General features: G+C 39.5%; 2 protein-coding genes across 8 annotated transcripts; one reads left to right on the top strand and one right to left on the bottom strand.

The window, feature by feature from the left end:
* Positions 1-11183: 11183 nt before the first annotated feature.
* Positions 11184-104318, top strand: gpatch2 (G patch domain containing 2). 7 transcript variants are annotated; one of them, XM_035422287.1, is made up of 11 exons: positions 11184-11353; positions 13492-14193; positions 27950-28014; positions 29256-29438; positions 29975-30048; positions 61248-61306; positions 62166-62205; positions 62788-62852; positions 93303-93391; positions 93793-93881; positions 103924-104318. In XM_035422287.1, exons 1-11 carry the CDS (start codon positions 11304-11306, stop codon positions 104143-104145), a joined length of 1638 nt encoding a protein of 545 aa, XP_035278178.1. In that variant the 5' UTR covers positions 11184-11303; the 3' UTR covers positions 104146-104318. The 7 variants fall into 7 exon arrangements, with proteins under 7 accessions (XP_035278178.1, XP_035278185.1, XP_035278181.1 ...); XM_035422288.1 differs by lacking the exon at positions 11184-11353 and adding an exon at positions 11392-11709; XM_035422290.1 differs by lacking the exon at positions 93793-93881 and having other exon boundaries at positions 11185-11353; positions 103927-104318.
* LOC118229837 (general transcription factor II-I repeat domain-containing protein 2-like) lies at positions 78984-81860 on the bottom strand. The gene is made up of 2 exons (XM_035422285.1): positions 79787-81860; positions 78984-79662 (listed from the first exon to the last, which is right to left on the bottom strand). The coding sequence occupies exons 1-2, from the start codon at positions 81643-81645 to the stop codon at positions 79656-79658; spliced, it is 1866 nt and encodes a 621-aa protein (XP_035278176.1). The 5' UTR covers positions 81646-81860; the 3' UTR covers positions 78984-79655.
* Positions 104319-111819: the final 7501 nt, after the last annotated feature.

Here is a 111819-nt window from a genome sequence, read left to right as displayed (position 1 = left end):
TTGATTACTCTGGTCAAGGCGGTTTCAGTAGAATGACGGGCCCGAAAGCGAGATTGAAATTTATCAAAAAGATTATTGTTTGATAGGTAGGCAGTAAGTTGATCAGCAACAGCCTTTTTGAGTAATTTCGACATAAATGGAAGATTGGAAATTGGTCTATAATTCTTTAGAATTTGCGGATCCATGTTAGGTTTTTTAAGTAGTGGTTTAATAATGGCTAATAAAAGCTGAGGGCACAGAGCCCATGGAAAGCAACTTATTGACAACATTAAGAATATAACTATTTAAAACAGGAAACAGTTCCTTAAAAAGATTAGATGGTATAGTGTCTAATATGCAGGTTGTAGATTTGGAAGCAGTTACCAAGCTGGTAAAGGCTTCAGGGGAAATTATTAGGAACTGTGAAAGAGTGCAGTTGGTTCGAGTCACAGTGCCTGCATCCATCAAAGTAATGGATTTATCATAGCCATCATTCTGAGCAGTGTGAACCATTGATTTTATCTCTGATTGAATCAATCTTATTTGAATTTCAGAAAATCATCAGCATTGAATGAAGAGGTATTGGGAGGGGCATTCTGTTTTGTCAATCGCTTGTAAAGCACTTGGCAATTAGATATGTCTGAAAGGTGCTATATAAATAAAGTTTGATTGAATGATTGATTGATTACAACCAATATGAACAATTATATTACGGGCGAGGGGGTGTTTAATCAGCAAGCTAGGAATGCGTTCAAAGAGATCTCTGACCCTAGCACCGGAAAGCAGAGAGTCACTGCCGACTTGCTCTTTACGTTTCAGATAATGGAGTCACCAATTACCAGGGAATAGGGAGGAAGTGGGCGCAGCGAGGGCTCTGCTACTGAGACAAGCGGAGGAGGAGAGTGAGCTCGGACCAAGTGTTCAAATGTGGGCCGAGGAGTGGATCTAGGCCCTGCCCGGGCCAAGAGGGAGTTTGGCCCTGAGCGACGAGGTGCAGTCAGACAGGAAAGCCGTCCGGCACCCGCTGCAGAGTGGACAGTGGGAGATGGAGAACTCCCGTTCACAGAAGGAAACTCTTGCTCATCTAAGATATCGAACCTGTTTATGAGCTTGATGCCTTGCGATGGGGGGACGCGAGAGGAGCGTCTCCCTCCACGACCTCCTGCCACGGTCCAAGACTCCGGGAGTGGAGTAGAATTGTCCAGGGCCTTGGGTTTAGCACCCAAGGCCCTGGGTCGGGGCAGAGACCCCTTGGGTCAGGGCAGAGACCACACACAAGACAGGTGGAGCCATCTCCCCAGCAGCCATCGTTGGTGCAGGGCAAAACGACACCATGGAGTCAATGGACTTTTTGTCTTCCCTGATCTGATAGAGAACGGATATTCTCCCTTCCAATTCTGAGACCATCTGGATGAGGCCGGCGCAGCCTTCGCAGCCAAGATGCGAGGTAAGAGGAGGCATAGCTCATGGGGCATTTTAGTCCTTGATAACTCAGAGTTTAGGTCCGTTAAAAGCGTCTGAAAGTTGATGGATAAGTCCACGGAAGATTTTACAGCAGCAGGTGAAGAAGCGGATTCCAGTCTTCAGTAGTCCACTGCCGGTGCTTCATGGCCCAGGCAAGCCTCTTTTTCTTATTTAGCCATTTTAGCAATGGCTTTCGTACTGCCACTCGACCTGTCAAATCTGCAGCTTGAAGTCTTCTCTTCACAGTTGAAACTGAGTTTTGCTTACTTCGACCACTGTTAAGCAGTGCTTGAAGCTGTTGTCCTGTGAGCCGCCTATCACACAAGCTGTTGACACTCATAAACTTGTCTTCTGATTCTGTTGTGGCTTTGGGTCTGCCGGACCTCTTCCTGTCAGAGTTTCCTCCAGCTTCTGAAAAGTCATTACATAAAATTCTGAAATATTCGTTGAACTTGATACATTTCTGGACTGCTTTTGTTGCCACCTTTTTGGATGAAGGAATGGTGGAAATAAATTAAATGAAGACCACTAAATCAATTACTAGGGCCGTCCGACTTCTAACCTGACTCCGGTACGTTCAGCAAACATTACAACGCATTCCAGCTTCAGAAAAGTCTATTCCATCATGAATCTAGACAGCTAGATTCATGATGGAACAAAAACTGGTTCCATTCTTTAATACACACAAGGCACCCAAAAACTTTGTAAATTAATACATGTTCAATTTATGATGTATTGAACAATACATGTAACTTTATAATAACCATATACTACAATTTTAACAATGCAAGCAACTTATTGTATTACATGAATAGTAATAGCATCGTATTAACGTTGTTGTAAAATTTATCCCAAGCCTGAAAAATGCCTGACTTATTTACATTCTGGACCGATGTGACGGCAAAGTAAATCTATTGCTGTTTTCATTGCATCACTTTTGACACAAGCAATCAAAGGGTGAAGGGTACCTGACTCACTTCAGTTTTCTCATGTAACTATGGATTCTCCCCGGAATTCTTTGATGGACTGGTGCTGGGATGTCTTTCATGTCATATAGTAAGCCTACTGCTTGAATAACCAGTTTTAGACTAAATGGAACTTTGAAAAGGTGAACCCTATAGGCACACTAATATAGCATACTTTCTTAAAATAAGAAGGTGTACTTGGTTCACATTTTAACAATTATACACATAAGGAAAATATACTTGTACTTGAAATTCTCATTGGATGTTTAACCCCTTAGCGCATATGCCAAATCTGGCCAATCCTTGCCTATTTAGGGGGTACCCTATTTAAAGCTTTATAACTCCAGATGTGAACACCACAGAGACTTGAAAAATGGCTTAAATGAAGCAAGACATTTACAATACTAGCTTAGATTACTGTATATTAATAATTTTGGAAGAAATAAAGTGCCACAAATGCAATTGTTTAGGCAAAAAATCTAAAAAGAATTTGCTATTTTTTAGTTCGCAATGAAATACTGGGAGATTGCATATATACAGCAGGTTAAAGTATACATGTCCTGGTTCAAAAACCTCTTGACCACAAGTTCATAAAATCTAAGGCTGGATATGTAGAACTACTAAAGACTAAGCAGTGCACCCAGAATTTCCAAATCTACTCAAAATGTCTAAATTATGCATTGCTGTAAATAACAACAAATTCACGTATTTCACAACAAATCAACTGTTTTTACTCAAAAAATATTTTTACTCAAAATTAGACATGTTATACATCGTTGGAAAGCCTATACTCTCCCCTACTGAATAAATAAATTGTCAATCAATCCAGGCTGTATTAAAAAGGGCAACAACGCTGTAAGCAACACATGTGGTATTACGCACAGCTATTTTGGAAGGTACCCAGACATCACAAATGTGCGTATATGTCACAAATGGATTGTCCAAGACAATATACGACCACTCAGTCTCAAATGGGATATCTCTACGCATAAAACCAATGGTAAGGTTGTGTATTTATTCAATATTTAGTCCCGGATATTGACTGTAGAATGACATGGTATCATTTTTAAAAACTTTTTCTCGTTTATTTAGTTATTCAGCGAGCAGCGTTTTCACTGCTGTATTGGCATATCTTAGGGCTATTGTGAGGTTTATCTTGTTGCTATGACGAGTGGTGAAAGAATATTTTTATGAATGACCAGAGAGACAATATTGTCCATTATGTCATGGGTGGGGGGGTGTCGCTGTAGATGAGACTGCAGGGAGGGGATGCTTGTTAAATGAATGACCAGAGCGACAATGGTGGTGCTGCAAAACTCTGTATTCGGCATAGTTATCGTGTATCGTCTACTAATGAAACTAAAACAATGCGTTTCTGTTTTCAACTCATACTTTGGTTGCAGGAGCAATGAATGTCTAAGTTGAACAATCTAGGCACGCCGGCATGCCGACCACTAGGGGGTGTGCGCTAAGTGGTTAATGACTTGTAGATAGTGTTTTGTATGTGTGATTAACTTGGCATGTTTGTACATTGAAAACGTATTTTTCATCAGATATATTTTACTGTACTGCTGCAACTTAAAAATGTGACTGCCAGATTTACTAATTAGTCAACATATACACTAAACTTGTAAAATGTTTTACTGGGGAAATAAAATTATGTCATTATAATTATACACTCACCGGCCACTTTACTAGGTACACCTGTTCAACTGCAAACTGCACCCGTTAACGCAAATATCTAATCAGCCAATCATGTGGCAGCAACTCAATGCATTTAGGCATGCAGACATGGTCAAGACGATCTGCTGAAGTTCAAAGCAAGCATCGGAATGAGGAAAAAAGGTGATTTAAGTTACTTTGAACTTGGCATGGTTGTTGGTGCCAGACGAGCTATTTGAGTATTTCAGAAACTGCTGATCTACAGGGATTTTCACGCAAAACCATCTCTAGGGTTTACAGAGAATGGTCCGAAAAAGAGAAAATATCCAGTGAGCGGCAGTTCTCTGGGCGAAAATGCCTTGTTTGATGGCAGAGGTCAGAGGAGAATGGCCAACTGGTTTGAGCTGATAGAAAGGCAACAGTAACTCAAATAAGCACTCATTACAACCGAGGTATGCAGAAGAGCATCTGTGAACGCACAACATGTCGAACCTTGAAGCAGATGGGCTACAGCAGCAGAAGACCAACCCGGCATGATACCTTAATAATTTATATGCTTGGCTAGCTAATACTATCTAACCATCCCCCCTTTGTTTGTACAACACAAGGCATCATCATCATGGATGTTTTTTAATAAATGCTGACAAAAACTTTACAGTTACACAGAATATAAATGAAAGATGCTAAATATTTAATTGATGAGTAGTCAATACAGTAACCTACATAATTTAAGGTATGATTTTACCCAAAAATCCAACATAACTGACACAAAATGACAACCGCAAATCCACGTTTCGGTGCCTGGATTCCAGCTGTTTCTGCGAATTGCAGCGATCCATTTGCTTCTCTTTTCTTTAGCTTTCGGCAGTCTGTAAAAAAGATAGCTCCGATTTCTTGTTGAATCTATTTGTACAGTCAATCGCACAACAGCTCTTTCCCATTTTAGATGTGTTTTTTGTGTTTTCACGGCATTCAAGCTGAACGCTAACGCTATCACTCAGTAGTCTTTCTGCCATTCAGTGGGTGTAACCCAGAGACTGTAAAAAATATGGACAAAGCTACTGTGACGTCACCCATTGACTCTCCGTGGGTCTCTAAAACACGTTTTGAAGCTCAATGGCGGGCGCGGCCATGTTGTCGATTTGGAGCCAAAACCATAGAGTTAAGCGGTTCTGTGATTTTACGATGTGATTGACAGTCCGGTGCGGAAAAGCCCATCAATCTGAACGAACAATTGCAGAACAAACTTGAGGCTAGCTGACTGTCTGCCGTTATGTTTTAAAATATATTATCAAATGTTTACGGAGTTTAATTTCCATCCGTGACTGTACTGTGTCATGTAATCACGTTACATGTATGACATTAATAATACAATTATGTTCAGTTATCTTCAATTTATGTTTCTCAGCAAAACGAATATGCTTAGCTAGCATATCACTGCAGCTTGCCAGTGAGCTAGGTAGACTATCCGTGGTTAGCTCACGAATTAGCAATATGAACCACAGGGGAAGAACATCGACTACACTGATGGTCAATCAATCAGAGATGTGTAGGCTACTGGTGATTTGACTAGGCTAATTTTCATATAACTGTCTGGTAGACCTGCTGTTAACCAAGTAAGTTATCGTTGTAGGTTTTCGCCGCAGTCAGTTAATGAGCCAGTAACTGCTACTACTCCATCGCCGTTTGTGGTGTTCACTTGCTGGGTGACGCTAGCTGACCGATCGTTTGCAAGTCACTTTTTACCAAATAAAAAATGAACTAACTGATCTGCAGGCGTGTAAATATGACAACGCACTTTGTACAGCAAGTTTTCCACCTGGTGCATGAAGACAAAAATAATGTACATTGAATTTCTAATTATTATTAGGCTTTTTTTTTTTTCTTGTAGATCATCAAAACCAATGGAGAAAAGCCAATATACGCAAGGAGCTCCCAGGACCGATTCTGAGAACCACTGTCTTAAATGCTCTTGTTGGTCTCTTAAATGCTAAAAACATGTTCCTTTCTAAATGCCAGTCTTACAAAGATGGTTAATTTCGTTAAATTCTGTGTGTGTGATTTCATCGTGTGTTGTAAGTTGTCCAGCAAATAAACCTTAAGACTCTTAATTTGCTTCGTGAAACTGAAAATTTTGCTGTGTTTATCCCAAAATCGGGATTATATTAGCTTTGTCACATGCATGAAGCATGGCCCAGGTAGACATTTACGGAATGTACACGACTGACAAGTCGTCAAACACATCTGACAGATTGAATGTTTGCCGGTTAAGGTTAGCTAGCTAGTCAAATGGCTTGGTAGCCGAAGTTGCGAACTGTTTTAGCATAGGCTACTGGACTACCAAATATAGCAAGCTGATTACGCTTTCTGCCAACTAATTATTTGGTTAAGTAGGCTAAAGGAAATAGTAAAAATGACTCGGCTACCGAAAAATTTAAGAGGCGGATTATTTTATGGTTGTCTAGTGCAGCTGTAAATAGCACACACCATAATGAAATCACTACGAAATGGGATGCCTGCATTTTCTGACTTCACACAGGTGGACCGTGGCCGGAGCCGTAATGTCAGGGCCAAGAGGCGCCACCGCCCACCCCAGTGACCATAGACTGTAGCCCCTATTGTAGCTTAGTCCTCTGCAGTAATCCGGAAGTGACGCAAGCTGTACCTCATTGGTCCAGAACAAATATTGGCACTGTGCCCAAATGACGCAATAAATCATGAAATCGACCCATGGACAGTCATAAGACGAATAAAATACACCTATTATGACTATTTGTTCTTGTGAGAAAAAATTATTGACTTTGTATTTTGATCACATTTGTACCGTAGACTTACATGGAAACCGGATATGAAAACACCTATACTGGAGCCATCCGTAGTGGCGCTAGTGAGCAACCAGGAACTACAACACCAGGAAATGAGCTTCAAAAACGAAGTCTGGTTTTGGCCGCTTGGTTGCTATCGATCTACGTCATGAAGTGACGTGCAACCATGCACGCAACACAGTATTTACGTTTGTGGGGAGCCGGGGGGCTTGGCGTGAGGGGGCCGGGTGTAAAATAGCCGAATAGCTGCCGTGTGACTATTCCATAGACCAGGCCTATTCAACTAGCGGCCCACGGGCTGGATAGGGCCCTTTTGAATTTTTATATGGCCTGCAAAAGGCTGCCTGCAAATCAGGCGGGCATGTGTGTGATATGATAAATAAAACTAAGGTACATATCTCTGAGCTACTTTGAGACATCTGAACCATAGACTGTATGATCTGAACCAATTGATTACGTCTTTTTAAAGCACCTATGGGCTGTGATTGGCTGCAACAGGATTACACCCGCTCCGAGTCAAGCCTCACGTTGCATTCTGGGCTGGCGGGCCACAGAGAAACTCACGTTAGCTAAGCTATAGTGCTGTCAAAAAATATTCAAAAACTATGCGAAAATCTTTTTTTTTTTTAAGTTCGAACCTAAATTTGACAAATTAGACCAGGCCCCTTCTGCCACGAACAAGTGTCAGAATTTTGTGAACTTTTACATTTGGAGAGAAAATACGAAAAACTTTCGTATTTTTCAATTGGCATCTATTGGATTACATGGAAAGTTTGAGGTGGGATTATTAAAAAATGCAATAGTAAAATTTCACAGAAATGGGGTAGGATGTAGACCACTTCAGGAGCCCGTCTGTCGTAATTAAATGTCAAAATTTTGATGAGAAATGGCCTAATATGTCAATTTTTCTATAGGATTTTATTCATATATTTGTTTATATAGACAGTTTGGAGTTTTATTTGAATATGGTGCAGTGATTTTTCATCCACAACGTTTCAGATGTGCATTATTTCCTGTTTTCTCATACACACCTGATGCAATGGTGAGACTATTAGATTTTGAGGAGAAAACAAAATGCGTGACACTGATATGTCCGTAGTACAGTCTTAAAAGACGTGAAGTGAATGTAACATAATTAAAAATATATATATTTTAAATTCTCATTACCACCTTTGTTCAATTTCTTTCTTGGTCCGTATCTCTCTTTTAGAAGCAAATTATAACCTTTGCAAATACGTAAGGAAGACTGGGAAACCGTCCAATCATATAACGCAACCGATTTAAGGTGGACCGGAAATTTCGAATCGGGAGCTGCGAATCGGGAGCCAACTTCAGCGTCGTATGGCACGCTATGTTTCCTTTCTGTTCTGAAGATTTTGATAAAATTGGATGATGAAAGAAGTTAAACAAACTAAACAGAGTAAGTAATTTATGTTGTTTTAGGCTACAGCAGTCCTGAACCTGCAAGCAGACCATTGCCTTTGTCAGAGCTGCGGAGCAGCCAAAACCCACCAGAAGAACATCTGCAGGCATCCTGACCTCTGCACGGGACTGGCAACTGTTGGTGGACCTTGAACGGCAGCTGAAGTTCCCCAACCATATCGCAGCAACCACCCTGCGACCAGACATTGTTCTTGTGTCTGAGTCCACCAAGCAAGCTGTGCTGTTGGAGCTGACAGTCCCATGGGAAGATCGCTTGGAAGAGGCCTTTGAAAGGAATCTCTCCAAGTACGCGGGACTGGTCAGCAAATTTCAGCAGGCTGGGTGGAGAACAAGGTGTCTCCCAGTGGAGGTTGGATGCAGGGGATTTGCAGCCCGTTCTTTAGCCAGAGCCTTCAGCAATTTGGACATTGAGGGAGAGAGGAAGAGGAGAGCCATCTGCAGTACCACCGATGCGGCAGAGAGGGCTTCAAGATGGCTGTGGCTCAAAAGAGGAGAGCCATGGAGTCATAAGTAGCTAGCCATCTGGACACAAGCTGGGGTCTGATCAGCCCCAGCTGGGTCACCTGGAGGATGGTGTATGATGTTGAAAGACCCGAAACACTCAATGATTCCAGGAACATCGCTGAAGATGTGTCCAGATGCATCAGCAGATGTATGTACACAGTGTGTTAAGAAATAAACAGGATTTCCTATAAACAACCATTTCCCTATTATTATAATTAATAAATGCCGAGTTGTGGCAAATTACATCCACTAGAAAGTGCTTTATTCATTTGTGCATTAGGCTATAGAAACTGCAGGGGGCTCATTTACAAAATGAACTTGCGTGCATACGTAAAATGAAGACCTGACGTAGAGCCACAACAGTTTCCACGGTCAAATCGATTCATGTTGAAATTTTATAAATCACTACTTTGACGTGATTTTCTACGTACGCGCCACACAGTTAATGATATCATTAAAGTGAAAGAAAAGGGATGCACGTGACTAGTTTATTCCATGTAGTAATATATCTATTAACATTATACTGTTAAGAGTTATTTGTAGAAATAATTCATGCAATACCTTGAGTAACCACTGGAGTTTATGAGATTCACCGAGAATGACAATCCCTGGTCCCCTGCTTTGTCCATATTTTATACATTTTATGAGTCAAACTAACATGCCTGCGTCCATGATTTGACTCATAGACCGTATAAAGATAGATTTTATTATCTCAATGGTCTGTCCCACAGTCAGTTTACAACAGTTCCCATGGTAACGGGAACATACGGGACCCGGATTCGATGGGAACATACTTTGAAATGTTTTTGAAAGGGATAGATATCTTAAAAATTAAAAAGCGAAAAATGCGCTCATTTTGTAATATTACTTAATTGATAAATACAACAAGAAAGCTGTTATGGGGCTGTTTTGCATGGTTGAGCCATAGTATATTGTGGTACATTCCTACTTGCTTATTGCCTCGGCTAAGGTACATCCTGTCTTGTGCTCGGGCTTTACGAGTGTGTTTAGGAGCAGTTAAAACTTCCCCAGTGTGTGCACTCCAAGCGGAAGCAGGTGAAATGCCACTGTGGTTGTGTCGGAAACAGCTGGTGGCTAACTACTGGGTTAATCTAAGGGGGCATGGAGATAGTCATCCAACAAAAAGGGTACTGCAGACAAGCTGGGAGAAGGGGAGGATGGAAATATCAAGTTTTGGATGGGCAGGAGATCAAGTGGCAAGAGATATGGGAGTCTACGATGAAGAGTTTGGCGAAACTGTGGTGTGGCCTGTTAAACCTGTCTGGGAGTTAGAAAGTGTGGGGGTAGATCTGGAATTACTTAAGATTAAGCACAGTAATAAGAATGCTGACTTAGTTAGTGAATACTGTAACTATAGGGACTGTAAGTATAAAGGCAGTGTTCAGATTTTTACAGATGGATCAAAGGATCCGCAGACAGATGCGACAGGGGCTGCAGTTGCTGTGCCTAGTTACCAAGTGGGAATTAGCAAGAGAACATCGGATTGTTTAAGTGTGTATGCTGTTGAATTGTTTGCCATATTGATGGCATTAGAATGGGCTGAACGGGGTAGGTTTAGCAAAATAGTAATATGTAGTGATTCTGTGTCGGCCATTGCAAGTATTAAGACAGGTACAGCCAGAAATCACCAGGATCTGCTGTATGAAATCTTGTTTGCCAATTCAAGAGTGGTTAGGCAAGGGAAAAATGTTACATTCATGTGGGTCCCAGCACATTCAGATATCCCGGGAAACGAGAGAGAAGATACGTTGGCAAAAGAAGCAGTCAAAAAGAGAAGTGTTGAAATCAATATCAAGTTATCAAAATCAGGGAAAGGGCATTGTGTGGGGAAATATCAATAAAGAATGGCCGCAGCACTGGGATCAGGAGAGAAGGGGGAGACATTCACATCTGATACAAAATAGAGTAGGCAGTGTAAGAAAGAAGGGAGGAAACAGAAGAGAAGAGGTTGTAATATCAAGATTAAGAATAGGACACAGCAATTTACACAGCACACGTCATGTTATAGGTAAACATCCAACCGGTCTTTGTGAAATCTGTCAGGTACCAGAGACTGTAAAACACGTTATCATTAACTGCAATAAATATAGGTCGGAAAGGAAGGATATGATGGAGGAGATGGGAAGATTGGGGATAACAGGAGCAGGATTGAGGAATGTACTGGAGTGTGGTGCTAGTGGGCAGGGGAGGAGATGTTTCGGGGAACGGGGCTGTTAATGAAAGTGTGACAGTCAATAAGATGTAGGAGTTAACTTACTCCGAGAGATGGCAGTAATGCAACTTTCAAGGATGTAAGCTGCCGGTAAACAACACCGAAGAAGAAGAAGAAGATCCTGTTTTGTACTGTTTGTTTCTTGTATACTTGAAACCATAATGGTGGTTCCTTTATGTGTTTCCCCGTAGTTTTCAGTTGAAAGTTACCAGGCTTTGGGAGGTTTTAATGTTCCGTGCCGCCAATATAAAGAGCTTCGGTAAAGCGGGAACCAGCTGGTAAGTTAACAGTTTGGTAGGTGTGTGGATTAAATTGAATCCGTCGGTTAGGTATGCAAACGTTAGTTTTGTAGCACAACACAAGTTTCTCTTTTGCCGGTGTTTTTAGGAACACTCGTTCCTGTGCTGTTAGGTTCGAATGCTAGTTAGCCTCGCCAATAGTTGCTGAAGTTGGTTTGTTTCTTGAAATATCATTTCGACTCGACAACGGATAACTGAGCTTGCACCTAGTTAACTAAGTTAGCCAAACGATAAAGACCGTGTTTCTCGCGAAGCATCAACATCAACTTTTTATTTATTCAACTAGGCTAGCTAAATACCCCAGAATGCTAGCGAATTAATGTCTGAGTATTAAGGTAAGCTTTGCCGCGGCCACCTCGGGTAACTAGCCGGCTACTACCAATATAGGCCGATATGTATTAGCTAGTAGGTTGATATGATATGCGTAGCACCTATGTCGTCTTGGTCGTAATATTAACTATTTACCAAACGTACTTTGATCGAACTGAGAGATCAGGCTGGCTGAACGGCAGATTGTTTATCAGATGACGAAACGAGCTAGCATTATTCAAGGTCCAGAAAGAATGCTTAATTGACGGTGATGCTCACACGTATGTATACTTTTACATGGCCTCTAAGAACATTAGCTTGTTGACGAGCAGACTGATTTCCATAAAATGACTTACATTAACTCCGATAACACACATGAACAGAAGCTATAATCTAGCCTTTGCTTAATTCTTATGTGAATACATTCAGTGTCTAGGAAATAACTTATAAACAATTTAACGCACTCACGTTGGCTGACACTTGTTGAATTAGTTCTTTGCCAGCACTAGGCTATATAGTGACGATATATACAATGAGCAAATACTTTTAAGTGTTCTAGTAAATATCAATACGTAGCTAGCCTTTTTGAAGATTAATCGACGTTAATATGATGAGTGTGTTAAGCATGCACAAAGTAAATTTGCTTGAGTAGTTACGGTTTTTGAATGCATAATATGATCAACAAGAAACTTCAAGGGTTTTATGGATGTAAATGAGAAATTATAGCAAAAGTGATGGTTAACAAGATTGAAGGGAAATAGCAATGGTAATCATATCTCAGTCTGTTAATGCGCCAATCATTAGCATCTTTCAAGATAGTTACATTATGTATATTATGTTCCAAAGTGGAATTAAAGCAGAATTAAAATAAAAAACAACACATAAAATGATGATGATTATTACTATTGTGATGATGATTATTATTATTACAGCATGCAGTGAGAAGGTGAATGTAAAAAATGGGAAGGATGAATGGGTCTGTGTGTGTGTGTGGGGGGGGGTCTTCTGCCGAACAGAAATGTTCATACGAAAGCAACTAATACTGCTCCCCGGTTGTAAAGGAAAAATGTGTTAACTTTTATCTTCCCCTTCAAATAAATTAAAAGAAAATGGATATTGATTATGTAGATAGATAGCAGCAGAACTGTGGAGATGCAAATCTTGCAAATTTGTCTGGACAACCAAATGGGTATGAAACAAAGGGCAGCATATAGAAAAGCAAAATAACATTTATAATGGAAAAAAAAAACTCAAAATACTATCATAAATGTATCCATGTGTTAACAATATTTCCAAAGAATTGAGTGTGGAAAATTCAATATTTGATATACAGGTGAGTGTGAATAAAGCCAAACATTTGCCAAAACAAAATAGGCATTTCACCTGTTTCTGGTTTGTTATTTCAAGTTTCTTTAAGTTTGTGTGGGTCCTTGCTTTTTTCAGTGACCTGTGGCACTAATCTCACACTGCCATCTGTCTACTACATTGCAGACTCCCCCTAAGAGAACATGAAAGGGATATTTTTTCTGGTATGAAATAGCCTATATCATTCAGAATACTCAAGAAGTAATGACTATAAATGAGATCCTGATTACCATTGCTTTGAACAAAATGGCAGCAGTTTTTTATTTTATTTTTTTAAAGCCACTGTAATGTGTAAAGCCAATCTTGAAAGGATTCAAGTTTATTCAAAGCTCTGGGATTTTCAGTTGTGAAGGACCCACATTGTTGATGTGTTCATATCGCAGAGGTTCTACTTCATGTCATATTTTCTGTCTCTGAGAGTGGTTGCTTTCTCTTCTGAACAGGCACTTTCGCCGGACGATGGATGAGCTGGTTCACGACCTGGTATCTGCGCTGGAGGAGAGCTCGGAGCAGGCACGGGGCGGCTGTGGTGACGGGGGCGACCATGCCCTGACTGTGGGATGCCTGTTGAAGCGCCAGGCCCGCAAGAGGCGTGGCAGAAAGCGGCGCTCGGACAACCCCCACCCCCCTTGGGAGCCATGCCACCTTCAGAGTGAGGGATCTGACTCCAGCCTGGAGGAACACAAGGGTTACCGCACTACCCATGCAAAGGACAACAGTGACTCAGATGAGCAGCTGCAGGGGCCGAAGCGCCGCCCCCCCTTCGCCCCGGAGGTAGGACGGGGCAAGAGGCCCCTGTGGCATGAGGATGCCCCTGGGGGGGAGGGGTTGGGCACCCGCAGCCTTCGGCGGCGGAGGAAGGTGAAGCGCATGGCGGTGGACCCACCACTGGAGGTCACCAACATGTTTACCCTGCCACTCTCCAAGCCGCACAGTAGCACCAGGGATGTAGCACTGAGCCCAGAGAGCAATGGACCTGAAACTGGGAAGAGTAGGGTGAAAAAAAGGAAACTGGCCATCAGCAGGCAAGGCCCAGAGGCCACTGATGAAGGAGTTGTTGTGGAGACAGAGGAAATGGGTCAATCGGGTAAAGACAAAATGGACAACGAGGAGCACAAAGGATCAGACGAGGAGATGAGTGACAGGTGGTTTGTTTTTGTTTTTTTAAACTTTTCTTTTGACCCACCTTTTGTGTGTTGAGGAATTGAGTTGGTCTTCCTCACTGGCCAGTGTCTACACTGTAATAGCTAGTTTGTGCTTTCATTTCACTGTTGCATCTCCCATGTTGGTGCACAGTGTTCTGCAGCTGTTGCACTGGTACAGACACCTCTGAAAAAAACAGGTTTTTGTTTTACCAACTAGTCCCAACAGCGTGTTAAAGCAAAGTTTTCACTGATTTGAGGAGTTACATTTGCATGGATTTATGGTGGGCTAACAGCCTGCTAATACACAAAGCTAATTATTAAAAATCTAAAATAGCTTTCTTAGCTACTTAGTGAACATAAATGTTGTTGAACTAAGGGTGCACCGATCATGAATTTTTATGGCCGAATCCAGTTACTGATTTACAAAAAAAAAAAAAAAAAGCCGAATTTTGTTTTTGTTGTAATACAACAGGTAACAAAGAAAACATAAGATTGTTTATTTGCTCTATAGGTTACCAATGCATTTATTATCATAACATTAATGCTGTTAATAATAGTTATTATGTTGTTGTCGAAGCCACACAGTGAAGGGGCTCTGATTCAATGTGGCTGAATCGCTTCTCAACTGCTTACAGAAGAGTGCGTTTTGACTGCTTCACACCATAATCTGTGCCAGCACTTTATCTTAGGAGACGTTTCAGTGCAACGATGGATGGAATCTAGTCGCTGCGGAAGAGTCGATTTCTCTAGCAAGCTCAAAAGGTGCAAGTAGGGTCAATATGTTTTACCTTTATTGTGGATTACTTTTATAAGATAGGCTGTTGAAAATCCAAAACCTGAACATGTTGCACTAGCTAATTATTAGGGGTGGGTATGAGAGTTAGATTGATTGACTACTCGTCAGATATGTGCCTACCCAATCTTTTATTTTTTCATAAAGGCTATGTATTTACAACTGTGTCGGGACTTTGCTCCATTTATTAATTTATCACACAGTAGCCTATGTAAAAAAAGAAAAGATACATTAAGATAGAGGACATTTATTTGTCTAATGTGAACAGAATAAAGAAAATATATATTTGGAAACGTTTTGATTACAATTAGGCCTATGCTTTTAGTTGATGAGCCATTGTATAAGCAGAATAATGTCAGAGCAGGTGAGTTTAATACCCTGTACTGAGGGAAACTGAGGTGAATTTACTATTACCGTCAATTGCAACAAAAACATGCGTTTTGTGATTCCAGTGCAAAAGAAACGTTAACATACTTAACTATTGTAGCAAATATCCCTTACCCTATAGGCTATTACTTAGCAGTGAACACATCTGTTTCTAGTAGAGTATCTCAACTGGTTTTCCTAATGTTAAAATATGTGGTTTTCAGTCAAAATGGCTTCACTGCATTATTTTTTTTTTTTTTTTATCACGGCTGGCTAGCAAGCCAACTACTGAATTATATTTACAACAGAGGCTAAACTATAAACATAATCAAGCTGTGACTAGACTAGTTGTCCTCTATACAGTCATTCATGGATATCAAGCTGACACAGTTGCAAGTGTGGATACTGTATCTGTTGGCTTGCTTGCTCTTACAAATTTCCCTTTTATATATCGAGTCAGACCGTTGAGCATTAATTAAGAATGGTGATTGAACTTTTGCAGCCGCTACTCTAAAGTCTGGCGTGTATGGGGAAATAATACACATCAGAATTGAGTATTCAGCTAAGCCACACTGTATCGGTATGTGCGTGTGCAACATTTGTGTGTTGAAAATAAAATTCTTTGTATCATATCTGCCAGTTTTTATTGACACAATAAGCTAAGCATTAAGACTATTATGATGGAGAAACTTTGGTACAGATGTGCATTATGTGTTCATGCATTTATCAATAAAACCAGTGGTGTCCCCCTGCCAAGATATATTCTAAAAATATATTCTTCCCCATGCTAGGAATCGATTTGGAATCAAGTACATTATGCGAGCCCTCGATTTGTGAAATAATTTAAAATCACCATCCCTGATAATTATTCATCGACTATTACGAGAATGCTTTTGAGCCTCTTCAGTTTGATGGCCGAGTATATTTATTTGAACCGGAATATCAATCAATCAAATTTTATTTATATAGCGTATTTTACAACAGTTGTCACAATACGCTTTACAGACAACCCTAGCCTAAACCCCCACAGGAGCAAGCCTAAAGCAACAGTGGCAAGAAAAAAATCCCTGTGGCAGATGGGGAGAAACCTTGGAAGGAACCAGGCTCAAGGGGGAAACCCATCCTCCTCTGGTCGACTCAGGGTGCCGACTGGTGACCAGCATGTCAGCCAGTTTATGCACAAGATATGATATGTGATGTGGCTCAGATGATGGGTGGGGCCGGGTGACGGTGATGGGGAACAGCAGGTTGCGGCAGATGTGGGCAGGGTGGAGGCAATGACGAAGGAGGGGCTGGACGGCAGAGGTGGGGGAGACCAGACGACTCTCGAAGCACTCCCGAGGGTTGGGGCAAGAGCCCCGTCGGCAGCGTGGGGAAGAGGGTGGAAACGGCAATTAGGGAATTTGCAATATAGCAGACAGTGAGTAAAGTGCCAGTGGTATGTATTGGGGGGACCCCGCCAGGAGTAGAATATGGCTGCATATCTACTAGGACAGGGATGGAGAGCCCATGCAGTCATGAGGGGTAGACAACCATACCCGCCTATCAAGAGCCAGCCCATGTAAAGTCGGGTCACAGCTGATTGACAGGTGACAGTAAGGAAAGGATTGCCAGCTACAAAGCTCTATGACTACAGGCTTCTCGCACCCTGTCTCCAGACTACAACTGATTGTAAGCCTGAGCATAGAGGTGCGTTTTTAATCTAGATTTAAATATTGAGACTGTGTCTGACTCCTTTATAAATTTTGGAAGCTGGTTCCACAGTAGTGGGGCCCTGTAGGAGAAAGCCCTAGAATACACGGACGAAGAGCTGAATTTAAATTGTGTGCAAATAGCACAGTGTAGCTTACAGTTAATTCTGCAAGTTCTGATTATTATTTATTATACACTATATATAGCCTAAGTGTAGTGTTCACTGTATTATAATGGGTAAAGAGCTGGTCTTGTAACCTAAAGGTCACAGGTTATATTCCCAGGTAGGACACTGTCGTACCCTTAAGGAAAGTATTTAATCTGCATTGCTTCAGTATATATCCAGTTGTATAAATGGAAGCAATGTAAATGCCGTGTTAAAACAAAAAAAAAAGTTGTATGAGTTGCTCTGGATAAGAGTGTCTGCTAAATACCTGTAATGTAATGTACTGGCATAGAGGAAAAAAAAGCCAAAACTTACGTAAAATACTATCAGGACCGATAGGATTGATGAAAAATATTACGAAAATGAGAAAACAACAGACCTTTAATATCTGCTTCACACACTTTGTATTGTTTCCAAACGCTAACATTTTGGGAAAGATATAGCAGCAGCATTCCAGTGCAGCTTGCATATGGACTCTGCTGACATTTCTGATATCATAAAACTGGAATACAGATAGGCCAGAATAAAAATAAACCTTCCAGTCACCGATCGTGTTGAACTGTGTACATCCATGTGTATACATCCATGTGTAATTTTGAGAAAGTCAGTGTGTGAGTTAATGTAAGGCAAAGTCAGGTAGCTATGGTAGCTAGGTACTACTAGCATTAGCTATTGGAGATTACTATTCATGGGTTTTTGTCATTTGCCCATGTTGTTTTAGCCTCCATTTGTAGGACCAAACATTGGCTTTGCAGCTGCTAGTGCATGATGCCTGCAAGTAGAAAATATGACAAATTTATCTTACCTCTATTGAGAAACAGAACAGGGTTGCCAGATGGCAGGTTTTGTACAAGAAATCCAATTTTCAAAGTATTTGTGGGTCAGTGATGGGCCGATGCGAATTTCTGTGTTCCCAAACAATACATTTTATCTAATTATAATGAATGTGTACAAATGTTAAAATAATTCAATTAAGCCTGTTTATTTTATTGAATAAGGTAAACTTTTTGGTTAATTTTACAGTGTTAAAACACTAAAATATAATTTAGTAACTCCGTCCGCTCTAAAAATCAAACACGAAAAACCATTATAAAATGTACAAAATCATCCTGATGTTTCTAGCAACATATTGTCATTTGGTTGATAAATACTTTGTTGAGTTATTAAATTAAAATACATTTATTGGATTTTTCCAATTTAATTGCAGTTCAGTGTTCAAAAGTCACTATTTAGGGGTCTATGTCAGTTATCCTGTTAGTGACCCAGCACTCTGAATACTGAACCCAGAATAATTGGAGAATCACCCTTTATCAACCTCAACACTTAAAATTATTTAGAAGGAATTCCCCCTCCACACTTTTGAATTCAGATGTCACTATTTGACTTTGTTCGTGGATCATTCCATCAGCATGAGAGGGGGAACACAATCAAGCATATACAAAAATATAAGCTTTAATAAGAAATAATACAGAAAATGAACCAGTTTGGGTGTAATATTAGATAAAGATACTTGCACAGTATCACAATGCAATGCTGTAAATATAAGAATACAGAGTGACGAACCAGACGTGAATCTATTCGTATTATTGTTTATATGTGTGATAGGCTATCTCAACAAAGCTGGTGGTTACCGCTAAACAGAAAGTCTATGAACTCATACAAATCTGAGCACATATGGTTAAGACATGACAGACAACACAAGAATGAAATGGTATTATAACTTACAGATGACTCCAGTTACACCCGACTCATAACACAAAAGTCTTTAACCACACAGTTAGATTACAGTCCGCCAACTGTCTGGCTAATGACCTTGTGCGGAGACATGCATACATAGCTAATAGCAGGTTAAACGTGGAATTATAATGTCACTTACGAGTCAGTGTGGAGAGGAAAAGAGGAAAGAGGGATGAGAAAGGGATCTCCGAGAACCAGCTGAGGCAGAATGCGCTAAATTCCAAAGTGGTGCGAACAATCAGAAGTCCAACGGCACAGCAGTCCAGGCTTATTCAGTGGAGACGAAAAAAAAAATAAAACAAAGCAAAAGAAGAGGCCAGGCCTCTTTTGTCATTAACCTAAAATACCTGGCTGATTGAATGAGGTTTGAGTTGTTATTGTGAAGGATACACCCTTCAAACCTATCATGACCGCCTTTCCCATTGGGGGGCAGGTTTCAATAACTTTGGTAAAATATTTAGGCAAATTTGATATAGTTGGATAATTATTTAGCAGAACAAGATAATTGTACATACGTTGTCTCCCGACCTTCGTCGTGAATTTTAAAAGATAACCGTTCTAGAACTTGATTACTTTCACTTTAGATATCAGATGATTAAGAATTATTTATTAGTAGCGCTGGCTAGAAAACGTGGTACTGTAAGATTCTAGTAGCTTGGACTCACTTTGTGTGTTTCACACCTTTTGGCTATCGCAACAGTATTTATTAACCACTTTGCGCAATCCCCCTCGTGGTCGGCACACCGACATGCCTAGATTGCTCAACTCAGACATTTATTGCTCCTGCAGCCAAACTATGAGTTGAAAACGGAAACTCTTTGTTCTAGTTTCATTAGTAGACGATAACACGACAACTATGCTGAAGACTGAGTTTCTAAGAGCCACCATTGTCGCGCTGGTTATTCATTTAACAAGCACACCCTCCCTGCAGTCTCATCTGCAACTGCACCCCCCACCCATGATATAATGGACAATAGTGTCTATCTGGGCATTCATAAAAATATTCTTTCACCGCTCAAAATTTGTATTCCGTCATAGCAACAAGATAAACCTGACAATAGCCCTAAGATATGCCAATACAGCTGCTCACTGAATAACGAAATAAACATTTTTTTTTCAAAAATTGTCATTCTACAGTCAATATCTGGGACTAAATATTGAATAAATATACAACCTTACTGTTGGTTTTACGTGTAGAGATATCCCTTTTTGAGACTGAGTGGTAATATATTATCTTGGATAATCCGTTTGTGAAATATACACTCATTTGTGACACCTGGGTTCCTTCCAAAATAGCTGCGTGTAATACCACACATGCTGTATACGCTGTTGTTGCCCTTTGTAGTACAATCTGGCTTGAATTCATTTATTCAGTAGGTGAGAGTATGAGCTTTCTAACGATGTATAACATGTCTTATTTTGCTTTTGGAATAGCGTTTTATCGGTCAGCGTAATCGAAAATTTTCTTATCATCGCATTCACTCTGGGGTAGCAGTAAAAGACGCTGCACCTAACGAAACGTTGTCAATGATTTTTCATAATTTCTTGGAAAATACTATTATTATTGAGGACTTCTGGGCATAGCTAAGTCATATGTTTGCTGATAGACCTATCTGACATCGTTTTCTGGAGCAAAACAGAAGTGGATAGAACTGTCGTTGATTTACTGTCTCTGTCTCTATCGATAAAATGTAATCATTGCTATGTAAGTATTAGTGCTCAAAATATTTTGGTTATATACGTTATTTTTTTTAATTGAGTGTCTTTAAATAGGTTAGTGGTATTATAAAATGTGGATATTTCACGTTAGTTAGTAGTGTAATAGTTTTTGTGTTGCATGCAACAGTAATGACAAGAGTGTTGGAACATTGCCAAAACGTGGTGGACGGTTGGAAATTGTTTTCATATCGTCTCATCCGCATACAAGAAAACATACGAGAGTACAGAGTGTAGAAATAAAAGAATTAACTGTTACACATTTAGGTACTGTACAGCATTGTGTGACAATATTTTTTGCATTAGGTTTAAATCTGATATCAATGTTTCATCTTAAACCTTCATAAGGGGCTCATTTATATGCTTTAGAATGGAATAATGGAAAGCATTATATTCCTTTTTGGAGAGATTTTGGATATGTTTCTGGACCGCTAGCTATTTTAGACCACTGTACTGACAGAAAGCTTGTAATTACCACTTGAGAATTATGCAACAGTGAGTTTCTTGAGTAAAAACTGTTCATTTGTAGTGAAATACATGAATTTGTTATGATTTACAGCAATGCATAATTTAGACATTTTGGGTAGATTTGGAGACACTGGGTACACTGCTTGTTTTTCACATTTACCGTTCGGTTGAGCAAGTACCATTCACAGTACATTTTTATAGGTTAGTGCTGTCAGATTGTGCTAGCTACTTTACATGAACCTTGTATGTCGATCAGTAAAGGCTAACAGCACAGTACCACTTCAGGTTTTCCCCCAGAAAAGTTGGTGGGCCCGGTGGCAAGTGTCTTTTTTGACGGGGGCCCGGTGCGGGTCGCGCCGGACTGATGGCAGCATTAAGGTAGGCCCCTATAGTTTCTGTGATAACGGAATCGCGGAATTGAGAATTTAAAAAAGCTATAACAGGTTCGATTGGGCCCTACATTAAGTCAGTGCTAAAAGCTGACTGGAGATTTGAAAATATGACTACGTAATGTGAATGTTGTTACAAATAAGTCATTTATTCAACACACATTTTTTTAAAATCAACAACTATTAACAGCGGAGCAGAGTCTTACAAAGAATCCGACAACAATGTACAGTCTTGGAATGCTGTTTTTTCAACAACAACAAAAGAAATTAAATTAAAATAAATAATATAGAAGTTCTACAAAAAACTTGGAAAAAAAGTCCTGATTGGCTACAGATTCTTACAGCCTTGGAATGCTGGGCACATTTCAACAACAACAAAATAAATAATATCCCGTGAAATGTCCCTGTTTTTAACTGCATTAAAAACAGACAGCAAAGTGAAATAATAATGTACGTGGCAAGAAAGACAGGGCAGCAGAGCCTACCGGTTGAGGTCTCAATCGCGTTGTGCTTGTTTTAGCCAACAGAGGGGGCTGCTCGCTATAGCAGCTTCATATCACTCTTCTTCTTCTACTAACTACTTGCTTGCGCTAGTTTTAGAGAAAACTGCTGTGGAAAACTCGGCCAGAAGTGTCAAGTGAATCCACAACATCACCACAAACATCTTTTCAAGACCATAGTTACCTTGGTCAAAATACATGAAACAGGAATTGTCCCCCTTTTTATTTCATAGATAATAACATTAGATATTTTAATGATATATTGACCGCCGAACTGGAAATGTCCCTGGTTTTCATTTCAGAAATCTGGTCACCTTACTTAGTTTAAGGCCTAGGGAAAAATCGGCACTTGGTGCATTCCATTTCCTTATAATTGTGTCCTCTCCTTCATGAGCACTGGAGTCAAAAAAAGACTGGGTAGGAGAAAGCAAGCAAAGTAGTATCGCTACCATGTTGCATTAAACTATCCAGTCTGTTTTCAGATCAGTGCTCATGAAGGAGAGGACATAAGCTTATGTGTTACTGACTGTTTGGCTAGCTAGCTAAGTTAGCTAAATGTCCACGTTGTCGTGCAGATCAATGTCATCAAGCTAAAGTTATTAATAAACAAGTGAAGTCGTTATTCTGATGCCGATTAATAAGTCATGTAATGTTACAATGTATCGAACGTTACGTTCATGCTACTAGTTTAATGTTACCTACACACTGCTTAAGTTAATATAAATGTACTTACAGACGAGATGAAGTGATAACGCAGTTTGTAACCAGGTTAGTTAGCCTACTAAATAAGAAATGGTGGCTTGCTAGGTAATGTTAGCTGTAACCAGGTTAGTTAGCCTACTAAATAAGAAATGGTTGCTTGCTAGGTAACGTTAGCTTGTGATAGTTGGAAGCGTCAAGTTTTTAACGTCACTCTACGCACAATGAGGGTACGAACACTGATCTCAGACCTGCTGTTTTCCTACTGCGTTCATGTTTTAACCAACAGATGTTGCTGGTGAGCTTTCCAGCCGAGTCGCCCACTGTAACTGTAGTTTAAAAAACATCTTAAAAATACATTAAAAAAAATAAAATCCCCCAATTCTTAGGCCCGGCGGCGGGTCAATTTAGGTCCTGCTGGGCTTGCAATACACTGGCGGAAACTGTGCACTTCTTGTCACTTGTACCACCACTATAATGAACTAAAAAAAGGGTACAAACTACCTTTTATATGAGAAATGTGTTGTCGAGCTCACACACATACACTGCTGGCGACATTTTAAAGCTCTGTTTTGCCCTCTGTACTATATAGCTAGCTAGCTATGGCACGTCCTCACCTCTGTAATGTTATTTGTTGTCCTCCGTGTGTCCATACATCTGTATCAGTGGTTGTAGCTGTGTGTCCTTAGCTCCTACTCATGCGTGCAGGATAGCATCCGTAAGCACTAACTAGGTTAACTAAAGTAGGCGATCCGTACGCACTAACTAGATTAGCTAAAGTAGGCGAAATGCAAACATGTTAGGGTTAGCTAAAGTAACGTTAGGCGATAAAGCTGTGCTTAATATTGTCATGCCGTCCCACCTGCACATGCATCCTACTAAACGAAGCACCACCTGCGCATGCGCCCCACCAAACCTCCCTCAAAGGTTGTCCGTGAGTGAGTGAGTGACCACAACTTGCCACGCATAGCCCACGGCACCAGTTCCTGTGCGCTGTGGGGAAAAAAGAAAACAATCCTACATTCTGAAATGAGAGGTATTCAACGGAGATTAAAGGGAGTGTTTTATTATGGCAATTGGCATCATCTGGGTTCAAGGAGTTAAAATTAATTCTAAAAGCAACTGGTAACCAGTGTAATGTTTTTAAAATGGGGTAATATGTGCACTCTTTTTTTGGTTAGCACCCTAGCAGCAGCATTTTGTATTAATTGAATCTGGCTAATGATATTTTTGGGTAGTCCAGAGAATAGTGCATTACAGTAATAGTGACGACTGGAAATAAAAGCATGAATGAATTTCTCAGTGTCTCCCTAACAGAGAAATTGTCTTGGCTTTGCAACATTACTTAGATGATAAAAAGCAGTTTTGGTAGTATCCCTAATGTGGGTCTCCGAGTTCAAGTCACTGTCAAGACAAGCAAGGTTCTTAACCTGGGATGTAACTCTAAAAGACTGCTCTAAAATATTTCGGTTATATATGTTATTTTTTAAATCAAGTGACTTTAAATAGGTTATAATCAGGATATTTCACACTGTGGCATAAGCGTTCGTTGTTAGCTCAGTCGTGTTTATGTTTCATGGAACATCTAAAAAATGTTTTGGTGGATGGTGGAATATTGTTTTAATGTCATCCCATCCCTATGCAAGATATTTTAGACCCCTGTACTAATGGAAAGCTTGTATTTTCCACTTGAAATGCAAAAGTGAGTTTCTTAGGGCAAAACAGTTGATTTGTGGTGAAATACATGATTACAGCAACGCATAATTTACACATTTTGTATAAATTTGGAGACACTGGGTACACTGCTTACTTTTTGCTTCATTGTTCTTTAGTAGTTCTGCATATCATTCCTTAGATGTTACGCAATTTTGGTCAAGGAATTTTTGATCCAGGACATGTATAGTTTAACCTGTTATAGAAATGGGATCTCTCAGTATATCATTGCAAACTAAACTAAAAGAGTGCACTCAATAGACTGCAGATCTCCGCCGGGCGTGTTAGCTTTGCTGATGCAACAATAGAGGCTACACAATCAATGCAACCAGACAAATACAATATTACAAGTTTTTACCATGTGCCACTGAAAATCCCAAAAACGCCGATTCAGTGAAGTAACGCTAAAGGTGGTGACATGTTCGCTAATTTCATTCATATCAGCCTCGATGTGTTAGACAGACCTAACATTGACGTTATAGTTTGGCACTTTCGTTTGAAATCTGGACAGGAACAATTCCAAAAGACCCGCGATATAAAATATAAATTTCAACGTGAAAATGGCAGCAAAATAATTGCCACAGATTCAAACATTAACATACCCCGTTAGTTGGCGGAGTATTTTGTTGGCATTTTAACGTTGAAATAGACATTTTACATCGCTGGTCTTTCATTCCAAATGGAAGCAGTTGTTGATCACTTGTGGCCCCTACCGGCCAGTTAGGAGTAGTGAGGAGTTAGCGGTCAATGTATTTCAATGGACAATGATGGAAATGAATTCAAATAAAATACTTGTTGTTGACCAATTTGCTAAATATTTGAGAATTCAGGTCCTTGGCCTGCTGTGAGCATGCGCAACAAGTATTACTGATTGGCCCAGTAATATGCGAGACTAGCTGTGGACAGATACACAAACAAACACACACACACGCGACCAAACGCAAAATTCTCTCCAGGCTCTCGCTTGGCGGAGATAAAAATAACAGTTTTCAGTCATTCATTTTTGCTTTTTTGCCAAGATAATTGCATTTGTGGCACTTTATGTCTTTATGAATATAAACTAATCTTCGTTAGTATTGTAAATGGTAAAAATGTCTTGTTTCAATTAAGCCACTTTCCAAGTCTCTGTGATGCTGACGCCTGGAGTTATAAAGCTTTAAATAGGGTATCCTCTAAAGCCACGTTTCCACCGCAGGAACTTTACCCCGGAACTAGGAACCTTTTGAGGAACTCAGTGCGTTTCGACCGTAGGAACTAGGGTCTAAATTAAGTTCCAGGGGCTTTATTTTACCCCCAAAAAAGTTCCTGCTCGGGGGGTAGTACTTTCCAAAAGTACCGGAACCTTTGGGGTGGGGCGCAAGCGCAGAAAATTTGCAGCCGCAAACCGATTTATTTTCATAATAACTTGAAATCAAACTTGTATGTTATGCGGCGCAGTAGCCTACTTTTGGTTATAGCCTGCCAACGTCTTGGAATTATAACGTGTGCTCCTCTATTCTTTTCTTGCTTTAGTATTCGTTTTATAAAATGCTAAGCATTCGTGCTGGGACAGCATATTACGTACCAAAACATTAACGGTTTAATTCGGTTGCTGAATATTTTCTTCCGGATTTTCTTTTGTTAGCCCGTTGTAATTGACTCAAAACGTTTGATACAGTTATGTGAGGTATGCGGTAGTTCTGCGTAATTTACATTGGTGATACAGTAAAAGCAAACTGGAAATCACCTTCCGCACTTTTTGTCAGGGTAAAATAACAGGTTAATTCTAGTAATCGTCCCTTTTGCTTTTTCAGACTGCCGTAATTTTACTCTGCCATTCTTCAATTCCACAAAAAGACCAGGAAGACTATGGACTAATTTATGGTGCATGGTTCGCATCTGAAGGGCACACTTCGTTGCTCGGCTAGCAGTAACGAAAGCAAACGGTGGCTGTACCACTGCTAATTAAAATTTTAACGCAAGTCCGAGTTTTCGTTCTATTCTTGTCATTTTGCGATTAGCCTTTATGGAATTGACGATGAGAAAGTAATCAATTCAACAGCAAATTGTTTACAACGTGTGCATGTTTTCTGCTGTTGTTGCCAGTTATTTGTGGAATGTGAATGCATTCTGTCGCCTCGAATGTCAAGACATGAAAGTGAATGTTCGCATAAAAACATAATGAATGTGTTTGAGAGGATATACAAAACAGTTACAATCTGACTATTGGCCTGTTATATCCTATTTGTTGCATAACAACGGTCCAAGTTCAACTACCAACGACAGTTTTGCTTGACAACGGTAAACTATGCCCAAACGGCAGCGGAAGAATTTCAGGTGATTAAATCGATAAAAATCAATAAATACAAAAGTAACCATATATAGTCATTGTTGGTAATCCGTTGTATATAAGTGGAATAAACCCCTCCGGGCTGTCCCGGTTATTAGAAAATAATGTAGGCTACTTCGGTGGTAGTATGGGGTTACAGAAGAAATCATAAGACAGATGGACCGACGACAACGGTGCTTTTTCATACGTCAGTGGGCTAATTTGCCTAATCTTCGCGGGACTTTAGACCGCGGTGGAAACGCAGACAACAATGGGCTGAAGGAACCTTTTAGTTCCTTGAAAAGTAGTTCCTGGGACTAAAAGTTCCGGGTACTTTTGGTGGAAACGCGGCTTAAATGTGTAAGGATTGGCCCGATTTGGCATCTGTGTGAAGGAGTTAATTGTTTTTCCTGGGAACTGTGAGGGGGAAGGGGGAAGGTGTTTGATTTATTTTATTTTGTGTTGGTGTGGGTACACACTCTCTCTCTCTACGTGGCAAACAATGGTGCATCTCCCTCCTGGCGGTGTCACACCAGCGTGTGACACCTTTGTTTGCACTCGCTTGCTGTCGGCTACTTATTGTTTTTGATATTTAAAAACGGCACTTGCTTTGCTTGGCAATTCTTGCAAATATTGTGTTTCACCAGTCAGCGATGTTCAGTACTGCAAGCTTGACCCCGATAATCACGGGCCATAAAAAAAGTACAACCTCTCCAGCACGGGCTAAACAGTGGAATAGGAACCATGCCCTACGCACCAAAATTGGCCCATGTTCCTGGAGGTGAACAACAAAATCGTTCCTGAGTTCTGGAAAAAGTTCCTTTGTGGAAAAGGGTTATATTATGGGTGTTACCTGCAAAAGATTACAGACTCCCCCTTGCATCTGAAATGTTTTGTACAGTGAAAACTGTTCTAACGGGATACATTAATAACAACCATGTCAGTTCACTTGTTTCCCAGCTGTACATTCAGATTACATTACAATCTGCACAGGTCTCACAAATCAGTAGACATTTCTCAACTCAAAACAGAATTGAATATCATGATGAATACAGCCTACTTGCATTTTCACAATGCAGTCCACATTTTGTTCTGCATGAAAAACACAGAATCCTACACTATTGTGACCTGTGCTTAATGATTTTACAATTTTGAGATGAACTGTCTTTTTGATCCTTTACGTCTTTCACTATTTGTGTACTATTCCAGTGAAACTAGCAGTGTGAGTAACAGCAGTGACGGAGGCTTGTACACCAATGATGAGGGGAGACAAGGTAAAACATATTTTTTTCCCTCACTTAATGAAAAATAAGTATTGATGCAATGTCAGAATTAAACATTTAGCCTATTTAAATAAATTGTTTCTTATGTTTGATCCAGGTTGGGAAAGGTACCTTGAATAAATAATTGGGGTATATGATGTAAAATAATTCAAAATTTATCTGTCAATATCTGTAGTGTACATCTTTCATGTATTTTAAACATAAATGTGTTTGCTTTAGTTTATTTCACTTTATTTAGCTTCTTCCAACACCTCTTGAGTCAGCTGCTTATTCTATTACATATTCCAAAAAAATGTTAGGCAGCAACAGCATTGGCTTTAATTTGACTGGTGCTGTTAGAAAATCTGTACACAACAAAGTTTAGCTGCCAACATGTACATTTATTAAACAAAATACCAACGATCATCATAAAAAAGCATACAAATGGCCAAAACCAAACAAGAGACAGGGGTGACCAGTCAGTTCAGCGTCAGCAAGGCCCTACGGAAACACATCTACCCAAATAAAAGATCTTCTGTAACCCCACAAGTGAAGCAAAAGGGGGTGAGTTTTCCATGGCATTCCTACTCCGGTCAAGGCTAGTTTAAAAAGTTGCACAAAAAAAATAAACGCCTCCTCACTGAAGACTATACATGTTAAAATACAAAAACATAATTGGCAAATACAAAAAAAATCATAAATACAAAGGGAGGTAGGTAGTGCGGCTTGTGGTGTGCAGCAGATGGAAAATAGAAAGGAAAATCAGCAGTATGTTGAACTCAGTATTTTTAAGGGCGGAGTAATCTTAATTACTCTTCTCTCCTCTGCAATAGAAAGAGAACACGCAGGTACAAAAAGACACAACCATACATACCGTACGTAACCATATCATAGCCCCCTATTTCGAATCTTGTATCAAAGCCGATAGTGTCTACATTTTATGAGACGAGGATAAAAGGTTCCACATTTTTCCAGTCTTAAATTAGTTGCAGGAACAGTTAATTTCATATTTCAACTTGAGATATATTTTTTATTGCATTCAATGTTTTTTTGATAAAAAGCAGCACAAAAGAGTGAGTGTGCTCCTTTTTCCCCTGTGCTTTAATATAGGCTATTCTTTTGTACTGCGGCTCTCTCATCAATAAAGCAGAATTATTGAGGACTGGACTGCACTGGAACAGTTAAAAATGTTAATTTAATACTAGAAACGATCATATTCCATGAAAGACCAAAGATTTTTCCCTTGATCTCAGGTGATGATGAACAAAGTGACTGGTTCTATGATGGTGAGCCGGGTGGAGCCTGCGGCATTGCGGGGGTGATACCCTGGTGGGAGAAAGAGGACTCTTCTGACCTAGAGAGGGAGCTGTCTGACCCTGTTTTCAACAGCATTCTCACTGGATCCTTCCCCATCATGTCCCAGAAAGCACAGGGAGGTCAGTATTCTCGCCCCACCTCCCATCAGTAAGGTTGTGTGTGTGTGTGTGTTGGGGAGGAGGGGTAGGGGGGTATGTGAGTTTTAATGAAACAAATGGTACTAGCAAAGTATTACTGTCTTATTTGCAACAGTCCTTGTGTTTTTTTGTGGAGATAATGGGTTCAGGTGAGCGAGTGACTAACATGTGCATTTGAACCTGTTGCATTTTTAAAATGTATGAAATGTTTCATTTGTATGAAGGCCAATAAATGTCATGGCTTTAATTTTTTGTAATAAAAATCATGGGTGGCTAATTAAATATTCTGGTGAAATACACAGTCTATACCTATTATTTATTCTATTACCCATTACTTCATTACAATTTGTATTTACTGGCAAATATATTGCATGACAATTAAATTTTTTAATTGTGATAATTCCATAGCTGTATGTCTGCAAAAAATTTATATTGTGAATTATCTACCAATGTGCAGTTTTAATCAAACTCACAATGTCTTTGCAATTCACATATTGACAGTGCTTGTTTGTCCTCAGTTTTTCAGGCCAGGCTGAATTGTCTGCATGGTGTTCCTTCCTCCACAGCAGTTCTTCAGCAAACCCAGGCAAAGGTATGTGTGCTTCGGGTTTGGAACTTAGTGCATTCATCCAACATGTTTTTATAAAATTAACTTTGACAACACACAGTTCCTGAATTGGAAAACACACAGTTCCTGAATTGGAAAACACCTTTGTTTTAAAAAGGGTGCTAGTGTGTGTCTACAAATTTGGTGGTCTGAGTGTGGTCTAAAGTCTAAAGTGGTTTGTCTTTTAATTTGGTGAATCCAGTTTGACTTTAGCTGACTTTATTATACTTTACCAGATGCTCTGAACGTGGAAAAGAACATTTAGAAAGGACAAAAACCACCCCCTAGTGACCGCAAACAAGTACTGTGGAAAAAAAGAATATTATTTCAAGCTCCATATTTACAGTTGAATTACTGAATACTAACATCAAAGCATTTGTTTTTGTTTTTGTGTGTACATTTTTTAGAAGATCTTCATAGATGCCTTGTACATCATCCGTAGTCAAAGATGAATGCCATGCTAATTCACAAATTAATTGTGTGAATATATTTTACTGATTACTCACATTAACTTCCTACTACCTGGCAATTCATTTTTGACCCCTGTAGGGGACATGAATCATTTGTCTTAATCTCAAGAGCCATATATTGTACTATGCTGAAACCTACATGTGGCAAAAGAGTGCCACCCCTCCTAACCCAAACACACTCACGGGAGACACTGTTTTCGGTTCGTAGCACTTCCGTGCTATTTTATTTAAGCCCGTGGCTTTTTTTTTTTTTTTTCCCCAAACAGTCCAGATTTATTTGCAAGGGTCGGCAAGATGTTATAGCCGAGGAGCAGATGTAAAAACACTGTCATGACAGAGAGGCTCCCTGGTGTGGGTGGGGATGGCAGATTTAACCTGTGCGCAGTGATTACCTCACTACGCACAGGTGCAGCCACTCCTGTTCCTGGGTCCAATTAGCCTGGCCAATTATTTAATTCTTAACCAATTATCCAATTGGCCAGGTCTAATTAGTTTGACCCAGGGCAGGTGTGGCTGCTTACACCAGCCATCCCCACACCACATACCCCCAACGCCAAACTGAGGCCAGGGAGAATAACTGGCCGAAGCCTACCCCCCCCCCCACCCCCGCACTCCCAACAAAGCAAAAGACAACAAATAAAAATAAAAACACTCTAAACACGCTAAAAAAAAAAAAAGTCAGGGTGGGTGGCCCCGGAACAGTCCAGTACATGCTGTGGTCCTCCCCTGGACGACAAGGCAGCCCTTCTTCCTCCTCCCTCCCGGAGCACAGGAAGTCCTGGGCTGCTCTGCTGGCTGGTGGGGGCGTCACCGGCTTGGGCTGTTCCAGGGGCTGTGGTGGGGTGGCTGGGCTGGTGGGCTGGCCTTCTTGTGGCGCTGGGGACCAGGAACCCTCGTGGCTGTGGTGGCCGCCAGTCGGCTCTGCTGGCGGGCGGCTGCAGGCTTATCCCCTCATGGGCTCCGGGCAAACCAACCAGGCCAAACAAAGAACTAAAAACAACCAAACGGACGAGAAAGGAAGCAAAACGGCGCGGCCACCGCTCGTGCGCCGCCCGTAGCTGACCCGCCTTCCCGGCCAAGTCCAGCTCACGGCGCGACCACCTCTCGTGCACCGCCCGTCGCTGACCTGCCTTCCCGGCCAGGTGCAGCTCCTCAGCATCCCAGCTGAGGATCGCTTCCTTCCCCTCTCTGGTCATCTTCCGCTCCCTGTTTTTGGCCTGGAGGATCCGCCCGAAGCCCTGTCGTGAACACCTCAGCCGCCCCTCCTCCAGTGTGCTTCCTGGCTGGCCCTCCTGTGCCTCTTTCCTGTGCCGGAGAAGCCCCACGTTGGGCGCCACTGTGGCAAACACGCCTGCCACAGGCCACCGAAGTGGCTTTCCTAGGGGCCCTCCAGCACAGAGACACAGGGAGATGATGTTCAAACAGTCCGGATTTATTTGCAAGGGTCGGCAAGATGTTATAGCCGAGGAGCAGATGTAAAAACACTGTCATGACAGAGAGGCTCCCTGGTGTGGGTGGGGATGGCAGATTTAACCTGTGCGCAGTGATTACCTCACTACGCACAGGTGCAGCCACTCCTGTTCCTGGGTCCAATTAGCCTGGCCAATTATCTAATTCTTAACCAATTATCCAATTGGCCAGGTCTAATTCGTTTGACCCAGGGCAGGTGTGGCTGCTTACACCAGCCATCCCCACACCACACTACACTACAAGGGACATTTATTAAAAATAAAATAAATAATATTTTTGAAAATATTTTCACTGTAACAGTTTTTTGTCATCAAAGAATTTAGAAATACTTTTAAAAATTCAACCTTTATTTATACAGGGAAATCACATTGAGACACTGGGTCTCTTTTTCAATGGAGCCCTGATGACAAAAGGCTTAGCATCTAATGGATGTTATTCAAGAAAAAAAAGCGCTCACTCACATCCTTGTAGGATGCGTATCTTCGTTCGAGTTCTGCTAATAGCCTGTCATTAATGACATTAAATACGTCCACGCTTTGGCACTTTTGATAACTCAGACTCAGCCGCTTCATCTGCAGGTATTTTATGCATGTGCTTTCTCTGAATCTCGTTTTTATATGTTTTGGACACAGCAGAAGACATAGTAAGTGCTGTGCAGTTTCAAACCTATCAAACTGGTCTCTGCGTTGCAACGTAGTCTCTTAATGAGGAAATCAACTTAACTACATTCACGAGATCTAGATCTACCTTGCAACATAACACTTGTCTCAAACCTCTGCAGCACATAATTCCAGAATTGGCAAAGGAGAGCTATCTCCAATTCAGTCATTTTCTTTGCAAGGGCTCGCTTGCTCATCAGCTGAACAAAGTAGCCCATGTTGTCTGCGTTTCCACCGCGGTCTAAAGATCCGCGAAGATTAGGCAAATTAGCCCACTGACGTATGAAAAAGTGACGTCGTCATCGGTCCATCTGTCCTATGATTTCTTCTGTAACCCCATACTACCACCGAAGTACATTATTTTCCGATAACTGGGACAGCCGGAGGGCGTTATTCCACTTATACAACGGCTATATATGGTTACTTTAGTATTTTTTTATTTTTATCGACTTAATCATCTGAAATTTAAATATTCTTCCGCGGCCGTTTGGGCATATTATTTACCGTTGTCAAGCAAAACTCTCGTTGGTAGTTCGACTTGGACTGTTGTTATGCAACAAACAGGATATAACAGGCCAATATACAGATTGTAACTGTTTTATATATCCTCTCAAACACATTCATTATGTTTTTATGCGACCATTCACTTTCATGTCTTGACATCCGAGGCGACAGAATGCATTCACATTCTACAAATAACTGGTAACAACAGCAGAAAACATGCACACGTCATAAACAATTTGCTGTTGAATTGATTAATTCGACCCTTACCGTCATTTCCAATATAGGCTAATCGCAAAGTGACAAGAATAAATAGAATGAAAACTCGGACTTGCGTGAAAATGTAAATTAATATTGCAGTGGTATAGCCACCCTTTTATTTACTTGAAAGCCTACTGCTAGCGGAGCAGCGGAGTGTGCCCTCTAGATACGAACCATGCACCATAAATATGTCTAGTCTTCCTGGTCTTTTTGTGGAATTGAAGAATCGCAGAGTGAAATTATGGCAGTCTGAAAAAGCAAAAGGGAGGATTACTAGAATTAACCTGTTATTTTACCCTGACAAAAAGTGCGGAAGGTGACTAGTTTGCTTTTACTGTATCCCCAATGTAAATTACGCAGCACTACTGCATACCTCACATAACTATAAGCCAAACGTTTTGAGTCAATTATAACGGACTAACAAAGAAAATCCGGAAGAAAATATTCAGCAACCGAATTAAACCGTTAACATTTTATAAAACAAATACTAAAGCAAGAAAAGAACAGAAGAGCACACGTTATAATCCTCAATCTTAATTTCATTTTGTTCCAAATTGTTGGCAGGCTATAACCAAAAGTAGGTTACTGCACCGCATAACATATAAGTTTGAATTCAGGATATTATAATGAAAATAAATAGGTTTGCGGCCGCAGCTTTTTAAAAATGGCGGTTGAAATAAAATACTGCGAGTAGTCGACCAATCAGAAATATTCAGCGCTTACGCCCCACCCCAAAAGTTCCGGTACTTTTGGAAAGTACTACCCCCCGAGCAGAGACTTTTTTGGGGGTAAAATAATTCCCCAGAACTTAATTTAGACCCTGGTTCCTGCGGTGGAAACGCACTCAGTTCCTCAAAAGGTTCCTAGTTCCTGGGGAAAGTTCCTGCGGTGGAAACGCGGCTTAAGTAGACTATATGATTAGCTAGCTTCTAGTACTAGCCAGCGCTACGCTAACATCAACACAACGCACACAGCACTCACTCATACGCCGGTATGCACTTATAGCTAGCCACCGCTACAGCATTTTCAGTAATACGGGAGTAGCCTATGCAGCTGAAACCCTCTATGGAAAGCAACCTCACAGCGATCTTATCTACGATCAGTAGGTAATATTGTGCTTCACTTTGGGGTGTTTATTCCGCTGGAAAAGAGAGAGAGCCAACTTTTTAAAAATTTATTTTAGTCACTGACATTTCCTTCTGACGTCTACGATGGCGTCAGAAAAATGCCTTTTTACGTTAATTCGTCTTAAGGTGCTCCGCAAAAACACTTAGGCGCTGCACCTAAGCCTTTCTATGGTAGGGACAACCCTGTAAACTATGTAATTTTTTTTATTTTTACAATTTTAATTTCTTTTTTAATTTAATGTGAGAATAAAAGACAAAGTTTGTGATGTCATTTTCTTTACAAAGTGTTCATACAGGCAGGTGACAAATTAAAGGAAAAACCTGAATAAATGAGTGGAGAAATAACAAATGCAGATGTTATCATTCAGGTGTACTGCATGATATAATTAAGCAATTAACATCATATCATGCTCTCTGGGATGTATAATGTATCTCATAAAAAACACGTTTTCAACGTACAAAAATGCCACGTTACTCACACATACAAGACATACACCGTCTATAACTCATTCATTCAGACTGCCAAAATCCAGGCCTTCCATTAGAAGTATTGATATCAAAATGACGCCAAGTTACGGTACTACAAACAATATAGGCTATCTTGCCTCACCGAAATTAAAAATTAAGATGTATTCCAAAGCAATGCTACCCAATATTTCCTCAATTCTTTCAAGTCACTTGGCCCTGTGTTTTGTAATCTTACCATTTTACAATGTCATGCAAACTGTGTCAGATGTGTATGTCTTGTATGTGTGAGAAAACGCAAAATCCCCTTAGTTTGAGGCTTTATTGTGTGGACATGTGAAGTTGTTTATGATTTCTGTCTGTTGAAATGGGGTGAGAATGTACAGAATTTAATGTTTTTAAGGGCTGAGTGTCTGTGGCTGTTGTGGTTATTTCTGTGGGGAACCCTGAAAAGTGCCAAACTCTCGGTGCTGTATAGGTATGGGGCATGCCCCCACATGCCCCATACTGCGTAACTTGGCGGTATGGGGCATGCGGGGGCATAACTTGGCGTAACTTGGCGGGATGGCATACCTGCCATCCCAATAGAAATGCTGAGCAGGCCCAGTTGACTTTGATTTTGGATCAAGATGGCAAGAGGAAAAGATCCAAATGACTGAGGGTTAATTATTGCAGCATTTTGAAATTTGTTGGAAAAAGAGAGTTTAAATGCTTCTCCTCCTACAACAATTATGATGGTTTAAGATGAAACATTGATATTAGATTGCAATGCAAAAATGTTGTGACACTTTGGGACTGATTTGCTATAAATTTGGTATTTTGGCTCAACTTTTGTACAGGTATTACTTCTCTAGCACTAAAATATGGCCAAATTATGAGCCAATAAAATTGCAAGCTTTTCACAAAAATGTGAATAATTCCAAAACCATTTGACAAAAAGTTATGATATTAGCAATTGTATCAGGACTCCAGGCCTTATGTTTTAGCCAAATTTAACCACATGGTGGCGCTATACAGATAAAAATACTGTATATAACCATGTTAAAAAATTCATTAAAAATCACATTTCAATGAGAGAGGTCCCTAAGTTGATGGCATGGTCAAACATCTCAGTTGGAATATATTTATGTAAAGCGTATTTCCACCTTCATGGAGTCTTTGTGCTTGGCAACTCTTGAGATGCTGCTTTGTCCCCAGGCATCAATGCTTGCAGCTATATATATATTTTTTTTTTCATCCCCTTTCACCTGAAATAACCTCGAGCTGGAATGGCCCAGAATTGCCAAATTTGGTTGACTTTTTTGGATGGCTCTGTAGTGCATGTGACAAAATTTGACATTGTCCCATTTTCCCTGGAGTTACAAAATTTGCTTCATTCCTTATAAAAATGTACCTATTTGCATGAAATTAGGTACTTTGCTATATTGTTAAAAGATGACACCCAATAACCCTATGCCAAATGTGGTGATGATTGGCCGCTTGGTGGTGTTGAAATTGCAATTATTAAAATGATATAACTCCTGCTGTTTCACCTTAAAAAAACTTGAAAACAATGTCAATGGATGCCCCTCCTCACTAAGAACATATTTGCCTGAAGGAACTATAAGACTACAAGCTTTTATTTTCCTCCATTTTGAATTTTTTGAAAAATACTTAAATGCTTCTCCTCTGACAAAAATTAAGCAATTTGCACAAAATTGGTATTTTTTGGTATTATCAACTCATTTATTTCAGTACCGGTATTACGTTTTAGCATTTCTGTTAAAATATGGCTGAATTACGAGCAAATTAAATTGCAGTGGGTTTGGCTTTTCATGAAAATTCTAGAAATTCCAAACCCATTTGACCTAGTTATTAAACTTGGTAGGTATATTGGAAGTTATATCAAGACACCAGGCCTAAAGTTTTTGCTCCATCTAACCACCAGACCTGGGTCAAATACGTATTTGTTTTGGATTCAAATACTTTTCTGTGCTCTATTGATCTTGCCTGGTATAATTGAGCCTGTCAATATGACCAGAAGGTAAGGTTTGCACTTTTTGAGGGTATTTCATTGGTTCCAATACACCAGACAAGATCACTAAAGCGTTGAAAAGCATTTGAATCCAAAACAAATACGTATTTGACCCAGGTATGCTAACCACATGGTGGCACTACAGAGATCCAAATATTAAACAAAATATTGAAAAATTATCAATTGCACCATTTAGCCAGTTGGTGGCACTATAGCAATCAACCATATATTGAGTATATAGATATTCATAACTTTTGAACCAATTATCTGTGAAAGATTAGATTAGTGTCCTTAGATTCCTGTCCTCATGCTGGACAAAAAAGTCTCTTGGACCATTAAAGTGAATTTGGTTAGATTTTTTTCTATTTTGAATTTTCTGAAAAATTCTTAAACGGCAAATTTCCAAATGCAACTGACCTATTTGCATAAAACTTGCACTGATACGGACTGGGGTCTTTAAAAGTTCTATAAAGAAAGTTGATACTCCAAAAAACATGACTGCAATAAGCCTATAAAACTTGATGTGTACATGGCTTATCATAAAAATGCTATTAACTCCCAAGCAGTTTGACAAAAATGGATGAAATTTGGTAGCTACATTGACACTGCCAACACAAGCCCAGCCAAAAAAACATTTTTTAAAATTTATTTATAAGTTCATTAAAAATCACTGTTTTCTTTTAGACATTTAAAACTTGCTGTCTTGAGCAATTTCCTCATCTGGAAGACATATCTGTACCTTTTTTCCACCATCTTGGCTTGCAGCCAATTTGGAAATGCTATTCCATACATTAAGCCCAGACTATGCCAGAAACTTTCTTTAAAGTGTGCGTTTGGCAGTGCTAGATCATGATTGAGCAAACATTTGGAGTGCTACAGAATGAAACATGATGACATTAGCAGTTGACTATGGCACTAATATGCTGCCTTTAAAAGGGAAGAAAATGGGGGTGGTTTTATTGGCAATAATGAGACCAAACAAATCACACGTACAGTTCATTTATTCATGTTGAACCAGCCTGTTTTACGACTGCGCAGCAGTTGTGCTAACGCCTGGAGTCACCAAAATTGAGTTGGAAACACCATAATTTGCGAGCCCTTTGTGTTACCACTAGTGCATGAGACTTGTGTCTTGGCTGCAAAAATAGTGTCCCTGAATCAAACCTTGTTCATTCTCATGGTTGGTGGTGGTTATTGTCTGTTGTATAAAGCACAATCACAAATATTTCAGTCACATTCCTCCCATTTTCTGTGTGAAATAGTAATGAAGGCATGTATTTTTTAAAAATCAAATTCTTACAATACCTTGTTTTTCTCTCTTATTAAGAATGCACCTTCATGTAAAAAAAATGAATATGCAGAAAATAATGCATGTATAGTTTAGTCTCAACAGTTTAGACAACATATTTTTTTATAATTTAGGTGGAAAGAACAGTACTGCTGTTTCAGGGTTTCCCCCAGATAAGTTGTTAGGCCCAGTGGCAAGTATCTTTTGGCGGGGGCCCGGTGCCGGACTGATGGCAGCATTAAGGTAGGGCCCTATAGTTTCTGTGATAACATGATCATGGACGGAATCGCGGAATTGAGCATTTAAACAAGCTATAACAGATTCCATAGGGCCCTACATTAAGTCAGTGCTAAAAGCTGACTGGAGATTTGAAAATATAGCTACGTAATGTGAATGTTGTTATAAATAAGTCATTTATTCAACACACATTTTAAAAAATCAACAACTATTTACAGCATAGCATAGTCTTACAAAGAATCCGACAACAGTGTACAGACTTGGAATGCTGTGTTTTCAAAAAGTCCTGATTGGCTACTGATTCTTACAAAATAAATTAAAATAAATAATATCAAAGTTTTTGCACTCTACAAAAAACTTGTATTCAAGTCCTGATTGGCTACTGAATCTTACAACAAGCCTTGGAATGCTGGGCACATGTAAATAGGGAACCGAGAACCAGTTCCAAGTTGTCCTATTCATTGGAATCGTATGCCTCCGAGCTTATCGATTCCGCTTATCAAAGCCAGCATGTTTTTACGACAGCTGTGCATTTTAAAACAATGACGTAACGCCTTGGGGGAGGCACGCACGCAGGCAGCCTCTCTCAGGTGTTTGTTTTGGATGGCAATTGTCACAACAAATTTGATGTGGACTGCCAGCCTTGATAAAGATAAAGATGCGATGAAGATTCTAAGACAACTCAGCAATTTCTCTGGATTAACGGGTTATTTTCTAGCCTGAAATGCGATTGTATTACTAAATGCCGTCGTAGATGTCAGAAGGAAATGTCACTGACAAAAAAAAGTTCGCTCTCTTTGCAGTGGTTTGGGCTGGAAACGAGCTGTAAGAGCGGGATATGCACAACACTGCCTACTGATTGGCTACTGAATCTTACAACAGTGTACAGCCTTGGAATGCTGGGCACATCAACAACAACAAAATATCTATGTATCTATATTACTGACTGTTTGGCTAGCTAGCTAAGTTAGCTAACTGACCACGTTGTCGTGCACATCAATGTCATCAAGCTAACGTTATTAATATACAAGTGAAGTGGTTATTTCGATGGCGATTAATAAATCATGTAGTGTTACAATGTATCGAACGTTACATTCATGCTACTAGTTTAACGTTGCCTACACACTGCTTAAGTTAATATAAAATGTACCGACGAGATGAAGTTACCGACGAGATGAAGTGATAACACAGTTTGTAACGAGGTTAGTTAGCCTACAAAATAAATGGTGCCTTGCTAGGTACCGTTAGCTTGTGATAGTTGGAAGCGTCAAGTGTTGAACGTCACTCTATGCACATTGAGGGTAAAAAACATCTGAGACCTGCTGTTTTCCTAGTGCCTTCACGTTTTAACCAACAGATGTCGCTGGTGAGCTTTCCAACCGAACCGCCCCACTGTAACTGTTGTTTAAAAATACTTTTTTTTAAAAATCCCCGATGCTTAGTCCCGGCGGAGGGTCAGTTTAGGCCCGGCGGGCCGCCGGGCTTGCAATACACTTGTGGAAACCCTGGCTGTTTGGAATGAAAAGCGTATGCAGGGCTTTTCCAGGCATAAAAAGGGCCTTTGGTGCTCCCCATCATTTCGGGCCATATCAACCAGCAGTTGACAGTAGTTAGCTGTCATCACACTGATTAAAAAGGCCATCTAGCTTATCGTTTAAATAAAATATGTTGTGACCTGCTCAATCATTTTGAGTCATTTTGACCCAGAAATATTTTGGGGTTTATATGGCTGTGGAGAGGAGAATCTTTCTAATCCAAATTTAAATAAATTTTCTACTCCAGTCTTTCTAGATAGTAGATGCAGTATGCTCATTAGGGATGGGTGATATGGCCAAAATATCATATGATATGTGTCATATTTGACAGTATGATGGTGTTTTGTTTTCCAATAGACATTACATGAGAAGTAAAGAGAAATATACTTTAATACTTTAAATATACTTTTAAAATTAGAACAATAAGGGTAAATCAAAATGCAGTAGTAATCAATTTCACTATTTTTATCAGGAGCATAAGTACTGAACAGTGTGAAGCATTGAATGACATTCAAAAATTTGGATAGTAAAAAACACCCTAATAGCAGTTGTATCACTATCTTGATATTGTAGCTCATTGTCATGCCTCTTTGTTTGACTTGCCATAACTTTCTGACTTAAGCCGCTTTTCCACCGCATGGTACCGGCTCAACTCGACTCGACTCTACTTGACATTTTTGGTTTTCCATCGGGCAAAAGTTGTGGATAGTACCTGGTACCTGGTACTTTTTTTGGTATCACCTCCGTCGAGGTTCCAAGCGAGCTGAGGCAATACCAAAAGTTGACGTGAAAACACTGCAGACCACTGATTGGTCAGAGAGAATCGTCACTTATCCTCTTGCGTCGCCTTTGAGCAACCAGAGTCGTCTCATCGTCTGAGCTGTGATGTAGGATTTCCCAAACTCTCCTGTTTTTCAGCAGTCTTTTGTCTTGCTGCCTTCAGCTTCTTCTGAAACAAAATTTGTCTCCTTGCTGTGGCAAACAGCTACATACCGAGAATCAAGAACACCATCCCTTCGATATCCTCCGTTGTTCCTGTGTGTGTCGCATTGAAGATGACGTCACGGCAGTTTCATGTGGCGTCGCTATGAGGACCAGCTACATTGACGGGGGTACTATCTGCAGTGGAAAACGAAGTACCTGGTACCAAAAGTGAGAAGAGTCGAGTCGAGTTGAGCCGGTACCATGTGGTGGAAAAGTGGCTTTAGCCTATGCTTACTGTCTGAACTGGACTTAATGGCTGTGTCCCAATATGAAGTCTGCTGCCTCCCTGCCTGCATCCTTAGAAGACAGCTCCCTCTGCAGGCATCATCCTAATGGTAAAGGAACTTTAAAAGGCAGCGAATTTGGGACAGACTTTGAAGACAGAATGATATCACAGAGAGTTCACAAAACCAACACGAGATCAATGTTTAATGTTACAGCTGACGGCTTTAACTTGCCAACTGACGAACTACACAAATAAATACGGATTCCGTTGTTGTAGCCATAATTGTTCTTATTCTCTATTTAATGGAAAATAAAGTTAGTTTTATGTTCAGCTGACTACATAATTAGCTACTAGTTTGGATGCTTTTTTTGGTTTTAACCAGATTATCATGATTTCAGTTGTTCGCTGTATGTTCTAAGCCCGGTTAACACCAGCTGTGTTATTCAATTGGGAAGTAATGTCATTACAAGCAAGTTAGCTGGCTAGTTCAGTTTAACTGACTGAGGTTTAAAAACATTAAATACATTATTCCAGTGTATTAAATAATTAAAATGTTCTTTTAGATGTGACTATAACAAATGATCGTGTTCACTGTGTATTCACATTTCCATCACTTCACTGGTTTGAGCCGCCGTTAATTTAACGGGAGTGAGAAGTCAGAGGAAATCGTAAAGACCTATGGGATGGCCTTCCAGCTGAAGGATGCATCAGATGTTGCCTTCAAATTTCACCCAAATAAGTCACCTTAGAAAGAAGCGTTTTTTGATAACGTCTGTTTGGGATATACCTACAAAGGTCAAGCATGAAAAGTAGTCAAAATTGTGAAAATGCCGCCTTCAAATGCTGCCTGTCTAAAGCCGCGTTTCTACCGCAGGAACTTTCCCCAGGAACTAGGAACATTTTGAGGAACTCCACTGGTCTAAATTAAGTTCCGGGGACTTTATTTTACCCCCTGCTCGGGGGGTAGTACTTTCCAAAAGTACCGGAACTTTTGGGGTGGGGCGCAAGCGCTGAATATTTCTGATTGGCCGACTACTCGCAGTATTTTTCTTCAACCACCATTTTAAAAAATCTGCATACCGGCGTATGAGTGAGTGCTGTGTGCGTTGTGTTGATGTTAGCGTAGCGCTGGCTAGTACTAGAAGCTAGCTAATCATATAGTCTACTTAAGCCGCGTTTCCACCGCAGGAACTTTCCCCAGGAACTAGGAACCTTTTGAGGAACTGAGTGCGTTTCCACCGCAGGAACCAGGGTCTAAATTAAGTTCTGGGGAATTATTTTACCCCCAAAAAAGTCTCTGCTCGGGGGTAGTACTTTCCAAAAGTACCGGAACTTTTGGGGTGGGGCGCAAGCGCTGAATATTTCTGATTGGCCGACTACTCGCAGTATTTTTCTTCAACCACCATTTTAAAAAATCTGCAGCCGCAAACCAATTTATTTTCATAATAATAACTTGAATTCAAACTTGTATGTTATGCAGCGCAGTAGCCTACTTTTGGTTATAGCCGGCCAACATCTTGGAACAAATGAGAAATTAAGATTGAGGATTATAACGTGTGCTCTTCTGTTCTTTCCTTGCTTTAGTATTCGTTTATAAAATGTTAAGCATTCGTGCTGGGACAGCATATTACGTACCAAAACATTCAAACGGTTGAAGTCGGTTGCTGAATATTTTCTTCCGGATTTTCTTTGTTAGTCTGTTATAATTGACTCAAAACGTTTGGCACAGTTATGTGAGGTATGTGGTAGTTCTGCGTAATTTACATTGGGGATACAGTAAAAGCAAACTAGAAATCAGCTTTTGCACTTTTTGTCAGGGTAAAATAACAGGTTAATTCTGGTAATCGTCCCTTTTGCTTTTTCAGACTGCCATAATCACTCTGCGATTCTTCAATTCCACAAAAAGACCAGGAAGACTAGACAATGGACTGTATTTTTGGTGCATGGTTCGCATCTGGAGACTACACTTCGCTGCTTCGCTAGCAGTAACTTTGAAGGAAAGCAAACGGTGGTTGTACCACTGCAATATTAATTTAAATTTTCAAGTCCGAGTTGTCATTCTATTTATTCTTGTCATTTTGCGATTAGCCGATATTGGAAATGACGATAAGAGTCAAATTAATCAATTCAACAACAAATTGTTTACGACGTGTGCATGTTTTCTGCTGTTGTTACCAGTTATTTGTAGAATGTGAATGTATTCTGTCGTCTCGGATGTCAAGACATGAAAATGAATGTTCACATAAAAACATAATGAATGTGTTTGAGAGGATATATAAAACAATTACAATCTGTATATTGGCCTGTTATATCCTGTTTGTTGCATAACAACGGCCCAAGTCAAACTACCAATGAGTTTTGCTTGACAACGGTAAAATAATATGTGACGGGTGCTGGAGGAAAGGTCCGCAAGTCGCAAATCTTGAAATCGCGCTGGGAGGCAAAAAAGGTTTTTAAAATTTTTTTTTTTACTGTTTTCCTTTTTTACATATTACGAAAGTTAAAGAGTTGAAGAAGTCACTTAATAGAATAAACAACATTTTTAGGGTCACTAAATACTTATAATTTGTCAGCAAAGTCGGCTTGTTTTAGTGATTCTTACAGCCAGGTTTTGGAGGAGTGATGGGGGTGCAGTTTAATTAGCATGTTTGATTTTGTTGGCTATTGTCACTTAGTTTCATTCAAGCCACCGCCCATAAATAAAGCCGTGTGGTAGTAGCCTATGTTTGTTTACTGTGTGAGGTTGCTACAATGGTGGACGCTCAATCAGTAGGTGAGAGTATAAGCTTTCTAACGATGTAGGCTATAACATGTCTAATTTTGCTTTTGGAATAGCGTTTTATAGGTTAGCGTAACCGAACATTTTCTTACCATGGCATTCGCTCTATATATGGAAGCATTAAAAGACGTTGCACCTAATGAAACGTTGTCAACTATTTTTCGTAATTCCTTGGAAAATACCATTATTATTGAGGACTTCTGGGCATAGCTAAGCCATATGTTCGCTGATAGACCTATCTGACATCGTTTTCTGGAGCAAAACAGAAGCGGATAGAACTGTCATTGATTTACTTCATCATTGCTATGTAAGTATTACTGCTCAAAATATTTCGGTTATATACGTTGTTTTAGAAATTGAGTGTCTTTAAATAGGTTAGTGGTATTATGTAATGTGGATATTTCACACTGTAATGTAAGCGTTAGTTAGTAGTGTAATAGTTTTTGTGACGCATACAACAGTGATGAGGAGAGTGTTGAAACATTGCCAAAATGCGGTGCACAGCTGAAAATTGTTTTCATATCGTCCCATTCCCATACAAGAAAACATAGGAGTGTACAGTGTATAGAAATACATACAAGAGTTAATTATTACACATTTAGGTACTGTGCAGCATTGTGTGACTATATTTTTGCATTATGTTTAAATTATATCTATGTTTCATCTTAAATCTTCATAAGGGGCTCATATGCTTTACAATGGACAAAAAGCATTATATTCCTTTTTGGAGAGATTTTGGATTTGTTTCTGGACCCTTAGCTATTTTAGACCAGTGTTAATAATTTAGACATTTTGGGTAGATTTGGAGATGCTGGGTACACTGCTTAGTTTTTGCTTCATAGATCTTTAGTAGTTCTACATATCCACCCTTAGATTTTATGAACTTGTGGTCAAGAAGTTTTTGATCCAGGACATGTATACTTTAACCCGTTATTAAGGACGGAGTGTGGCACAGTGGGTAAGGAACTGCGCTTGTAACCGAAAGGTCGCAGGTTCGATTCCCGGGTAAGGACACTGCCGTTGTACCCTTGAGCAAGGTACTTAACCTGCATTGCTTCAGTATATATCCAGCTGTATAAATGGATACAATGTAAAAGTGCTATGTAAAAAAGTTGTGTAAGTCGCTCTGGATAAGAGCGTCTGCTAAATGCCTGTAATGTAATGTAACCCCCGATCTCCCAGTATTTCATTGCGAACTAAAAAAGGAGCAAATTCATTTTAGATTTTTTGCCTTGACCATTGCATTTGTGGCACTTTATTTCTTACAAAATTATGAATATAAAGTAATCTAAGCTAGTATTGTAAATGGTACAAATGTATTGCTTAATTTAAGACATTATTCTAGTCTCTGTGGTGTTCACACCTGGAGTTATAAAGCTTTAAATAGCGTAACCCCTAAATGGGCAAAGATTGACAGGTACTCTAGTGGGGGAGTGGTTGGGGTGGAGTTAACTAGCTATTGTTCCCACCCATTATCTCCCTGTGAGAAGTGTGAAAAGTTCCAGATATTTCAAGGGGATTTTCTCTGCTACTTGATTTTAGGAGTACCAACATTCAAATAAGCATATCTTCCTCAACTATTTTCAGATTTCAATGTATGACACATCATTTGAAAGCGTATAATCTGCACTTTCATAATCTGTAAAAAACTGAAAAATGACCTTGCCCTACTTGAGGACCAAAACACCAGCACCTGTCACATATGCCCAAATGGCCGTGGAAGAATATTTCAATTTCAGGTGATTAAGTCGATAAAAATCAATAAATACTAAAGTAACCATATATAGTAATTGTTGGTAACCCGTTGTATAAGTGGAATAAACCCCTCCGGCTGTCCCGGTTATTGGAAAATAACGTACTTCGGTGGCAGTATGGGGTTACAGAAGAAATCATCGGACAGATGGACCGACGACGACGTCGCTTTTACATACGTCAGTGGGCTAATTTGCCTAATCTTTGCGGGTCTTTAGACCGCGGTGGAAACGCAGACAACAATAGGCTGAAGGAACCTTTTAGTTCCTTGAAAAGTAGTTCCTGGGACTAAAAGTCCTGGGTACTTTGGGTGGAAACGCGGTTTAAGGCAACTGACTTCGTATTGGGACACAGCCAATGTGTTCATGGCTATTAATAACGGTTTCATAATGAGTATTGTACTTCATTGGACCTGTGTTTTGTAGTTGTTACAATGACCTTCGATATGCACTTATTTTATGTTGTTTGGATAAAATTGTCTGCCAAATAAATGTAATATGCAGCCTGCGAAGTTAGGCTACTACACAACATATTCACCAAATTAAAAATGCTCAGAGTGTGTGTTTGTAATTAAATGAAAAAACTATACTTCTAGGTTGACTGGGTGATAAACCATCTACCATCAAAGATTTCTCTGCGCATGAAAAATCTTGTATATGTACATATTGTTTATTGAGTTTTAAGAGAAGATTTACGTTACAGTATATGAAAACGTTAACATATTTCCAAAGAAGACGTTATTAAAATAAAACAATCAAGAAAAAAGCTGTATTTTTACATTTCTTAAATACCTGGAAACACAGCAAAATGTAACACTTATGTCTTACCTAAAATGAAAGATAATGGGACTCATTCAAGAAGCATGCATGCAATCATATTTGAGATGTGCACAAAAACAAAGGTCTGCTCATGTGTCATCTATCCCATATTGGTTTTTCCTAGAAACATTTTTAAAAACAAAAGTAAGAATAATTTAAGAAAACAATTTCTTAAATTAGAGAGCACTGATTATATGAGCTGTCGGTTTGTACTGTTTTATATGTAAGGGCAAATATGTGTTTACCATGAAAGGATGGAAAGGCATGCAAAACAAGAAATGACATTGGAGAAAATTTGTAGCTGAAGAATGTTTATGAGTTTAAGCTGGAACGTCACCTGAGAGCTCATCAATCATTTTCATGATGACCTAGTGGGTAGGCGAAGGAAGGGATTGGTTTAACAATCAGATGTATTCAGCCAGTTTTGGAATATGAACAGAACATTAGGATCATATGGTACATACTTCTTTAAATATGTACCGTGGGTTTTTCAGTACTTGAGTTTAGTGTTTCATTTGAAGAACACTACTATCTATACTGAACAAAAATATAAATGCAACACAATCAATTTTGAAGATTTTATTGAGTTCAAAGTTAATAAACATAAATCAGCCAACTGAAATAGATTCATTAAGCACGTATCTTTAGATTTCATGTGATTGGGGATACAGATATGCATTTGTTTGTCACAGATTCCCCAAAAAAGAAGGTACCAGGAAATGAACAGAATACCGATCACTATCTTGTGTGACCACCATTTGCCGCATGCAAAGCAACACATCTCCTTTGCTTTGAATTGATCAAATTGTTGATTGTAGTCTGTGGAATATTGTCGCACTCCTCTTCAATAGCTGTACGAAGTTGTTGGATATTGGTGCGAACTGGAACACGCTGTCGTATGCACCGGTCCAGAGCATCCCAAACATGCTCAATGGGTGACATGTCTGGTGAGTATGCTGGCCATGGAAGAACTGGGACATTTTCAGCTTTGAGGAATTGAGGTGAGGTGATGGTGGCGGATGAATGGCACAGCAATGGGCCTCAGGATCTCATCACGATATCTCTGTGCATTCAAATTGCCATGGATAAAATGCACTTCAGTTCTCTGTCCATAGGATATGCCTGCCCATACCAACACCCCACCACTACCATGGGCCACTCTGTTCACAACGTTGACATCAGCAAACCGCTCACCCACCCGACGCCATACACGCTGCCTGCCATCTGCCCTGTACAGCTGAAACCGTGATTCATCAGTGAAGAGGATCATTCTCCAGCGTGCCAGTGGCCATCCAAGGTGAGCTCTTGCTCACTCACGCCGATCGTGAATCTGAACTGCAGACAAATCAAGACCCCGGTGAGGACGTCGAGCACGCAGATGAGCTTCCCTGGGGCAATTTCTGACAGTTTGTGCAGAAATTCTACATTTGTGTAAACCAACTGTTTCATCAGCTGTCCATGTGGCTGGCCTCAGATGATCCTGCAGGTGAAGAAGTCAGATGTGGCCGTCCTGGGCTGGTGTGGTTACACATGGTTTGCGGTTGTGAGGCCTGTTGGACAAACTTTCAAAATCTCTGAAACGATGCTGGAGGAGGCTTATGGTGGAGAAATGAACACCCATTACTCTGGCAACAGCTCTACAGGACATTCCTGCAGTCAGCATGCCAATTGCATGATCTCTTAACTCTTGAGGCATCTGTGACATGGTGTTGAACAAAAGAAAAACTCAACATTTTAGGGTGGCCTTTTATTGACCCCATCATAAGGAACACCTGTGTAGTGATCATGGCTTTTAATCAGCATCTTGATATGCCACACCTGTGCAGGAGATGGATTATCTTGACAAAGGAGAAATGCTAGCTAACAGTGATACAAAAAATTTGTGGGCAAATATGAGAGAAATAAGATCTTTGTGCACATAGAACAAATCTTTGAGGTATTATTTAAACGCTTTAAAAATGGCTGCAAAAATGAAAGTGTTGCATTTATATTTTTGTTCAGTATGCATTCCAGCACCCCCATGATTGAATGGGGACATTTGTCCAGAAGGAAGATTGTCCCATACTGGCTAATCAACACCACTTACCTGTGTTTCCCTAAGTCACCTGTCAGAGTTGTAACAAACCTTTGCTTTTGCTGTCTAACAGAATATCGCTGTATCGTGGAGTACAAAAAATGCATAGCAAAGTGTCCAAAAAAGCTCTTGAAGCATGCGAGTCAGAGAAGTTAGCTCATCCAAGAGTAACTTTACTCTAGAGCAGTGGTTCCCATACTCAGTCCTGGAATTCCAATTATAAAAATTCCCTGTTTTGTGTTTTTAGATCGCCAAGAGAGTTTAAAACTCTGTCTCCCATAAAATGCTTCCCTTTTCACATCACATTGGCAGCGGTGTCTGGAGTGATCTATCTAAAAAAACAATTTAACTGTGCATTCACAAATGGCATTTACAATTTCCCAAATAAATATACCTGATAACCCATTGAAGGCAACCTGCAACCGATGTCAAGCACAATGAGAAAAACATGGGCGCGATTGTTTTGGTACATCCCATGGGACTGGCCAGCAAGGATGGAAAACGACTTCCTTGTTGTTGTATTTGGTACACAAGTTTGCTCATAATTAGAGATTTTGTAAAAAGTAATGAAAAGCTGCATATTGATCATTTGTTAACGATATGGAGCCTTTTAATTTTGTGCTTGCAGAACGATTCAATACTTCATTGCTTATATGAACTTGTCACTCTTGCCGTCTATGATGAAATGTGCTAGCACAGCATGTGGCAGTATACCGGAAATGCTGTTCAGTGGGACTTCCGCTTCACCTCCCTATTGCAATCCCAGAATTTTATCAAGCTGTTCATTTGTTTCAATTAGGTGCTTTTCATGTTTAGAAGAGTTATTTACCCTTTTAAGTCATTATGTCATAAATAGTAATGTTTTGCTTATTGAGCTGCATATTGTGCTACATTGCAAACAATAGCATAAAAAGAGGTTAATTATTTTTAACTGAACAAATTAAAGACTGAGGTAAATCAGTTAGTCCCAAATCGGCTAAAATTTGGACACGTGGCCACTAAAACTAACCTTCTGGAAGATAATGAAGAATTCAAAGACATTTTGGATAAAATTCCAAACCTGCAAATAATTGTGTTAATAAGTTTAAGGAAAAAATTATGAAGGAAATTAGACACGTGTTCAACAACCTAATTGGGAGCTTAATGATTACCCTCAGTTTTTAATTTGATCAAAAACATTACCTGTTTTTATGTAATTGTTTGCAATGTAGCACTAAGCACAATATGAACAAGGGAATTATTCCTCATGGCATGCATAGAGATTTCTGGCATGATGTGGCTTAAGTGAGTAAATAATCCCTCTGTGCAGGAAAAGCACCTAATTAAGAAAAATTTACAGCTTGTTAAGATTCTGGGATCGCAACTGTGGTTGGAACAAAAACCGGCATACGCACACATCAAAAGTTGAAAAGTTTTCATATTTTACATATTTGCTTTCTTGATTACCAGAATTGGCCCAGTTGGTTTACTAAAAGTGTTCAGTAACTTTTAATTGCCATTCACCCCAACCATTTAAAGATGTATATGATCCCATAATGTTCCACTCAGTAATAAATCTTGACATCTGTCAATGCTGCTCTTAGGCAAATCATTGTGGTTTACGTAGTCCTAAAGGAACATCCTACACCACATACACATAGTCATCTCCATGTGCTCTTTCAGTGCTTGTGTCTGTCTGCATAAAAAGGAGGGTCATGAGTATCAGATCTCGCAAGCTGAATCAAAGCTATTTGTTTCCACACAGTAAGCCATCTGTGGGCCCATTCTTAGAGGTCCCTTGGTGACCCTTCCATGCAGTTTGACCTAGTTTATTGTGGCACTCTCACATATGGACTTCATCATTGTCTGGCTGAAATTCTCACTTGGATTCGGCTCCAGTTACTAACACCTTTAGTGCTTCTCTTCTCTCTGCTTTCTGAGTGTTGTGTACCTGTCAGGGGCCCTACATTTGCTCAGCCAGCTGCTATGGTGGAAATGTCCTCAATTCTCTCTTTGTAAGCCAACAGTATTGAAGGAAAATTCTCATTCTCATTCATTCTTCCTTTACAATTTACCAATTGGTTTCATCACTTTAAAAACTAAAATAATTGGTTTAAAAAAGAATTGTTGTATTTTGACCACATAAAACTGTGTTTATGCTGAGATATTTGAAATTCTGTGTATAACAAAATGTTACATTTTGGAGGTCAGCAGTCATCAGATATCTGTAAAACCATTGCTTTACGAAAATAATTTTATCCCTTTCTTCATTAATAGCTCCTTCCTGCTTTCTTACTGTCCATTGCTTGAGTTTTCATAACTATGATACTCATTATACAACATCCTCTCTTAGCTAATTCAGCAGCCCTACCACTACGTACCCTGCTCCTGCTGAATGGCTAAGTTAACCACTTAGCGCACACTCCCTAGTGGTCGGCAGGCCAGCATGCCTAGATTGTTCAATTCAGACATTCATTGCACCTGCAACCAAAGTATGAGTTGAAAACAGAAACGCTTTGTTTTAGTTTCATTAGCAGACAATACACAACAACTATTTTGAATACAGAGTTTTGCAGTGCTACCATTGTCGCTCTGGATGTTCATTTAACAAGCACCCCCTCCCTACAGTCTCATCTGGAACTACACTCCCCACCCATGACATAATGGACAATATTGTCTATCTGACCATTCATAAAAATATTCTTTCACCACTCAAAAATTGTATTCCGTCATAGCAACAAGATAAACCCAACAATAGCCCTAAGATATGCCAATACAGCAGTGAAACGCTGCTCACTGAATAACGAAATAAGTTTTCAAAAATTATACCATGTCATTCTAGAGTCAATATCTGGGACTAAATATTGAATAAATATACAACCTTACCATTGGTTCTACGCAGAGAGATGTCCCTTTTGAGACTGAGTGGTCATATATTGTCTTGGACAATCCGTTTGTGAAATATATGCGCATTTGGGACACCTGGGTACCTTCCAAAATAGCTGTACATAACACCACACACCTTGTTTACGGTGTTGTCGCCCTTTTTAGTACAGTTTGATTGACAATTCATTTATTCAGTAGGTGACAGTATAAGCTTTCTAACGATGTATGACGTATAATTTTGCTATTGGATTAGCATTTTATAGCAGTAAAAGACACCTGATGAAACGTTATCGTTTTTTCGTAATTTCTTGGAAAATGTTATTATTATTGAGGACTTCTGAGCATAGCTAAGCCATATGTTTGCTGATAGACCTAGCTGACATCGTTTTCTAGAGTAAGACAGAAGCAGAGAGAACTGCATCATTGATTTACTGTCTTTGTTTCTATCTGCTGAACACAGATAAGATTTCATCATCGCAATGTAAGAAGTACTGCTCAAAATACTTCGGGTATATACGTTATATTTGAAATTGAGTGTCTTTAAATAGGTTAATGGTATTTTATAATGAGGATATTTCACACTGTAATGTAAGCGTTCGTTGGTAGCGTAGTAGTTTTTTTGATGCATGCAACAGTTATGATGTGAGAGTTGGAACATTGCCAAAATGTGGTGGACGATTGAAGATTGTTTTCATGTCCCATCCCCATACAAGAAAACATTACATACTGCAGAGTACAGAAATACATACGAGAGTTAATTATTACACCTTTAGGTACTTTACCACATTGTGTGACAATGTTTTTGCGTTATTGTAACCTTCATAAGGGGCTCATTTATATGCTTTTTAATGTACAAAAAGCATTTTATTCATTTCTGGAGAGATTTTGGATATGTTTTTGGACCCCTAGATATTTTAGACCACTGCACTGACGGAAAGCTTGTAATTCCCACTTGAAAATGATGCAACAATGAGTTTCTTGAGTCAAAACAGTTGATCTGTAGTGAAATACGTGAATATGTTGTGATTTACAGCAATGCATAATTTAGACATTTTGGATAGATTTGGAGACGCTGGGTACACTGCTTAGTTTTTGCTTCATAGACCTTTAGTAGTTCTACATATCCACCCTTAGATTTTATGAACTTGTGGTAAAGGAGTTTTTGATCCAGGTCATGTGTAGTTTAACCTGCTGTATATATTGCAAACTAATGAAATGCTGCCTAGACAATTGCATTTGTGGCACTTTATTTATTCCAAAATTATGAATATAAACTAATCTAAGTTAGTATTGTAAATGGTACAAATGTCTTGCTTTATTTAAGCCATTTTTAAAGTCTCTGTGGTCTTCACATCTGGAGTTATAAAGCTTTAAATAGGGTACCCCCTCCACTACCACATCCGGAACGTTCCACTATGCCAGTTCCTGTGAGCTGGAAGGAACTGTAGCACAGAAGAGGATTTTGAATTGAAAGCTATATCCATATACAACTAATTTTAAAATTGAGGTTACAACAATCAAGTTCAATCCACTGCACTGGATGAGGCACATGTAAGAGTAGAACCTCTCTCCTAATAAAAAGTAAAAACACAACGATAGACCGAAAATGTATTTTTCCACTGAATATAATTAGCTATTGAATCAAGTAAGAAGAGCATGTCTTTTCTTGGCAAAACAAATGATGCTTTAAAACCCTGCATAGCAGAGCACAAGGGGATTATTAGAAATGGTAACACGGACGGCTGTTGCAAAACATTATGCTTATGCTTGCAGGCAACCCTCTCGTGCTCTTCGGTTCATAGATTTGGAGCAAGTTAAACTTCTAGAAAGAGGTGGAGATATTAAGCTATTACTGAAAAGGGAAGCCTACTGGATTTTGCCGCTTCATACACTCCTGGGCAAAAAAATGGGCCAAGCCCAAAATGGCAAAATATTAAGCTTTTAATGGTCTTAACAACAAATCATTGGTCAGGAAATTAGCAAGAATTAAACAAATAGATAAAGTAACTTAGTATGGGATAGCTTTTCCTTTTGATTTCTTTAAATGTTTAAGCCTTGTGGGTAAATTTGCGGACAGCTTTTTACAGAAAGAAGAGTCAATATTGTTCCATTCAATGTTGATTGGTTCAAACAGTTGATGAGTAGTTGAAAAATGTGTCCCGGTTAGTTTGTGTTTAATGTGAGACCAAATATTCTCTATAGGTTTCAAATCTTGACTCTGACCAGGCCAAAACATGAGCCTGATGGACTTGTACTCAAGCCACTTTTTGGTGGTCTCTGCAGTGTGGGCAGGAGCATTGTCTTGTTGAAAAATAACATCTGATCAATCCTCTTTAAAAACAACTTTTCAATTGTGGGAAGCAAGCCTTTCTGCAATATTCTCCTGTATTCCAAAGCATTAATTGACTTTTCACAGTGAAGCAGCTCACCAGTACCAGCAGCTGAAAAGGCTCCCCACATCATGACACCTCTTCCTCCATGCTTAACTGTGGTAGAGATGCATTCACTATTGTATTTCTCACCAGATCTTCGAAGACACCTCTCTGGAGCATCACCATGCAACTCGTGACTCATCACTCCACACAACTCTGCTGAACCACTCTGAATCAAACTTTCCATATTCTGCCAAAAACTTCATTCTGTCTTTGATGTTTTTCTGAGACAGCAATAGCTTTTTAATACATCTTCTAGACACAAAACCTGCATTAGATAACCTTCTGGTTATTGTTCTTCTCAAAAGAGTCTTGTTTTCTGAGGTCTTGAATTCTGCTGACAGTTTTTGTAGGCTTTTTTTCCTGTCTTTGAGAACTGTAAATTTCAGCAGGTGGTCATCCCTGCATGATGAGGCTTTGGGCCTTCCAGATCCTTTCTTTCTGGCAACATTACCTGTGTTTCAAAGCGTTGACCTATTCTCTTAATAGCTGATAGAGAAATAGGTATTTCCTCTGCCTTTAGGGTCTTGTAAATTTCAGAATAGCTACAGTTGGCCTGACGAAGACCAGCTACGCAGTTTCTGACAGCAATCCCTGCTGATAATATTTTGCTTTTTTTGGAGAAGATTTTCTCGCTCCTTTACCGTGGGACTCACAGCACTGCATACTGTAGATCTCTCCCTTCTCTATCAATCCTGGTTCCATTAATGAGCTTGTTGTCAGGCCCTTGATGGGCTGCATCAGGTGTGGCAGATAACCAAATAATGACTAATCTTTTAAGAAAAAAAAAATCTTAGAAAATATTTTTACATCAAACATTTTAATCATTATCATATTTTTACCTTTGCATACAAGAAGACTATATAAGTGAATTTCCCTGTTTCTAGCTTTTCCCCAAACAGTTCACTGCAGCAAAAGTAAATGAGCAAATGGTGGCACAGAAGGTCTCAGGAGTGCATTTGTTTAATTCTTGCTCATTTTCTGACCAATGATTTGTTGTTAAGACCATTAAAAGCTTAATATTTTGCCATTTTGGGCTTGGCCCATTTTTTTTCCCCAGGAGTGTACAATCAAACCTCTTGGTTTAAATGATGATGTTGATCATGGTTTTATGTCTTCCTAATGTACACTACCGATCAAAAGTTTTCGAACACAACCATTTTTCCAGTTTCCAGTTTATTGAAATTTACGCAGTTGTCTCAATGTACTCTGAAATTAAAGGATAGAACAAATAAACAATTGGAGATAAAAAAGAAATCATGGAATCGTTCTGTTTAAAAAAAATTATTCAAATTGTTTTACTCATCAAAGTAAATGGAATAGTAAAATGGTAAATGGACTGCATTTATATAGTGCTTTTATCCAAAGCGCTTTACAATTGATGCCTCTCATTCACACACACACTCACACACCAACGGTGAAGGTCTGCCATGCAAGGTACCAATCAGGTCATTGGGACCAATTAGGGGTTAGGTGTCTTGCTCAGGGACACTTCGACATGCCCAAGGCGGGGGATCGAACTGGCAACCCTCCGACTGCCAGACAACTTACCTCCTGAGCTATGTCGCCCCACAGTAGCCACCTTTCACAGATATAACAGCTGAACACACTTGTGGCATTCATTCTGCAATGGAAATCAAATATTGTTTGGAAAGATCTTCCCAACACTGTTTCCGAAGTTCCCACAAATGTGTTGCACTTGTAGGTTACTTTGCTTTCACTCTTCTGTCCAGTTCAACCCAAACCAGCTAGATGGGGTTTAAGTTCGGAGACTGTGCTGGCTATTCCATTATTTGAAGCCTACCGTCTCGTTCTTTTCTTCTAAAATAGTTCTGACATAGCCTGGAGATATGTTCTGGGTCATTATCTTACTGTAGGATGAACCCCAGACCAACTAGGCGTTGACTAGAGGGTATTGCATGGAACTGCAAAATGCTGTGGTGGCCCATGTGGATCAGGGTGCCAATCACCAACTCTGGATCCAGCAAAAGAGACACCGTGGCTTGCTTTGCAATTTCTCCAAAGGAAAGATCTACACTTTTAAGGGTTATAATGGCCTGTCTGTCTTTCTTTGTTAATTGCCTTTTTCTCGCCATTATGATAGCAATATACTACTTCCTGCAGTGTAACATCCAAATAATGTTTTGGAGGGTGTAGTACAGGGTGTAATACAGTCTGTTCCAACACTGATTTTATACTGCCAGAGGGTTTGTAATAATCAACAAAAGTTGGGACACCTGTAGGAATTATATGCATCAACTTTCAAGGCTTGATTTACATCCATTGCTGCGGAAAAGCTGTATGTTGTTTACCCATTACTTGTTCCCTGAAAAAGGCCTTTTTTATAACTTTGATATTTACATTATTTTTCAGTTTTTTTCACTTACCTTTGTACCATTTCAGGTCGTTCACTGGACTTGAACTGCTTAAATTTAAATAAAACTGGAAAAATGGAGGTTGTCGGACAAGTAAGGATTAATTAAAAATATGTCTGTGGCAAACACGCCTGCCACAGGCCACCGAAGTGGCTTTCCTAGGGGCCCTCCAGCACAGAGACACAGGGAGATGATGTTCAAGCAGTCCAGATTTATTTACGAGGGTTGGCAAGATGTTACAGCCAAAGTGAGCAGATGTTAAAACACTGTCATGACAGAGAGGCTCCCTCGTGTGAGTGGGGATGGCAGATTTAACCTGTGCGCACTGATTACCTCACTACGCACAGGTGCAGCCACTCCTGCTCCCGGGTCCAATTAGCCTGGCCAATTATCTAATTCTTAACCAATTATCCAATTGGCAAGGTCTAATTAGCTTGACCCAGGGCAGGTGTGGCTGCTTAAACCAGCCATCCCCACACCACAATGTCTATTTTATAAATCCAGCGGTTCCAACAGTCAATGTCTTTGTTAAGATGTTCAGCACTCTGAATGTTGAACCAAGTGATATTGCATGCTAGAACCCCTCACTTAACCTGCATGTAAAATATATTTTATTAGATGTAATTTAATAATTATGTAATAATTAAAATTAGAATTATCAGTTAAATCGCCAAATTCTTTGATAGGTCAGTCTACAGAAAACTGGTGGAATCAACCAACAAGTCAAAACAAGCTGTATATCAGGTTTTCAGATTAAATAATTGAATTCAATAAGAAGCAGTCAATTATATTAATGAATTGAAAACATACATTCTTTTTTGAATGCAGGCACACTACTTCTAAATTACTCAACAGGAGACATACAGCAAAACATTAAACAACTAATCTAGAAATACCAGAAAATAGAGAGAGAGAGAGAGAGAGAGAGAGAGAGAAACGGATAAGCCAGACCTTGCCAAAGTATCACCCACTTCCAGCGCCACAGGATGAAAGGAAACCAGCTACAAGGACACAACCAAGGAACCACCACCAAAATAAAAAGATGAAGACTCTTATTCTTCCAGGCTCTGAAACCAAACGCAACACATAAACCTTTTCCTGTGGCAATCTTAAATACCTTACCCAGCATGGCTTGAGGATGTCTGCCCTAATTGGGTGATGCCGGGTTAAGGATTAGGAGAGAAGGGAAGGGGGGTCAGACTAATTTATGGCAAGGACTGGCCTACCTAAAGATTGCATTCAAACTAAAAGTAATGGGAAATGTTAGGCATGCAGGGTCTCCAACCCCCGATATGGTGTCCTGTGTCATCTGGTTTGTCTCTTCTGAGGTGAGACCCATAGGTTGTCACCCTAGATTAGGGTATCAGTGGAATTTAAAATTGCCCCAGTCACATGTGCTTTGGTGCATGTGATGGGGAGGCCAGGCCACATTTTTTGTTCACTGTTTCCCTCTCTAAGGCCAAAATCTAAACACTACATATCCTACAAGGTGTTCTAAAACTTTTGACCGGTAGTGTATGTGTTATAATTCTAGAGCCTGTTCTTCATCAGAGTCCAGTATTGTTATAGTTAATCTTAACTATGTACTATAATGCTCTGCAGTAAAAAAAGACGTTTTTTTTTTTTGTTTTTTTTTTGCCATGTTCTCCCCAATTTAGTCGTTATACCAATTCCCCGTGTGTATCACAGTCCTGGTCGATGCGCTATCCTCTGTCAGTCTCGGGAAGGTGTAGACTACCACATGCCTCCAATATATGTGGAGTCGCCAGCCGCTTCTTTTCAACTGACAGCGAGGAGTTTCACTGGGAGAGCGTAACGTGCCCGTCAGGTTCACACTATCGCCCCCAGATCCCCTCCCTGATGAACAGGCACCCTGACCAACCAGTAGGAGTCACTTATGCAACAATCAGGACTCATACCCTCACCGGCTTCCCACCCGCGAACACAGCCAATTGTGTTCGTGGGAACGTCTGACCAAGCCGAAAGTACCGCTGCTGGGGATTGTACTCGGTTCGCTGCGGTGGTAGGCGAGTGCTTATACCTCTACACTACCCCGACGGCCCCAAAATTAGGTTTCTTAAAAACCATGGTTTTTAATAAGATTTTTAAATAAGTTATTTATAAACATTGTATGATTTGATATTTATGATGTACTCTAGTCATAATCCCTATATTTGGCTTCAATGATCATGTATTTTGAAACCACTTTTCTTGTTTGTCAACAGTATATAATGGATTTATAGCACTCATGAACTGTCCCTTTGTGTAGCAATTGCAATTCGATAAATATTTATGAATTTGTATGTTAATGAAAACTGTTATGCTAAGTAAAATTGTGCATTTTAATAATCGTGTTTTCCCTATTCAGATGTTTTTTAATATTCATCAAACATTTGTAACTGAAAACGATCCTATTGGACTCTTGTTAAACAGTGAGACATACACTATTTACAATGTTACATTGCCACTTTAAGTGTCATTGCCTTATGCACAGGTCTATCCATATGGCCCTACAGCTTGATGACATATTACTGTTGTGATCACTTTGTCTTTACACTCTGGGCTTTAGTTTATCCCTGAAACACGTTAGCGTCTTGTGGTTCAATAAATACTTTAGAGGGTGTGTTGCTGTCTGAACCTTATTTTTTTCTACATACTTAAATAGACTACATTTTTAAAAATGGGTTTGAAACTCATTGAAGATATTATAGAATTGTCCCCTGTGGTGACCCTGTATTTTTGATGTCACCTGATGTTTTTCAATCAATAACAACTCAGGGCAATCAAAAAGAAAAGCTCTTATCCAGTGGATAATACATACTTTGACACCAAGATCTAGAAGCCTCTGCAAAAGAATATGGGTTTTCATCATATTAAAAGTAGAGCTAAGATTGATAAAAAAGGACATAGCTGTCTAAGTAGAATGCATTGTCTGCTAAGTAACAATAATTATCTTGAATAATTACTATAATTACATTGGCATAATTTATTTTCTCTCTACTTAGCTGCCTGGGGAGGTTCACTGAAAGCTGTCAAAATACAAGTGTCTATGCTGCTTGACCACTGTTCATCACTGTTTGCTCCAGAAGAAGGGGGCTAGGTACAGACAGTCTGTTTCTGCTGAGATTGGTGTTCCAAGCACCCTAGCCACAATATTTATAAGGATTCTATAGTTGTAATGGCAGTCTCAAACCACACACAGTATTCCAGTTCTTAAACTTGACATGTCTGTGTGCCTTTTGTGTTTGTGTGTTACACCTTTTGATAGTCTCCCTTGAAGTTTGTTGAAATGAGTATCATGAAATATTTGATGGTAAGTGTCCCTGCCTTATCCATTCAGTGTAGAACAGATATTCCTTGCAGAATTCCAGAAGTACTTTCAAGATATGGCGTCACATCACTTTACAAAGTACATTTTATTTAAGACTTACAGCCTTAATAGCAAAATTCTTGATAGTTTTGAGTATGTTTTAGATGTTTCAATTCCATGGAATCAGGTATTTAATGATTTTTAAGTTACTGTCCCAACACTAGCCAGAACATCAAATGTTCTTTCTAAAATCCTGGTTGCTGTCTGTTTATTTGTTTGTTTGTTTGTTTATATATTTGTTGATTCCTTTCTTTATTTAGGATAGCTTAATTGAGATTAAAACATGTTTTCAGAATTAGAAATAATTTAGCAGTGCATACAGTTAGCATTCAAGTTTGCACTGGACGTTCAAGAAGAATGTTTTTTTTAACATTCTTTTAGAAATTTCCTTTTATTTTTGTGTGTCTTGTAATCAGATATCCAGTCTGTCTCAGGCCTTCACTGCATGGTATTGAATTCAGCACATACTGTAACTTTTGGCAGATGCAACTGCCCATAGCACCTGCCACATGAGCTCCCTCCTTATTTTTGTATTTCAACCATTTTTATGCCTCCACGATGGCACAGCCGTGGCCGGAGGCATTATGGTTTCGGGTTGTCCATCCTTCTGTCCGTCCGTCCTTCTGTCCGTCCGTCCCTCCGTCTCGATTCTCGTGAACGCGATATCTCAGGAATGCCTTTTCAGGGAATTTCTTCACATTTGGCACAAACGTCCACTTGGACTCAAGGATGAACTGATTAGATTTTGGTGGTCAAAGGTCAAGGTCACTGTGACCTCACAAAACACGTTTTTGGCCATAACTCAAGAATTCATGCGCTAATTATGAAAAGTTTCACACAAATATATAATAGGATAAAATGATGAAGTGATGACATTTTATATCCAAGCTGGCTACTGGTTGGTGGAGGAATACAACCGCGAGGCGGTATTTCTAGTTTCTTTACAGATGCAGCTGTAGGTGTATAACAAATTGTGCCTGTGAAATTAGCCTTGTCTCTGTTAACACCATGTTTATTTTCTTCAGACAGTATAAAAATGGGTAAACAAGATTAACATTTCCTGTGCAAATAATAGCTCATTTAATTAACGTGTAAAAGGCTAAATATTAGTGAAGTGAGTTGCAGTCCATCACCAAAAAGTGCTGTACAAGTAGTAATTTATCATTATCATTGTCATCATCATAATCATTATTAAATTGAACATGGAGTAAATTGCAAGGTGTGAAGCAAATGTGAACCTGGAAGCCCTTGTACAATATATGTAATATGTTTGTTACAAATAAATTCAAGTGTTAAGCCTATTCATGTCCTTAAAAATTGTGACTTTCCAAAAAATAAAAAAACAACAAAACAAAATAAAAACACTTGCATTTATTTTTAAGTCCACGCTAATACACACACCTCAGCTGCCTCCTCTCACTTGTACTGTGTGTTTATTAATTTCTCTCTTTTCTTCCCCGTAACCCCCGACCACAACCCCAGAGCAGCTCTCCTGGCTGTACTGAGAGGCGAGCGCGGCTCTCCCAGGATCCCCACCATGAGTGAGTAGCATTTGCCTTTGTCATCCCTTTACCTCCTGACCTTTAGTACTGGTACACATTTATCAAAGGGGAAACAAGGGAGTATTAAGGAATGGGTATTGTGCCAGTGGTATAACAAAGTAGTAGCAAGGTCAATGATTGGATGGACCTAGTTGATTTTCTGGGGTTTTTCATATTATTTCAGTTTTAGTGTATGTTTTGCATTGGCAAAGACTGGTTTTTATGTGTGATGAAGGATATTTTAGATATTTAGAGATGATCGTGAATTCCCAGCTTTACTATTTCAGGTATTAGGCATTTGGGGGTTTGTTGTCTAAACCAAGAAACTACACTTGAAGTAACTCCAAAGCAACTTGCACAGTTATGATACTGTATGTTTCCAGAGGCTGTTTGTATGAACACATTTATTTTATATAATTTATAAACAAACATAAATTGCTGTTTGTATATTGTGCCAGTACGTCTTCCCTTGAACACAGTCTCAAGTTGCATGTGCTATGGGAAATAGTTCGAACCAAAAATAATTAAACATAATTATTTGAAGAATAATGGGATAATATGCATGCATACAACCTCTGGACATACATGACTCTGGATAAGTGCGTCTGCATAATTTCACAATACATGCCCAACATTCCATCAGGGAAAATTTGTTGGAATTATTTGCTGTGATTAAAATGTATTCAAGGTCCCTGCTGCTGAAGCATGCTAATACCCATGTAGTGAACTGTAGATTAATACTTGCCACTCTAAAGTCATCAGGTTGCTATTGGCTCAACGCAGAAATATTTAAGTATTCATGTAACAGAGTTCAAAGCAAGATGCATTACCTTCAAATTTAATTAATGTGTTTTCACAGCCCATGGTATAGTCCTGGAACCAGGAGGGAACATGGGCAGGTAAGCTGACTTACTTTTTATTGATGAACTCCGAGCTATAAGCTGATTCATTTAAAAATACAATTGAGTCAAAAGTGTGAAGTGATTTGGCTGGATTTTGCCAGGTAATGCAGTACCTGCTTTCAAATGATTGGCCATTAAACATGTTAATAATTTTCTATTTGAGCCTTGTCAGCATGGGTGTACTTAATCAGCAAGATCATATGTACCTAGCTACTTGTGGTCTGTGTAGCCTATCACAAGACAAACGTCTTATAATAGGAATCTTCTCATAGCATCATGTCTCCCTGAGTGTGCTGGCGAGAGTACTTGGCTTTAAGCATTTGGTTATCATTCGTAACTCTTCGGCCAATGTAATTGAGATTAATTTTTCCTAGCTACTTTGATCTAGTAATCACAGTAATACAAACAGTATAACTGTCAAACTCGAGAGTGCCTGCATGTCAAGTAGCAGGAAGGAAGAAGCACTTGTCCACCATCCACTGACTAAGTTGGCAAAACTTACACACTGATAAAAAAAAAAGTGCCTGGTACAGTGAGGCGGACTCCCTGCTAACCGCAAACATGCATCTGTCTGCACAGCTACTATGGGACACACGAACAGACCGAGGCCACCGCCATAGCTGCTCATTAAAAACTGCCAACAGGTAAGGACTGCATGTCTGTCTTCTTCTGTGGTATCCTCTGGTAATCTCTCATCATTACAGGCCAAGCACCTATTGTATTTGATAGTTTTTTCTCTATTATTATTTTTCCACCAGTTTATGGCAGTCCTTAGAACCACTTTGTTGATTTTTGTGAAATTTAGCACACTGACAGTGGGCAATCCAAGGTATCACCTCACCAAATTTGGGTTCAAGTTAAAGTTCTTGTATTGTCATATACACAACGATTACAGTGAAGCAGTCGTTAGCAATGAAATTCTTAGGTCTCAGGACCCCTTGTACAATACACACTAAAAATTTAAATAAATAAAAATATATATAATATAAAAGTAAAAAGTAAAATTAGCAAAAGGTACAAATAGTGCAGTAATGAGGTGAGGTTGGAATAAAATAAATATAGAATAAAAATAAAGGAAGTGTGTAACAGTAGTGGCGTTACCATGGCAGTAAGTAAAGTGACAGCAGTAGTAAGTGACAAGTAAGTAAAGTGACAGCAGTAAGTAAAGTGTCAATGTGCCGTGTGCAACAGAACAGAGCAGGCAAGGTGTGCAGATAGTATGTGTGTGTGTATTCAGTATTCAGAGAGAGAGAGAGAGAGGGGGGTTGAGAGAGATGAATGTGTGTGTGTGTGTGTGTGTGTGAGAGAGTGAGAGATGAATGTGTAAGTGTGTGTTGGGGGTGTATGTGGTGTGGTGGGTGCCGGTGCTCAGGAGTTCAGCAGTCTTATGGCTTGCGGGATGACGCTGTCCCTGAGCCTGGTGATGCAGGTCCGGATGCTCCGGTACCGTCTGCCAAACGGTAGCAGACAGAACAATTTGTGACTGGGGTGGCTGGGGTCTCTGGTGATCCTGTTGGCCTTCTTCCTGCACCACTGGGTATAGAGACCCTCCATGGTTGGCAGCTCCGTCCTGGTGATGTGCTGGGCTGTTTTCACCACCCTCTGTAGTGCCTTACGGTTGAGGGCGGTGCATTTGCCATACCAAGTGGTGATGCAGCTGGTCAGGATACTCTCAATAGTGCACCTATAGAAGTTGCACTTCAGTACATTAGCCCCTCTAGTGCCGCCATCAGACCAAATTTGGACTTAAACTTTTGGCTGTAACTTTTGAACCATTCGATCTACAATCCTCATGTGTGCCATTTTGAATTTTATGAGCAACACATTTTAACCCCTTTTGCGCAGATGTGAAATCTGACCAATCCATGCCCATTTAGAGGGTACCCTATTTAAAGCTTTATAACTCCAGGTGTGAGCATCACAGAGGCTTGGAATATATATGGAATATATATATATATATATAATGAGGGGCAAAACAGGAAATGTATAAATGTAAGCCCAAATATGTAAATATAGTTCCTGAATATATGAATGTAACTCTGAATATATAAATACAATTCCTGAATATATAAATGTAACTCTGAATATATAAATGTAATTCTGAATATATAAATACAATTCCTGAATATATACATATAACTCTGAATATATAAATATAAGCCCGAATATATAAATACAATTCCTGAATATAAATGTAACTCTGAATATATAAATTCAATTCCCGAATATATACATATAACTCTGAATATATAAATATAAGCCCGAATATATAAATACAATTCCTGAATATAAATGTAACTCTGAATATATAAATTCAATTCCCGAATATATAAATATAAGAATGAATATATAAATGTAAGTCTCAATATATGAATATAATTCCTGCATATATAAATGTAATTCTGAATATATAAATATAATTCCTGAATATATAATTGTAACTCAGAATATATAAATATAAACCCGAATATATAAATATAGAACTTTTGTCTCAGGAATATCTCTGGACATCATGTTGAGGTCCTAAATCAGTCACATGATCAATTGGCACCACCAGCATTTATTTGCCTATTAGGTGTTTCATTACCACAGTTAGAGAATTTTGGTACATTTATGTGATCAACATGGCAGATTTACGCAATTATTTTACAGAATTAGATCATTTTCTTTTTTATTTTGCCAATGACCAAGCAAATGTAAATATATTAGAAACAACATCAAGACATCTTGAGGACCATATCAATATCATTTTGGCTTTTAGGATAGCTCTTAATGGTTTCCCAACTGCAAATGCAAGTTGGTCCGTCTTTGCGCATCACTAAATGACTTATTGAATGCAGTCACTGATCGTCTTGAACAAACAGAAAGAAGACAGCAGCAATTATTTAACGTTTTTGTTTGATTATCTTTGATTGTACTGTAAAATTTTACTGATGCTAATGTTAAACTTGTTTTGCTCACTCAGTAGCCTATGAAGAAAAAAAAAAGAAATTATTCAAAAAATAAAAACGACTTGTGATATGCCTGAGTATAAACTGAGTTACATTTATATATTCAGGAATTGTATTTATGTATTCAGAATTACATTTATATATTCAGGAATTGAATTTATATATTCAGAATTACATTTATATATTCAGGAATTGTATTTATATATAACCTGCTATATATATATATATATATATATATGCATAGCAGGTTAAACTAAACATGTCCTGGATCAAAACTTCCTTGACCACAAGTGCGCAAAATCTAAGGGTGATATGCAGAACTACTGAAGATCTATGAATCAAAAAGTAAGCAGTGTACCCAGTGTTGCCAAATCTATCCAAAATGTCTAAATTGTTCATTGCTGTAAATCACAACATAATAATGTATTTCACTACAAATCAACTATTTTGACTCAAGAAACTCACTTTTCTCCCATTTTCAATTACAATTACATGGCAATTATAAGCTTTCTGTCAGTATAGGGGTCTAAAATATCTAGGGGTCCAGAAACATATCAAAAATCTCTTCAAAAATGAGTAAAATGCTTTTTGTTTATTATAAAGCACATACATTTGCCGCTTATGATGGTTTAAGATGAATCATTGATATCAGATAAACAAATTATGCAAAGAAATTTTGAAACACTGTGGTACACTTACAACTAAATGCGTAATCATGAACTGTTTTTCTGTACTCTACAGTATGTAATGATTTCTTGCATCAATCTAATTTTATTTATAGAGCACATTTCATACAAGTGATGCAGCTCAATGTGTTGTACATAAAAATAAGAAAAAAGTAATTAAAAAGTGTTACAGTGGAGAAAATAGAAAACAGTACAAATAGAGATACCAAAAACATTATACCGAGAGAGCTAAATAAAACAACATAAAATAAATAAAATTAAATAAAAAAATTTTAAATTCAAAATTTAAAATTTAAAATTTTTAGTTTAAAAATCGGGGGCATATAAGAGCATTCTATGTAAAGGCCATACTAAAGAGGTATGTTTTTAATTTCCGTTTAAAACCATCTGTTTCTGTGTTCCTCAGATCCTCCGGCAGGGTGTTCCAACGGCTGGGGGCATAGAAGCTAAAAGCTGCCTCCCCAGCCTTTTTAGTCCTTACTTTTGGAACAACCAGAAGGCCGGTACGAGAGGACCTAAGGGACCTGATGTGTTCATACCTCTGAAGCATGTCAGACATGTACTCAGGTGCTGAACCATTTAGGTATTTGTAAACTAATAAAATAATTTTAAAATCAATTCTAAAATGACAGGAAGCCAATGTAAAGGTTTTAAAATAGGTGTAATATGTGCTTTCTTTCTGGTCCTGGTCAGAATTCGTGCTGCTGCATTTTGTATGAGTTGTAATCGACCAATAGTTTTTTTGGGGAGGCCAGAAAAAAGAGCATTACTATAATCAAGCCTGCTATTAATAAAAGCATGTACTAGTTTCTCTGAATCAGGCTGTGAAATAAAACCCTGCACCTTAGCAATGTTTTTTAAGTGATAAAAAGCTGATTTAGTGACATCTCTAACATGGGCTTCAAAATTAAGGTCGGCATCCATGATTACTCCCAGGTTTGTAACTTGATGTTTGCTCTTCAGTGACAGATATTCTCTTTGAGCCTTTGCTCCTATAATAAGTATCTCTGTTTTTTCTTTATTTAATTGTAAAAAGTTTTGGGACATCCACAAATTTATATCATTAATGCACCTGATCAAGGAGTTCACAGGGCTCATGTCCCCAGGTGATATGGAGATATAAAGTTGTGTCATCCGCGTAGCTGTGAAAATGTATGTTATGTTTTCTAATGACATTCCCAAGAGGGAGCATGTACAAGTTGAAGAGGACTGGCCCTAGAATGGACCCCTGAGGAATACCACACAGTATGTCAACTTTCTCCCAGGTATGATCACCTAGTGAGGTAAAGAAGTTATATGTCCTAAACCAGTTTAAAACTGTACCCGAGAGGCCAACCCAATTTTGAAGTCTATATATTAGAATTTCATAGTCAACAGTATCAAAAGCTGCGCTCAAATCCAAGAGCATGGGGACATTAAAACAATATTCCACCTTCCACCAAAAAGTTTTGTCGATGTTCCAGTGCATCCGGTGCATGAATGACTTGTTGTGGACCATTGCAGTAAAGGATACTAGCTGCTAAACAATTCAGCCTTATTGTCATCAATTTTGTTTTTTGGCCATCTTGGATTTTGTTGAAAACATATTTAAACCTCTCCTCATTGAGATACTGCCCAATCTTGCTGCAATTTTGGGTATCACTTCTTTTGACCATTTTCTTCAATAGTCTTTAAAAAGTAGTTGCAGGTCAAACAATATATTATCTATTGGCACCACACTGGTACTTCTTCATGTTGCAATGACCCAAGGACACATGCTGAGTTTTATAACATTTGACCACTTGGAGGTGCCATCCCAGAAAACCCCCCAAAAAGTGGTGATTATTGCAAACAAAATAGTGTCAAGTTGTGTGTGCGCAGGAATCTAGGTCAGCATCTTAAAACACTATATTATATCAATCAGATGAACAGTTGAAATTATGTAAAACTGAGCAATGCTTGATAACCACAATAACAATTATAAATAATAATTATATTTATTTCACTACCAGTGCAAATATACACAATTGACGATCATAATAACATATGTAATAATGCTAATAATAAATATAATAAGAATTTAGGTCAGATTATGTACCTAGTCTATGGTTAGGGTTAAGGTAATGTGACAGGATAGGAATGACTTCCTCCCAAGTCACCAGGCCAAAACCAAACCCTGCTGACACAGTTTTTAACTGGCCACAATAATATTATTTATTTTGCTCAATAAAAATTATTCTAACACAGAAAATCATTGGCTTCAGGATTAACAAATGGCCCTAAACTGGTTCAGGAAAACCATTCAGCATCTCAGGAGGGGAAAATAGGACACAGTTTGGAAGGTGGAAGGATCACTATGAGGAACTCCTGAATCTGACTGACAAGCCCTCCTTTAACTCTCTGGGGTCTAAGGGTAAAATGAGGCACACTGGTGATTGTGCGATGCTCTGACATTTGTGTAAATTTCATCAACTTTATATACAGTGATTCCAAAGTGTTTCATATCTTTGTTTTCAGCACAAACTCAGCTACAACAATATGGCAGCAGTAAGTAGGTCATAATGTGTGGATTGTAAACTGCTCTAAAAACACACAAACTGTAAACAGTAGTTTTGAACAGGCACAGGAATGTTGTAATAAAACACACTAAACAATTGTGAATAAGACTTTTGGTCACTGAAATGTGTTCTTCAAGGTCTTGGGTATCAAAAGATGACAAAATATTTTAGCAAATCCAATGAGAAATATAAAATAAATTGCTAAAGGTTAGTGTTGTGACTACTATTTTTCAACACCAGGTGAGAATGGGAGGGCAAATGGCCTTTCTGTAATGAATATGCATTGGGTAGGAATACCTGCCAGCTAAGTAGGCTATTCACACCTGGCCGCATGCCTCCCCACCACTAAGACAAAGACTCAGTGAGCCATTTAGAAGACAGAAACAAAGACAACTTTTGATTTTAGAACATTTATTGAAGTAAACTGCATGGAAGATGAGATGAGACTGGTGTACTCTTGCAACGTCTGCCTGGCCTCTTAGCTAGTGGTGAACTAGGCCGTGTTTCCTGATCAACATCTCTGCAAGTATAATAAAAACAAAATTGTTAGGAAATGTGAAATCAAATCAAACTTTATTTATATAGCACATTTCCTTCAACAGGTAAAAATTAAATGTGCTTTACAAAAAAGGGACAAACCACTAACTAATGAAAACAAAATTTATGAAATGTGACATCATATACAAACAAAGAACCAAACAAACACAACCAGACGCAGAGAGGTAGCCTATAATTTTGAGAAGCAATGGTTAGAATCATTCGTAGTGTGGGAATTTACAACCGCGCATATTAGTGAATATTCCTACAAACACACAGAGAATGTAATACAGCACACATTTACAAATAATGCAAGCTATCAACGAAAAAACATTAGCTTAACTAAATAAACACTGATATTCCAACTAAACTACACGCAACTCATCAATAACAATGCCTCAATCTGAACTAGGCTAGGTCTGTTTAGCTAAGTGGTTATTTTATTGCTATTTCCCGAACTTACTTAGAGTATGCTAATATCGATTGTGCAAGGACATCAGTTTTAGAATCCTAGCCACGCCACTACACGTCAGGCATGAGCTATTTATTACGAATATGATCGAAAAACATACAGTCTACCTGATACTTCTAACACAACCAGACGCAGAGAGCCTAGCCTATAATTTTGAGATGCAATGGTTCGAATCGTTCGTAGTGTGGGAATTTACAAACGCGTACATTGCTGGATATTCCTACAAACACTTCAGATATGTTGCAATACAGTACACATATTTACCAATATGATCATAAGAAATATACTTACGCATGAAGTTGATCCTCAGCTGGATCAGTTCGCTGTTCGAAATGACACCGCTCTTCATCAGTGTCGGCTTCCGGACGGACCATTTTCCAAAATTAAACGAAATGTTCACCTCAAAAGAAGTGAATTAGGTGACACTCTGTGACATTCTATCCCGCTTTCGCAGACATTTCTCACATGGATCTCGCATCGCCCCTCCTTTAGTCTCCTTCTATGGAGAGTAATTATAATGTTGTTAACATGTGAATGCGATTTGGGCGGACTTCCTGCTGAGCGAAATTCACATAGTAATGAGTAAAGTTTAGCGAAGCATACATGATCTAATTAATCAAATTTGGAACATTTAAAACAATTTATATTATTTGCCAATGGGCACATTGGAAAGTCGCGATTCTAAGGTTTCTGTCAATGTTTTTGTTGCGTCTGTATGATAACAGCACGTGAAGTTAATCATCCAAATAGAAACGAAAGTTAATTTCATCTTGTCAAGCTCCGCCGGCGGAGCTCTCGACCCCAGAGGGTTAAAGAGGCTGAACTGGATCAATCTAGGGGATCAGATCCTGTCTCTGTGGCAGAAGTCACTGGGATGGTTGGAGAGCTCCTCTGTGGCAGAGCACCAGATGTGGACGAGATTCATCCAGAAATGTTGAAGGATATTGTTGGCATTTTGTGGCTGACACGAATCCTCAATGTTGTGTGGAAGTCAGGAACTGACTTTGGAGTGGCAGACTGGGGCAGTGGTCCCAATCTTCAAGAAAGGGGACTGGTGGGTGTGCTCCGTCTATCAGGGAATTTCCCTCCTCAGCCTCCCTGGGAAAGTCTATGAAAAGGTGCTGGAAAGGAGGCTACGACCGATAGTCAGACCTCAGATTCAGGAGGAACAATGCGAGTTTCCTCCAGGCCATGGAACAGCAGACCAGCTTTTTACCCTCTTGCAGATATTTGAGGGGGCATAGGAGTTTGCCTATCTGGTCTATATGTGTTTTGTAAATTTGCAAAAGGTATATGACCATATTCCCCGGGGTATCTTGTGAGAGGTGCTGCAGGAGTGCTGCTATTGTGAGCAATTTGGTCCCTGTATACTCAGAGCGAGAGCCATTAAGTCAAGCTTGTTCAAAGTGGGTGTCAGACTCCACCGTTGTGTTTCCCCTCCTGTTCTTGGTATTCAGGGACAGGATCTCAAGGTGCAGCCCCAGGGTGGAGTGTGTCCAATTTGGGGACATAGGATTGGCATCTGTGCTGTTTGATGATGTTGTCCCCTTGGCCTCATCATACTGTGACCTTTGAATGGTTTGCAGCTGAGTATGATGTGGTCAGGATGAGGATCAGCACCTCCTAGTCTGTAGCCTCTCCTGGAAAAATATGGTTTGTCCCCTTCAAGTGAGGGGGGGCAACTGCCTCAGATGGAGGTGAGTGAGAGAAAAAGGGATTCAGAGATCGACCGCCTTCTAGGTGCAGCAGCCACTGTAATGCGGGCATTGTATCGGATGGTGGTGGTGAAGACGGAACGAGCCGAAAGGCAAAGCTCTCGATTTACCAGTTAATCTTCATACCGACTCTCATGTATGGTCACAAGCTATGTGTAGTGACTGAAAGAGTGAGATCGCAAATATAAGTGGAAATGGGGTTTCTTTGTAGGGTAGCAGGGCTTACTCTCCTTGATAGGGTGAAGAGCTCAGTTGTTCGGGAAGACCTCAAAGTAGAGCCGCTGCTCCTCCACATTGAAAGGAGATTGTTGAGGTGGTTCGGGCATCTAAAAAGGATGCCTTCTGGGTGACTCCCTTTGGAGGTGTTCTGGGCAGGGCCACCTGGAAGGAGACCCAGGGGCAGACCCAGTATACCCTGCAGAGATTATGTCCTCTGGCTGGCCTGGGATTGCATTGGTATCCCCCGAGATGAATTGGTGGAAGTCGTTAGGGGTTGCCACCATGACCCTGATCTGGAGTAAGCAGTTAGAAAATGGATGGATGGATGAACAAAAACAGAACACACCGCATATTTACCCTCTTGCTATGTTCTGTTTATGACCGACCTGTTGAGAATATGAATATGTTTTAAAATTTAAAAAACCCAGCCCCCCAACACACCCTCTGGATTCCTGAACTACCTTGAGGCCCCCAAACCCATTGGAATCATGCAGGATCTGTGCCCAAAGAGTTTTACAGTTAATCTGGTAGAGCTCTATAGTGCCACATATGTGCACTTTTCAAATAGCCAAATCTCATATCTTGTAAAGATAAAACATGACTTTTTTCCCATCCTCTCAGCCAAAAAAGAACATTCCTATGAGTTCATCCGCCACCATTTTGGTGAAGACGCACAAACAGGAAGTGAGATTTAATTCCTGAATGCTTGTTAGTATCACAATGAAGTTTCAAGTGTATCTTTGGCTAGATGCCCTGGGAGTGCATATACATAACTGGGAAAACTCAGTCGTGCCATCTAGGTGCTAAAACCCAATTGGCCGTATATCTTGCTCCCTCATGCATCTGTGAAACTTGACATTATGCACATGTCAGAGCCTGGGGGTAAAAGTGTGTTGAAAAGTGTGCCACTGTACCCAGTGAGCTGAATCGGACGTTTTGTCCATCATAGTGCTTGACCCCTCTATTGCTGCTTGCTGCTATATTTCCAGTTATTTTCATTCCAGTTATTTCCCATGCTTCTGTTGCAATTTTGCCATGGAGAAACATGTGTTTTGTGACCTCTTCAGTATTAGATTGTCAAAGGATCATTACTATGCCATGGTTACATTGTGATTCTGCATCAAAATTGGATTATTGAATCAAATGAATGTGAATCCATAGCTGAACACTAAAGTGAACATAAGGAGTTGTTTCTTTATGAGCTTCTTTTTTTATTTTGCTCCTCTGAAAACCCTATCTACTATAAATCCACCTGACCCATGTTTGCAAAGTAAGGCTTTGTATTGTATTGATGTTATAGTGCATACTTGAACAAAGTCATATTTCAGTAGTTAAATTAGACTGAAGAGGACATAACTTGGCATTACTTAAATAAAAACGCTGTTGGTTTTACCCTTGAGCAAGGTACTTAATCTGAACTGCTTCCGTAGAATATCCAGTCATATAAATGTATTATATACGAAAATGTAATCTGTGTAACATCATCCTGGTATTGGCAGACCAGTAATGAAGATTAATATAAGTCCCTGTGTTGTGGATTTTGCCTTCAATGGAGGCAAATAATTTAGTCAGGTCACAGAGTAATTCAGCAATACAACTTTGGCATGACACCTTTTTACTCCCCCTCCCATACCAACTTTCTGTTTTCCTGAGAACCTTTTAGCTTCATCCCAGAACCCCTGACTAAACATCTAGTATCCTGGCGCCTTAAGGCGGGGGAGGGTGTTCTTATTCTCCCTTCGCATACCATCTTGTTTTGTACAGCTTATCTTCATTTGACGTCAAACACAATACATGCAGTATTCAATAGAAATACAGTGCCTTCGGAAAGTATTCAGACCCCTTCTCTTTTTCCACGTTTTGTTCCATTACAGCCTTATTATAAAATGGATTGAATGTCATGTGCCTTTTACTGAGCCCGCCCACTCTGCCATAAAGGCCTGATTGGCAGAAATGGTTGTCCTTTTGGAGGGTTCTCCTATTTCCACAGAGAAACTCTGGAGCGCTGTCAGAGTGGCCATCGGGTTCTTGGTCCCTGACCAAGGCCCTTCTCCCCCGATTGCTTAGTTTGGTTGGGCCGACAGCACTAGGACGAGTCCTGATGGTTCCAAACTTCTTTCATTTAAGAATGATGGAGGCCACTGTGTTCTTCAGAACCTTCAATGCTGCAGAAATATCTTTGTACCCTTCCCCAGGTCTGTACCTTGGCACAATCCTGTCTCTGAGGTCTATGGACAATTCCTTTGACTTCATGGCTTGGTTTTTGCTTTGGCATGCACTGTCAACTGTGGGACCTTATATAGACAGGTGTGTGCCTTTCCAAATCATGTCCAATCAATTGAATTTACCACAGGTGGACTCCAATCAAGTTGTGAAACATCTCAAGTATGATCAATGGAAACAGGATGCACCTGAGCTCAATTTTGAGTGTCAAAAGTTCTGAATACTTAGATATAAATGTGATGTTTCAATTTTTAATTTTTAATAAATTTGCTAAAATTTCTAAAAACCTGTTTTTGCCATTATTGGGTATTGTGTGTAGATTCATGAGAATAAAAATGAATTGAATCAATTTCAGAATAAGGCTGTAGTGTAACAAAATGTGGAAAAAATGAAGGGGTTTGAATACTTTCCAAAGGCACTGTACATAGGCTATTGATTAGGATATGACATTTTGCAAGCGATGGCCATACATATACCACCTGATTATATGCTTAAAGCAAAGGTACTTCTAACTATGACTTTTACTCCATTTACAAAGTATCCCTCAAGTCATGTTTACATATTCATGACTTTTTCAGACCCCTGTGTCAAGCCTGTTGTCTCCCCACAGGGGAGTTTATTGCAGTTTAAACTTAGCGATACACCCAGATCGTTATCTATCTGACTCCCTTAGCTCACCCACATTCCTTCCTCCTCGAAGATCGTTTCTTCCTGGTACCTTTACATTTTGCACATTTAGTTACATACATAGTTTTGTTATGAACACATAAAAATACATTTCATATAGTTAGACACAGTAAGCAAGCTTGTTTTCTATCACACCTGATATTCTGCAGCATAATAAGAATTCAAATTTTTTAGTGCCCACAGAGCTGAATTTTGCCTGCTCTGAAGAAAAGATATACACAAGCAACTGCTTTTCTTAATGGATGTTCACAAACTGAAAGCTTTTGGAGAGTCAAATTTGAAATCATAGTTTTTTTAGTGTTGAAAGGTTGAATAGAAATTGAATAAAGTACTGAATTTTCAGGGGATCCATACAATTTCAAGTTTTTGAAATTCAGATTAAAATCACATAGTTCAGCATTCAAAAACTAATTTGAATTCAAATTATGAAATACAAATTCATTGTAATCAAATTCAACTTCAAAACTTTATATACAATTTCAAATGGATGCTGGCACAAGATTTACACCATAAGAGAACAGCCATGCATATCCTCTGCTCTGTAATACTGCTACTACTTTTTCACACTGCAGTTCACATGTTGAGCTGGCACTGAGCCATGTGTCCCAATTCATTCCTCCCCTGCTGATGCTATGACCATTATGCATAATACTGCGCATGAGTACAATCGGCACTGGCACAGTCAGGATTCAATAACAGATGTGATGTGCATGACAGCATCCAAATTGATCAATTAATAATTTTAGACAAGGCCATCCCACAACTAAAAGCAGATAACCATTAAAATCCCTACATTGCCCTGTCGCCAACAGGTTTGGCAATGACTGCCACAACATCATTATGCAATTTTGCCACCTCACCCCATGTGACCTGACAAGAATAGGATTAGTGGACAAAAGGATTTTTGTGTTCGTGCATAAATTTTAGCTGATTCAGAATACGGAAATATTAACATGTCACATCATACCTGCAAACTAGTCGCTTTTCGACGAACTTCACAGTTTTGAATCCAAAATAGGTAATTTGTGTGATTCGTGTAGATCCGATGAGTTCTTGAAATTGGGGCGGGGGGAGGGGGGGTCTGTGTCTGCGAGGACAGAGCATAGACTGTATAAAAATATGGACAAAGCTACTGTGATGTCACCCATTGACTCTCCATGGGTGTGGAAAAAACGTTTTAACGCCCGTTTGTGGGCGCCGCCAAAACCATAGAGTTCATGGTCCGAACCATAGACCGGCGTGAACACAGTGTGATTGATAGTCCGGAGTGGAAAAGCCATTGACCTTCAGGCTTGCTTCTCTTACCCATCATCTAAATTTATTTCTGAACAAACTCGAGGTAAGCTGGCTATCTGCCATTATGTTTTATAATTTATTATCAAATGTTTACGGAGCTTAATTTCCATCCGTGACTGTACTGTGTTATTTCATCGCGTTATATGTATAAAATGAATAATGTAATTATGTTCAGTTATCTTAAATTTATGTTTCTCAGCTAAACATCAGCGAATATGCTAGCTAGCATGCCAGCGCTAGGTAGGCTAGCCATGGTTAGCTTACGCATTAGCAATAAATGTCAGGTAGAACTGCTGTTAACCTAGCAAGTTTTCATCAAAGGTTTTCGCCACAATCAGTTAGTAATGAGCCAATAACTGTTACACCACTGCCGTTTGTGGTGTTTACTCGCTGAGTGACGCTAGCTAACCTTTTGCAAGTCACGTTAAACAAGTAGAAATTAACTCCATCAGCGGTGATTAAATCTACCAAGTACTTTAATAATGGATTTTTTAGGCGTGGATTTCGAATTATTTGTATTTTCTTGTAGACCATTAAAAGCAATGGAGAAGAGCCAACGTCCTAATTGTCAAATTGTCTGTACCCACCGTTTACAGCAAAGTGCTAGTTATTTTTGGCTGGACCGCAACAGCAGGGCCAGCCCTATAAATGCGAATGTCTGTGACTGAGTGATGAAGTTACACCATTAGTCGGCCGGTCCAGCCATATACTAGGTTTTGACCTGTCTTGTTTTTAATGTGAAAGAAAACTACTGGGTGCCCTAGTGATGGATGCTGAGCTGAAAAATGAGCAGGCAGAAAATCCCTTAAACTGATTAATGTTATTATTGGTGTCAACTTGTTTTTGATTATTGTGCTTGATTAGAAATGACAAATGACTAAATATGATAGAGACAGTTCTCCTCAATTCGTTTAGAACAGAAAAACATTCTATTTGTGTCGCAAGATTGTGCACGTTTCAATCGACATTAGCATATTAAAAACTGGATAAATGTACACACTCTGAAAATGTTCATGGCAAAGATCTGGAATACACAGATTTTGTCATTTGAACGAGCACAGGTCAGATGGCATTTTTGAGTTGATAATTTATTTTGAATTTATTTGATCTTCATAGCATGGCGTGACGAAGGAAACTGTGTTTATCTACAATTCAATTATTCAGAGCGTGTGCAGACTTGTTAATCAAGGAAGTTAAACTAGTCAGTACTAGTCAGTTAAATAATGTGTGTAATAGAACACACCTTGCCACACCATATTGCCACTATAAAAACACTCTCGCTCGCTGTGTTTTCCATTTTATTTATCAGTTGTTGTGCATATTGTGTTTTTGTTTTGTTTGATCAACTTTATCGTATAGTGGATGCAATGCATTTTAATACAATTTTGGACCCGGCTCTGCACTCTCTTGACTGTTTTTTTTTTTTTTTTAAGTGCCCTGAACTGATGTCCCCCTTACATTACTTTTGTAATGTAAGGGGGGCATTAGCAGTAAGATTACATTAATTCTAGGGTGAGTTTTTCCCTATATCCTCATGCTAAAATCGACTGTAAATTCACATTTTAAAGCTGATATTGAAAAAAATTTCTTCCCGGGGGGGGCATGCCCCCGGACCTCCCTAGAGGGTTTGCATCTTTGTCACCTTTTCCACCCCTGATGAGTTTGCAGGTCTGTATATATAACTTGGCAGTCTTTCCTTTTTTCTTCCTAAAAATAGCTTAACACTTAGCTTAAGCTCAGAGCCGATGCCATTGGATGTTTAAATTACTTGAACACCGCAAGTGCAATGTCCTCCTCCTTCCGCATCTTTTCCTAAATAGCTGGGGTTAAAATAACAGTGTTGTTAGAATGCCAAAAGATTAACTCATTAAAGAAATACAGGGATTTTGTTCCATTTTCTTGACAGAACCCCCCCTGACGAACAATCGATAAATGGTGAATTTGAATTTTTATCAATAGCTGAACCTTAAAGATTACGCAACGATGAGAGTAGGCCATTCAGGCAATCCAGGTTTGGCATCTAACTATAAACTAGGGAGTATCCAGCACTGCATCAAGTCTGGACCTGAAAACCCCTAGATCACGACCACTACTAGTTGAACTGGCAAGCTGTTACACACGTGATGGCTCTCTGTAAAGAAATACTTCTGATATTGGTACAGAATTAACGTTTTATTCATTTCCATCTTGTTCAACAGAAAGAATTGAAGGACCTATTGTAATTAACATTATTAAGCCATTTGAGCCAATCTTCACACATTAAGGTAGTGTTCTATTAAATGCTCCAGATGTGTAACTCACGTTTGTATCTTTTTCAAGAATTACTCATTTCATCAGTACAGGGTCTAAGATAACTAAGGGTCTAAAACCTCTCCAAAATGAATAAAATGCTTTTTGTCCATTATAAAGCCTTTAAATTTGTCCCTTGTGATGGTCTATTATTATTATTATTATTATTATTATTATTATTATTAATAATAATAATTACATTTATATAGCACTTTTACAAATGCTCAAAGTGCTTTACAGTGAAGGGGAACTCACCTCACCCACCACCAATGTGTAGCACCCACCTGGGTGATGCACGGCAGCCATTTTGCGCCAGAACGCTCACCACACATTAGCGAAGGTGGAGAGGGAGAGAACATTTATTTAGCCAATTAAATCTGGGGATGATTTTTAGTGGCAAGTTTGCGAGTGCCAGATCTGGGATTTGGCCAGGACACCGGGGAACCCCCTACTCTTAGCGATAAGTGTCATGGGATCTTTAATGACCACAGAGAGTCAGGACCTCGGTTTAACGTCTCATCCGAAAGACGGCATCTCCTACGGCACAGTGTCCCCGTCACTGCACTGGGGCATTGGGGTTTTTTTATTTGTACCAGAGGGAAGATTGCCCCCTGCTGGCCCACCAACACCACTTCCAGCAGCAACTCAGTATTCCCTGGTGGTCTCCCATCCAAGTACTAACCAAGCCCACACCTGCTTAGCTTCAGCCATTTGGCAGGAGCAGAGTGCATGGAGGTATGGCTGCTGGCTAAGACGTCTAAGATGAAGCATTGATTTCACATTGAACAATAATGAAAAAACATGATGCACTGTGGTACATATTACAGGCATTTAGCAGACGCTCTTATCCAGGGAGACTTACAGAACTTTTACACTTATACAGCTGGATATATACTGAAGCAATGCAGGTTAAGTACCTTGTTCAAGGGTACAACGGCCTACTAGTGTCCTACTCAGTAATAGAAACTATGACCTTTCGGTTACAAGCCCAGTTCCTTACCCACTGTGCTACACTGCCACCTACCTAAATATGTAATATTCACTCTCGTATGTTTTTCTGGACTCTACCATATGTAATATTCTGTTGCATGGGGATGGGATGACATTTTACAAATGTTACTATTTATGATCACTCCCAAGAGAATTTTTTTCATTCATCTAGAACAGGGGTGTCAAACTCATTTTTACCGAGGGCCACATCAGCATAATGGTTGCCCTCAAAGGGCCAGATGTAACTGTAAGACAGTATAAATGTAACTAAATGTCACCAAATATAATGTAAAATAAATGTAACTACTCCGTAATATATTGTTAAATAACTTTCTGTATTTATTACTTAAAGTTACAAATATTACATATGCATTTGCATAGATGTAAAAAAAAGTGTTTGCTTGTTGCTCTGTTACTATAACATAAATCCTTTTAATTTATCAGGTTAAGAAACCCACATTACTTTATTTATCAATGATCAAACTATTCACAGAAAAATATTAAAACACAAGTTAAGACATTAACTTTCTTCAAAAAAATTTTGTCACAGTCGAGAGGGTCAGAATAACGTACAACCAACTATAGTGAGCTGCTAAGAACATGTGTGACAGATGTAGCATTTTACAAAAACAAATGGCTGCACACAGCCTTGCAGGAGTAAACATTTGTCTGCATAAACCTGTAAACAACAAATACATTACTACACAAAAAGCAGTATATGTAATAAACTCAAAATAATAAAATAGGGTTGTCTCAGTTCACAACTATGAGTTGAAAATGATGAGGATATGCTCCCTGTCCTTGAACACACCAAGTGGATCCCCTCCACCATCCTCATCCATTGATCATGTTCTGAAAACAACAAACACAAAACAAAATGCAAGAACAATCACTAAATTGCACTCAGTTTAACTATTCTTATTTTTGGTTGAAATACATTTTATCATATTTTAATTAGGTTTTTAAAAATACTTACCTATGTGTTTTCTGGCCAGATGTCTGACACCGTTTTCCTTTGGCCAGTGTGTCAATGTCTGGTTTTAGCTCTTGTGCTGTGGCAATCCGTAAAACAGCGTGGAGGTTGTCATCAGTGATGCGTGATCTGTGCTTGGTTTTGTTTAGATTCATTATTGAAAACATCTGTTCGCACAGATAGGTGCTCCCAAACATAGACAGAACACGGGCAGCATGAAGTCGAAGCTGTGGCATCACACCAGGGGGCAGTAGACGGTAAAAGTCCTCAATTGCAGCATCCTGGAACTTTGCTCTCAGGCCACTGTCGCTTTGAAGCTCGATTAACTCCAGCTGAAGGTGTTGGGGTGCACTGCTGACGTCGGTGGTGAAAGGACTGGCAAAGATGGCAAAGCCCGAGTGCTGTGCTTTGAAGTCAGAAAAGCGCCAATCAAACTCATTCATTAACCGGCTCAGTTTGGTAGCCAACCGGGCACATGAAAAAGCATCGGGAACTGAGGCTGAGATGCTCTGACAAACAGAAAAGTGGGCAAGATTGTCCTGTTCCACTTGGCACTTCCATAGGTCAAGTTTACGCTGGAAACATGTGATCATGTCGGACATCTGCGTGATGACTTGTTTGCGTCCCTGCAGCTTCTGATTCAGTTGGGCGAGATGCTCAGTTACGTCACATAACATAGCAAAATCACACAGCCAGTTTGGATCTGACAGTTCGGACAAGGGTTTTCCTTTACTCTGCATGAAAAGAGCAATATCTTCCCTAAGCTCAAAAAATCGTTTGAGGATTTTGCTCCTACTCAGCCACCTCACTTCTGTATGGTACGGCACGTCTCCGTACTCCGAGCCCATCTCCTGCAAGAACAGCTGGAACTGGCGGTGATTCAGGCCACGCGCCTGAATGAAGTTCACTGTTTTCATGACCGTGGTCATTATATCATCCATCCCCAGCACCTTTCCACACAAAGCTTCTTGATGGATAATGCAATGATACGTTATCAGAGGCGTGTGACAGTTACTTTTTTGCATTTTCTCCTTCATTAGTCCAACCAAGCCCGCTTTTCCTCCACACATTGCAGGTGCACCATCTGTAGTTAATCCCACCAACTTTTCCCAGGGCAATCCAGTTTTACTTACGGACTTCTCCACCGCATCATAAATGTCCCGTCCCGTTGTGGTCCCATGCATGGCAGCTGCATCCAAGAGCTCCTCGGTGACAGAGAGGTCCGACTTCACGCCTCTAATAAAAATGGATAGCTGTGCCATATCCGTGTTGTCTGTGCTTTCATCAACCGCTAATGAAAAAGCGGTGTAACTGCGTGACTCTTCGGCCAGCTGTGTTGACAGGTTTGCTGCTAGCTCCTTGACTCGGTCCGCAATGGTGTTTCTTGACAAACTGACATTTTTAAAAGTCTGTATCTGGTCGGGGCACACCTGCTCACACACCTTCAGCATGCACTGCTTCAAAAATGCACCCTCTGAAAAAGACTTTGAAGCGCGGGCGATTTCTTCAGCCACCATAAAGCTAGCTTTCACTGCTGCATCGTTTTTGGTTGTGGCTTTGGTGAACAAATTCTGCTGCGATCGCAGTTTGCCTTTTAGTTCTTTGACAATTTGTTGTTTTTCATGAAGGCTAACTTTGGCATACTTGGCTCCGTGTTTGGTGTCAAAGTGTCGACGTAGATTGTACTCTTTGACGACCGACACCGCCTCATAACACAAAAGACATACCGGTTTTTCTCCTTGAAGCACAAACATGTATTCGCCTTCCCATCTTTCTTGAAACTGCCTTCCATCTGCATCAATCTTTCTCTTCCTGGACATTTCGGGATCATTTGCGGATATTCTCAATTTCACTTGTAGCATTAATTAAACACCTGCGATCTAGTGGCGGGATGCCGTCACTTCGCGGGTAACAATCACCATGCATTGTGGGAAATGTAGTTTATGGTCAATGCACGCTTTAAAGCAGCATAGACCTATTTTAAGACAGATTTTAAGACCAATTAAGCACTCGCGGGCCACATAAAATGCCGTGGCGGGCCACATCTGGCCCGCGGGCCTTGAGTTTGACACATGTGATCTAGAACATATCAGCACACAGTAAATTTGAACAAGTATTTTCCATGCCCTAAGTGACAAGTATAGCCCTAAATACTAATTCTCTACATCATACAGTGAGATAACAATAAATATTCCATTATCAGAAAAAATGTTGGTGATGTTCTAGCTTAACAGTTACCCGATACATCAAACATAACACATGACTTAACCACCTATGAAGGCTTACACTAGAGTTTGTGAAATGCTTATATTAGAGAATAGCACAAACCTCTTGAAAGACTCAGTTTTATTGTGTGTGGTATGAATTCTAACCAAGGACTAACACTGCCCAGGGTATGCTAACAATACCCCAATACTAACAGCTATTTGCTAGCCCCCAATACAAATACGCTCAGCATTATTAGCTTACAGGCTTACAGTCGTCTGTTACAACCAATGCGAATAACACTATCAAAAATATGACGCAATGTAAATAACTGGAATGTCACAAGCCATAATATGTGCAGGTACTTTGCATTATGTTTTGTGTAGCATAGGAACATGTCTTTGTGAAGTACAAACATAACAAATTTTCTTATTAATGGGAAGTTTCATAACATTTACCGTGAAAGTGAAATACTTTTTGTGAATGAGAAATTCAGAATTTCTTTTGTGTGGTTGTTTACTTGTTTTACTTTACTTAGTTAGCCCTAACACTAGCATCAACCTGCTCTTCATCAAGGGGTATCAGCACCAATTTTTGACAACTGCTACAGCTCTGTATATGTCTGCTGTATTTCAAACAACATGTACACATCCCTGGGCAGACTGCTTAAGATTCAAACCTTCTCTCAAAGTGCCTAATTAATTCTCATTAGGGTAGTGACAGTCTTGTGACAAAAATGAGGGGTTGCTTGATGGGTTATCTATTGGATAAACCTGTTTAATCTGTAAAAAAAACTGAGGATAGTGAAAAATCTTCAGAATCACCCTTGATCTCTTGGGGTTAAAGCGTATTCTTTAGTGATTATCCCCTTCGTGCACTTGCCAAATCTTCCCAATCCTGGCCCATTTAGGGGGTACCTCATTTCAAGCTTTATAACTCAAGATATGAGCATCGCAACTAGATTAGATAATATTCATAATTTAGGAAGAAATAAAGTGCCACAAATGTTGTCTAGGCAAAAAATCTGAAATTAATTAGCTCTTTTTTAGTTTGCAATGAAATACTGAGAGATTACACATATCCAGCAGGTTAAACTATACATGTCCTGGATCAAAAACTGCTTGACCACAAGTGTGTAAAATCTAAGCGTGGATATGCAGAACTTCTAAAGATCTATGAAGCAGTGTACCCAGTGCCTCCAAATCTATCTAAAATGTCTAAATTATGCATTGCTGTAAATTACAACATAATCATGTATTTCACGACAAAACTGTTTTGACTCAAGAAACTAATTTTTGCATCATTTTCAAGTTGGAATTACAAGCTTCCCATCAGTACTGTGGTCTAAAATATCTAGGGGTTCAGAAACATATCCAAAATCTCTCCAAAAAGGAATAAAATGCGTTTTGTTCATTATCAAGCATATAAAGGTGCCCCTTATGAAGGTTTAAAATTAAGTATTGGTATCAGATTTAAAAATAATTTAAAAACATTATCACAATGTGGTACAGTACCTAAATGTGTAATCATGAACTCTTGTATGTTTTTCTGTACTCTAAAGTATGTAATGTTTTCTTGTTTGGGGATTGGATGACATAAACAATATTCGACCATCCACAAAGTTTTGGCACCATGTTCCAGCTCACATCACACCTGATGCATGAAACACAAACCCTGCTGAACCTACAAATGAACGCTTACATTACAGTATGCAATATCCTTATTATAAAATACCACTGACCTATTTACAGTCACTCAGTTTCAAAAATAACGTATGTAACCGAAATATTTTGAGCAGCAACACTTGCATATCGACTAAGAAATCTTATCTGTGTCCAGTAGATAGAGACAGAGAGAGACAGAATCAATGCTGTCCTTCTCCTTTTCTGACTTGGTCCAGAAAACAGTATCAGCGTCTATCAGCAAACATGCCTTAGCCATGCTCAGAAGTTCTCAAGAATAATAATATTTTCCAAGAAATGACGAACTCATTGAAAATGTTTTGCCGAGTGCAGTGTCTTTTACTGTTGCCACAGAGTCAATGCATATGGGGGCAATGATGATTAACAAGTTGCGGTTACGCTGGGCTATAAAACGCTATTCCAAAAGTGAAATTAGACATATTATACATTGTTAGAAAGCTTATTCAGTCACCTACTGGATAAATTAATTCTCAATAAAGCCAGGTTGTACTAAAAAGGGCTATTTTGGAAGGTACCCAGGTGTTAGAAATTAGCGTATTTTTCACTAACGGATTGTTGAAGACAATAAGTGACCACTGAACCTTGAAAGGAACATCTTTACGTGTAAAACCAAAGGTAAGATTTTATATTTATTCCGTTTAGTCACAGATACTGGTTGTAGAATGCCGTAATATAATTCTACTATAATTCCTCTTGTTCATTTCAGTGTTCTGTGAGCAGCGTTTTTCACACCTGTACTGGCATACCTTTGGCTATTGTTGGCTTTATCTTTTTTAGCTTTATGTTATTATGAAAGCCCAGATAGACAGTATTGTCCAGTGTGTCATGGGTGGGGGGTAGGGCTGTCAAAAAATATTTGAAGTTCGAAAACTATTCGATAATCTTTTTTTTTTTTTTTAAGTTCGAACCTAAATTGGAGCATTCGAATATTAGTTTTGGATCCTGTGTTTTGTAATTAACATGAATATACAGGCTTTAATTTCATGCGGCGAATCATGTTCATGCACGCAAGTTTATTTCCTGCGCCAACGTTACTTCCTCTGTCAACAAAACACGTTCAGCCCTGGACCCAGAGCATGTGGATTGTTTGGTGTTCCTTGCCATTAACCTCCGGTGACACTTTCAGCTCCATGGACACCTTAACGTTACTGGTTAGCTAGCCTCGCAAGCCAGTCTCTTTTTTCACTTCGTTCAACAGATCTGGTCAGCTAACAATTTAGGCTAAATAATGTTCCAACGGCAGGCTATGTTTCCTTTGTGTTCTGAAGATTTTGATAAAATTGGATGATGAAAGAAGTTAAAGAAACTAAACAGAGTAAGTAATTTATGTTGTTTTAGGCTATAGAAACTGCAGGGGGCTCATTTATAAAATGAACTTGCGTGCATACGCCAGTGAAGACCTGACGTAGAGCCACAACCGTTTCCACGGTCAAATCGAGTCATGTTGAAATTTTATAAATCACTACTTTGACGTGATTTTCTACGTACGCGCCACACAGTTGATCTAAAATACGTTTTATACATGAGGCTCCAGATGTAGTAACCTAGTATGAAAGTTCACCGATGTCCTCTATTCTACTGCCTGCTTGTGGAAAATAGGCCAGTTCAGAGGGAGCGTCACGTGCATATTGCGCCCGACAATAAGCAGCTTATTATTTTATGTGAATTATAGGGAAATGATATTCGAATATAATCAAACTCTAACTAATTACAAAAGCTAATATTCAAACTCAATTTCATGGAACTTTTGACAGCCTTAGTGGGGGTGTAGTTGCAGATAAGGGAGGGGGTGCTTGTTAAAAGAATGCCCAGAGCAACAATGGTGGCGCTGCAAAACTCTGTATTCGGCATAGTTGTTGTGTATCGTCTACTAATGAAACTAAAACAAAGCGTTTCTGTTTTCAACTCATACTTTGGTTGCAAGAGCAATGAATGTCTGAGTTGAACAATCTAGGCACGCTGGCGTGCCGACCACTAGGGGGTGTGCGCTAAGTGGTTAACATTTGGTCTTCTCATTGACTCACACTCTCTCTTCATGCATGTTCCTGGTCACAGCCCCGTACTGTGGGGAAGAGCACACCTTTAAGAACCTGGGCTGCATCGTTATCACACCCCATGTGCGTGTGCTTACTTCACCAGTAGCATAACTGTCACTGAGACTACTCCAGCTACCTCCGGTAGATCAAGCCTCACAAGGCATTACTAGTAGATTTAAAAGTTACTCCCAATTATGCCATTCATCAGGTCTAAGGCTTAATGTTATTTAGTGTTGCTTAGTGATATTGGCTAGCTGGCTACTTCAATAAAGTGACAGAAATAGTGATCACGGTGACAGTTAATTTATGAAATGACAAATTAATTCTGAATGAATTCAACATGTTAACAAACTAGCAGTAACAAGATGCTTAGTCTACCTAAACCACTCACCTTTCTGTTTGTATGACGAAGAGACTGCCCCAGCTGCGTCTGTGTGCTTCAACTGCCTGAGGTAGTCTAATAAGTGAGTACTGAATACACTCCCATCTTTTTCAAAGTCCCTGGCAAATTAATTTGACCTGTCCCTGATCTTAGTCTTTATTGATAAATTACACCTCATTAGCTCCTCAATAAACTTTATTTTTGACATTGTTTTCTGCCACTTTTATGCAAATAACTAACTGACCTTCACAATGACACACGTGATGCAACTGTCACACAAACATGTGCGAGAGGTTGTTAACTTTGTGAGTAACTTATTTTACAACATCCATGCAATTCTGCAAGTTCTCGCTGGAATTCTACGGGCGCGGTTCCGTGTGGGTCTAGCCATAGGATGTCTCAGTTAACTCACTCATAAGTGGAGTTCTGTAATATACAAAGCAATGGAGATAAAGTGATATTACATTTAAGTGTGGATTATAACCAACTCCCAAAAAGAATGTAGTAAACAATCACAGTTTATTTTGCATTTACTACAGATTTCTAATGTGCTATGATCAAATTTATGTATTATATCTCTAGTGTAGTATATTCTTGTCATAATTTCAGTCTGTATCCAGGGGCATGGGAGGGAGTTTGACATTGGGGGAAAACATTTAATGCCTAGCCCCTACTCCCACCCAGTCCCACAATAAATATTATCGTTAGTGGAAAAGTTCATTGGTTCCTCCAGAGCCAGCTATGGGTATTGATGCAGACACATTAGCTTCATCCATTCTCACCTGCATGAGCTGGCTTTGTTGTTTCTTTATTGTTCTGTATGCATGTAAGATATCTCCTAGTTAGTAATAGGCTAACAATAGACACCCTCAAGAATGAAAGTGTCATGTTTAAAAAAACTTCATTAACTCCTTGAACCTTGAATCTTAATCCCTTTAATCTCTGTTGAATAACACTCTTATTTCTGAACATAGAATCATTTTCTTTTTTATTTTTGTTATGCTGTGGAGACTCTGGTCTCTCAAATATGTTGAACTGACGACAGTAAAACCAGATTTGCATTTGAAAGCCACGACTACATTTAGCGAAATTTCGACTGTTTCTTCACTAACAGTGCTAGCTGATGAAAACACACTGCAGTTTGAATACTTCAGAAGCCTCTCATTATTAGTAGATTAGTATTTAGTAAAACTATAACTTCATGCCATACTTTATTGTAATGATGAATCAATGGTTCAGTGAAAGTGAAAGTGCACCTTCTGGGGATGGGGATGTTGGCCAGAAGTCAAGACATTGTACTGTAAGCTAGCTTCACATTCCACATTTTGGGGATTTGTGACTCGTGGAATGTCATGTCGTGGGAGATAATGCAAACTGTTCAGGGACATTTGCGCCTAGCAGACCTGTGGTTACAGAGCCAGGGCAAGAGTTTGTCACTCATCTTGCACCTGCTGTGGCTCTCAGTGTAACCTGAAGCCATTACATCGCTCGTCAGGTAACCTAACTGTCTTATCATCTAATGTATAGCAAACGGTCCTGATGATAGCCACCGAGTGTACCCACACAATTACTGTACCATGTTGCAGAATAACCAGTTGATTGGTCGTATTAACTAGCTAGAAACATCCGTATCACAGACAACAGGGTAACTGACACGTGAGTTCATGACAAATTAACAGTACATTTTTTTCAGTCAATTAAACTAGACCGGAAATTATTGTCTGGTGGGGACCACATCTGTACAAATAGCCTAAACATAAAACCAGGGTTAGTTGGCCTATTGTCAAGTTTATAGGACCTTAACTAACGTTAGCTATCTCTCCAAATAGTTAACTGGGATGTTGCAAGCTAAACAAACTTTTAAAAGCAGCTTCTACCTGATAACTGTTCGTTTTAGCTTTTTTCTCATCCTTTCCTGTTCCTGATACCCTGGGAGTCTTGCAGGCTCGCAATTATAAGGCTGTGGCCCATCATAAGTATTGGTGAGAGGTTTTCTACCTCATCGGTCTTCACGATGTCAAGATTGGGATTCATCTTCCTGTTAACCACTTTGCGCAATGTATCTAGTTGTCTGTACGGCAGCATGCCTAGATTGCTCAGTTCAGACATTCTGTGCTACGGCAACCAAATTATGAGTTGAAAACATGAACTTGGTGTTCTAGCTTTATAAGTAGACGATTCATGACAACTCTGCCAAATACAGAGTTTCGTAGCGCCACTTTGTCTCGCTGGTTGTGCATTTACCAAGCACCCCTTCCCTGCAGTCTCATCTGTAACTACACCCCCCACGCATGTCACACTGGACAATAGTGTCTATCTGGACATACATGAAAATATTCTTTTACCACTAAAAATTTGTATTCCGTCGTAGCAAAGATAAAGCAAACAATAGCCAAAGGTGTGCCAGTACAGCTGTTAAACACGTTGCTCACTGAACAGTTAAATAAAAATTTTAAAAAATTGTACCATGTCATTCTACTGTCAATATCTGCGACTAAATATCGAATAAATATACAACCTTATCATTGGTTTTATGTGTGGAGATGTCCCTTTCGAGATGGGACATAACATGTCTAATTTTACTTTTGGAATAGCATTTTATAGCTCATCGTAACCAAAGGTTTTGTCTCATTATAGCTGCATTACGCATTCAGTCTGTGGTAGCGCTAAAAGATACTGCACCTGGCGAAATTTTGTTGATGACTTTCGTAATTTCTTGGAAAATATTATTATTCTTGAGAAATTCTGAGCATGACTAAGGCAAATGTATGCAGATAGACCTAGGAGATATACTGTTTTCTGGGCTAAGGTAGAACTGGGAAATGGCATTCATTCTCTCTGTCTCTATCTACTGAACACAGATAAGATTTCATTGTCCAAATGTCAGTGTTACTGCTAAAAATTCTTTGGTTATATGCTTTATTTTTGAAATTGAGTGTCTTTAAATAGGTTAATGGTATTTTATTATGAGGGTATTTCACACTGTAACATAAGCGTTCGTTGTTTTGCTAAGTATCATAGTGTTTGTGTTTAATGCACCGGATGTGACCACTACTGGAACATTGCCAAAACGTGGTGGACGGTTGAACATTGTTTTTATGTCGTCCCATACCCATACAAGAAAATATTGCATATTGTAAAGTACAGAAAAACATACGAGAGTTAATGATTACATATTTAGGTACTATACCACATAGTGTGATAATGTTTCTATATATTTAAAAAAAATATGATATCAATGTTTCACCTTAAACCTTCACATGTATATGCTGTATAATGAATTAAAAGCATTTTTTTCATTTTTGGAGAGATTTTTGATATGTTTCAGGACCCCTAGATATTTTAAGCCACTGTACTGATGGAAAGCTTGTAATTCACCCTTGAAAATGATGCAACAGTGAGTTTCTTGAGTCAAAACAGTTGATTTGTAATGAAATATATGATTATGTTGTGATTTACAGCAATGCATAATGTAGACATTTTAGACAGATTTGGGTACACTGGGGTAATGTCCCAAAGGGTTAATGTTGCTTACATTGCCATTGACCGTAGTTCTTGCGCTGTTCCGACTCCCCTGGTACGTCACGTTAGATTTCCCCAGATTTTTGGTGGGCGTGGCCGATATCCTTTCTATCCAGAAATAAGCACAAGTGTAATTCTAAATGCTTTTTAAAATTATTTTTCCATTTTAAAATCCCATTGCTACACCATGTTCATTAATTCACTGGGTATACCAACCTAAAAGATTCCATTCAGTTCTCAGAGCATGTTTCCACCAGGTACTCTGCTGATATTTCTGTACATTATAAAGCAATAGTATGTCCTGTTGACATGGCTCTATGATGTGGTTACCCCATATATCTCATTCTTGCAATGTGAGATGATATACCAGAGCAGACACTTTCAGGTTTAGAGATATACTCAGGCGAACACATTTTTTTAGTACGCGAAATAAAAACATTTCCCTCATAAAATAGGACCTATCAACTAATCCATGTCATATCCAGGCCTAAACTTGGTATTACCAGATAGGGTGAAAAGAATTATGGGTTGCAAGACTCTATTGAGTAAACCTGTTTAACCTCTTAGCGCAAAGCCCCTAGTGGTCGGCACGCCGGCGTGCCGAGATTACTAAACTCAGACATTCAGTGGTACTGCAACCAAAGTATGAGTTAAAAACAGAAACGCGTTGTTTTAGTTTCATTAGTAGACGATGCAGGACAACTATGCCGAATACAGAGTTTTGCAGCCACGCCATTGTCGCTCTGGTCGTTCCTTTAACACGCCCCCCCCTCTGCAGTTTCATCTACAACTACACCCCCCACCCGTGAGAAAATGAACAATATTGTCGGCATTCATAGAAATATTCTTTCACCACTCAAAGATCGTATTCCATCATAGCAACAAGATAAACCCGACAATAGCCCTAAGATATGCCAATACAGCAGTGAGAAAGCGCTGCTCACAGAATAACAAAATAAACAAGACAAAGTTTTAAAAAATTATACCATGTCATTCTGGGACTAAATATTGAATAGATATACAACCTTACCATTGATTTTACGCGTAGAGATGTCCATTTTGAGTCTGAGTGGTCATATATTGTCTTGGACAATCCGTTTGTGAAATATAAACGCATTTGTGACGCCTGGGTACCTTCCAAAATAGCTGCATGTAATACCAAACGTGTTGTTTACGGCATTGTCACCCTTTTTTGTACAGTCTGGCTTGATTGACAATTCATTTATTCAGTAAGTGAGAGTATAAGCTTTCTAACGATGTATAACATGTCTAATATTGCTTTAGGAATAGCATTTGATATCTCAACGTAACTGAAAGTTTTCTCATCATTGCCTTAACTTACCACTCTGTGGTAGCAGTAAAAGACACTGCACCTGACGGAACGTTTTCAACGATTTTTCGTGATTTCTTGGAAAATACTATTATTATTGGGGACTTCTGAGCATAGCTAAGCCATATGTTTGCTGATAGACCTAGCTGGCATCATTTTCTGGAGTAAGACTGAAGCGGATAGAACTGTATCGTTGATTTACTGTCTCTGTCTCTATCTACTACTGAACACAGATAAGATTCCATCATTTCTAGGTAAGTATTACTGCTCAAAATATTTCAATTATATATGTTATTTTTGAAATTAAGTGTCTTTAAATAGGTTAGTGGTATTTTATATAGCACTTTTATCCAAAGCGCTTTACAGTTGATGCCTCTCATTCACCTATTCACACGCACACTCACACACCACCGATGCAAGGCTGCCGTGCAAGGTACCAATCAGCTCGTTGAGAGCAATAGAGGGTATGCACATGACGTTACAGTAGGTGGAAGTCACTGTGGTTACACCCACTGAGTGTCAGAAAGACTACTGAGTGATAGCGTTAGCATTCAGGTTGAATACTGTGAAAACACAAAAAACACATCTAAAATGGGAAAGAGCTGTTGTGCGATTGACTGTACAAATAGATTCAACAAGAAATCGGAGCTATCTTTCTTACAGTAAAAAAATACCTTAAGTTATGTAGGCTACTGTATTGACTACTCATCAATTAAATATTTAGCATCTTTCATTTATATTCTGTGTAACAAGTTTTTGTCAGCATTTATTAAAAAACATCCATGATGATGAGCCTTGTGTTCTACAAACAAAAGGGGGATGGTTAGATAGTATTAGCTAGCCAAGCATATAAATTATTAAGGTATGATTTTACCCAAAAATCCAACATACCTGACACAAAATAACAACCGCAAATCCACGTTTCGGTGCCTGGATTCGAGTTGTTTCTGCGAATTGCCGCCATGCATAGCTTCTCTTTTCTTTAGCTTTCGGCAGTCTGTAAAAAGATAGCTCCAATTTCTTGTTGAATGTCCATGGACCACTGGTTCTTTGGCAAGTTGTAAGGATCACTCTCAAGTCCAACTGCCTTTAATTTAAGCAGATAATCGTTTGTTTTACTCCTGGTTTTGCAGTTTCCTATACTAAAGGCAGCCATGTGGCAGCATGTTTTGCCACTCAGTCCCGACTGAGGGTGCGTATTCAGGTGGGAAAGTGACGTTAATGCATACCCTCTATTAGGGGTTAGATGTCTTGCTCAGGGACACTTCGACACGCCCAGGGCGGGGGATCGAACCGACAACCCTCCGACTGCCAGACAACTGGTCTTACCTCCTGAGCTATGTCACCCCTGGTATATTTCACACTGTAATGTAAGCGTTCGTTGGTCATTTAGTAGTTGCAACAGTGATGACGTGAGATTTGGAACATGGCCAAAACGTGGTGGACAGTTGAAAATTGTTTTCATGTCGTCCCATCCCCATACAAGAAAATATACGAGAGTACAGAGTATAGAAATACATACAAGAGTTCATTATTAAACATTTAGGTACTGTACCGCATTGTGGGACAATATTTTTGCATTATTCTTTAAATCTGATGTCAATTTTTCATCTTAAACTTTCATAAGGGGCTCATTTATTTGCTTTATAATGGACAAAAATAATTTTATTCATTTTTGGAGAGATTTTGGAAATGTCTCGGGACCCATAGATATTTTAGACCACTCTACTGATGGAAAGCTTGTAATTCCCACTTGAAAATGACGCAACAGTGATTTTCTTGAGTCAAAACAGTTGATTTGTAGTGAAATATGTGAATATGCTGTGATTTACAGCAATGCATAATTTAGACATTTTGGATAGATTTGAAGACGCTGGGTATAGTGCTTAGTTTTTGCTTCATAGATCTATAGTAGCTCTACATATCCACCCTTAGATTTTATGAACCTGTGATCAAGAAGATTTTGATCCAGGACATGTATAGTTTAACCTGCTGTATATATGCAATCTCTCAGTATTTTATTCTGAACTAAAACATTCATTTTAGATTTTTTGCCTAGTCAATTGCATTTGTGGCACGTTATTTCTTCCAAATTATGAATATAAACTATTCTAAGTTAGTATTGTAAATAGTACAAATGTCTTGCTTCATTTAAGCCATTTTTCAAGTCTCTGTGGTGTTCACATCTGGAGTTATAAAGCTTTAAATAGGGTACCCCCTAAATGGGCAAGGATTGGCCATATTTGGCATGTGCGCTAAGGGGTTAATTCTGTTGTCCAATTATCTATTTTACCTATTTAATTTCCTTTGGATGCTGAAAATTGTTTTTATGAAATTGCAGACAGACGAGTGTTCACCTGGGCTCCCTGTGCACAGGAGACGTCAAGAGGAGGCGCAAAGCAGCACCTGTGGTGGGATCTAGCACAACAGGTGAATTTAGAATTCATTACCCGTGTCTGCAGCCCTCCACGTTCCCCCTCCTGCTTTGACAGTCAGATAGTTATGGAGTTTCTCTTAGATATTGTATGATTGAGGGCCTCCAAAGCTGGTTTTCATTTTCTTATACAACGGCTTGGCTGACTACTCAATTGTGATTGGCTGGCAGGTATGCATTATTTTTCCATATGCGCTCGGCTATGAAGTTGAATCACCGTTCTAAGTTAGTGCATATCAGCGTTCTGTCTTGATAAAACAAATGTGGTCAGTGTTGACTTTTTGCCATAAATTTCTAGCAGGCAAACTGCTAGAAATCATGCTTATATCATACTATCAACAGTTTTAATGATCTCTAAATTATAGTCCATCCATCTATTTCTAACCGCTTGATCCAGATCAGGGCCGTGGTGGCAACAGGGCAAGCAGAGCAGCCCAAGACATCCTTTTCCCCAGCAACTTCTGCCAGTTCTCGGTGGATTCCAAGGTGATCCCAGGCCAGCCGGTGGATAAAATCCCTTCAGTGTGTCCAGGGTTTGCCCCTGAGTCTCCTCCCCAGTGGCCGTGCCCAGAACACCTCCAGAGGGAGGTGCCCAGGAGGCATCCTTATCAGATGCCTGAACCACCTCAGCTGACTCCTTTCAATGCGGAGGAGCAGCGGTCCTATGAGGTCCTACCAGACAGTTGACCTCCTCACCCTATTAAGGAGAGTAAGCCCTGCCACCCTACGGAGGAACCCCATTTCGGTCGCTTATATTCACAATCTCACTTTTTCGGTCACTACCCATAGCTCGTGACCCCAGATGAGCGTAGGGACGAAGATCGACTGGTAAATCGAGAGCTTTGCCTTTCGGCTCCGTCTTCATCACCACTGACCGATACAATGTCGGCATTACTGCGGCCGCTGATCTCCAAATCCCTTTTTACCTCATTTGTGAATAAGACCCCTAGATACTTAAACTCCTCCACCTGGGGTAGTTGCTCCCACTTTACTTGAAGCGGACAAGCCATCCTTTTCCGGGAAAGGACTATGCTTACAGGCTTTGAGGTGCTGATCCTCATTTCAACCATATCACACTCAGCTGCAAACCGTTTGAGTGTGCATCAAAGGTCACGGTACGATGAGAGAATGACATCATCCGCAAACAGCAGAGATGCCACTCTTATGTCCCCAAACTGGACACACTCCATACCTTAGCTGCACCTTGAAATCTTGTCCATGAATACCACAAACAGGAGGGGAGACAAAGCGTACCCTTAGCAGAGTCCAGTTCCTTCTTTGAATAAGCTTGACTTAATGCCGAGAATGCAAACACAGCTCTCGCTTCAAGTATACAGGGCATGCAACAGCAACCCCGGCACCCCATACTTCCGCAGCACCTACCTCAAGACAGCTCGAGGCACACGGTCACATGCCTTCCTCAAATTCACAAAACACACGTAGACTGAATAGGCAAACTCCCATGCCCCCTCAAATATCTGCGAGAGGGTAAAAAGCTGTTCTGCCGTTCTGTGGCCTGGACGAAACCCGTATTGTTCCTCCTGAATCTCAGGTTCGACTTTCAGTCATTGCCTCCTTTCCTGCACCTTGGCATAGACTTTCCCAGGGAGGCTGAGGAGTTTGATTCCCTGATAACTGGAACACAGCCTCTTAATCCCCTTTCTTAAAAATGGGGATTACCACCAAGGTCTGCCATACCAAAGGTACTGTTCCCGACTTCCACACAACATTGAGGATTCGTGTCAGCCATGGCACGCTAACAACATCCAGACCCTTCAACATTACTGGATGAATCTCATCCACCCCTGGTGCTCTGCCACTGAGGAGCTCTCTTACCACCCCAGTGACTTCTGCGACAGAGGTGGACTCTCAGGAGGTATGGGTGACATAGCTCAGGAGGTAAGAGCGATTGTCTGGCAGTCGGAGGGTTGCCGGTTCAAACCCCGCCCTGGGCGTGTCGAAGTGTCCTTGAGCAAGACACCTAACCCCTAACTGCTCTGGCGAATGAGAGGCATCAGTTGTAAAGCGCTTTGGATAAAAGCGCTATATAAATGCAGTCCATTTACTCTGATCCCCCAGATTGCTCCAGCACAACCTCCTGAAACAAAGCACAGCTTGGGTTCAGATCAGAAAGTTTGTTCCCCTCAATCACACCCCTCCAAGTTTTCCAGTCATTGCCAACATGAGAATTGAAGTCTGTCAGTAGGGCCTTTTCCAGTACCCCTCCAAGAAGGGTGAATACTCTGAACTGCTATTTTCACTGAACTGTTTTTCCAGCAGCCCTCCCACATTCTCCAAGAAGGCCGAATACTCTGAACTGATATAACAGTGAAAGTGTTCCTCTCTGCCAATGCAGCCGCATTCACGTGACTCTGTAGTCCACTGCAGTAAACTCCAAATAAGCAGCCACCAGCCGGGGGCTTGTAAGCCACTGCCTTGCCTCCATCTTGATCTATGATTCTTCTATCCCTCCACAATAAATTACACACAAAGATCACGCCTCTCCATACTTCTTGCTAAACATATGACACTGAAGACATAAAGGAGATTACATGTTGTTGCATCCCTCTTTTAAAAATATCCATATCATGTGATGAAAAATGTCCATGTTTTATCATTTTTGTTTCTCTATTTTGTCATGTTCATTACATTTTTGTCATCATCTTTTATTATTATTATTATTATTATTATTATTACAGTTGAGGCCAAAAGTTCACACCTAGGCTAAAGATATTCAAACTCAGTTTTCCACAACTCTGCACATTTCATGTTACCATACATTTATTTTTGCAAGTCAATTAGGGCATCTACTTTGTTCACATCAGAGGTAATTTTAAAACAATGGATTAGAGACAGATTTATTGCGGTTTTAATTCACTATATCAGAATTCCAGTGGCTCAAAAGTTCACCAAATTCAATGTCTCAGTCTGGAAGATTCCAGAAATTGATGTAATGACTTTTTAAAAGCTTCTGATTGGCCAGTTGTCATAATTAGGAGTTAATTGGCACCTGTGGCTGTATTTAAGGGCCTGCCTTTAGAGCCACTGCCTTTTTGCCCTTGATACCATGGGAAAATCTAAGCAACTCAGCCAAGACCTCAGAAAAAACTTGTGGACCTCCACAAGTCTGGTTCCTCTTTAGGAGCAATTTCCAAACAACTGAAGGTATCACGAGCATCTGTGCAAACAGTTGTATGCATATGTAAAAAATTGGAACCACACAGACACTTCAACGTTCAGGAAGGAGGCACAAAATAACTCCCAGGGCTGAACGAACTTTGGTCCGAAAAGTTCAACTGAACCCCAAGACAACAAAGGAACTGGCGAAGGAGTTGGAGGCATCAGGTACCAAAGTATCTGCATCCACCATTAAGAGAAGCCTACATCGCCATGGACTGAAAGGCTGTCGCGCAAGGAAGAAGCCCCCACTCCGAGACAGAATGAAGTTTGCAGGTGATCACCAGGACGAAGACCTAGCCTTTTGGAGAAGTGTTCTCTGGTCAGATGAAACTGTTTGGCCATAATGATCAACGTTATGTGTGGAGAAAAGAGGGTGAGGCTTTTAATCCGAAGAACACCGTCCCATCTGTGAAGCAGGGGGTGGCAGCATCATGTTGTGGGGGTGTTTTGCTGGAAAAGGGACTGCTGCACTTCAGAAAATATATGGCATCATGAGGAAGGAGGATTATTTAGAAACACTGAAGCAACACCTCAAGACATCAGCTAGTAAGACTAGTAAAACTTGGTCGCAACTGGGTCTTCCAGCAGGACAACGATCACAAAGCACCCCTCAAAAGTTGTAACAAAATGCTTAAAGACAACAAAGTGAAAGTATTGGAGTGGCCATCACAAAGCCCTTACCTGAATACCATAGAAAATGTGTGGACTGAACCGAAAAAGCTTGTCCGAGCAAGCAGGCCCACAAACCTGACTGAGTTACACCAGTTTTGTCAGGAGGAATGGGCATAAATTCCGGATAAGTATTGTGAGAAGCTTGTGGAAGGCTACCCCAAGCGTTTAATTCAAGTTAAGCAATTAAAAGGCAATCCCACCAAATACTAGCAAAGTGTATGTAAACTTTTGACCCACTGAAAATCTCATATAGTATATAGTAAAAGCGAAATAATCGGTCTCTTAGCTATTATTTTGAAATGGAAATAAAGTAGATACCCTAATTGACTTAACACAGGAAATGTATGGTAACTTGAAATGTGTGGAGTTGTTAAAAACTGAGTTTGAATGTCTTCAGCCTAGTGTATGTAACTATTGGCCTCAACTTATTATTATTATTATTATTATGAGGACGGTGATGATGATGATTCTTCTTCTGGTAGATAATACGAAAAGCACGTCATTGTGACATTCTTGTCACTCTTGATGGTGAGAGAGGCCTCTAATTATGAATTCAATTACTGTTGACCATAAACAGTTCCCCTCAAAGTGAGTTAAATTTATGTCTCCCTTTGACTAAATGTAAATCAGAGAAGCACTCAATGTAATGGAATTCCATTTAAACCCTATGATCAGCCTGTCCTTAATTTTCCATTCACTTTCGGAGGCAGCAACGTTTGAGGGAAGCTTGTTTGCATTAGTTTTAAATTCAGTATTTTCACTCATGTATCTATTCTGCATTAAATTAATATTACATTTTTCCTTCCAAAACATGGCTCTTTTCCTTTTGTGCAAGATATACATTTGATAACTTCTTTGCAATGTTTTTGTTTCTTTCCCCCTTTCATGGGGGGTGCGTATATAATTCAAGTTATTGTGTAACCTCACTAACTGAAAATGATGGTAACTAGGCAAAATTTAGGAAAAGTAGTAAAACGTCTCTAAAACATAGCGCTTCTTAATCTTTGCCACATTAATTAATTCTGATTCTGGTCCTGGTCCTGGTCCTATCTTTGCCCAACAAGATGTTTTTAATAAACGTTTTATAACCGCAGGAAATATTTTAAAAAATGTACATCCTCTCTATGTTTTAAAGGAACAAACTGATTATATCTATGAGAATGTTGCTAGCCAACCAAGTAATGGAGCTCTTTTCTCCTTTAAACCTTTTACCGAACAGGAGGTTCGGAAATTGGGTGGGGATCTACTAGACAAAGGCGCCCCAAGGGGTGGCCAGGGGGGACCGTGGCCACCATGCTAAAATTACTGGCCACCCCACTGGCCCCCCCAACTGACAAGCCCCAGTCATTGTAATCTCTTTACAACTGCAAGCCCTTAAAGAGCATATTTCAGGTTGGAGACCCCAGTGAATCAATGTGTAGGAAAATGATGTAGGAACTAGATTTTCATAAAAATATACTTATATATACACTACAGTGACTTCTGGAGTCGTTTTTGTGAGAGAATTTTACTTCCGCATCAAAAAAACGCCAAACCGAAAGTGACGTAACAGAAGGGAGAGCGGTTCAAGTTGAACAATAAGAAGAATGGATCTCAACGCTAGTTTTGACACTGAGGAGTTTGTAAATGTTTATGCAAATGTATATGACGGACCACAGCCTTACAATTATGAGCCTGCTAGGTATCCAAGAGACCAGGAACAGACCAGGGTTATAAGGAATAACGGTCAGAGGAGAGAAATTGAGTTGTGGTGTGAGGAGAACCAGTGGAGAACTGGGCAGGTGTCTTGGTGAGTGACCAGCGTTAGCTTATAGATACTGTATATCCACATTATATAATACCACTAACCTATTTAAAGACACTCAATTTCAAAAATAATGTATATAACCGAAATATTTTGAGCAGTAATACTTACATAGCTATGATGAAATCTTATGTTTTTGGTAGATAGAGACAGACACAGTAAATCAATGATACAGTTCTATCTGCTTCTGTCTTCTTCCAGAAAACGATGTCAGCTAGGTCTATCAGCAAACAAATGGCTAGCTATGCCCAGAAGTACTCAATAATAATAGTATTTTCCAAGAAATTATGAAAAATTGTTGGCAACGTTTCGTTAGGTGCGGCGTCTTTTACTGCTACCACAGAGTGTGCCTAAGTGAATGCGATGATGAGAAAAAATTTGGTTATGCTGACTTATAAAACGCTATTCCAAAAGCAAAAATAGACATGTTATACATTGTTAGAAAGCTTATACTCTCACCTACTGAATAAATGAATTGTCAATCAAGCCAGACTGTACTAAAAAGGGCTACAATACCGTAATCGACACGTGTGGTATTACGCACAGCTATTTTGGAAGGTACCCAGGCGTCACAAATGTGCGTATATTTCACAAACGGTTTGTCCAAGACAATATACAACCTGCACAAACACAATAATTTACCATGATGATACACGGTGGAATGCAATATAAAACTACTGAAAAAAGACCAACTCAATATTTCATGACTGCTCAGACTCACTACCACCTACTACTGCACCTTGGGCTAAAGGCCGTCGCACACTGCACCGTGAGAACACACAACACTGCGTGTTTTTGTTCTTCAGTTGTTCTCATTGCGTCTTTTTGCTCAAAACGTTCTACTTCTTACTAAGTATACCGACTACTTTAGGCAGGCAGACTCCCTTCTGTTACATAATATGACGCGATGTTGAAAAAAAGGCGTTTTTAGGAGTTTTGCTCAAAACGGCCACTATTTCCTCTGAATTTGTGCCCTTACGTCTTGTAAAAATTATTAAATCCTGCATTATCATTTCAATGGTCATTTTCAGACAAGGTTTAGTATACATTTCGTAAAAATTTAACCTGCAAGATGCTGATATACATTTAAGGGTGAACAATTGAGGTTCTGGCCATGGCATTACAAGACACTTTTACAAGCGCACACAATTCCCTTGTTTTGACCCCATTATCTCATTTTGATTTTCGGCGTGGGTTCAACACATGTTGAGGTGAGGAATTTGATTGGCTAATTAATAATTCCTTGGCTGATCTCATTGTGAATATCATAATCTGATATTCACAGGAGATCAACCAAGAATTAAACAGTATGCAATTTATTATACACTATAATATAGTGTCTTTACCTCTGTATTAACTTGCATACCCTGAAATTCCTCTATGCTGTATAGCCTTTTAGTGTGCCAACCCAAGATTTTCACTGCCCCATCTGGCCCCCCCACTAAATATTTTCTGCAGGACCCACTGCTATTAGACCAGGGGTGGGGAACCTTTTTCCTGTCTGGGGCCAGATTGATATTTGCTTATACGACAGAGGGCCATAGACTACTGTGAACTTTCATGTTAATTACGGACACATTTTTTTCGTGTTATGCTGACTGAATGTTCATATGCACACTAGATCTAAAAGTGAACATTCATTTCAATGTGATGACTACAATTTGCCTCAACCAGTTGTGGAATGTCTGGTGGCACTGATGTTGTTGCCACACCGAGCTGGCTTTCCAAGTTGATGTCTGTCAGTCTGGAATCAAGTCTGTCCTTTGAGAACGACAACAGGTTCTACACAAATTAGAAAACGGGCTTGCCTTTCACTTCACAAAAAAGTAATCCTCCGTCTATTACTCCGTCTTTAAAAACGTGACCTTCAGAATGAACTTTTCTTCGCTTCGCCATTTTCCCAGTTAAACTGTACACTTGCTAGATTTTTCATATTTCTTAATCTTCAAAGGCAAAGTTTCATTTTGTTTTGCAAATTGCTGTTATGTTAATAATAACCGACTGTTAATTTCTTTCAAAACAGGAAAAATATATTGAATATATCATATCTAGGAAACATCCAGCAGGCTGTGTGATATTGACTGGAGGGCCTGCGAGCCGGAGGTTGCCCACCCCTCTATTAGACCCTAGTATGTTAAGACTTGCAGCCCCAATTATTGCAAAACCAATAACCTATATCTTTAATCTGTCAAATCTATCGCTTTGTGGTGGCACATGTGAGCTGAATAATTACCAGCTAATTTCAAAGCTTTTCTGGTTAGCTAAAGTCTTAGAAGTACTGGAAAACCAGCAAATAAGAACTTTTTTTAAAATGTAATTTTATACTAAGCCTACATCAATCTAGTTTTAGGCCTGGCCATAATATCACATTTGCTGCCTCGATACTCAAAAATGAAATTGTTTATTCAAATGATGGCAGACATAAATGTGCTGCTCATTTCATCAGTCTTTCAAAGGCATTCGATACAGCTGACCATGCAATCCTGCTGATTAGGCTGCCCTCTGTTGGCCTTGATGACAGTGCTTGCAAGTGGTTTATAGACTACCTCACCAACACAACTAAAGCTGTAGTAACTGATGAGGTAAAATCTAAATCCTTCCAAGTGGTCAGCTAAGGAGTTTCGCAGAGGTGGATTCTGGGCCCTCTTTTGTTTACTATTTATTTTAAGGATATTGCCACTGAATTGGATAACTGCAAGGTTTTTTTTTTTACGCTGATGACACAGTACTCTATTTGTCAGCATCACTGAGTGATCAGGCTCTCTCTTACCTGCAAGTTGCTTTTAATACTATACAAAGAGCCTTGGCCAATCTTAAACTTGTCTTTAATGTTAGTAAGTTAGTAATGTTGAGATTGAATGTTCCCAACAATACAAGTCCCTTGGCATGGTTAGCCTGTGATTTATCGTTCAAGTCACATGTTTCAAAGCTATCAAAAAAAACTCAAATGCAACTGGATAAAAAAAGGTCCTTTTCAATTAAGAACAGAAGGAAAATACCGCAGGATACAATTATGCCAATCTTTGACTATGAAGACACACTATGCACATGGCACAGCTTTTGTATTAAAACCTTTAAATGCCGTTTACCACAGTGTTTTGTGTTTTATTACTGGTCATGGATACTGTACACATCACTGTGACCTGTATGATAGAGTGAGGTGGTCATCCTTGGAACTGCGAAGGAAATACCATTCTGTTCTATTTATCTACGAAGGTATGTTGGCCAAACTACCTCTTTAAGTAAATTATTATCTTTTAACTCAACAAATGATCCTTTGGGGTGGATCACATTATCCCCAGGTACAATAGAGACTGGGGTAAATCTGATTTTAGTGTAGTAGTCCCTCTTCAGTGGTATTCATTCTAAATTCTTCTACAGCAAGGATGTTCTCCCTGGTTTCCATTAGTGAATTAAGGGAATATTGGCTTTGCCTTTCTTTTACTTTGTTCTGTCAATTTTAAATAATATAATTGTTTGTAATGTACATACCCCTTTTTTTGGGCTTTTTCAGCTTTATTTGACAGATCAGTGTAGACAGACAGGAAGAACTAGGAGAAGAGAGAGGGAGAGACATGCGACAAAGGTCGGCGGTCGGACTGGAACCGCCGACGTCGCGGCTCGCAATGAGCATATGGAAACGGGCTACGCCACACGAGACACCCCAACATGCCCCTTTTTAATGTTCTGTATTGTGCAGGAACCTTCTGCAATGAGATATTCATCTCAGTGGGCCTTCCCTGCTAAAATAATTAAATGAGTGAATTAATGAATAAATAAATGAATAAATAAATACCTTATAATATATGGTCCAAGGATGGATTTGCTGCTTTTCCAACACCTAGTTAGTTTAATTGATAGTTTGATTTAAATACTAGCAGTTCGATTTGTTTGGAGATATATGTAAGAATCCCACTGGAGAGGTGGTTTCAAACCTTTTTGATGTGAACATAGTACGTTAGGGTTAGCTATTGCTTCAGCCATATCCAAAAAATTTATTTATTTATTTATAAGGACTGTCGTGGATTTTACCTTCAATGGAGGAAAATAATTTAGTCAGGTCACAAAGTAATTCAGCAGTACAACTTTTATTTGGCCAAATAGGAGAAACTGTTCAAGCACTCATTTCAGAGTTCAAGAAGGGAGTCTCAAACTTCTGTTCACAAGTTCTGCCTCTTATATCTTTCTGGAAGCTATCTTTCTGTGAGGTAATTAGCATGGCATGAAATTTATTATTCCCCTTTCCGTACCAACTTCAGCAACTTTCATCCCAGAAACCCTGGCGAAACGTCTAGGTTCCTGGCGCCTCAAAACGGGGGAGGATGTTCTTATTTTCCCTTCGCGTACCGTCTTGTTTCGTACAGCTTATCTTCATTTGACATCAAACACAATCCATGCAGTATTCAATAGAAATGCATAGGCTATTGATTAGGATATGACATTTTGCAAACAATCGTCATGCATATACCACCTGATTATATGCTTATCGCAAAGGTACTTTTAACTGTGAATTTTATTACATTTACAAAGTATCCCTCAAGTCATGTTTACATATTCATGACCTTCTCAGAACCCTGTGTCATGCCTCTTGTCTTCCCTTTGTACCAAAATTTTTGTAGTTTAAACTTGGTGGTACACCCAGATTGTGATCTAGCTATAGTAGCTCATCCACATTCCTTCCTCCTTGAAGGTCGTTCCTTTCCAGTATCTTCCCATTAGTTAAACACAGTAAGCAAGCTTTTTTTCTATCACAGGATATATAGAAATTTGAAAATTGGGAGAGAAAAAGGAGGGAAGGGGAGTTAAAAAAAAACCAAAAATAAAATCTGTTTTTCTGTCTGTCTGTCTGTCTGTCTGTCTTTATGTGGACAGCAGGTCTTGTGGGTGAGAATGCCCTGCCCATCCCAGAGAGTAACGTGGGTAACCGGATGCTGCAGAGCATGGGCTGGTCTCCTGGCATGGGCTTGGGACCAGAGGGAAAAGGCATCACTGAGCCAGTTCGTGCCCTGCAGAGGCCCAAGGGAGCCGGGCTTGGATTCAACTGAACCTGCCATTGCACTCCAAAGACGTACACCTCCGATCCGCTGCTTCTGACTGGCTGTTGTATCAGACCCTTGTGCCAGTTATAGCATAATAAAGATGGTGCATGGGTTCAGCATATCCAGGCACAGAATAGACAACACACAGATAACAATCAACACCCTGCTTTGTATGTTAAAATTCTGTACATCCTGAATAAAAGGAGCCATTCCTTTGTAAATACACAACAAATGCTACTTGTCCTTCTATGGTCTGAATAATCAAATACACAGTGAGTGAATATTAAGTGCAGACTGTCAGCTTTAATTTAAGGGTATTCATATCCATATTGAGTGATCTGTGGATCACTTTGTATACAATAGTCCCCGTGACAGTCTGCTCTTAAATCTCATATTCATTGTTTTATTTAAAATCATGTGTCGTTCCTTTCTGTGTGGAGTTTGCATGTACTCCCCGTGTCCGCGTGGCAGATTGGAGACTCTGAATTGCCCATAGGTACAAGTGTGTGAGTGAATGGTGTGTGTGCTCTGTGATAGATTGGGGGCCTGTCCAGGGTGTATTCCTGCCTCTTGTCCAATGCAGGCTGGCATAGGCACCCAGCACCATCCGCCACCCTGCCCAGAATAAGAGGGTATAGGTGATGGATGGATGGATGTGTCGTACGAGTACAGATCCAAAACAACTAAAAAGTGTGTCACTGTTCTAATACTTGAGCATTTAACTGTGTGTGTGTGTGTGTGTATGTTAGGGGTGCCCAGATCATGAATTTTTATAGCCAATTCCAGTTGCTGATTTTTAAAAGCCAAATCACCCGATAGCTGAAGTTTATTATTATTATTATTATTAATATTAATAATAATTTTTTTATTTATTATTGTATTTATTTATTTATTATTTTTTTAAAGCAGCAGAGAACAAAGAAAACATAAGCTTGTTTATTTCCTCTTTAGGTTACCAATACATTCTGATATTTTCATTATTATCATTACTATTATTAGCAGCATTATTGTTATATTGTCGTCATAGCCACACAGTGAATGAGCTCTGATTCAATGTAGCTGAATATTTACTTAGCTGCTTCCAGAAGAGTGTGTTTTGAGGGCTTCTCACCATGATCTGCACTTGCGCTTTATCTTAGGAGACGTTTCAGTGCAACAATGGATGGAATGACATCTGCCACAGTCGCTGCGGAAGAGTCAATTTCTCTAGTAAGCTCCTCAAAAGGTGCAAGCAGAGTCAATGTGTTTTAACTTTAACATGATTTAGCTTTATAAGATAATGTAGAAAATCCAAATCCTGAACACTATATTGTAAACTATATATATATATATAGTACTGTGCAAAAGTTTTAGGCACCCTAGATTTTTAAATATAATATATAGTATATATTTGGTCTTAGATGTTTATTTTTTGTTTTCTGCATTAGTGTGTCAGTAGAAAAGAGCAAATTTGAGATTTACAAACATGAATTTTCCAAAAAATGAAATTTTACAGATACATTTTTGTATTTTGTTAAATAAAGTAATATTTTAAGTAATTGACTACTTTTCAGATAAAAACTTGATCAAGGGTCTCTGGGATTACCTGGAGAGCCAGAAGCAAGCGAAACAGCCAAAATCTGCAGAAGAATTTTGGCGAGTTCTCCAAAATGCTGAGAACAACCTACCAGCTGATTTTCTTATAAAACTGCCAGACAGTTGTACCTAAGAGAATTGATGTAGTTTTAAAGGCGAAGGGTGGTCACAACAAACATTTATTTTATTTTGTTTTTAACGATTTACTGCTCTTTATATTATTTTTTTTAAATATTTATAACCTTTCATTTCATTGTTTTTGAAAGCATCTTAGCTGTACAGCATTTTTTTACAGGTGCCTAAGACTTTTGCACAGTACTGTGTATACATATATATATATATATATATATATATATATATATATATATATACGCCTTGTTACGAGTTTGGCACTTTTCAGGGTTCCCTACAGAAATAACCAAAAAACATTCATTTCTGTACCTTCTGACCCCATTTCAACAGACAGAATTCACAAACAACTTCACACAATAATGCCCCAAACTTAAGCGAATATAGTGTTTTTTCCTTCTTCTTTTTCCTGCTGATTACATCATCACAAATGCTCACTCGGCAGCACGTTTCCCCAAGGGACTTCTGGATGAGTGTCAGGCTCAGGTTCAAATCCCCTTTAGGACTCAAACAAACTTCTAATGCTGGCTTGCTAGCTAACTAAGAATAAAAAATGTAAACTGGTAAATTGTAAATTGGTTTTGCATCTGTATAATCTTTGCAGGAAACTCATTTTTATTTCTGAAATACAAATAAAATACATCCACACTTTAGACAGGTATGCTTTCAGCATTTTGATTGACTGTTTGCTACCTTGCGGGACAACAGGCAGAGTGAATAATTTAATATTGTTCCTTATAATTTGGCGTAATTTTGATATAAATGCTTGTAATGGCAGGCCTAGGTTTACATTAGTGACTTACAGACAGTGTGAGTATGTGTGAGCATTTTTGTAAGTTGAAAATGTCTTTTGCATCAGATACTGCACACACACACACACACATATATATATATATATATATATATATATATATATATATATATATATATATATATATATATACTGTGAGCTCCATAATGTTTGGGACAAAGATAATTTTTTTTTTGAATTGGTTCTGTACTCCACAATTTTAGATTTGTCATCATTCTAAGCTTTTATATAATGGTATATTTATAAATTTTGGTTTCACCATGTAGAATTACAGCACTTTTTATACATGCCCCCCCCCCCCCCCCATTTCAGAGCATAATAATATTTGAGACATATTAATGTAATGTAAATTAAAGCAGTCATGCTTAATGCTTTGTCACATATCTGTTGCATACAATGGACTGCTTGAAGTTTGTGACCCATAGATATCACCAGGTGCCGAGTATTTTCTCTAGGGATGCTTTGTCAGGGCTGTACTGCAGCCATTTTCACATTTTTTATGGCTAACTAGTGATTTGCATTTTGCAGTGCAGCCTCTGCAGTTCTGTGTGTGAAGTCTTCTGACACATCCACTCTTGCCTCCAGAAGAGTGTTTCTGATCTTTTGGACAGGTATTTTGGGGGAATTGTGAGAATTCCTAATGATGTTCCAGATGATTGATTTTGGTAAGTTTAAGGTTTGGCCTATGTCTCTGACTGTATTTTTCTTATTTCACATCCTCATAATGGCATCCTTGATATTCATTGGCACAACGCTGGTCCTCGTGTTGACAAATGCCAACAACAGGCTCAAAAGGCAATCAAAATAGAATAAAAACTGCATACTGAAAGCTCTTTTATATCTTCACTAAAGAAGCAATTGAATGCACCTGACTAAGCAAAAATACCAGTGAAGCTGTTCGTCCCAAACATCATGGTGCCCTAAAATGGGCGTGGTTATGTATAAAAAAGTGCTGTAAGTTCTCCATGGTGAAGGGTATTTGCATAAATCCAAATGTATGCAAATACCCTTAAATAAAATTCATTCCTATGTATAAAAAAATTCTTACATTTTTGCATGAAACCAAAAAAAAAATAAACCAAAAAAATGCCCTTTAAAAGCTGAGAATCTGCTCTTTAACCACATGTGAATAGTTTGATTACAAATCTGAAGCAGTACAGCGCCAAATCAAGAAAAAAAGAAATAATATATATGTGTGTGTGTATATATATATATATATATATATATACACACACACACACACACATGTGACAAATTAAAATGAAAGGGAAAATAAATAAAATAAAAAATAAACCAAATAAAGTGTCTTAGTAAGGTGTTGGGCCACCATGAGCTGCCATAACAGCTTCAGTGCGCTGAGTCTCTGGAACTCTACTGGAAGGATGGAACACCATTCTAACAAAAGATATTCCCTCATTTGGTGTTTTGATTATGGTGGTGGAGAGCACTGTCTAACAGAATTCAATGAACTTTCAAATGTGCATTCATGTTTGTAATGAGGGGTTTATGCATTGTAACTCTACTATAATATCCCTCTCTACGTATGTAGTTGTTGACGGACTGTTCTTGCTGACACTATCTAATCACATCAGGCATTGACATCCTCAGTCTTCTGAGAAAGAGTTCCTCTTCTGTTTTTCCTTACATATTGCACTTTCCTTAAATATTGCACTTGCACTAAGTGTCATGGCCATCAAATGTGCACTTTTGGCCACAATTTCCGACCCTATTTACTGATGTCTTTCCAATAGATTTAAATGCAGATCACTTTAGTCTCTGTTCCTATTGAAACGCTAGCCAGTTGAGCAGTCTTTTGGCGCTTCTCCACCATCGTTCCATGCCAGAATCCGTATGCATTCTTGTCCTACCCGTGCTGTGTTGCTTGTTGCGCTTCTCCATTACACAACAGACCCGTGAAGCTAGGAGTCATGGGAGGAGTAAAGTGTCATAAGAGCACACCATGGTGGTGACGTACATATTCACGAGACACAACCACTCAACACAACAAAATGGAGAATCTTGAAGCTATGCTGTTCTTTTTCGTCGGAATTTGGTTTTGGCTTAACCATAATCATTTGGAAAAATGCAAAAAGAGAGTGGAAACGATTGAGTCGGAGAGGAAGAGGGAAGACAGAAAGCTAATCAAAAGGATTGCTGAAAAGAGAAAGAAATGTATGTGGAAAATTCTAAGGAGAGACGATGTTGGCTTTGTTCATCGGTGTAAACAAAGAAGACAGGTATGTTATAGCCATAGCTAGCAACATTACGACTGCCTTTTGGTTTATTCTGAATTTACAAAACACGTCTACCTCTCATCTCATATTTCAGATTCTTCAGTTTTTGCTAACCCGTTGCAGTGCCTCGTCTGTTTGGGCTGTTAACAGAGTTACTGAGTGGTGGGAATTTGTGCTCCCGGGTTTCACCAATGCTCAGTGGGTACAGAATTTCAGAATGTCGGAAGAAACATTTCTGTATCTTTGCCATAAACTACGGCCAGCAATGGAGAGATGGGAAACAGCCTTCCGTCTGTGTGTCCCCCCCAACAAAAGAGTAGCGATGGCACTGTGGAAACTGGCGACCAACTCCGAGTACAGAAACGTTTCACGTCTGTTTGGGGTCAGTATCACAAATGTGTGGCGGTGTGTGGGAGAGTTCTGCGCTGCTTCAGTAGAGGTACTAGTACCAGAACTGATTCAGCTTCCAGTCCAGGAAAAGTTAGACGAAATGGCTAACTACTTCAGGCAGAGAATGAGGTTCACACCCCCATTTTGGCACCAAGAGAATACCACTGTGAGTTTTTCAACCGCAAGGGCTGGCACTCCATAATCCTGCAAGCCATTGTAGATGGAAAAGGACTGTTCTGGAATGTCTGCACAGGGTTACCAGGGAGTATGCATGATGCCCGTGTTCTCTGTGTGTCAAAGCTGTGGGATCTAGCCAGCAGTGGAAACCTTTTATGAGGTCGCACAAGGAACATTGGTGGATATGATGTTGATTTCTACCTTCTAGGTGATGCTGCATATCCCTTGCAAAGCTGGCTTTTGAAGCCATTTTCTGATAATGGACGACTGACTGAAGAACAACAACTGTACAACATCAAAACAAGCAGAGCAAGGGTTGCTGTCAAGAATGCCTTTGGCAGACTCAAGGGCAGGTGCCGTTGCCTTATGAAGCACAATGACTGTGATCTGACCCTGATGAAATCAATGGTGATTTCATGCTGCGAGGGACTGGGTGTACGTCAGGGACTGATGCGCTACTTTAGCTCACTGTAGTTGCATTGTTATTTTGAGCATATGCAAATTATTTTGTAATGTCCTACATTTCCTTATGCTGTTTGGATAAATTAAAAAAAAAAACTTTTACAAGTTGTGTAACCCTTTATTTCTTGCTATGATAAAGTTGTTTAGTCCATAGAGATAAAAATATAGAGGAGACATTGCTTTGATGGAGTGGGATAAAAATGCAGGCATATTCCCTGGGTAAACTATTCCTAACTCATCAATCTGGTTTATCTATGGTGTAGTCCAGACATGGGCAAACTACGGCCCGCGGGCCACGTACGGCCCGTTAGGCTTTTTAATCCGGCCCGCCGAACTTGTCCAAATTATAGTAAAAACCTTCTTTTTTCCCCTTTCCCTGCAATGCCCACCTTTCCCCAATAGATGGCGCACTCGAAACACATTGACCGTTGTTGGAGTGGCGCGTATTTCTCTTATTTCACTTTAATTTTCACTTCGTTTCACGTCACCATTAAGCCCTTCTGTAAAAATGAGCGGACCAAAGAGAAGGAAAGTGGACAGCGAATGCCGAGTGTTTAATAAGGAGTGGACAACAAAATACTTCTTCACTGAAGTCCGATCAAAGGCTGTATGTCTGATATGCCAAGAAGCTGTTGCGGTTTTCAAAGAGTACAATATCAGCCGTCACTTTGCCACGAAACATGCAAACTATGCTAGCAAGCAGTCAACACAAGAACGGGCGGCTACTGCTCAGAGGTTGGCAGCTAATTTACAGAATCAACAGAACTTTTTCACCGACAAACTGCAATTCAAGAGTCAAGTACCAAGGCAAGTTATTTGCTGGCATTCAAATTAGCAAAGGCTAGCAAGCCTTTCTCCGAAGGCGAGTTTTTGAAAGAGTGCATGGTAGAGACAGCAGGTCTCTTGTGTCCGGAGAGCAAAGCCAAGTTTGAAAAAATTAGTTTAGCACGCAGGACAGTGACTCGTCGCGTGGAACTGATTGACGAAGATATAGTCAGCGAGTTTAAACAAAAAGGCGGAGTCCTTTAAGTTATATTCACTAGCACTGGATGAAAGTAACGACATAAAAGACACTGCTCAGCTCCTAATTTTTATCCGAGGATTAACGACAGTTTTGAGATAACGGAAGAGCTTTTGAGCATGGAATCACTGAAAGGGAAAACGCGAGGAGAGGACTTATATGAACAGGTGTCTGCTGTCATCGAGAGAATGAAGCTACCTTGGAGTAAACTTGCCAATGTCACCACGGATGGATCGCCAAATTTAACTGGAAAAAACATCGGGCTGCTGAAAAGAATCCAGGATAAGTGAAAGAAGAAAACCCTGACCAGAATGTTATTTTACTTCACTGCATCATTCATCAGGAGTCTCTGTGTAAGTCTGTATTGCAGCTTAATCACGTCGTGGATCCAGTTGTAAAACTTGTTAACTTCATACGAGCAAAGGGACTTAATCATCGTCAGTTCATTACGTTTCTGGAAGAAACTAATGCGGATCACCAGGACCTACTTTACCACTCTCGCGTTCGCTGGTTAAGTTTGGGGAAAGTGTTTCAACGAGTCTGGGAGCTCAAAGACGAGATTCGCTCATTTTTTAATTTAATGGGGAAATCCGAAGAATTTCCCGAGCTGAGCGACACAAACTGGCTTTGTGACTTTGCGTTTGCTGTGGACATATTTTCACACATGAATGAGCTGAACGTGAAGCTACAGGGTAAAGATCAGTTTGCGCACGACATGTACACAAATGTGAGAGCCTTCAAATCCAAGCTGGTTTTATTCTCCAGGCAAATGTCAAACAAATCTTTCGCACATTTCCCCACACTAGCCGTGCAGAAAGAGGCCGCCCGAAATGCGAAGAAATACTGCAAATCGCTGGACGATCTGCACAGAGAATTTTGCCGTCGGTTCTGTGATTTTGAAAAAATTGACAAGTCACTTCAACTGGTGTC

Source organism: Anguilla anguilla, chromosome 6, assembly GCF_013347855.1.
Source record: "Anguilla anguilla isolate fAngAng1 chromosome 6, fAngAng1.pri, whole genome shotgun sequence".
Taxonomy (NCBI): Eukaryota; Metazoa; Chordata; class Actinopteri; order Anguilliformes; family Anguillidae; genus Anguilla; species Anguilla anguilla.
Note: the sequence above shows the minus strand (reverse complement) of the source record. Positions and strands in the feature narration are given on the sequence as shown.

What these genes read in the sequence shown, in the direction of transcription:
- LOC118229837 (XM_035422285.1), bottom strand. Translation starts at nt 81,645, where the DNA reads ATGCTACAAGTGAAATTGAGAATATCCGCAAATGATCCCGAAATGTCC.
- gpatch2 (XM_035422287.1), top strand. Translation starts at nt 11,304, where the DNA reads ATGTTCCGTGCCGCCAATATAAAGAGCTTCGGTAAAGCGGGAACCAGC. An exon ending in TCCCAGGATCCCCACCATGA is followed by an intron (nt 61,307 to 62,165) that starts GTGAGTAGCATT and finishes GTGTTTTCACAG; the next exon opens with CCCATGGTATAGTCCTGGAA. An exon ending in GGTGGGATCTAGCACAACAG is followed by an intron (nt 93,392 to 93,792) that starts GTGAATTTAGAA and finishes CGCTTGATCCAG; the next exon opens with ATCAGGGCCGTGGTGGCAAC.